Raw genomic sequence first — 110,240 nt, forward strand, 5'->3', positions numbered from 1 at the left:
AGATGGCTGGATGGCATCACCGACTCGATGGACGTGAGTCTGAGTGAACTCCAGGAGTTGGTGATGGACAGGGAGGCCTGGCGTGCTGCAATTCATGGGGTCGCAGAGTCGGACACGACTGAGCGGCTGAACTGAACTGAACTGACGCAGGACCAGACAGTGGCTAACCTGGTTTTAGTTATTCCTCATAACTGAGGCCAGACCCTGCTGAGCGCTCCCCCCAGGGACCCACGAACCATGGTTTCTCCTCTGGTTGGTGGGAAGGACACCTCCTCCCAGCTGTCAGCCTGAGGACTGTTTCCTCTCATCATTTTGGGTGGCTGGTCCTCTCCTAAACTTCAGCAACCCTCCTCACTTGTGACATGAATATGTGGGGGTCCAAATCTCCACCAGCTCTCTCCTCTGAGGCTCTGCCCTGTGACTTTAAATGCCTTGGTCTCCCTGGGCTCTTGGGTTCCTGAACCCAGGGCTTCCCCGGGATCCTCCTGTGGTCCCCTCCTGGCCACAAGCTGGGAGCAGCTGTGGGGCTCGCCCAGCTCGTCTCCACCTCTCAGCGATCCTGTCCTCCTTGGCCTGGTGTGCAGGGTCCTGAACCGTGGTTTCATAGGTTGTGTCTAGATCTGGGGAGCAGCAGAGGGGAATGCTAAGGCTTTGAGCAGACATCCAAAGGGACCTCAAGTGGGCCCTGAGCCCAAAGCAGGGGCGCTGAGCTGGGCCCACGTCTCGGCGGGAGCACCAGCATTGCCATCATCATTCCTATGTTTAAGGGGAGACAAGAAACAGGAGGGCGTCCTACCCACTGGGCCTCACGTTTCAGCCTGTCTCCACTGGTGAGTAGGAAAGGCCTGCCTTTACCCTTGGTGTAAGGCTGTTTGCAGATGGCAGGCCCACCCAGGCTTCTCTGAGACTGGTCAGGGCGGGGCCAGCAGGCCCAGAGCACAGAAGGTACAAGCCCACTGGAAGGACAGAGCCCCACGGAGAGCTGGGCATCCCCCCTGCACCCCTGGGGTCATCAGCTCCCGGGCTGGATCAGGAGCCGGGGAGAGTCTGGGGGCCTAGAGCGAAGGGAGGGGCTCCACCAGGCTCTTGGGAATGTTGTTTCATCATCGTCATCATCTTTACCTGAGTACACAGCCGCTATCACAAAAGGGCCAGCCTGACCTCCCCTCCGACTCCTGGCCTGGTCCCCACCTCTGCCTGGTCTGCAGGGTCAGGTCCCAGAGGCGGCTGTCTCAGGACAAAGGGTCCCCCGGCTCTCCTTGTCTTCTCTGGGTCCCAGGAGAGACAAACCCAGCCAAGCCACTGACCTCTAGCCAATGGGCCTCTCTCATAAACATTTACCACCAGACCATGAAACGTTTAAACACCATATTTCACTACTAAAAAGGGAGGCAGAAGCCAGCACCCTCTGAGCCAGGATTTTACTGGGTACAGACGGACATTTTATAGTCCAAAGTGGTAGAATAAGATAATACGACTGTCTAGCTGTGAGGAGAGGAGCTCTGCCCAGGGGAGAGCCCAGGAGGGCAGCCCCTTGTGGGGGGACAAGCCCCCAGCACGTCCTGGCTCAGAGCAGTCTGCAGACAGGACCCTTCAAGTATCCAGCGTGCAGAGGAAAAGCCTGAGGTCCTAGAGGTCCCCTGACTTGCCTAGGCCCCAGGACCCTGTGGCGGAGACAGGTGTGAGCCTGTGTGAGCCCCACACCCCCTGCACCCAGAAGGGTGCATCCTCTGCACACACAAGGAAGGCGGGGAGTGGGGTAGAGACACGGCAACCCCTGGAGAGACACAGCAGCCTGTGGCCTGGGGATGGGGGTGCTGGGCCGGCAACCCCCTGCTCTGCAGGAAGGAGAGGAAGCCCTGAGCCTCTGTGGCTTCCACACAAGCAGGAGTCTGAAGTGGGTTCTCCCAGCCTCCCCAGCCCAGGGGACCCCAAAATCTTCCCCTGCCCCTGCCCTGGAGGCCCCAGCCTCAGGACTGCCCCGGCCTGCTCAGAGGCCCCCTGCTGAGCTGGGCAGAGTCGGGGAGGATTAACAATCAGACTCGCCCACCCAGGGCGTTGCTAGGCTGGACTCAGCAGGAGGGGCCAGTCTGAGGGGCTGGTCGTCCACCCCTCCCGTCCGTGCACAGCCACGCCCTGCACCTACTGTGCCCCGGGCACACGCTGGGCACAGGGATGTTCGGGGGCATCTGCAGGCAGTGGGCCCAGCCGTGCCCTGATGCACAGACTGGTGAGGGGCCGCATGACCAGTGGCCACTGTGGACAGTCTCAGCCTTCGATGAAGCAGGTGCCTTTATACAGGGAGGACCCCGGGGGTGAGAATGATGACTGGTGAGGCTGCCTACTGGCCTGTGCCTTAGACAGTGAGCCCTCTGAGCCTGGAGGACTTGGGGTTAGGAATCACGGGGCTTGGCCCAGAGCGGTGGGACCCAGACGTGAGGGCTCCTGGCCCCTCCAAGTCCCACATCAAACTGGCTGACACAAGCCGCTGGGGTTGAACCCAGCCTCAGCTCCCGGGGACCCCCGCCCCTCCCGAGGCCCAGGAGACACCCAGTCCCACCAAAGGCTCGCCTGCACACTTCCGTGCCAGCATTTTCTGCTCCAAGAGGCTTCTCAGAGCCGCTCCCCAAGCAGGTGGTCCCTCCCGAGAGTGCTATTTGCCCTCCGCTGTGTCCTCTACGAAACCCAAGAGCACCCCAGGGTCCCCGCGAGCCCGACCCGGCCCTGGTAACGTTCAACCACGAAGGAAGAGTCCATCGGGCAGTTAGTAAAAGAAACCCCGGCCTTTGTTTTTGCTTCTGAGAAAAGACAGAGCTGACCCGAATCAGAACACAGAGACTCCTCATGGGGCCCTTCACTTTCTTCCTTTTCTGCCACAACCCACAGATGCTCCAGAAACTCCAGGAATGCCCATCCCTGAGTGAGACCCGCCGCCCTCCTCTCCTGGGTCCCTCGGCGACCCAACCTGGCCGTTTCCTTCTCTGTGTCCCCTCAAAGACTTTCAGCTCCATGAGGGTGGCGGGGCTTTGCTTTGTCCCCTGCGGACGAAAGGCCCCCAGGGGACACTCAGCGAGGCCGGAGACTCTTGGCTGTGACGCTGCCGGGGGCGCTCCTGGCGGGCCGCCCACCACGGAAGAGAGGGCTTGGCCCCGCGGGGGGCTCTGTGCCCTGGGGTGGAGCACCGCCTCCCTTGAGCCTCCATTTCCAGCAGTGACCTCCACCTGGCCGCCCCCCAGGATGGTCCTGACAAAGGGACGAAGCGCTGGACCTGGGAGCACCGCGCAGATGGTGAAGCGCCATGCCCAGCAGGGCCATGCTTCCCGCCCCGTTGGCTCTCGGGCCCAGCGCCTTCTCCTCCGGGGCACGGCACCCCTGGGCTGGACCTCCAAGGCCCACATGCGCAGCTAGCAACCATGCGGGAGCCAGGCAGCCCACAGGCTCCAGCACGTCGCTCGGAGAAGGCAGGAGCCGGCAGATGGCCCGTGGGCAGGCTGGGCCCACCCGTGTGGGCAGGCAATGCGGACATCTGTGAGCTGAAGCCCCCCCCCATCAGGAGACACGTGGGGAGAACCGGTTGGCCTGGGAGACAGGCCTCCAGGATCTCAGCCGGGCTGCCTGTCCTCCAGGAAGCCTTCCTTGATCGCCCCTGCTCCCAACAGGCAAGCTCTGTGGTGGTCTGAGCAGCTGAGCTGCCTCACCCTGCCCACTCCACTCCACGGATGCAGAGGGTTTACCCATCGTCACCCTTCGGCTCCATGAGAGCAGAAGCCATCTGGTTTTCCCCTTTGGATCTCTCCCTGCCTGCCTGCCTGTTCCCAGCTTTAAACTGACCGCGCGACTTGCTCAAGGAGAGTATTTATAGGACGAGGGGATGGATGGACAGATGGAAAGATGGATGGTTGGCTGGATGAGTGGGTATATGCCTGGACAATGAACACACCCCACACACAAGTGGAGGCCTAACCCAAGATGCAAAAAAGCAGAAGGTGTACAGAGGCTGGGAGCCGAGGCAGGAGGCCCTGGGACAGCGGGCCTGGGGGAGCAGGGCTGTTTGCTGGGCAGAGCCAGGAGCCAGGCGTGGTTAAGTCCCCGGAGCCCAGCAGCCCCACTGTCCTGACGGTGTTGACCGGGGATGCCCGTTGGGGAGTCTGAGGTCTGCACAGCTCCCAGCCCCCACCCCGACCTCGGGGTCCCCCACGGTCCCAGGGCCACAAGCCCACCGAGAGTCTTCAAGACACAAGAGCACCTTGAGCCCACAGATCCCTGCTGAGGTCGATTCCACCAACACGCTGGGGCCCCCACTTGCCCCTCCCTCCACCAAGGAAAATTCAAGGACCCAAATACCGAGGGCTAAGCTTCGCCCAGCTCAGGCTGCCCGCAAGCACTCTAGAGGGCTCGGCCCTCACCCATGGCCAAGCCCCCCGTTTCTCCTTCCCCATGTCTGATCAGCTCACCCTTCACATGCCCCATTCGTCCAAGCCCACACAAGGCTGTTTGTTCAGTCTCTGCCTCTCGGTCCCCAGAAGGGAGACTGAGGCTCCGAGGGGTGGGGTGACCTGCCTTGGCTCAGAGGGCAGAGGCTGGAGCTGACCCCAGCTGTGCCATGGGCCGCTGAGCAACATCCCTGCCTCCAAGCGCACGGCCGTTGTGGAGGATTGCCCATCACCCGCTGATGAACCTGGAGAATCCTTTAGCTGAGGAGGCGGGAAGGAGGCTCAGGGACCCTCCAGAGCCAAGGGCGCAGGCCCAGAAGCCAGTGGACAGCGGGAACTCGTGATCTCCCTAACACCGGCACATCTGAGACAGGTGTGGTCACCCCGGGACACTCCCATCCTGCCCACAGGGAGGGAGCCCAGCCCAGAGAGGTCTCAGCACCTGGCAGGGGAGGCTCAGCTCCAGCACCCTGAGGGGTCCCCACAAACCCCCCCACTCTGCACCCCACCGTCATCTCCCCAAGAGGTAGGAGTGGAGATGACCCCCTCCTGAGGGCAGAGAGCTGCGTTCCTGGGCTGCCCTGCAGCTCCCCAAGGCCCGGCCGTCTCTGGACCGCCCTGAGCCCCGCAGGGACCGTCAGCGTGCTAACAAGACCAGGGCCCTCGTGCAGGAAGGGCGGGGAGCTGGAGTCAGCCCATCACGCCTTTGCTGGCGACCCAGTTTCTTGAGGTGGGGGTGGGGATTCCATGCCAAGTGGGGACGAATTAAAACACATTCGTCATCCGTTCGGAAGGCGTCCAGCCGGCAGGGAGGCCAGGCGCCGACTTACTCCAGGTTGCCTGAAGCCACGTCAGCTGCAGGAGCCGCGCTTCTGGGGCGCAGCTGTGGCGGATGGTGGGGGCTCTGCCAACCCAAACGAAGCCCTGGCCCCCACCACGCAGGAGCCTGGTCCACACTCAGCCTTCGGCCAAGATGACACACTTTGGGAGGACCTTCCCCGCTCCCTGGAGGTGCCTCCTGCTAAGGGGGCAAGAGCTGGCGAGGCCTGCCAGGGCTCAGCCCTGGCAGCCTGGGGGGCGGGCAGCGGGCAGACGGTGTGAGGGCAGCGCTGAGGCCCTGTGTGGGGGCTGCACCCAGCCTTCTTCCCAAAAACTCGTGCATCTTCAGAGCAAGCCCGTTCCCATCAGCACCCACCGAGGGGGCCCTGCTGCTCTGCCCCCTCAGGGTGGTGACCACGTCACCCTCAAGGCCACAGGGATACAGGTGCTGGCAGAGCAGGGGGGCTGGGACCTAAGCCCCGGGAAGCAGCCCTAAGGACGTGACTGTCGAGACCAGCCCCCAAGGCTGCAGAGGCCGGAGGGCCGAGAGGGCCAGGGGCCACTGAGACGGCTGGCCCGGGGCAGGACCGACGGCAGGGGTCCTCAGAGTAAACCGGGGTTCTGGTGCAGGGAGCCAGTGGAGGGACTTGCTTGGCGTCTCTGAGGACAGGCATGCCCCTGGGGACCCTCCCCACGCCCCTCAGCTGGAGAACACCCCAGCCCAGCAGCCCCCAGGCTGCACCCCGGCGGGTACTGCTGCACGTGGGAGGGCCCTGAGCCTCCCGGGGGTTGACCCCAGGTCCATCCCGAGGGTGAGCCCGCACCCGAGGCTGGCCCCCAATTTGGCTACACCCATCCTCCTCCACCCGCTTCCCAGGGGCCCGCCACCCCTCACCCCCAAGTTCACTCCATCTCACACCCACGGGCCCAGTGTCCCCGCCGGCCCCCAGCCCCCACCCCTCTGCTCCCTCAGGGTCTGGCTTCCCTTCCTCCTGGGGAGCTTGGTCTCAGCCCCGGAAAGACGCCCAGGTCTGCCCCTCCCACCCCCATGCCCTCCTAGCCCGTGTCCCCCTAGACCATCCTTGGATGCCCCCGGCCCCACCCCCCACAGGTGGCCACCCTGGCCCACCACCCTCCTGCTGCAGAAGCCCAGCTACCCCCCTTACCCAGGCCCTGCCGTCTGCGTAGACAAGGGCATGCCTGCAGTAGCCCGCTCATGACTGTGTAGACGCTCACAGCTAGGCCTCAGCTCCCTGCCCCCTCCCTGGCGGCCCCCTCCCCAGGCCAACCACCTGGGAGGTCCCCGCGCTCCCTGGGGACAGTCGCGGGCTGGCCAGTCATCCCCTATCCCAGGCGGAAGGCAGTGGCAGGGACCCCTCCCTTCCCCCCACAGGCAACTGGGATAGGCCAAAGATTCTGGCCTCAGGAGGGCAGACGGAGGTCCGCAACGGGACGCCGCCCCCCGAGAGAGCCCACCCTGCAGTGAGCTCCCAACGGAGGCAGAAGCACCTCACGGGGTGAAAGGTCGGGACCCCACTGAGGGATGAACCCAGAGGTCCTCATCCAGGACCAGCCGCTCTTCTGACCCATTAGGGCCCAGGGGCCCCTGGCCGCATCCACATACTCACTGAGCCCCGACGTGTGCGGGGACCCCGCCAGGGCCCGGCCGCGGGGCGCCCACGTGGGGGAGCTCACTAGTGACGGTGAGCAGGGTCACCCACAGAAGGACGTGCACGGGGCCCCCCGGCCTGAGGAGGGGCGTGTCCCACAGGGCCATGGGCGGGGCAGGGGGCAGCAGGCTGGGCAGGCCGCAGGGTCTGGGAGGGGGCGGCAGGGCCACTCTGGGCAGTCCTGGGCGCAGCAGCTGAGGGGCTCTGAACAGAGGGCGAACGTGGTCAGGCTGGTGAGGGGGCAGGACCCTGCCCGGGAGGGGGCTGTCGCAGGGTCCAGGGTGGGATGGAGGGTGACTGCCTGGGGCAGCGGGACGGGCAGGAGCAGACAGCCGAGCGGAGGCCGTATGGGCACGCCCAGTGACAGGGGACATGGGGTGAGGGGCAGCGGGGGCCCCAAGCCAGCAGAGGGGCCCCAGGAGCAGAGATTTCTAGAGGAGGATTTCTAGGGGATCAGGGACTGTTTGGGGCCTCTGCAGTTTCATGGGGACTGGTGTTGGCCACCGGCGGGTGTGGGAGTAGGCACACCAGACGTGGCCAGAGGGGCCCCAGGGTGACCCGGGGAGCATCAGGGCCTAAGCCACCTCCGCCTCGTTACTGCAGGGTCACCCCTCCCTGCTGAGCACCCCAGGGTGAGGGGGCTGCTTCTCCCTGCCGGGCCACACCTGCTCTGGGGCCATTTGCTGAAGGAAAAAGCGAGCTGAGAGAAGGCGTGGGAAAGTCGTGGGATCCTTTCTCCCACAAAAGCAATGCTGTAGCTTCTGGTCACTTTGCTTCAGCAAAGACAGAGTCCCCTGGCCTTCAGGCTCCGGGAGGTATCTGGCTTTTACAAAGGGACCCCTAGGTGGGTGTGACCAGCCCAGTCCCCTCCCCACCCCTCACTCACCTGTCCTCAGACTGTTTTCTCTGTTCAGAGACAGAAAATTGTTCAACTGACGAAGCCGCTTACAGCCGTGTCCACAAGTGGGTCAGAACCAGATGCTCACAAAATGGATTTTCCAGAAAGACAGAAGTTGGCAGTCTTCCCTCCAGCTCGCATCGGGCAGGAAGAGCTGTGAGCGATTTCAGTAATGCCCGGAGAGGAAGCTCGCCAGCACCCCGGCTCCCCTCCCCGAAGCTGAACAGGCCCCAGCAACCCCGGGGAGACGACGCTGCCTCTGCGCCCAGGAACTCACTGTCGTCTTGTAAACCGGAGCACAGAAGCAGCCTGGGAGGGCCAGGCAGGCGTCCCCCGTGTCGTCTCGGGCCAGCCCTCCCTCGGCTCCCAGGCCCCCGCCCACTGACACCAAGCTGGACTCCGGGAAACCGGGAAAAGAAACACACGCAGGGTGACCACCGGCGGCCTGGGTGGCCTTGCTGTGAATTTTAACGCTAAGCAGGCGCTCGCTTTGTGGGGCGGGGGTCACTCAAGTCCATTCACCGTCTGGACTCAGGCTCAGAGCGGATGAGGCGGGCAGTGATGAGACGCATCCACAGGGGCCCCCTCTACCGTATCTACAGATCTGTGGGTGCACCGGCACACTCAGGAGTGTTGAGAATGCGGGGAGCACCAGTACCCCGGGACCTCACAGGCTGCCTCCCTCTGCGCCTGCCTCCCCACCCGCAGGGGTAACCACCAGCCTGAAAGGCTGTGCTTGTTGCCTTTGCTGCTGCTGAACAGCGCTGTCCGCCCAGACGTGTGCGGAGGCCATCCTACACCCAGCCCGCCGTTGAGTGGATGAGGTGCCCGGGCCCCTCCACTGTCCCAGCGCCGCGACTGGCCCGTCTTCGCCCGGGTGCTCAGCAGTGTCTCCTGCCTCGCGCACAAGCCGTGCTCCTGCGCGTGTGGCCTGCTATGGGACACATGAACGCTCAGCTTACAACATGAGCAAAATGCTCCCAAAGTGATTGTCCAAATCTTCTCTGGTGGCTCAGACAATGAAGAATCTGCCTGTAATGCAGGAGACCCAGGCTCGATCCCTCATCAGGAAGATCTCCTGGAGAAGGGAATGGTAACCCACTCCAGGATTCTTGCCTGGGAAATCCCATGGACAGAGGAGCCTGGCGGGCTACAGTCCATGGGGTCGCAGAGTCAGACACGACTGAGTGACTAACACTTTCCCTTTCGTCCTCCCACCAGCGAGAGAAGGTCCTACAGACCAAGTGCATTCGCCAGCCGGCAGGCTCTAGACTGCACGTAAGACGAGTCACAAGCGGGCCTCATCTGTGCCGTCAGCTGTCTCCCGTCTGAGACGCCTGCCCGTGGCTTCTGCGCGTCTTGCTATTGAGGCGTGTGTCCTCTTCTTGGTCGGTCAGGACTGTGTACATATGCTGGATCCCCATCCTTTGTCCGTTATTTGCAGTGAGAATCTCTTCACTCAGTCCATAGCTTGCTCTTTGTTCTTTACTCTGTCTCTTCATAGACAGGATTCTTTTTTCTTCACAATGTATTCATTTATCTGGCTCTGCCGGGTCTTGATAGCAGCACACAGGCTTTCCAGTCTTTGCTGTCGCACGTGGGATGTTTGGTTGTCGCGTGTGAAGTCTTAGTTGCGGCATGTAGGGTCTAATTCCCTGACCGGGGATTGAACCAGGGCTCCCTGCTCTAGGAGCTCAGAGACTCAGCCACTGGGCCACCAGGGAAATCCCCATAGACAGGATTCTTAACTCTGACATCTTCCACTTGGTCCAGCTTTCCTTTAATGGCTAGAGATCGCAGTGTCTTGCCCACAAAATCCATCCCCCTCTTCCCACCCCAGCAGGCTGGGAGAGCTTGGGCTCTGTGAGGGAAGAGAGAGAATCCTACGGATGGAGTACGTCCAGCAGGCAGGAAGCTGGGGGGGACCCTGAGACACCCCAGGGTGACGGGAGGGCTCTGAGCCTGGGGGGGCTTGGGCCCAGCTCTGGGCCAGGACGGGGCAGGGTGACCCCGTGGACCCGCACACCTGGGCACTGGGGCCTCTGTCCTCTTGGGGCAAAGCAGGCTGTGCCCACAGCTGGAGGGGGAGCAGAGGACTCACGCCCCGGCAGAGGCGGGCGGAGAGCAGCTGGGGACTGCCCGCGCCACGGCCGAGGCCGGTGACCCCACACCCGAGAAAGCCCGCCCCCAGGAGAGGCGGAAGGGTGAGGAAGACTCGGCCTCGACATCTCCCGTCTCCCATCTGCCATCTCCCAAGAAAAAGCCACCAGGAAAGGGCATGATTAGGCTCCCCGGCCCGGGCAGGCACAGGGACTTCAGAGCCCGGCGCACTCCCGGGGATACACCGAGGTCCAGGCTTTCCGGCTGAGGTATCTGCCCCACGTCCAGGCCTTGGCCCCTGGAAGGGCCGGGTTTGGAGGCTGACGTGCTGGGCTTGCCCAGGGGCCGGTTTTCTGTGCTGACTCAGGGCGCCCGCGGCAGGAAGGGACTGGCCAACGGGTTGCGGCCCATGCCTCTCGTGTGCAGAGGGCCCAGCGTGGCGTTGGTGCTGCCAGGCTGGTGGCCGGGCAGCAAGAGCAGCCAGGACCCCACGGCCCGGGCAGGCACCTGGCATCAAGCCCTGCAGCCAGGCCAGGAGGCCGAGGTCTCCACCGGGCACGCCGTCCCACAGCCACGCGGCTGCACCCCAGCTGCGGGCACAAGCCTCCCATGCCCCCCAGACTGACAGGGGGCCGCAGGGCAGGGGGCCTGCCCGAGGAGTGGAAGAGAGCTGTGCTTGAAAAGGCAAAGAGAAACAGGTGAGAATTCTGATCAGATATCTCACTTAGCCGAACCTATCAACTGTGAATTTCAATGTGTAACCAACATAAAAATTATGAATGAGCTCTTTGCATGTTTCCCTACTAAGCTGTCAGCATCGGGGTACATCAGTCATTCTTAATCCGGAGGGCTGCATGGGGCTCGGAGGGGCTGCGTGGGACTTAAGGGTAGAAAGGGTGGTGGGCAGCGAGTGAGAAAAAGGAAACCGCAAATGTACGTTTCAGAAACGAGAGGCGGGAGGTGAGCAGCAGAGGCCTCCCGCTCAGCTTCCAGGGGGCCTGGCGCGGCCCAGCTCCCCAGGGTGGGCTGAGGGCTGATTCCCGGCATCTCAGCCGGCAACCTGCGGGCACGGCTGCCCCCTGCTGGGCACGCTGCCCCCTGCACCCGTGTCTCCGGTGGGGGAGTCCTGACACCCAGTGGGCCCAGCCGGCATTTCTGCACCAGGGGCCTTCCTACGGCTGGCTGGGCCTCGGAGGACAGGGAGCCCTGGTGAGGGGAGTCTAAGGTGCACACTTCCAGCTACAAAGTGACATGACGCACAGCATGGTGACCACACTTGATAACACTATATTGTACCTGTGAAAGTTGCTAAGAGAATCGCAAGAAAATTAAAATGTGACGATGTATGCTGATGGTGATGACTGGACTTACTGTCGTCAATCAGTCTGGTTTTTCCAGTGGTCACATATGGACGTGAGAGTTGGACTCTAAAGAAAGCTGAGCGCCGAAGAATTGACGCTTTTGAACTGTGGTGTTGGAAAAGACTCTTGAGAGTCCCTTGGACTGCAGGGAGATCCAATCAGTCCATCCTAAAGGAAATCAGCCCTGAATATTCGTTGAAAGGACTGATGCTGAGGCTGAAGCTCCAGGACTTTGGCCATCTGATGCAAAGAACTGACTTATTGGAAAAGACCCTGAAGATGGGAAAGACTGGGGGCAGGAGGAGAAGGGGACGACAGACTATGAGATGGTTGGATTGCATCACCGACTCAATGGACATGAGCTTGAGCAAACTCCGGGAGTTGTCGATGGACAGGGAGGCCTGGCGTGCTGCAGTCCACGGGGTCACAAAGAGTCGGACACGACTGAGCGACTGAACTGAACTGAACTATCATCACTTTACAATATATAGAAACACTGAATCACGACACTGTACAGCTGAAACTAATATAATGTTCTACGTCAATTATTGTGTAAACATGGACACAATAAAGGACAGAAATGGCAAGGACCTCACAGAAGCAAAAGAGAGTAAGAAGAAGTGGCAAGAACACACAGGAGAACTGTACAAGAAAGGTCGTAAGGACCCAGATAAGCACGATGGTGTGCTCACTCACCTAGAGCCAGACATCCTGGAATGTGAAGTCAAGTGGGCCTTAGGAAGCATTACATAAACAAAGCTAGTGGAGGTGATGGAATTCCAGCTGAGCTACTTCAAATCCTAAAAGGTGATGCTGTGAAAGTGCTGCACTCAATATGCCAGCAAATTTGGAAAACTCAGCAGTGGCCACAGGACTGGAAAAAGTCAGTGTTCATTCCAATCCCAAAGAAAGGCAATGCCAAAGAATGTTCAAATTACCGTACAATTGTGCTCATTTCACATTCTAGCAAGGTAATACTCAAAATCCTTCAAGGTAGGCTTCAGTAGTACATGAACCGAGAACTTCCATATGTTCAAGCTGGATTTAGAAAAGGCAGGGTAACCAGAGATCAAATTGCCAACATCCATTGGATCATAGAAGAGGCAAAGGAATTCCAGAAAAACATCTACTTCTCCTCCACTGACTGCTGCTTTGACTCTATGGGTCACAGAAACTGGAAAATTCTTCAGGAGATGCAATACCAGACCACCTTGCCTATCTCCTGAGAAACCTTTATGCAGGTCAAGAAGCAACTGAACCAGACATGGAACAACTGACTGATTCAAAATTGGGAAGGGAGCAGGTCAAGGGAGATTTTGCTAGAGCTTCTAGACTCCTTTTCCCACAAAAGTGGGCTGGCTGCGGGGAAGGAGGGTCTGGCTCACGGCTTTCCCTCTAAGAGGCACAGCCAGAGGTGGGCTTGGGGAGCTGCCCAGAAACAAAACAGCCCCCTTCGCGACCCTTCCCTGCATCGGCTCCTCTCTCTCTCAGCGCTTTCCAAAAAGAATTGGAAACTCATTCGAACAAAAATTGCTATGCAAAAGTTCACATTAGCCCTTTTCACAGCAGCCACGACGTGGAAACAACACAAATGCCCCTCGAGTGATAAATAAACAAAACGCAGTCCGTGCCCACTGGGCAAAGCATCACTCAGCCTTGAGAAAGAATGGCACTCTTCTGCAAGGATGACCCTCGAAAACAGGATGACACAGAAGACCACATATCACACGATTCCTTCTGGCGAAAAACCCGCCGCAAGCAAATGCAGAGAGGCAGAAAGCAGCGAGGCGGCTGGGTGGAGGGGCGGGGTGCCTGCGCCAGGCACACAGGGTTTCCGTCTCAGCGATGGCAATGTTGTCTACGCTGATGCCGCCTAGTCAAGTGCTTTAAGACAACGCGTTTCGTGTTACATGAATTTCACCTCAATTCTTTTGAAGAGCTTGAATCCCTGCAGGGCGCTCTGAGCCCAGCTATGGAGCCTGGGGTAATTTAGAACGTGGGGAGCTCCAGATTTGGGGGGGATAAAACAGTTATCGGACCGTGCATCCACCGTGCCCCCAGACAGCAAGGCCAGGAGGTGCCTTCATCAGAGCTTGCACATGAGCCTGTACCCCAGCCTCGAAGAGGTCACAGGGACTCCGGATGGCCACTGTAAAACGTGGCCCCAAAGCCGCGGACCCTCTCCCTGCTAAGAGGTGGGGTCTCTGTCGCTTCCTTCAAGCTGGACGAGGGCTCCTCCAACAGAGGAAGAAGGTACGAGGATGTCTGTTCAGAGACCTGTCTGCGGCTGCCCGACCAGCTCCCTGACCTTCCCGGGCAGAGACTCCCGCTCCGAACCCGGCCACCGCCTGGAGGAGCCCAGGCCTTACGGACCAGCCGCAGGCAGGCGCGACCTCGGAGCCTTCAGGACCTGCGGCTCGGGCGCCGGCACCACCCGCAGGGGCCCAGACGACCTGAAACAGAGGCGAAGCCGCCCCCTGCCCCCCACGCCCCCCGTGAGCTCCATGAAAGCGTGGCTGTCTTTTCTCACAGTTAATGTTGAGGCGGTGTGTCTCACAGAAATAGAAAACCAGATTATCAAGAGAGCTTTGAGGGACGGCTGCCCCGGTGCTTCCAATTTGAACGTCCTCAAACTGATATCTTTTCTATCTAAAAACTCATGTTTTGCAGACATTAGAGCTTGCCCATGTAAAGCTTGGTGAACGGCGGTATCTTGGCAAGTCCAAACCCCGCAACAAAGCTCTACTGCTCAGAACCTTCCGTCGTGAGGAGCAGAGACACGGCCCAGGCCAGCTTAGCCCAGGAAGGCAGGTCCCAAAAAAAAAAAAAAAAAAAAGGAAGGCAGGTCCCGGCGCGGCGGGTCAGCCTCAGGCCGGTCCAGGGGCCACGGGGAGGTCATGGGCGTCTCCACACCTCTTAGTCTCTCAGCCTCTGAGGGCCTCTTTCCCTCCTGAACCTTCCCCGAGGCCAGGAAAGGGTAGACGTGGCCACAGAGCCCCAGGTGGACAACGTCCCACGTCAGCAACCGGGATAGAAGCCGTCCTTCAGCGCTTGTCACCCATGCAGACTCACACACACACGTGCACACACACACGCACACGGGAAGGACTCACCTGTAAGACTGTGGCTCATCACTTCCATTTCCTTAGAAGCTGCAAAACGCTCATGCACGCATACCCAGACGCACAGGGTGCGTCCACACACACATACACACACACACACTCACGTGTGCACACACACATGCTCACGTGTGTGCACACACACGCTCACGTGTGCACACGCACACACACACGCTAACGTGTGCACACACACACGCTCACGTGTGCACACACACGCTGACGTGTGCACACGCACTGGTCTTCTGACCTCCCACACTCACACCGGGGCGCCTGCCCCCGCCCAGCTCCACCGTGGCCACCAGAGGTTTTCCAAGACCAGGAGGATGGCGGAACGTGTGCTTCCTATCGTTTCCGTGAGGAAGGCAAAAAGACCTTCTTAAAAGCCATCTAACAGAGGGAAATGCTTGCAATGAAATGTAAATTGCTCTTCCAAAGAGCATTTTTAATTACCTCTTTGAAGCTGGAAAGTGTCTTGGGAGGGTGCAGAACCCCAAGGCTTGTTTCTCACTTTTCCCCGCGTCAGCCTCCTTGGGAGGGGCCCTGGAGGCTGGCCTCCCATCCTGGGCCCGCAAGCTGACCCCCAGGCTTCCTCGAGGCGCCCTGGCTGAGGACCGTGCAAGGCCTCCCACCTCGAAGCCTCGGCCAGCGGGGTGAGCACAGGCTTCCTCGAGGCGCCCTGGCCGAGGACCGTGCAAGGCCTCCCACCTCGAAGCCTCAGCCAGCGGGGTGAGCACAGGCTTCCTCGAGGCGCCCTGGCCGAGGACCGTGCAAGGCCTCCCACCTCGAAGCCTCAGCCAGCGGGGTGAGCACAGGCTTCCTCGAGGCGCCCTGGCCGAGGACCGTGCAAGGCCTCCCACCTCGAAGCCTCAGCCAGCGGGGTGAGCACAGAGGAGCTGCTGCAAGCTCCATCTGCCTCTCAGCCGGGCCAGCCGCCCCTCCTTTATTTATTCTACAAATATTGACCGAGCGTCTTCGTGCCAGACGTGTGCATCCACCAGCTGAGACCCACCTTCGGGTTGGAACATTTAGACCCGTCTGTTCTCCTGCGGCCTCAGATCACCCAGACAGAGGCACGGCCGTGAACGGCCGAGATGCAGGCTGCTCCAGGGGGACGGTTAAGTGGGTAGCAGGCTCTGGCCTTTCTAAGAAAGACAGATTTTTACACAAACTCTAAAACCTCCCGTTATTTGCTCCAAAATGCAGACTCCCACTTCCCTTCTCCGGAGAGCTTCGTCTGAAGCAGGGCAGCGGCTCCGGCGGGGCTGACGCGGGCGCGGGATCGCTCCCTGTAGCGGGATCACTCCCGGTCGTGGGATCACTTCCTGTCTCAGGACCGCCGGGGGCACCCACGGTGTGAGGCAGAGTGCCGTCCTGCCAGCCCCTCACAGCCACGGCCGGGGCGTCCCCAGACCATCATGTGTCCCTCCTATCCAGCACCACTGACTCAGAGGAAATACTCCTAGATTTGAGTCTTTTTGAGGCTCATTAGAGAAAATAACAGCTTCCTTTACCTGCTTGGACGGTCCTTTGGCCAAGAACAGCTTCTCAAGGGAGCAGGTCCAGTGAGCAGGACGCTTTCACGAACAGATCCTCTGACGGCAGGCTGGGCAGCCACTTGCCCTCCAGCTCCGTGCCTTCCACCCCCCGGCCCACAGCGATCAGACGGTCCACCCAGGGCTCTATTTCTGACTCAGATTTGTCACTCCTGATACATCTCGACAGCCTCCCCCCACTGAACACGGTTTGAATGAATTTCCTGTGAGGGAAATGTTAACCCGGAGCCTTTCATCTTGAATATAAACAGCCAAGGAGCCTCCCTACCAGAGAGACAGTCGCTGAAACGCTGAGAGCATAATTGCTTCAAAGGAGGCGCTTGGAGCTGGGCCGGGAGCCAGGGGCTCGCGGCTTCTTTTGTTCTAAGTTTTTGGCCTCACCGCTGGGCCCAAAGGCTCTCAGTTCCCCACCGACCGGGGCCCACGCCCCCCTGCGCTGGAAGAGTGGAGTCTCAGCTGCGGGAGCACCAGGGGAGCCCCAGGGGGTCGCTTCTGAGGACACAGCCCCAGCCCCAGCTCTCACTGCAGTGTGGATGTGCTCCCCGAGTTCTCATCCCTCAGGGGCTGGCGCCCCTCAGTCCCCACCTCCCTTCCTCATTTGGGGTGGGGTGGGAACTTTCCTACGTCTAACTCCGTGAGCTGCTGGGAGCATCCAGAACCTTCCCGTACAAGACTCAGATTCTCCTGCCAGGGCGAGATGACCTCTGCACTTTTTACTCCGTCAAGTATTGTCAAATGTTGTAGCCACGCGTTCCGGGAAACAAGCTCTCAGAAGGACGATGCAGACAGTGGAGTGCCGCTGGGCCCACCGATGGGCCCGTCGCAGTCTCCTCTTGGCCAAGGACCCTGGCCAGTGTTTGTGAAAACCTTATACCTTAAGCGTATGTGCCCAAACCCACTTCCCCAAATTCCCTGAAACTAGTCTGAATAAAGGAAAAGGAAAGATACAATCAGAGTTAACCTGTGATTTATATGCCTTAAACCTAGGTAGTTAACCGTGGACAATTATCAACAGGCTTGTGGTCATTCCCCAATAAGCATAATAGAATGTATGATTCTATTCGGTTACACAGATAATTAGGCCCCGAGGCTCTTCCTTCCGGGGGCCTGGTGCCCCTGTTGGCAAGTCGTTTCCATAGATACTGGGCATGTAGCTCGAAGTCCACAGTCTGGCCCAAGATGGAGTCCTGCTTTCAAGACGGAGCCTGTTCTGTTTCCTCCTTCAGTATCAGAAAGGAAAAGTCATTATTCCCCTCCAAGGCTTTTATACAGATAAGCAAAATTCTAAGCAAGGAAGGGAGAAAGGAAAGTGCCTGGTTATTTTTAATTTTTTAAATAAAATCCAGCGAAAGGTGTCCTCTTTCTACCTTTTGGTTCTACCAGAAGGGTTTGCTTAAATTATTGGAACTTAATCATAAAATGTGTTTTTATCAAGCTAAAGTGCTGCAAAAGATATTCCTAAAGCCAAGATGACTTCAAAATTTTCTTTCAGGAAAAATGCTGCTGCTGTTGCTGCTAAGTCGCTTCAGTCATGTCCGACTCTGTACAAACCCATAAACTGGACTACGCAGCCCACCAGGCTCCGCTGTCCCTGGGATTCTCCAGGCAAGAACACTGGAGTGGGTTGCCATTTCCTTCTCCAATACATGAAAGTGAAAAGTGAAGTTGCTCAGTCGTGTCCAACTCTTAGCAACCCCATGGACTGCAGCGCAGGAAAAATGAGTGCTGCCTAAAAAATAAGCCAGAACATGGGACTTCCCTGGAAGCCCAGTGGCTAAGACTCTGTGCTCCCAATGCAGGGCCCAAGTTCAGCCCATGGTCAGGGAATAAGATTCGACATGCCTCAGGGAAGACTGAAAATACATGCCCACAACTATGACCTGGGGCAACCAAATAAATAAATCCAAATATATATATATATATATATATATATATATATATATTTACTTGAAAATCATGAGTTTGAGCATTTTGCTATGAGAATGGCTGTGTAAACCAGAATTTAAGCCTTTGTCTACCTAGGTATCACGTTAAAACAACAAGATCTTTTTCAAAACTTCATTTTTCAGGAAAACTAGGAGCGAAGTGTAAAGCACCGACTCTGAAAATACACGTGGGGAGGGTAGATAAACAGGCAGGAGGAGGGCAGCTCCGCGGTGGCGGGCAGATCCCAGAGTGCAGGAGCCCAGAAAGCGCCAGCAGAACGCAGCCCTCGGGGGTGGAAGGGGAACAGCTGCGTGTAACCAGTGTGGGAGCCACAGGAAGAAGAGGACGTCCACAGTGGGTAAGGGCCCCCCACGCCCAGGCTGCTTCGAAGGAAGGGGACACGCATGGAGCCGCAGACCAGCTGTGTGAGCAGGAAGAGGTGCACAGCAGAGGAGCAAGCCTTGGGGCTGTGAGGCCGGGAGGTCCACTGAGACTCCTCCAGAGCATCTGCAGAAGGAACAGGGCAAAAATCAACACGAGGATGGGGCCAAAGGTAAGCACCCAGCAAAGGAAACCATCCACAAATGAGAAGGCAACCTCCGGACGGGGAAGGAAGACATGTAAACCATACGTCTGAGAAGGGGTAAATATCCAACACAGATAAGGAACTCATACACAGTAGCAAAAGACTATCCAAATTTTGAAAGGGCAGAGGAGGGGAACTGAGGTTTTTCCAAAGAAGACGTTCAGATGGACAAGAGCTCCGTGGCAAGGTGCTCCGCATCACGAACCACCAGGGAAACGCACGTCAGAACCACAGTGAGCATCACCTCACCCCCCTCAGGACGGCCGCCGTCAGAGCAACTAGAGATCGCACGTGCTGGTGAGGATGTGGAGAAAGGGAAGCCTCGTGCAGTGCTGGTGGAAAGGCAAACCGGAGCGACCGCTGTGGGAAACTGGACGGAGGGTCCTCAAGAAACTAAAGAGGGCTACAGTGACCCAGCAGTCCCACTCCCGGGTGTCTGTTCACAGGCAATGAAACAGGATCGAGAGGAGATACACGCACGGCCACGTTCAGCTCAGCGTCACTCACAGGAGCCAAGACACGGAAACAGCCCAAGTGTCCATCACCAGACGACTAGGTAAGGAAGAGGTGGTGCATGTCTGCAGTGGAATATCATTCATCCAGGAGAAAGCAGCACGTCCCGCCATTTGCGACAAGGACGGACTCTGGGGGCATTGTGCCGAGTGAGATCACACACTTAGACAAAGACAAATGCTCTAAGACATGACGTACGTGGAATCTGGAAAAGCCAAACTAACAGAAAACAAAATGGGAGAGAACTTTGAAAAACACTCATGCATATCATTAAACATAAACAAATTTAACTTACTATTAAACAGATTTTCAGGTTGTACCTCAAAGCAAACCCAGTTTTATGCTGCTCACAGAAATACATCTAAAATTGCCGTCAAGTTTGAAAATAAAAGGTTGCCAATGGCATGTCAGGAAATGGAAAAAAGCAACTGCAATTGTGTATTAGAGGATTATATGTTAAATACTGTCTACAGAAAATGAGGAATAAAGTTTGATATGTAGAGTTATAATAATAAACGGAACACTAACACAAAAGTTCAAACCTTTCTAAGTATCAAGGCTACTCAAATGGAGGAGGAAGAGATGAAGAAAAACGAAAATGGTAAATCTGCAAGCTAATGTAAATGAACATTAAATGCATAAAACAAAAGGATCAGAAAATACAGAGGGGTGTGAGAGACACAGTGGATGGAGACAGAAACGCACATTGCACTAGGACCCCAGCAGAGGAGGAAAGACAGAATGAGAAGAGATAGTCAAAGAAGTAATGGTTGAGAACTTTTGCAAAATTGATGAAAGACATCAGTCTATAGATTCAAGAAAGCTTGTGAATCCCATGGAGAATCCGTCACTTCCGTTCAGTTGCTCAGTCGTGTCCGAGTCTTTGCGACCCTATGGACTGCAGCACACCAGGCCTCCCTGCCCATCACCATCTCCCGAAGTTTACTCAAACTCATGTCCATTGAGTCAGTGATGCCATCCAACCATCTCATCCTCTGTCGTCCCCTTCTCCTCCTGCCTTCAATCTTTCCCAGCATCAGGGTCTTTTCCGATGAGTCAGTGCTTCACATCAGGTGGCATTGGCGTTTCAGCTTCAGCGGCAGTCCTTCCAATGAATATTCAGAACTGATTTCCTTTACGATGGACTGGTTGGATCTCCTTGCAGTCCAAGGGACTCTCAAGAGTCTTCTCCAACACCACAGTTCAAAACCATCAATTCTTCAGTGCTCAGCTTTATAGTACAAATCTCACATCCATACATGACTACTGGAAAAACCAAAGCTTTGACTAGATGGACCTTTGTTGGCAAGTAATGATTCTGCTTTTTAATATGCTGTCTAGGTTGGTCATAGCTTTTCTTCCAAGTAGCAAGCGTCTTTTAATTTCATGGCTGCAGTCACCATCTGCAGTGATTTTGGAGCCCCCAAAATTGAAGTCTGTCACTGTTTCCACTGTTTCCCCATCTATTTGCCATGAAGTAATGGGACCGGATGCCATGATCTTAGTTTTCTAAATGTTGAGTTTTAAACCAACTTTTTCATTCTCCTCTTTCACTTTTATCAAGAGGCTCTTTAGTTCTTTGCTTTCTGCCATTAGGATGGTGTCATCTGCATATCTGAGGTTATTGATATTTCTCCCGGCAATCTTGATTCCAGGTTGTGCTTCATCCAGCCCAGCGTTTCCCATGATGTACTCTGCATATAAGTTAAATAAGCAGGGTGACAATATCCAGCCTTGACATACTCCTTTCCCTATTTGGAACCAAAATCAGATTGACTATATTCTTTGCAGCCAAAGATGGAGAAGCTCTATACAGTCAGCAAAAACAAAAGAGTGGGAGCTGACTGTGGCTCAGATCATCAACTCCTTATTGCCAAATTCAGACTGAAATTGAAGAAAGTAGGGAAAACCAAGAAGAATAAATCAGAATAAATCTACAACTAGACATTCACAGTATAAACCTCTTTAAAAATCTGCAATAAAGAGAAAATCATAAGAAGCCACAGAAATAAAGAAGGCTGTTGGGTTTTCACAAAAAAAAAAAAAATGAAATGGCGCCTTTGAAGCACTAAAAATAATAATGGTAACAGTCTACTAGAATTTTCAGATAGATGAGGTGGGTATTAGGAAACTATATACTCTTTACAAGAAATGCACCTAAAACATAAATATACTTAAAAGTTGAAAGTGAAGAATAGATAAACGTAGCATGAAATACTAATGGAAGCAAAGCTTGGGTAGCTGTGTTAATATCAGAAAATAAACTTTAAAGCAAAAAGCATTACTAGACATAAAAAGAAACACTTCATATTGATAAAGTAACCAATATATCAGGAATAATAATAATTCTAAATTTTTATGTATTTAATAAAGTAGCCTCAAAATACATAAAGCAAACACTTTCAAATAAACGAAGACAAGTAGACAATTACACATCATGGGAGATTCTGATACACTCTCTCTGGGTAATTAAATAGAACAGTCACCTGAAAGTCAGTCTGGATATATAGAATATTTTATCCACATGGCCATCAAAACTGAGACTTGGTTGCTTCTTACAACTCCACACATTCTTCCCAAATGCACTGTGTATTTATAAAAATTAACCATATACTGAGCCAGAAAGGAATTCTCAAAAACGTGAAAGGGCTGACATCATGAAGGGTAGTGGAGCAGATTGTATTAAAAACAAAAAAAGCTACAACAGTATTTCTGTCTAAGATCACCCAGAACCTGTGACGAGGTGGAGTCCGGCTCCCCTTACTTGGAACCTGGCAGGTCTTCGCCTTCGAGGACCAGACCTGGTGGGACTGGTGCTGAGACACCCGGGGCTGGGTCGCAGAGCTGATGCTGCCCAGCTGGCTCCTTCTCAGACCGTCTTGCCCTGAGAACCCAGCCTCAGTGCCGTGAGGGAGCGAGGACACGCAGTGAGGCCCCGTGACGGTGTTCAGACCCAGCTAAGGCCCTGACTGACGCATGAAGTACTAGCTGTGCACGTGGATGAGACTTCAGACAATTCCGGGGCTTCCGTGGTGGCTCAGTTGTAAAGAATCTGCCTGCCCATGCAGGAGACGAGGGTTTGATCCCTCGGTCGGGAAGATCCCCTGGAGAACACGTGTGCTGAGTCACTTCCGTCGTGTCCAACTCTTTACCACCCCATGGACGGTAGCCCTCCAGGCTCCCCTGCCTATGGGACTTCCCAGGCAAGAATACTGGAGTGGCTGACCATTTCCTTCTCAGGGGATCTTCCAAGCCCAAGAATGGAACCCGCGTCTTTTATGTCTCTTGCCTTGGCAGGCGAGTTCTCTATCACTAGCACCCCTGGAGAAGGAAATGGCAACTCACTCCAGTATTCTTGCCTGGGAAATCCCATAGGGATTGGACAGAGGAGCCTGGTGGGCTACAGTCCTTGGGGTCGCAAAGAGCACACACGCACGCACGTCAGCCAATTCCCGCCCCCACCCTGGAAAAATCCCCACAGAGCACGACCTGAACTTCAATTCACAAGCGAAATAAATACCACAACTGTTCTCATTTTAAATCTCTATGTTTTGGGGCGGTTTCTCACAAAGCAATATGTGACTGAGACAACTTAAGCTAGAAATCAATAATCAGAAAAATTAGGAAACTTTCATGCTTGGAAATTACCATTAAATTATTATGAGAATATTTTAAAATAATAATCAAATTACAAATTAATGTATCACAACTTGTGCATCTTATGAAACAGATAGCCTTAAAAGGTATGCAAAATTAATAAGAAATGCTAAAAATTAATAGTTAAGCATCCATCTTAAAAAAAGAAAACATAGAAAGAATAGTAAAGTAAATCCAAAGAAAATGGAAGGAATAATACAGATACAAACTATTTGCCAAGTGAGCAGTGTCCTTCAAAGAGATCACTTTTGTAAGTTTGCTTGAATAATGCTGCTTCAGTCCAGATGCTTTTAACTTCTCTTTCAGAAATAACTGCAGGGACTCTCTCCTGCGTGCGTGCGCACCCTCTCTCTCTCTCTCTCCTGCTATCTTCTAAATAAAATAGAGGTGTAACACTGATTTGCCTAAGAGCTATAACACGATTTGTCCAAGACCTGAGAGCTGTGATGTGCTGAGGGCTTTAATGTCTGTCGCTCCAAATCTTTGTTGTGACGAGACAAAGAACTGAGGGACATACACTCGCGTGACATCTATGCTGCCGTGACTCAGGTTTAACCTGGCTGAAACAACCTTCGCGCGGAAGAGGCCAAGCACAGCAGGAGCCCAACTCAGCGAAGCTCCCACGGTAGAAGCGGAAGGGGAAGAAACCCAGTGCAGGGGAAGGCCCATCGTGCTGGAAACAGGGACAGCGAAAAATGAACTCAGCAGAAAGCTCACATGGCCCAGTATCAAATTCCAGAAGACCTCCAGTTAAGGATCCTGGGCCCAGGATGTGCTGACTCAGCCACCCTCCGTGTCCGGGCCTTTGGGTCAGAGGGTCACCCTCTCCTGCGCTGGAAGCAGCAGCAACACGGGGGTCTTTATGTGAGCTGGTGCCAACAGCTCCCAGGAAAGGCCCCCGGAGTCCTGACCTATGAAAAGAGCAAACGACCCTCAGGACTCCCAGACTGATTCTCTGGCTCCAAGTCTGGCAGCTCGGCCGCTCTGACCACCTCAGTTCATGCTGAGGACGACACTGATTATTACTGTTTCTCATGGGCTGACGGCTTGAAAGTTTGCACAGTGCTTCAGGCCAGAGAGGAGACAAAAACCTGCTTCCCGCACAGCCATGGGGCTCCCAGGGCAAGGTGCCTGCCCCTCCCTTCCCGGAGTCCCTGAGACCACGGAGCCCAGCTGCTGGGTGTGCCCTGACTGCAGCTCAGCTGCCCCCTCAGCCCGACTCCCCTCCCTCGGCCAGCGGCACAGGGGTGCTCACCCGCCCCGGGTGAAGGAGCTGCTCACAGCAGTTGCCCCCGGGTCCCAGGTCGGAGTCAGCAGCACAGAGCAGGGGGCTCAGTGCCGCCCTTGCTGGGTCACTGGGCAGTGAACGCACATCCCTGAGCTTCCGCCACAGAAGCATCTCCTGTTAAAGGAAATGGAACCTAGAGTTTCTACAAGCAATTTCCACACGGTCCAGGATCCAGTAAAAATTGTCACTTCTATCAGGAACCAGGAAACTAAGAACTGAAGGGAAGTGAGACAGCATAGACATCAATGCTGAGATGCCTCAGATGAGGAAATCAGGTGGCAGATATTTTTAGGGACAAATCCTCAAATCTATTTGGTGAGCAAATACAAGCACTTTTGGGTCCAAAGGAGAAGGAGATAAATGGAAGGGGGGAAAAAATGAATCATGAGAACAAGATAGTCAGAATCACTTGAAAATATAATGGGTGAAAATAAAAAAGAATTCTCTGTACACTATCAAACAAACAAACAAAAAAAAGAAATAACTGCAGAAACAGTTTATAAGTTGCACTTTGTTGGTAACCCAACATGGAAGTGACCCGCTCAGTCCCTCCATGCCCTTCACTGGACTTGGCTTTAAAGCACTCCTAGCTATTCCCAAAATTTGAATCCAAAAAATCTGCAAAACATAAGGATATATGACTACCGAACTTGGCAAAATGTATCCAAGGCACAGAGGCCAATTCCAAGAGTTTCAAACATTACTCACAGCTGTGTCATGGTAATAAGTGAATGACACTCCATGAAAAAAAAAAAAAAGAGCACAGCTCAAGGACTTTGCGTGACGTCCCACCTGGGCAAACATCGCGGTCAGTGACTTTCAGTGAAGTCACCGCGTGGGCGGCCACCACCACGGCTGACTTTAGGACTCACTCATCAGCACAGCACCCCAGGCCCCTCAGCCGTCACCCTCCCCCCGTCCCCCAGCTCCCCACCGTGGCCCCCGGCAGCCACCGGTCTACCTGGGTCACTGTGGGTTTCCCCATAGGTGACTGGCTGCTTGGCTATTTTCATCTGCTTTCTGAATGAGTGCAGTCACTCTGCCAGGCCCCCCTGGGTCTCCCGGGTAGAGGCGGAGGACGTGTCCTCTGAGCCTGGACGCTCCTTCCACATGGCTCTGCTCACACCAGGAGGTTTGCCTTCCAGATTCTCGTTGACAGAGGCAGAGCCCACACCTCCGGGTGTGTCCTCCAGAGAGTCCCAACTGCTGGTCATCAACCCACCCTCGGAAGTCACCAGGGGGCAGTGTCAGTAAAGAAGTGGGTGGTTTGAGCTACTCCAGCCTGGCCCCAGAGGTCAGTCACCTGACCAGACAAAGGCCACCTGGCCAGGTCGCATCTGCTGCCTGGGGTAGCCGGGGCGTCTGAGGCTGAGGCCAGACTGGGAGGAATCAGCAGAGAAGGCCTCTCTGCTGGTCACCCAAGCTCCCGGCATCAGAGTGTTCAGACCCAGCACGGAAGAGCATTCCCCATAAGGGACTCTGACTCTTTAGATGTCCAGATCTCCTTGACTTTTTCTCCTCTACTTTGACAGCTTTATAGGAAACCCAATTATTTTCTGACTCTTTGCAACCCCATGGACTGCAGCCTGCCAGGCTCCTCTGTCCATGGAATTCTCCAGGCAAGTATACTGGAGTGGGCTGCCATGCCCTTCTCCAGGGGATCTTCCCGACCCAGGGATCGAATCCAGATCTCCTGGACTGCAGGCACATTCTTTATCATCTGAGCCGCCAGGGCAGGAGGAGAAGGGGGTGACAGAGGATGAGATGGTTGGATGGTGTCATCGACTCAATGGATATGAGTTTGCACAAACTTCAAGAGAGAGTGAAGGACAGGGAAGCCTGGAGTCCCGCAGTCCATGGGGTCACAAATAGTCAGACACGACTGACAGACTGAGCGACAACAAGAAAGGAGCAAACAAGAGGGAAAGAGGAAGCGTGGATCCCGAAGGCATGTGGCAGGAGCCGCAAAGGGGCACGTCTGGCTTCAGCTCAGCCCCCAACGTGTAATGTAGAGTGCTGGGAGGCCGTCACCCCATCCTCAGGACAAGGAAAGCTGCACACACAAAGCAACAACTCTTCTTCCACCCCCTGGAGAACTGAGATTCGGGTCAAACGGCCACCTCAAAACCTGCAGAGACAGGAATTCAGAATGTCAAAGCCCAGACACCTGGATGAGAAGGGGCCCCAGCCACGACTGGGGAAGGTGCCAGGATGGGGATGTGGAATGTCTCAGTGCAAAACCAAGCTCCACCCTTTTCCCCCGAAGTTCAGCCAAAGGCACAAGAGACGACTCAGAGCAGAAACCAGTTGTCAAACGTGCATTCTCTCCTGGGCGTCAGCTTTAAACGCCTGGGCTCCCCCTTCGAGGTTTAGGTCGAGTCCCTTCTCCAGTCGGCCTGGCGTCCAGGGTGGCTGACAGAATAGGGCTGTCACCGTAGAGCCCATGGCAGCCCCTCGGCCCCAAAGACCTCAGGCTGTGCCTGTGTGTTCCATTCCAGGCTCCCAGAGCAGAGCGCTGGCTTCTTAGTCAGAGGGTTTGCCCAGCGCTCTGGACCCTTTCTGTACCTGGGGACGGAGGCTGCAGAGGCAGGCAGTGCTGGGGATCCCCTGGGGCCTGGCCGCCCACCCCCCGCCCCAGACAATCTTCTCTGAGCCTGCCTCCAGTGGTCCGACTCCTTTCCCTGAATGCCTTTAAAAGATGCTGAGCTAAACCACACACGCACACGTCTCCACCATGTCTGTGTGCATTCAGGGTGAAGCCAACCCACCGTGTGTGCGGTCGTGTCCAGCTCTGCGACCCCACGGACCTGCCAGGCTCTTCCGTCCATGGAATTTTCCAGGCAAGAATTAGAGTGGGTTGCCATTTCCTACTCCAGTGGATCTTCCCGACCCAGGGATCAAAGCCGTGTGTCTTGCATCGCCTGCATTGGCAGATGGATTCGTGGTCACTGGGAAGCCCAACGCACTGCATCCTTAGGCTACAAGCAAGCGGACTGCCGAGGGTGATACAAAAGGTCACCTCTGCCCGTGTCATTCATGTAACCAGCCAGCCCGTCCCCCGGCAAGTCTCTGGTATAAAACCTCAGTGGTGCCAGGTGGCCCAGGTTAAAGCTTCCTTCCCCCTGGCTCCCACTCTAAGAATTCTGGTGAGTTTTATGTCTGTCTTACTGGTCAACCTCCTTCTGCCTCCTAGCAGAGGAAACCCTTGTTTATTGTAGCTGGAGACTGTGGTTCATGCATGTAGGGTAAAGTGCATCAGCTGCTTTTCATAAAGGGGCTCGTCCTGCTTTATAAACAGAGAGGAACATGCTGGGGGTCCTCCTCTGCGCACTCGCCATGATGCCCACCAGCCCCCCCCACACACGCCATCTCCATGGGGGCGGGGAGTCTGCTCACCTGGCCTGCCTGCTGCCTGGGCACTGCGTGGCCTACAGATGACCTCACCGCGCCCCCTCAAGGCGGAAGAACGGGCACACTCAGTGGTCACCCCCAGGGCAGTGAAACATCGCCACTCGGAAACTAAGAAAGTAAAATCCAGGCTCCCAGGGGAAAGCTGAGTCCGATGCTCTGATTTCAGGGAGGGAAAACTCTGCACTGCCCCCAGCTCCGTGCTCAGCCCAAGAGCCAGCCACTGGAGCCACCCTCCCATGCAGCTGCTGTTCACCCAGGGGCACTCACCTCGCCCGGGCCCCTCCCAGCGGGTCTCCACCCACCAGCAGAGACCTCGTGTCCTTTCCCCGGTCTGCAGGTTCCTGACATTTTTCCCAACCATGTCTATCGCTCTATATACTCCCAAGACGGGCCACACAGGGTGTCGTGGAGGGGATGTTTCTGAAAGTGGCTTTAGTGTGGAATTAGACGGTACCTTCTGGAAGCGGGTGGGGGTGCAAGGGAATGCCCGACTGTCCTCTGATGGCACCAACTAGCTGGGGCCGAGAAACCAGGACACCAGGATCCTTCCTCAGCCTGAGGACACGCGTCCTCTCCCACGTCCTAGGAAGGGAAGACGTGATTCAGGACAGAAGGAGATTTCTGTACCGAAAAAGGTCAAGTTTTCCATATTGCCTTTCCCAAACTCAGAGAACGTGCAGTAGATTTCTCTTCTTTCTGCCAAAAGAAAGCTGAAATAGAATCATTTTTGCAGACTTGGGGAGATTTTTGAGACTGAAGTGTGAACTCTCCCATTTTTACTCTGAGCCAAATCATTTCCCAGGAGCACAGAGGCGTCCTCGGGACAAGCTCCGCCGGAATCGGTTTCCTCTGCGACATCTGCCATCCTGCTCATCCTGACGTTTAACACTCCAGTTCAGATTTTCACGCCCCAGTCTTACCACCTTGTCACCACTTGACCAATTTGGAGCAGCCTCCTCCACTGAACAGAGCTGGAATTAAACTCCTATAAGATGTAACAAGTTAACTGACCTCTGGCCGGAAACAGGGACAGGCAGCGACGTTTCTGATGTACGGGATTTGAGGAGTTGCTTGTGCAGACACGGAGCCGCCACCCAGATGCCTTCAGGGTGGAGGCACAGGGAGGGGACCTGCACTGGCCACACTCCTGACCGAGGTGCCCCCTCCCAGGGGCCCCCGTGTAAGGAGTGTAGAGGCCCAGCTGCTTCCTCAGCAGGCAGTGAGGGGTCATCTTGCCCTCGGCCTCCCTGTACGCACGTCACCGCCAGCTCCCCTCACCCAGGCCTGTGTCCAAGGACACTGCCTGACGCCTCCTTACCTCTGAGTGGGCCGTCCTCAGGGGTCTCTGGCCCAGAGCACAGCTGGACCAGAATGTCCGGCTCCTGCCAGCCTCCATTGCTCTGCCTTTGCCCAGCATGTTTTCCTGCTTTTAAAGGGGTCTCCCCACTTTAATCCAGCCTAAGCCCCAGTCCGACCACCTCCCAGCACCATCCCGGTGCCCCCAGGCCCCAAGGAGAGGCAAAAGCAAGCTTCCCAGAGTTGTGGGATGAGGGCCTTCATCCAATTTATTTTCTGCAAAGAATCAGAGAAAAAATGTTTTTTCTCTCAAACCTGGGGTTGGAAAATACCCCACTCTTCTGAGATTAAACTGGAGGTAACATGTCTTCATTCCATTTGGGACAAGCGCTGTGCCCTCAAGGGGCTCATTTCTGTCTAGTTTAGCTGCCTTATTAACGGACAATCTTAAAGTCAAGTTGGTCACAAAGATGGTAAATAATAAATTGGGTGAAAATCACACCAGGAAAACTCTTAAGAAATCTGACACTTGAGAAACAAACTGAATAAAAGTCATTTCTGAGGCAAGAGTCTTTTTTATTAATTTTTACTGGAGTTTAGTTGCTTTACAATATCGCTCTAGTTTCTGCCATACAGCAAAGTGAATCAGCTCTGTGTATACGCAGATCCGCTCTTTTCTGGGTTTCCTCCCCATTTAGATGACTACAGAGCAGAGCTATACAGCAGATGCTCACTGGTCACCTGTTTTATACGTGGTAGTGTATATACGTCAGTCCCAAACTCTTGAGGTGAGTGATTTTAAAAAACAGTTTTACAGAAATAGACTCTCCAAGCCTGAATTGAGCGGGCAGAGTTATTACATTGACCTGGTCTGGGTGCTGTGTGTGCGTGGCTACGCTCACACGCATGAACTTTCACACAGCTCCATTCCACACGCTACGAGTTGGTCTTTGTATGTATGAAAGCAATGCTCACGATCAAAGCTGGAACAGTAGGAAGAGGTCAGCAGGGAGCCCGCAGCACCCCGGCCAGCCCCCGTGCGGGCCACTCTGCAGTGGAGGCCCCGCTGCTAACGGTGGCTGGCGCGTCCCGGCGTGAGACGCCACTCCATCGTCTCTTCTGCTGGCAGGCCGCGCCACGGCCACGGGGAGAGCCCACCTAGGCTCCACGCGGCCCCGCATCGTCCTCTCCAGCAGAGGCTCCAGGAGCACTGTGGTCAGTGCCCCCACCCCTCCTAACAGCCGGAAGGGGGAGTTGCTTTGCTAAATGAAGGATCGTCTTTGTGGTGATTAGCCCGCCTGGACTGTGACGGCAGCCTCGGGACACAGTCCTCGAGCGGGATCAGCAGGCCTCACGTTTCCAACGTGGCGAGGACACGCCCTTCATTGTCACACCAGCGGGCTAGAGTGCTGCATCCCAGGGGCTGTCAGGGCTCCTGGTGTGGGGCGGGGGCCGTGCCTCCTTTCATTTGAGTTTCTGTCATCGTGAAGGCGCTCTTCACTCTTTCAGGGAAAACAAACAAATAAGGGGGCGTCTGGCTTCTGCCACTCACACTGACTCTGGCCCCGGGGCCCCAGCTGCCTCCCTGGAGGTCACCTCTGTGCGGAGAGTGGCAGAGATGGGCTCAAGAACTCCCTGCTCCCCTCGACAGGAGGACAAGGGGAGGGCCAGAGGCCAGCAGTGACCACGAGGGGCCCCAGAGCCCGACCAGAAGCCCAGCCACCGCCCCAGCCCCTGCTCCCACCACTCACCCACCTGCGGGACAGGAGAGCTACTGGCTGTCCTTCTAGAAGCGTCAGACTGGGCTGAGCAGAGCTGCGCGGGGGGGGCCCTGCCTTGGGGAAGGGAGCCTTCATGGTGCCAGGTGGGTCCATTGCAGGAACCAGGGGAAGGTGGCCTGGGGGCTGATCCCAGGAGGCCCTGAACCCGCACAGTGAGAAGCCTGACTGGGGAACTAAACGCCAAGGTCGGCACCTCTTACAACAGGAGAGTTTCGATAAAACCAGCGCCCTTCCTCCGATGATGACCTAACAACACGCAGGAGACAGAGCTTCCTAAAAGTTAAAGTATAAACGCGTGCGCACGTGTGCACTGTGCCTCCACACACGTGTGCTTGTGTGTGTGTGTGCGCACAAGCCTGTGTGTATACACAGATATCTGAAGGTTGGTGGCTTCCAACAAGAAGTGAAGAAAGCCTCTCCCTTTCCAGAATTTGTTTATTATCCGTCACATCTTGGGCTTCTGATGGCCACAGGAATCTGTAATTCACACCCTCCAGGTCTTCAGTAGTTCTTATTTGTAAGTTTAGCCATTAAATTGGCAAACGGGTTAGGAAACCTCAGGGTGGCAATAGCCACCCTGGGTCTTATCTCCAAGCTGGAAACCATAAAAGCAACTTGACAGGTTTGGCTACACAAATTGAAAACTCAAGCATCACCAACAAAACAAACCAAAAGCTGAACCCAAAGTTCAAAGGAAAATGACAAACTGGAAAATAAGCGTGTATATGATGCAGACGGGCTCAACCCTAATGAGGAAAGCGCTGAGCAAGAAAAAGACACGCGCCCCAACAGAAAAATACTTAAAAATGCACACAGAACACATACCGGCAATTTTCCAAACGGCCAACAGTAATATGAAAAGATGCTCTATACCATCAGGAGGTAAAGAGATTAAACTCCAAGTGGAAAGGCTTGTTCTACCTGTGAGATTGCCAGAGACAACGGAGGACTCGAGCCAGCCCCAGAGGGTGGACGGTACTCAGCCGGGCCTTTCCGGAGGGTATTTTGGCCAAAATACAACCCAGTCCTTGGCCCAGCAGTGTCTCTTCTAGGAATTTACCTTTGGGAAAACTGAGCCGGCTTCCAGGGACACATCAGCAAAGATGTTCATTATGGCACTAGTTAAACCTGTGAAAACCCAAGCCAAATTATGTGGAGTCCCTAGTTCTGGCTCCTTAGATACTTTTCCCAAACTTTCAGTGATAAAGAAGTATTACTCTCCTAATGGGAAGACAGCGTTTATTAAACAATTTACTGAAGGATTAATTCAATGTTTGCATGGGTTTCTTGACACTTGGCCCCAGGCAGATAAGAAACAGCCCCCTTCTCATCCCTGTAGGAATAAAGCCTCTGATTTGTTTTCTCCTGTCCAGTTTCTGGCACTTTCTAGACAGGAAACAAAACCCAGTTCACCCTGAGAGAGGTCTAGGTCGGGGCCATGGAGGCTGGCACGGGGGGACAGAAGCACAGTGTTAGTCTTCCTTTCAATGTGCCCCTCACACAGGTGAGGGTCCACCCCACCGGCCCCAGGACCCTGAGGGGCAGTGGGACACCCCAGGCCTTGAGTGAAGATCTCTGAGCTGTTAGAAAAATCACTCAAACCCTGAGAGAACTTCAGGGCCACACGGTCAGTGAGGACCAGAGACCACCTGCCTTACTGCTGGGGGGGGGTGGGGCAGGGGTCCTAGAAGACAGTGCTCCCTCCCCCTCCCCAAACTGGCCAATGACAGGTGTGTCTTAACAGGCTTTCTCCTGCAGGGACGCCCATGCAGCCAGGCCCGGGGTACCCCAGCCTCCACCCGGCCTCCCCAAGGCCAGCCGGCACAGACTCAGGTGCTCAGAGACCCTGAGTGACAGGTGGGCCCTGCCCTGCCCCGCCCTCTGCTGCTCTGGCCCTGGGCTTCCACTGCACAGCAGGCCTGAACCCTGCCACCCAGCTTCCCTGCAGCAGGACTCTTGCCCCTGGGGGGCTGCTTATCCATCCGCGGCCCCTGTTCCTTCTCCCGAGGTGGAGGTGAAGCAGGAAGCGCAGACACAGCGGCATTTGGCAAAGGCAGCTGGAGGCCTGGGCAGCTTTCCTAGAGAGAAGGCTGGACGCGCAGCCCAGAGCTCGGGGTACTGGTAGGGGCGCGGGGGGCGGGTGAGTGGACGCAGAGGAGCCGGCGGCTTCCCGGGGGCCAGACTGGAGCTCTGTGCAGATTCAAGGAACCCCCTCCGCCAGCCCGGAGGAGGAGGGGGGCACGGCGCTAGGCACACAGCGGCGCCGGGCCGGGCAGGAGTTTGCAGTTAGGGCACTGACCACAGGAACAGCACCAGCCCCAAAGCAGCCCATCTGCGCGCCTGGCAGGGGCCCACACCCTCCCGGCCTGAACTTCGCACCCGGGACCGCGGAGGCAGGGCAGTGTCTGCCTACCCGGCCACCGACTCAGCGCCCATCAGTTGGGGGCCCCCGGGGAGAGGGGCCCCGCAGCGCCGGAGGGCCCCGCCTCTGGCCGGGAGCGAACGGGGGTCAGACCTCAAACCGACTACTCACTCCGAGCGCCCCGGCGCACTTCGGGGGCCGGCCGGAGACGGGAGGGGTGGGGCGTCTCCGGAGGCTCGGGCCGCCTCCAGGCGGGGCCGGCGAGGGGCGCGGGGCGCGGGCGCCGGGCGGGCGCGGGGGCGGCGCGCGGCTCCTGCGGCTCCTCCGCGGCGCGGCCGGCAGGTGGGCGCGCGCTCGCCGGGCGGGGGTCCGGCCGGGCCGCGCGCCTCCCCCGGAACTCGGCCGTGCCATTCCCATGATGCCCAGCCACCGGGCACGGCTTCCGGAGCGCGGCCGCCGCCGCCCCGCCGCCGCCGGTAGGTCCGGGGATGGGGCTCCGGGGCCGCCCCGCCCTGCGCGCGCCCCGCCCTCCCGCGCGCCCCCGGCGCCCACAGCCCGCCCCTCGGTCTGGGACCCCGCCGCCTCCCCGGGACCGACGCGGGCGAGGGCTGGGGGCCGGCGCAGGGCCGAGTGGGCGGCGGGGGCCGGGCCGGAGGGCGGGCGCGCAGGCCGCAGCGCGGCCCCAGGCCGCCGGGGAAGGGGCCGCCGCGGGCGGCGTGGACTCGGCAAGGGCCGGCTAGTCACCCAACCGCGAGGCCGGGGGTCGCGGCCACAGAGGCAGCTCCTGGTCAGGGCCCCCGTCAGCGCGCGCCCGCGTTCCTCGAAGCCGGCTGGGCGCGGGGCCCAGGTGAGGCCAGGTGAGGGCCGGCGGCGGGGGTGCCCCGCGCTCAGCCCTCCCGCAGAGATTGCGCCCCGCGTCCCGCCCCACGCAGCTTCCGGGAGGGTCCCCCCCGGCTTCCCGTCCAGCCCCTCGCCCCCAAACCACGGAGCCCAGAATATAAAGCCGGGGTGCAGCCCAACCCCTCCCTGCTGGAGGACCGGGTCGCTGCTCCGGGCGCAGGGATGCCTCCTGGCAGAGGCCGCGCTGGGGGTGAGCGCCCCCAGGCCGGGAGCAAAGGGCGGGCAGGGCCAGCCGAGGGTCTCGCCTTTCCTGCGGCCCGCCAGGCACAGACCGCGGCCATGCAGCTTTGCTTGGAGCCGTCCTTGCTGTGTTGTCAAGCCTCGCCTTCTGGCAAGCCCGGCCGAAATTCCAGCCCACGCCCACTTCAGGCCGGCAATCTGGAGAGGCCCTCCTGGGCTTTGTACCCTGACCCTCAGCTCCCTACCCTAGGGGACCAGCCAGGGGTGCACAGCTTGTGGGGAACCCAGAGCTGTGCTGGGCATCCGTGCAGGGATCCAGGCTTGTCTGGGGATAAGCATTAGTGAGGTTGTGCCCTCCTGGAGACAGGAGGTGTACAGAGAGGCCTAGGGCCCCCCTGCAAGGTTCAGACTCTGGCACCACGCGGCTTTGGGGCCCCCACAGTCACCCTCCAGACCTGGTTCTGGGGCTCTTGGGGTGCAGGCTGGCAGTCTGACAAAGTGGGAGCCCCCTGGCTTCAGCCCGCAGTCCCCCAAAGTACAGTTGAGGAGAGTTTTCCAGAATGATTCATCTTATGTAGACCATTGTTTTAAAGCCACACGCCAAGTTGTCGCTGGAGACACCCTCTGAATTTTTAACCTCATTCTTGGGCTAGATAATCTTGACAGTTCAGAAAACCACTCCCTGGGAGTCCGAACTTGAGACAGCATTTAGAAGCAGTGACCACGGTCAAGGTGAGGAGCGTTTTTCCGCCGCGCGCTCTCTGTTGCCTGGAGTAGAAGTCACTGCAGCCCAGCTCCGGGATCCATCCCCAGGCCTCTTCTTCAGACGGCACTGCTGTTCAGCCAGTTAACATTCCTGATCTAGACTCTTGAGAAGGCCCATGGGAATGTCTTGTGTGCTGTGTTATTTCACCAGGGCAGCTTGAATAATGACCACAGTGAGGTGGGCAAGGCCGGGTGGAAGAGCCCTCCCCCTCAGCGTTGTTGGCCCCCACTGTCCTTAGCAGGGGATCTCCTTGGAGGGTGGTGTTGCGGAAAAGACCACCTGCTGTCGTGGGGGCTCCATATGAGGACTTTGAAGTGGCTTCTCACGTCCCCAGCTATGCATGTCCTGGTACATCAGACCAATGGCTCAGGGGAGTTGGAACGATTAATTGTGGTTAACTGTATTTGGCCTCAGGGTAAGTTCTTCCAAAATTGAATTTCGAGCCCTTAAATTAATGCACTTTATTTCCCCCCAAATAGTTACCAGCTATAGTTTCAGCCTCTGAACTAAGTCTCTGATTCTCTTTAATCCTGACAGTCAAAAGTCTGTTTAAAAAGTGGGCCCAAGATGCTACAGAGTACACGTAGGGAGATGAAGACCCAGTCCTTGGACCGTTCTGCCAACGTTACACTGAACCTGGACTTGAAGAGAATCACAGGTAATTGTAGCAAATTCTTTGACGTTGAAGTTTCACTTTTTGAGCGTAAATATCCATAGCAAAGGACTTCCTTCTGAATTGGCCACACCCTCTGGTTAATCGCTGGTCACACCTGTTTGGGCACGTCTGTGCCTAGGTGGCCAGGCCAGGCTTTCTTGGAAAGGGCTGTGGTATGTAAACACGGGATTCTGTGCTCGTCAGGAAGAAAGCTCCTCAGGGAGAAGGATCTGCAGGGAAGCAAAGCAAACACCCGGGCCACTTCCGGCCACCCCCACCCCCAGGCTCCCAGGCAGCAACGGCCTTTCCCAGCACCATTTGGGGTTGGAACTCAATTTCCCTGCTTCCAGGAGCGCTGCCAAGCTCTCCTCTTGACTCTCGGTCGCTTTGCGTCCCAGTTTGTGGGGGGTCAGGAGAGGTCGGAGAGACGTGTTCAGAATTGACAGTTAATGGTGTATTTTGCGTCTTTCTAATCCGCTGTGTACAACCTGCGCTATGTCTCCTCCATGGTGGTGGTCCCAGACCTCCAGTGTAAAGGCCTCTGGGAGCAAGTCCTCACTGTGTTCCCAAGGGCAGCCCAGCGGTTCTGCCGGCCCAGCCACGTTTGGACTGAGATGCAGAAAGCAGAGAAGCCACACAGCGTGAGGAAGGGCACGTGACTGGGGCAGTGTCTGTGCTAATTACATGCAAATAGTCATACGGTCCCCTGAGATCATCCGGCAAATACACACTCAACCTTTTCCAATAAAAAGGCTTTTGTGTAAATAACTCTCCAAAGGTGTTAGGTGCTCACATCACGTAACTTCTCTTTTCAGGAGCTGCTAGTTTGTGTCAAGAGCCAACCAACCCGTGATGTGCCGCTGAGCCTGACTCCCAGTAGTCGACAGTTCCACCCGCCCAGAGGTTTTGCGCCTTCGTCCCGTCGCCCCCTCTTGACGACTTCGGAAGGTAAACCCCGCGTCTGCTCCTTCGCCGGAGAAGATGGACAGAGGGATGACGGAAGAAGGACACGCGTGTCAGCTTCCACGAGCTCGGCCCAGGGGACTTGGAAGCACTTTCTCATGAGTCTCCTCGGCCACCCGCCCTGTACAGCCGAGAAAGCTGAGGCCGGGGGGCCCGCGGCTGGCCGGACCTTCTCCAGGCCTACGGCTCCCACGCGACCTGACCCGGGGCACCCGCCCGGCGTGCCCCCCCACAGGATGTGAAGCGGGCAGAGAAGCAAAGCCCCGCCTCTGCACACCGCCCGCTAGGATGTTTCTCATGAACGCACCTCCTGTGCTGGCCCTGCGGTCCGCGTGGGAGGCCTTCGGCCCGCCGGGGAGCTGTAGGTTTCCCCGATGCTTCTCGGAGCCCAGAGAGGGCGTCTCGAGAGCGGCGGCGAGCGCCCAGGTGCAGATGGCCATCAGCAGGCTTCAGGGCGACGGGGCAGCCCTGGGCATGAGCGGCGACCATGCCCGGCCGGGAAGCCAGAGGGCGGAGAGGGGCCGGGGCTCCCTGCCGACTGCCAGCCCCACCTTTGCGGCCTGTGGTCTTGCCGCGGGTCTTGATCTGGAGGAGGAGGAGGCCTCCAATTGCCGGCCTCTGGTGCCGGATTCAGACAGCGACGACTCGGTGGACCGGGACATCGAGGAAGCCATCCAGGAGTACCTGAGGGCCAAGAGTGGGGCCGCCCCGCCGCCTGCAGCCGGGGACGCGGCCCGTCGCTGCAGACCAGAGCCACCTCTGAGCTGCGCCCCAGCCGCCCCGTGTCCCCCAAACCCTGCAGCTGGCCCCAGCCCTGTCCAGGGCTCCGCCTCCCCGCTCAGCGTGAGCAGTGACGACTCCTTCGAACAGAGCATCCAGGCAGAGATCGAACAGTTCCTGAGCAAGAAGAGGCTGCACGAGACCCAGAAAGGTGACCTCCCTGCCGACAGAAAGGCAGACCCCGGTGACAGCTTGGCCAGAGCGACCTGCAGGCCCGGCAGAGAGCAACTGCTGAAGGCACCGCAGCAGGACCTGCCGGGCACCGGCAAGGAGTTCGTCTTCCAGAAGCTGCCCAGGTCAGCGAAGCCCAGCACACTGCCCAGAGGCCTCAGGTGCAAGGTCGCCGCCGAGCCGGCTGCTGCTGCCACCGCGGGGCCCCCTGCAGAGGCTGCACCCGGTAAAGGCAGGGTCCGCAGGGGCGCAGGCTCCGCACGGAAGGGCAGGCAGCCAAGGAGCGTGGCCCTGGTGCACGAGGAGCCCGACTCGAGCAGCGACGACGGCATCGAGGAAGCCATCCGGCTGTACCAGCGGGAGCGGCGGAGGGAGGCCCGGGGCCACCAGGGGCCCCTGCCAACGGAGGAGAAGGGGCCCGTGGTCCCTGCTCACAGCCTGAGGGGCCCCTGGCCAGAGGCCCTCAGCAAAACCCCTGGCAAGAAGAAGCCAGCGGCCCCCAAGGCCACGGAACGCGGCCCGGACCCTGAGCACCCGCCCAGGCCCCCCAGGGAAACCACAGCTCCCGTGTCTCCGGGGAGCGCGGCTGCTGAGAGCCTGGGCGTGGACGGGTCCCCACGCCGGGCAGACACGTCTGCTGAGCTGATGTGCGCCGAGGCCATCCTGGACATCTCCAAGACCATCCTGCCAGCCGCCGTGGATGGTGGGGAAAGGCCCCCACCCGCCAGCCCGCTGCGCCAGGGCCTGGACGGGCCTGCCCGCCCCGACGGCGCCAGCAGCTCAGTGGACAGCGACGACAGCATTGAGCGGGAGATCCGGACGTTCCTGGCCCTGAGGGCGCAGCCGGGGGGCCCACTGCCCCGCACGGAGACCCGTGCCCGGCCTGCCCGCAGCCCGCCACTGCCGCCCAGCCTCAGCGCCCCAGCCCCCGACACTCCAGACCCGTCCCCGGGCTGCAGGAGGCGGCGCAGCAGGATGCCGTGCATGCCCAGGCGGCCCAGAGACACGGCCGAGACGCAGGACGCCCAGGACGCCGAGCGCGGCCGGGGCCGGGTGCAGCCTGGCCAGGGGCGAGCCCCCGAGGCCCCCAGAAGGGAGAGCGAGAGCCATGGGCCGCCTCTCCCCTTCAAGATGGGCGGACCGGGCGAGGAGCTCGGGGCCCCGGACCCGCTGGGAGCCGCACTGCCAGGCCCCAGGCAGACGGCCGAGGGGAGGCGTGGGGACACGCAGGTGAGCTCCGAGGAGAAGAGCAGCTCGCTGGACAGTGACGAGGACCTGGACACGGCCATCAAGGACCTGCTGCGCTCCAAGCGGCGGCTCCGGAAGCGGTACAGAGACCCCCGGGCTGGCTGCAAGAAGAGGGTCCGCTTCAGCACCACAGAGACGCAGTTCCTGGACAAACTGGGGGGCCTCCAGAAAGACTGGAGAGACCGAAGCCCCCACCTGCTGAAAAGCTGTCTCTCCAAGTCCAGAAGAGACAGCAGGGAGACCGCGGGGAGACCCCCGCACATCCCCAGCCAGGAAACATCAAGGGCAAAGGCGGACGGCTCAGGGCTGGAGGACGCGCCCCCGGGCCCCTCAGCGCCCTGGACCCGGGGCAGGGCCGCGCCCAGGGGCCTGTTCTGCAGGGAGTGGGAAGCCCGCGAGCCGCCCGGTGCCACCGGAAGCCCCAGCTCCCTGTCCGGCGACAGCAGCCCCGTAGACAGCGACGACAGCATTGAGCGGGAGATCAGGAGGTTTTTGGCCGAAAAGGCCAAGCAGCCCGTGAGCGGATCAGAAATTCCAGGAGCGGGCCCAGCCACCCTGGGAACGCCGACTGGGGCCAGGCCGCAGCTCCCGGGCCGGAAAGCACCGCCCCCCGGCCCAGCTACCCAGCCAGGCATGTGCACACGGAGCCAGAGGGTCAGGGGGGGCCCGCAGCCAGGGGCCGAGGGACCCCGGGGGCCAGGAAGAGCCCTCGCTGCAGGCGGGGGGAGCAGTCCGCACCCTGAGCAGCCCTGCCCCCCAGCCACCCTGGCCCGGTGCGAGGTGGTGCCTCCCAGGAGCACCAGCGGGCCTGCCCCTGCCAAAGGGCCGCCAGCTCCCAGGAGAAACGTCTGTGCCCCCAGAGACCCGGGCCCCAGGGGGCCCGAGGGGGTCGCAGGAGAGGGCACGTTCAGCCAGCTCCCGAGCCGCGCAGAGGCTGGTGCCCGGGCAGAGGGCCGCAGCTCACTGGCACGGACCCCGGGCTCCGAGCGGGACGGGGTGTCCCGGGCCGGCCTCGCCCTGCCCTGGCCCGACCTCAGCCCCCAGAGCCGGCTGCAGAGCACCTGGGTACTGGGCCCGGAAGGCAGGGATGGGGCTGCGTGGAGAGGGGGCCTCAGCGGCCAGAGGGAGAAGGGGCCGGGGAGCCAGGCCCGGGGCTCACCCAGCCTCGCCACAGACCCCCGGAGGGGCCTGCCCTTCGCCGGCTTCTCGCCTCTGCGCTCCACGCAGCTGTTCCATTTCGGGAAAAGCGTGCCCTGGGGCACCAAGCAGGCCGGCCTCTTCAGCCCCAGCCTGGGTCTGCCGCTGCAGGGCCCATCCTTCTCGGCCTTCCGGGAGGCCCAGGCCACCCGCAGCCCGGTGTTTGGAAGCCCGCGCCTGCTGGTGAAGGAAGGCGACCGCTGGCCTTGCAGGAAGCCCCGGGCAGGGCTCAGCCTGTCCGACAGGAGGGGGTCGGGGCCGGAAGAGAGTGTCCTGGACCTGCGGTTCGGGCGCAGGGGGCTGGACAGAGACGACGAGGAGCCGGAGGCCTTGGGCAGCGATGCCAGCGAGCTCAGCGACACGTCAGTGGAGGAGGGCGGCGGGCCCACGGCTCAGGGCCCGGTGCTGCAACTGTGAGCTCGGCGTGCACACGTGACCCACATCCACGCTCCTGATGGAACAGGGGCCCTGGAGGCCCCTGTGCAGCCTGTACATTTGTACACTAACGTGAAACCGTGTTTTTATTTAACAGAAGTGTCCTGGTAAATATGATTTTTGTAGCCTTTTTTGTAAATTATTTAAAGTGCTGTAAAAACTATTTCTGGTGAACGCCGTGGTTGGATTCTGCAGGGCGTTCCTCGCAGCGGTTTTCCGTGGTCTCCGCACAAGTCTTGGATCAGCGGACGTTCGGTTCCGCACATCCCCGTGCTTGGCGCTGACCGCTGGTGGGCACGGCCTGCTGCGACCCAATGCCAGCCTCGGGAAGGCAGCAGCCGGAGCCCTGCCCGAGATTCACCAGACACCGCAGCAGTCCCTGTCAGGGTGCTGCCGGGCAGCACTTCTCACATGAAAGAGCCCCCGCCTCCCCCACGGAGGCCCAACGGGGTCCTCAAGCAGAAAAGCGTTTCAAAGCACAAAGGCCGGCGAGCAAACCAGCCACCCGGGGCGCACATGGAGACCCCCAGTGAGACCGCCAGCCGGCCGTTCACACCTGGAGCCTCTGTTGTTCAGCGTCCAGGCCTCCTCAGTTCTGACACGAGTCCACCAGCTCAGTATACCACTTTTTATGCGGAAGCTGCCGTCCTTCACGTTTAATCACAGCTCCGGCCGGCCTCAGCCAGCCCGTGTGTTTCCAGTGTCCTCACCCTCATCGGTGCCCACGGAGCGGCTGGTGCCCGGAGTCCTGAGGACCGAGCCCCATGCCTGCTGGGGGCTGGGCGGGTTGGGGGTGGGCTCTGGCGGTGGGCCGGCGCACCCGTCCTTCCCGCGTTCTCTGTGTGTCTGCCTGGCGGTGCCGCGCACAGCTGGGACGAGCCTGGTGCCCTGTGCCTTCTGCTTCACAGCTGCGGCGGAGCCCACAGCCGAGCATGGACGTTCACACACCGTTGTCCAGCGAACTTTCAGCGGCCACCCGAGTGTCACGGCTCATCGGTGCAGCTGCGGTGGGCCTGGGGCGAGGTTTAAGTTGCAGCTGAAGTTGGCCGTTATTCTAACGTGCAAGTGAATTTTCACAGGTCGTGCCCCCGCCCTGGGTCTCAGCGGGAATACCCACTGGGGACATGTGCAGCACCTACAATGTCCGGGGTCAGACGCTGTGATGAGCAGCCCTGTGGATCCCATGACCCCCTGGTGCCCGCGTGGTGTGCATCTGATGTTTCCATTGGCAAATATTCATTCACTGAAGTGCTTCCCAGGAAATCAACTCATTAATCCATGCTTTAAATTGTATTTAATTTTAAAGGAGTGCTTTTAACACTTGACAACAAAAATCAGCTTGTTTTGTATATATGAACTGGGTTTTTTTAATGCTAATAAATCAAGCGCTGCTCACACCTCAACTGATGTGGTCTGTCCTCTGCAGAGTGGCCTTTGCAGGATGTGGACGTGAGGACCCAGTGTCCAGGACCTGCCGGGCTTCCACCCTTGCCATCGAGGACTGAGCCGTGGGCACCTCTCTGCTCCTGGCCCCATCGCCGCCCCCCAGGCCCTTCCCACCTTCCTCTGCCCCCGCCTCCCCCTCCCTGTTCTGGCTGCTTCCTGGGCAGTGCAGGCCATGCCTGGTTTTGACAAACTGGACATAGCCGTGATAGCGTGGGCCCATCCTTGGATTGCCCACAAGCCAGGCTGCATAAAAGCTCTTGTTTTCCCACCCTTCCCCCCCTCCACTGACATGGTCAACTCTGGCGCACCCTGGGGCCAAGGTGGTTAGTCCCCTGCAGCCTGTCTGCAAAGGGGGCTGGAGTGGCACTTGCCTGGTGGAACCCAGCTGCCAGTGCAGGGGACACGGGTTTGAGCCCGCATGCCTAGAGCCTGTGCCTCCCATTAAGAGAAACCACAGAAACGGGAGGCCCACGCGCCACAACTCGAGAAAGCCCGCACACAACAACGCGGGCCCAGCACAGCCAAAACCAATCGATTTCTTTCAAGAGGGGAGCTGCAGTGGCGGCGGGAGCATGTCTGAGGAGGGACGGCTTCATCCGCAGCCCCAGTCCAGCTCCCCCGCTGGTCCCAGCCCCACCGCGCGTCCGCGGGTCACAGCGCTCCGGGCAGCCAATGCACCCCCACCTGTAGGAAGAGGCTGGGAGGGCGTGTGGCCAGAGCAAGCCGAAAGTACCGAGACCTGCAGAGGAGGGCTTCCCTGGTGGCCCAGTGGTCGCCAATCTGCCTGCCAGTGCGGGGGACACAGGTCCACTCCCTGGTCGGGCGGGATCCCACCTGTCATGGAGCAACTAAGCCCGGATTCCACAGCTACTGAGCCTGAGCTCTGGAGCCCGGGAACCGCAACGACTGAAGCCCGAGCGCCCTAGAGCCGGTGCTCAGCAGCAGAAGCCACACACGGCAAGGAGAGGGCGGCCCCTGCACCCTGCAACTGGAGAAAAGCCTGCACAGCAACCAAGACCGGCCACAGCCAGAAAGAAATGATTTTTTAAAAAGGGGTGGGGACGTACAGTAAGTCCGACCCAAAGGGCCGCTCTCGCTTCCCAGTGAAGGGAGGTCGCTGGATGCTGGGGCCACAGGTTCACTCCCCTTAACACAAAGAAGGGGGAGAGACCCGATTTTGGAGGTGTCTGCTGCTCCGGGTTTCTGCAAGAACCACCCCATGTCAGAAGCCCTAACAGCAGGAATCGGGTGGGAGGAGGGGAGAGCCCTGGGGGTGAGCATCCAATGCTCACCACCCGCGTGTCCACACAGAGGTCGGGGTCTTCCTCGAGAGAAGTTGCTCCTGACTTTGTCACTCAGAATCCGAGTTGTCGACAGGTTTACCCAGGCACTGAGTTTAGTTGTTCTTTTTAATTACTGTTGCTATTTCGGCTCTGCTGGGTCTCCCTTGCTGCGCACGGGCTTCTCTGGTGGGGGCGAGCGGGGTCTCCCCTTGGTCACAGAGCTCAGGACCCTCGCTACGGTGGCCTCTCCTGCCGTGGAGCCGGGCTCCAGGCGTGCCGGCTCAGCCACTGCATCTCTGGGCTTAGATGCTCCGTGGAGTGTGGGATCCTCCTGAACTGGGGATCAGCCCTTGTGCCCTGCACTGGCGGGCAGATTCTTAACCACGAGACCGCCAGGGACGCCGCAGATACTCAGTTTAAATACCAGCACTTTATCTGCTCATGTAAAAAGCACTGCCACCTTGACCCCACCCCTTCCTCAAAATTAACGTTAGGGCCGGTGTAGACGGGGAGAAACAGCAACCAAGCCCACCCTCGCTGTCTGCAGACCACCTCCAGGGCAGCACCAGACAAGGCTGCCGGGGACGGAAACACATTATTTCTATTTCGAATCTTTGAGATCTCTGGTGTTTTGTGTGCTGGACAGAGGGATTTGTCTTCCCAACATCAACATATTTTACTATGTACTTGAAACCATTTATTCTAATTAACTGTAAATAAAAGGTGAAATATCACTGAAGAAAAATAGGGAAACAAATGAAAACACACTTTTAGAGTAAGAAGTTCCTAGTTTTAGGCCGACTCAGCAGCTAAATTAAGCGATGAGCAAAGTGCTGTGAAACTGTCAACGTTGCATGTAAGAGTGGAGCAGGGAGGCCCGATGCAGCATCTCGTGACTGGAGACAGGGTTCCTCTATGGCCATGCAGTTAATGTGATAATCAGTGGAAACTGGTGTTTGCTACCCTAAGTGTTTCGATCGCCTTTCCCGTAATTGCTCTGATTGGATTTAAGATTTTGAAAGATCTCGGCACCACGGTCAGAAGAGTGATGGGTGTGATTTTCTTCCCATTTTTCAACCAGCCACTCCGTGTGCTGTTACCCGGGCAGAAGGCACGGTCTTGTGCCGAAAGATTAGCCTGTCGATCCAAAGTCTTTTCCCTTCCCCCAGCACATAAAGACTGCAGTATGGTCTGTGGTCGCAGAGTCGGACACGACTGAGTGACTAAAAGGACAAATTTCATGATAATCACTGGAGTTCTTGCATGACTCGTGCAAACACTAGGAAGTCAGGGCGGGTCTATGGGGTCTGACGCTGATGACCTCGTCCCTCCCAGGACCCTCCCCCACCACCACCAAGGCGGGGGCCCAGGGCAGCCCCTCGGGGCCCTAATTCCCCATCCACAGAGGGAGGTGGAGTAAGACCTGCTGCAGGCACGAGCGCCGATGAGGCGACCCCGTCGAAGCCCTTTGAAGACCGTGAGCACACGGGTGGGGGACGCGGGGCCGACGGCGTCTGCAGGGGCCCGGCCCCAAGAGGGCGCGGGGACTGGGAGCCTGTGCCAGAGGCGGTGGGTGGCTTCTCAGGAAGACGGGTGTGTGTGTGATACAGAAGGTATTTCTGTCGTCCACCTTTCCAGACATTTATTCAACATACAAGAGTCTAACTTCCCATTAACTCATTAGCAACTGGTACAGAAACACTGGTGAGCGGCTATGAGAATTAATGAAAGCACTTCGCTGCCTGACTCTGATGCCGGAACTAGCTCACTGAAGCTCACGGGCGCACTGGCACCTGCTGTTTGTGGACGTCGGCGCGACCTGCCGGCCCAGCCTGGGCCCTGACCGTTGCGCGTGGTCCCGCCCCGGAGCGCACTGCTCACGGTCAAGGCTGCGGGGCAGACGGTCCCGGGGCCTGACAGCCGCGGCCGCCCTGAGGACTCCGCGTTTCTGGCCAGTGCAGAGGAGGCGGTGCTTCTCTTCTGTTGAGTTTCAAAACGACTGATGATGTATCCTTTTTTATCCCCCCTTTTGTATTTCAATAGAGGTAGAATGCAAAAGCATTCTGAGTGTTTTGGTACTTTTAGTGACAAGCTGTGAAAAATGCATTTTCAGTTTGATGCCTGGAGCCTGTGCTGGTTTTCCAGCAAAGGAAAAGGACAGGACCTATCAGTAGATCCTGGCTCCGGCCTCAGCTTTGTATCACTTCTATTAATGGGACGGATTTTCTCTAGAAACCGTTTCCATCGCAAACGGAACCTTAAGAATGTTGCTGAAATGTTTACTTTTGCTTCACAAACTTTTTAATGAAGAGATAACCGGCCTTGGTATTTCATTTCCTCCCAAATTAATACGTGAGTAAAAACTCTCTTTGGATAAAAACCTCGGTAAACAAGCAGCGTCAACAGCCTCTAACCATTTCGTCTCTCCGGTCCCAGCACCTCCCAGGGTTCCTGCAGTAAGTGGTCCAAGGGAAGCGGGACTGATGTCTAGAACGTACATTCTGTCGGAGAAAATGGTTTTAACGTTTAGTTGTGCGGCTGCTTCGGGCCTTGGTTCTGGCGGGGTGTTCGCAGAGCTTGTAGTTGTGCTGAGTGGGCTCCAGGGTCGGGGCACACCAGATAGAACCCAAGTCCCACCAGGGAAGCCCCCGAAAACGCTAACTGAGGACGGTCTAAACCATGGTAAATGTTGACCGAGAAGTGACTATATAGAGATAGGAATCCACTTACGTAGTTACCGCTCAGAGGCTCAGTCGTGTCCGACTCTTTGCAGCCCCATGGACCCTGGCCCGCCAGGCTCCCGCCCGTGGGGTTTCTCAAGCAAGAATCCTTTTTTCCTCCTGCGGATCTTCCCGACGTAGGGATCAAACCCGTGTCTCTTACACCTTGGCAGGATTTTTTACCACTGAGCCCCACCTGGGAAGCCCCATGTGGTTATCACCCACAACGGCCTTCCCTGGATGAACACAAGCAGGGAGCCCCCTCGCACACATCGCCCCTCAGCAACAAGCGGCACTCGCCAGCCTTCTTTCTGCCTCCACCTGGGCCTTGTTCATGGCCAGAGAGTGCTCAGGGTCCAGGGAGTGCTCAGGGTCACTCCAAGCCTGGCCTGGGCTCTCCCAGTCCCACCTGGAGCCTTCCCCGCTCCAGGGCACCCCTACTCCCTCACCGGCTCTCGTCCATACCCCGGGCAGGGGGTCCAGCCCTCCCCCCGCGGCCCAGCAGCCTACTAGAGAACAGAAAACCCCCACAATGTGTCATGAGCATAAAAACAAAGATGCATCCAGATTAGGACGCAGGTGGAGCGCTGCAGGCCTTCCCAGCATCCAGGCCGAGCTCGGGGTCTCAGGACGCCCAGCGCCCTGCGCCCGGATTACAGATGAGTCAGGAACTGAGGCCATGGCAAGAGTTTTAATGGAAAGTCAAGCCATCAGCTCTTTTTCCTCTCAGGCGTAAAACAGAGAAAGCACAGCATCGCCGCCCCGTCTGCCTGCTTATCTAGAAAGGAAAAGTGTTTTCGGGAAAAGTGGCCAAGTGTGTCCCTTTACGTCTGGGTGAACCATCGAGGACTAGGGCGGACAGCCGTCCGGAGGAGCCGGGAGGCGCCTCAGTCACAGATGGACGGCCTGCAGACCCTGTAGCTGGGGTGGAAGTTGAGCCGGTCGTAGGAGGTGATGTAGTTGTCAGGGCCTGTCACAATGCTCTTCTCCATGTAGACGTTGAGAGTGTTGTTCTGGAACATTCCGCCCACTGCAACTTGTCTAGAAAACTTATACGAATTTGGATAGAACACCTTCTGGAAGTGAGAAGGGGACACAGGTTAGTGACACGTGGTGACACCCGAGCAATCAGTCATCAGGCACTTGTGAAAGAAAAATAAGGATTTGGGAGAAAATGTTGTTTCTAAAACTAGAAAACAGAGAGGCCGAGGGACGGGGCGGGGTCAGGGAGCGGGTTTGCAGGATGGCCTCGTTTGCCCCTGGACTTCCCTGGTGACTCGGTCGGTAAAGAATCTACCTGCGATGAAGGAGACCCAGGTTCGACCCCTGGGTCGGGAGGATCCCCTGGAGGAGGGAATGGAGACTCACTCCAGTGTTCTTGCCTGGAGGATCCCACGGACAGAGGAGCCTGGCGGGCTGCAGTCCATGGGTCACAAGAGTCGGACACGACTGGGCGACTGAACCACCAGCACCGCCCCGGTTTATGCCTAACGCCAGGGAGTCATGACGAGTGGCGCCTCCCTCCGCCCCTACGTGGGCTGTAACAGCCGGGCGAGGCAGTGCCATCCCGGGTCTGGCTACAGGGGGGCAGGCCGAAGCCATGCCCAGCTCTGCTTCTGCTGACTGCAGCCAGGGCAAGTCACTGCGCCTCTCTGAACCTGAGCTTTCTGTGGAAAAGAAGTGGCGCGAGTAGGTTTCGGCCTTGACAGGGAATCAGAATCTTTTGCAAAACCTTAGAACCATTCTGAGGGCCCCAGCCCACTCGCCGAGGGGGCTCGGGAGGGGCTGCCCTTGCGGGGCAGGGTTGCCGTTTGGACACGGGGGTGCTGCCGGTGTGTGCAGGCACCCAGGGGTGGCAGTCATTTCAGCAATCCAGCATCGCCAGGTGACCTGGGCGCCTCTGACGGAAAGGGCCTGGACCACTGCGGGACAGGTGGCCCATTCTAGAGTGCCCCTGTGTCAAGAAGCCCACCTGATATTCTATCTCCTCGACACGAAGCAAATGCAAAGAAAAATGGCCTTCAGTGTATTCTGGAGGGTTTTTTAGATGTTTTGTTTTGTCTGGTGTGTGTGTGTGTTTATTTTTTGGTGTTTTGTGTTTTGTTTTGCTTTGTTGGTTTTTGGAGGTTTATGGGCCATGCTGTGCAGCTTGCTGGATCTTAGTTCCTTGACCAGGGATCGAACTTTCGACCCCTGCGATGGAATCATGGAGTCCTAACCACTCGGCCTCCAGGGCATTCCCCGGGCACTTATCTTTCAGAGCAGCAGCTCCCACTCGCCTCCCTGCAGCACACACAGCTGCCGTGGTGCGTGTGTCTCACAGCGCAGCGCGTGTAGAGTGACTGAGCTAGTGTGGGCGGGTTCTCATTAACCAAGTCCACACCACACGCTCAGGTCCACTTTTCGAGCTATACGTTCTGGGTTGTAGCAAATGAATAAGGAACGACGTGCATCCATCATTACGGTGTCAGGAAGAATAGTTCCCTTCAGTCTATGTTTTAAAGTGCAAAACACGCATTTTTATTTTCTGTTCCCACACAGGAAGGAAACAGTCCTGCTCGATGAGCCCAGCAGCCACACTCAGGCCAGAAACTGGAAACCAGGCTCCTGATAGAGCAGGTCGACAATGAGCAGGAAAAGCGCCTGCTAAACCTGCCTCGTGAGAAGCCCATGCTTCACGCCCCACTGCCTCCGCCTCGTAAGACCGGCACACGGCCTTTGCATGAAAGCAAAACATCCAGGGCTGTGTTAGTGAGCATGGGGGTCCTTTGCATGGAAATACCTGATCCCTTGGCTTTGGGAGCATGACCTTTAGTGCTCTGGAAACTTTCTAGGTAAACAATCTCTTTTTTGTTAAGAGCTGTACTCTTTCAAGCAAAACAAGTAAAGAAGCGATTATCCAGCTCTTTTTAAATGAGGAATATCTGGGGGCTCAGTGGTAGAAAACCCGTCTGCCAGTGCAGGAGATGTGGGTTCGCTCTCTGGTCCAGAAAGACCTCACATGCCTCAGAGCAATTGAGCCCGTGATCCACAACTACTGAGCCTGTGTCTAGAGCCCGGGGCCGCAACTGCTGAAGCCCGTGCGCCTAGAGCCTGTGCTCCGCATCGAGGGGCCACCGCCGTGAGCAGCCCACACTCGCCCCAACCAGAGAAAAGCCCGTGCAGCAACAAGGGTCCAGCAGAGTTTAAGTCAAATACATAAACCACGATTTTTTTTAAAAAATGAGGGATATTTTGGAAGAAAACCAACGTGGCCCCCAAGGCGGGTGGTCCGCTGTCTGGGGTCCCCGTGGGTGGCTCACACCAGCCCACCGGCCCTTCTCCTGGACGCAGCAGGGCCGTCGGAGGACTCGAGGAGGCCCCCTGCCGTGTGAAGTCGATCAAAAAGGACTCAGCTTCCCCAAAGGCGCGCGGACTCCAGTCCCTTTGCAGCCCGAGCTTTCACCACCCGCTGCTGCCTCTTAGGGTCCCAGGTTAGGTGTCACTCCAAAACGAAAGCAGTCCTTCATTTATGTGCCTCAAAACCTACTGCCTATAAGAGTTGGCTCGTACGAGTGAATGGGGCCAGTGCATTGGGATGTTGTAAACCAGTCTACAGGCTTCCCCGTTGGCTTAGCTGGTAAAGAAGCCGCCGACCAATGCAGGGGATGCAAAAGACCTGGGTTGGATCTCTGGGCTGGAAAGATCCCCTGGAGGAGGAGATGACAACCCGCTCCAGGATATTCCTGCAAGCAAAATTCCAAGGACAGAAGAGCCTGGCAGGCTACAGTCAATGGGGTCCCAAAGAGCTGGACACAACTGACCAAAAACATACATACGAGCAGGCCTACCATGTTCCTTTCCCGGCCTTTAAAAAGTGTTTGCTAAATTCATTCACTCATTTATTTCTACCCTGTCATGTTCCAAAAAGATGTGAGGTGACCCCTTTCCATTTGTGATGTTGGAACTCCGGACACCCACCCACGGACCCCCCTCCAGAGCCTTTCCTTGCTTCCTCCTTACCGGCATCTCGTGCACAGTGGGGGCTCGGCTACCATAAGCTTGGTTACTGGTCCTGTACACTGAGGGGGGCTCCTTGGTCCTGGCAGATGAAAAGAACACTTTATTTTCCACTCATTTGTTCTAAGTCTGCCCAAGCCACAACTTTACCGTATCAGGTTGACAGAGCTTTGTAGGCGCGCAATGCAGCCGTGAACCTGGGCTCCTGTGGGGTGCAGGGCTGGTCTTCCTGGCAGGTTCATTCAGCCTCCCGTGACCCCTCTGCAGACCTCTGCCAAAGCCATAAAGAACTCCCAGGTGGAAAGTGCTGCCCCTCAGCCCCAGCAAGACCGGGGCGAAATGACAGCATGGCCCAGGTGGGCGTGTAAGTTGGGATCTGTGACTCAGCCTCCAGACCTGGGAGGCCGGGGCTGTGGCGCCCCTCCACTTCTGAGCCTCCAGGAGAAAATGTTCCTGCTGCCTCCAGCCCTGATATCAGCTAGTGGTACAGCCGTGTAACTGAGGGGCTGTGGGCTCCGACACCCCAGCTCTGCCTCATACTAACTATGGTCAAGAGCGTATCTTTCTACCTCCCAGCTTCATTTCCCAGCTGGGAAATGAAGATGCTAACAGAGCCGATCCCGGGGGCTTGTAGAGGGGCTAAGTGGGGGTCAGGAAAGGCACTCAGCCTGTCTTAGAGCCCGCAGGGCGCGCGCCCCTCAGCAGCCCGGTGATGAGCGCGTCGCCCGCGCATCTCCAGCAGACCACCCTCTCCTCCTCTCGGACAGGACAGCAGGCTGACCTCGCCCTAGGGGTGTGGCCGCGATCTGCCCGCGTGCTGACGCCCCGCCCACCGCCCGTGCGGGAGGCCCGCCGCCTCCACCTGCACCTCCAGGGTCCCGTGATGGTGTCCGCCGACCCCGCTTTCGACTCTGGGGTCAGGCTGGGGCCTGTGGGCTGAGCCGAGCGCAGGCCCAGCTGGGCACCTGGCTGCCCGCCGGACCAGGAGCACTGGTCTTTCCTCCTTGCACGCAAGGCAGACCCTGAGCGGACTCCCGGGTGCTCACCTGTAGCCCCGAAACCAGGCCGGGTTGTTGAACCTGGCCGGCAGGTCCTCGCTCACGCGGTACCAGTCGCTGGTTTTCTCCGGCGGGGGCCCGGCCTTGGGCTCCTCCGGCTCCGCGCACGCTTGGGGGTCCTCCTCCGACATCCCGCCTCGGTCGCCCCGCGCTCTGGGGGCACAGAAGGAGCGGGCGGCGGCGCGGCGTCCTGTTACTGAGCGACGGCCCGGCCACCCGATGCGCGGGCGGGGTCCTTAAAGGCGCCGCGACCCCCGGGCGGGAGCCACCCACCCCCGCCCCCGCCGGCGGGTTGGGCAGAAGTCCGAGTTCTAGAAGCTTCCTTGGCAAGCCCCGAGGCCCTGGCCTGGCTGTGAGAATAAGGGATCACTTGCTGGGGCTGCAGTGCGGAGGCCCCTGTGCTCTGAAGCCACCGGCGCGAACGCACGCCACGTTTCCCCAAACGCGGGGCGGGTCTCGGGGCACCGAAGACCCCGGCCTAGGTTCATCAGTGGGGCTCGGTGCTCCAAGGCCGCTCTGCTGCGGGGACCCGGCGCTCACCGCGCGGGCAGGGCTGCGCCCTGACCCCCGCACTCCGCCTGCAGACTCGCCGGTACCCTGGGTCTGAGGCTGGACAGCACACTGGACTGACCTGATGGAGCCCTTCTAAGCCACATATTGCTGTAAGAACTAGCCGGACGGGATCGCGGCCCCCCTGCCCGGCGGGTACCCCCGGACAGCGTGGGGCTCCTCGGCCGCCCGGCCCCGTGCAGGGAGGGGGCGAGGACGCCGGGACGGGGGACGGGGCGGGGAGACGGGCCCCCAGGCCCCGCGCCCGATCGGACCACGGACCCTGGCCGCCACGCCTTCCCTGCGGTTCCGCCCGGGCGGGCCTGGGGTACGGCTCCCCGGGGACCGCGCGCTCGGACTCGGGGCAGCCGGCGGCGGCGCGCCGGGCTTCCGGACGAGGCGGCGGCGGCGGCGCAGTGGCACCTCCGGGCCTGCGGGCGGCGCTGCGGCGGGGGCGGCGCGGGCCCCGGAGGGAGGAGGAGCCGCTCGTGCGGCCGCGCCGCCGGGCCCCGTCCTGCGTGCGTGCGTGCGTGCGTCCCTCAGTCGTCCAGTCCCCGAGTCCGTCCGCCCGGATCCGCGCCATGGTGTCTGGCGCGATGCTGCCCCGGCTGCTCGGAGCGGGTGAGGGGCCCGGGGTGGCGGGCGCGGCGGGCACCCCTCCGGGGCGGGGCGGGCAGGGTGTGGAGCGCGCCCTGAGTCCGCTGTCCGCGCAGGTGTCCGGGCGGCGCCCCGAGGCCGGGCCGCGCCGAGAGGCAGGACGCTGGGGAGCGCCGCGGTCGCCGCCGCCCGCGAGCCCGAGCGCGACAGCGGTAAGCGGGCCCTCGGCCCGGGGGATCCGGCGCCTGGGTCTTCGTGCGGCCCCGGGGGGCACGGGCCCCGGGGAGGGTGCGGCCCCGGGAGGGGGCGCGGGCGCGGGAGGGAGAGCCCCACGCGCCGCACGCGCTGCCACCGAGCGGGCCAAGGCCGGCGGGCCCCGAACTGCTGCCTTGAGGGAGTTTCTGCGGGCGGCCGGCGGGACCACGGGGCCCGCAGACACAGACGTCGGCCGGCTTCTTCCTCTTCTCCGAGTGGGCACCTGGCCGGGTTTACCTGGGAGCGAAACCATGGTCAGATCTGGTCTCCCCGCCCCGAGCCTCCGCACAAGCCGCGGGGGGCCCTGCATCTGCCGCCGCCCTCCGCAGGCCCCAGGCTCTGGGGGAGCCGGGACCCAGGGCCTGCATGCTCTCCACCTCCCCGCCCAGATCTCAGCGCCCGGATCCTGAGCGAGCCCCTCAAGCATGCCGACTTCTTTAACGTCAAGGAGCTGTTTTCCGTGCGAAGTCTTTTCAACGCCCGGGTGCACCTGGGCCACAAGGCCGGCTGTCGGCACAGGTGGGCATGGGTGGCTGTGGCTCGTCCAGGGCGCTCGGGCCCCTGCCTTGAGGTCCAGGCCTCCCTCTTCAGTTTGTTTTCAGAGAGTGTACTCCCCTTTTCCTCCGTAGTGGATCGTGGAGTCCCTGGGAGGGACAGGTGCTTATTCTCAGAATCAGCTTGCTCCTCCCCCCAAAGCCTCCCGTGGGGCTCATGGTCCTCGGCAGGGGCAGGGCGGCTGGTTATAAGTTCTGTAAGCCGGCGATGGATGGGCGCTGGCAAGGCCACCCTCTGGGAGGGACGTCCCAAGGCCAGGCTGAGGAGCAGTGACTGGCCGTCCTTTTCAGGTGGCCGTTGTGAGGGCCTGGTTGAGAGTGAGCTGGTGGGGCGCTGCAGAAGTTCAGGGAAGGGGGTGGCCCAGCTGCTTGGGCAGAGCCGCAGCAGTGGCTGGGCCTGGGGTGACCAGGGGGGAGCTGAGCAGAGCGGGTGTCGGCGTTCTTCACGTTAGAAGCTTGGGTCCCGAGCGGGGTGACGCTTTGGCCACCCCAGGGCAGTGTCACACAGGTGCTCTCGGAGGAAGCAGCCTGGACCGGGGGAGGCCCTGGGCAGGAGCCCGGGTGACTGGCATCCCAGAGTCTGGGGGAGGAGGAGGGGCCGGGAAGTGAGAGGGCGCGCCGCTGGGGGTTCTTCCCAGAAGTCTCCCGCGCTGAGAGCGGCTGGGCCTATGGGGCCTTGGGCAGCGTCTGCGGGGAGGACAATCCAGACGACAGTGAGCAGGAATGTGAACAGGGTGGGAGAAGACGGAACATGAGTGGACAGTCTGGCACCCGGCCCCTCTGTCCAGGCCTGCAGGTATGGGTCACAGGGTTCCCCTCCGAGGCCTGGCTGGTTCCTGCTCCAGCCAGCACCCCCGCCCTGCTGGTCCCCCGGCCCTGGGTGGTCTCCACGGTAAAGCCGTAATAACAAGGGTGGCTGCCAGATAGGCAGCCCTAGGCAGGACACTGGATGTCACGTGTGAGCGTCCAGACGTCCCTGTGGGGTCCTTTCTGTTAGGGTCACCACGTGGCGAGGTGCAGGTTCAGAGGGTAGAGTTCTCTTGTCCAAGACGTGGACACGGCCTGCAGCCCAGCCTGCCCTGTTGGTCCAGCCCCCTGACTGCCCCTGGTGGTCACTCCTGGGCGGGGTTCTCACTGTGTCGTCATGGTGAAGGCTGCAGACGGTACCAGCCCTGGGGGTGTGGGGGGAGGTGGCCCGGGCGGCTCACGCTGGCCGTGTGTCCGGGAAGGCTGCAGACGGTACCGGTCCCAGGGGGGTGGGGGGAGGTGGCCCGGGCGGCTCACGCTGGCCGTGTGTCCGGGAAGGCTGCAGACGGTACCGGCCCCGGGGGGGTGGGGGGAGGTGGCCCAGGCGGCTCACGGTGGCCGTGTGTCCGGCAGGTTCATGGAGCCGTACATCTTCGGGAGCCGCCTGGGCCAAGACATCATTGACCTGGAGCAGACGGCCACGCACCTGCAGCTCGCCCTGAACTTCACAGCCCACGTGGCCTTCCGCGGGGGCATCATCCTGTTCGTGAGCCGCGCCCGGCAGTTCTCACACCTGATTGAGAGCACGGCCCGGAGCTGCGGTGAGTACGCCCACACGCGCTACTTCAAGGGCGGCCTGCTGACCAACGCGCCCCTCCTGCTGGGCCCCCAGGTCCGCCTGCCGGACCTCATCATCTTCCTGCACACGCTCAACAACGTTTTCGAGCCCCACGTGGCCGTGAGGGACGCGGCCAAGATGAGCATCCCCACCGTGGGCATCGTGGACACCAACTGCAACCCCTGCCTCATCACCTACCCCGTCCCCGGCAACGACGACTCGCCCCCGGCCGTGCAGCTCTTCTGCCGGCTCTTCCAGACGGTGGTCACCCGGGCCAAGGAGAAGCGCCGGCAGCTCGAGGCCCTGTACCGGCTGCAGGGCGCCCCAGGCCCCCACCCGGCCGACCCCGCTGCCCCGGGAGTGCAGGTCAGGCTGGGCGTGGGCCACTCCCCCTGACCCGCCCAGCCTCCTCCCGGAGGAAGGAGCAGCCTTTCCCGAGCTGGGAGCACCTCCAGACCTTCCAGGCTTTGGGCCCCTGCTGCTAGGAACTGCACTCAGCAGTGGCCCGCCCAGGGGGCTCACCCGGCAAGGGGCCTGTCCGAAAAGGACCCCTCGGAAAACACCGTCTCCCCGGAGTGTGAAGCCCTTGCTTCCACCCTGAGATGAGCCCCCATGTTAGGCGTGTCTGCACAGCGGGTCGACCCTTCTCACGACCTGGGTCGGGCTGTGCAGCCACCTGGTTACAGGGGCTGTTCTGTAACATGAGGCTGCAGGGTGAGCACTTCAGAGGATCCCGTCTGGGCTGGGCCAGGCTGGGCAAAGCAGACAGCATGGTTGCTTCAGAAATAAAGCTTGGGTCTGGGCGGGGTGGGCCCTGGCCCCACAGTCTGTTCTTGGTGGTCTCTCTGCATCAGCGCCCACAGGGCACACAAGGTCCCTCCGCCCCCGGGGTCTCTGAGCCTCAGGTGGACCCAGGGCTTGTGGCCGTGGGCTCAGCGGGGCGTGGAGGCCTGGTGACTTCCCCATGCCCTGGACAGGCCTCCTCCGCGTGGGCGGGGTGGGTGGCCCCTGTTCACAGGGACCTCTTAACGCTCCTCATCACGGGACCCCCCGGGCAGCACTTGCGTTCCCGGATGGGGTGTAGGACTCCGGGACCCCTGACGCCCCAGGAGCCTGTCTGCTGCCCATGGTTTGGTGGGGGGTCTGGTGGGGTGGACGGACACACGCCCACCCGGGGACCGCAGCAGCGCATGGGGGCAGCACGACGCCCCAGGGCCCACTCTGCCTTTGAGGCGGGAGTGCACGGTGGAGGTCCCGGTGTTTGCTGGGAGGGTCTCCCGTTCGGAAGGTGAGCCCAGGGCCCACTCTGCCTTTGAGGCGGGGGTGCACGGTGGAGGTCCCGGTGTTTGCTGGGAGGGTCTCCCGTTCAGAAGGTGAGGGAGCTGCGTGGCAGCCTGAGAGCAGCTGCTGGCAGGCGCTGCTTTAGTTCGGGAGCAGGAGACGGAGACGTTCAGAGGCCGCCGACTGAGGGGCCCTGACGGGCTCTCCCACCGCAGAGCGCCTCCCTCAGAGTGCGGTTCGCGTGCCCGAGCTCGGTGGTGGAGCTCTGCATGGACGGTCCCTCTGTGCCTAGGGGTGCCAGCGTGCACAGCCAAGGCCCTTGGGGCCAATGCGGTGTGAGGCGGCTCACTGACTGTAGATGGGCCTCCCCAGGACAGAGGGTCCCCGCACCCTTCAGAAGCAGGGCGTCTAGGGAAGGCGACATGGGGCACGGTGGCAGAGGACACTCAGGGTCACGGGCAGCTGAGATGTGGGCCTGGGCCGAGGGGAGCAGCCCTACCGCCCCCGTTCCCTGGAGGCCCGCACGGCCCCAGGAGCCTCTCCCCCGAGAATCCCCTGGAGCCCGTGTGGGACACAGGCCAGCGAAGACCAGCGGGCACTGCGGTAGTGTCTAGGTCTCCAGCTGTGCCACCTGCCCTGGGCGCTGGGAGCCGCGGGCACGGGTGGTTGCCCTGAGCAGGGGACTCACCAACCAGGCGGACATGGGTGAGCTGGACAGTCTAGCCACACAGGCCCGGCAGGGGGGTGTGGAGCCGGGGTGAGGGCCGGCCCGGGCCCTCCCAGGGGGCGTGGCGCAGGCTCCCATCCCGGTTGGGGGTCGGCGTCCCACCAGGCAGCACGTCTGGTGGTACCCGTGTCTCCTCACAGCCTCTACATACAGAGGCATCCGCAGGACGGACCCCAGAGGGGCCGCCTGGAGACAGACCCCGAGAGGCCGGGAGCTCCGAGGCTGACGGTGAAGGCTTCCCCTCCCGCTGCCCATCAGACCTGCCCTGGCCGGCTGGTGTCCCGGGGCCCAGGAGAGCCAGGTCCAGGGACACCTGGGGCCAGGGTGGGTAAGGCAGGCGCACCACGCCACCACCTGGGCCGCAAAGGCTCGGGTGGATGTGGGTGCAGAGGGCGTTCCAGGCCTGGGGATCTGGGGCCAGACGCCACCTGGCCCCGCTCCCGGGTCCAGCACAGACTGCCTCCAGGCCCAGGCCTGACCCAAGGAGCTGGGCTCCTCCTCCACCCCCCGGCGCCATCCACGCCTGGCCCTGATCGCGTGCCAAGGTGATTCTTTGCATTTCAGGACGTGAGCCCGAGTGTTCTCGCTGTTTGCATTTTGAACCACCCCGCTTTGTCTGAAAATGAGCCCTGTGTGTAAATGGGTCCTCCCCGAAGCTGGATGAGCCCCTCGGGGTGGGGGTGGGCACAGCAGACCCCCTAGAGGAGCCGCTGGAGTGCCAGGTGCCCGCCTTCCAGGGCAGTGACCCCTCGTACGTCACCATCTTCCGTGTGCCTACGAGCCTTCCCCCTGCCCAGCAGGTCCTGGACCCACCTTCCCCCCGCAAGTGCCCCGGCCCAGCGACCGGCTGTGTGGCTTGGGAAAGTCTCTTTATCTCTCTGAGCCACTCCATACACGTGGACCGTGCAGCCTCGTTCCTGGCCCTGCGGAAAGGGCTCCCGAGGGACGGGGTGGTTTTCGTTGAACTTTTCCTCCCCCGTGAAGAAGCTCTCTGCCTCCAGCCCTGGGGCAGAGCCGTCTTCCCACTTGTTAAGGAAGTTCAGGATCCTATCTTGGAGTCCCCTCCTGGGATTAGCCAGAGCAGGGATCACTGGGGGCTGGCAGAAGGCCCCAGGCCACTCAGGTGTCTGTAAGGTGCTGGTTGGGGTTCATTCATTCAGCAAATCCGTATGCAGCACCTACTGTGTGTGGCACAGCCAGGTCGGAGCAATAAACAGAGCAGGCGCGGCCCTGCCTGCCCTCCTGCAGTTCCCTTTGGTAGCCGGGGAGGTCAGAGGGGGGGTGGGGGGCCCAGAGTGGGGCTGGCAGGCAGACAGGAGTGAGTCAGGCTCCCCAGAAAGGGAGAGGTGGTCACTGTGGACTGAGGGCTCCCTCCAGCCGAGACTGCCCGCCCCTGCTGCTGACCAGGCCTTGGCATCCAGATGGGTGGGACGAGCCCAGAAGCCTGGCCCCCAGGGGGTGCCAGGGTAGGGCTGAGAGGAAGGAAAGGCCAGGCCCTGACTCTGCTGCCCACCCACCTGCCCCCAGTGCTGTCTCCTCCATCCTGGGCACCTGGCTGGACCAGGGCTCGGAGGACTTCTGTCAGCCCCCCGACCTCCCCTGCCTCAGGCAACTGGTGGCCGACTTGCCGCTCAACATACCCGGCTCCGACCTGGAGCGCCGTGCCCACCTCCTCCTGGCCCAGCTGGAGCACGCGGACCTCAGCGAGGCAGAGCCAGAGGGGGAGGCAGGCTGGGGGACACGGGGAGCAGAGACTGGCCTCAGACTGCCCGTGTGGGCACCACCGTCGGGGACCACAGTCTGGCACTTCTGGCATAGGCGGCGGGATGTTCCCCATCTGGAAGGCAGGCTCAGGGACCTCCTGCAGCCTCACCACATCTCAGGATGTGGAACCTCCCCCAGCAGCAGCCCCGACAACCCGCAGACCTCAATCCGCGGCAGAAGCAGCAGCAGATGAAGCCGCTCCGAGCCAGAGGCACCCCATCAGCGTCTGGAGGGACCGTCAAGCAGGAGCACCCAGGGCTGCACCCCGGCGGCGCCTGCTCCCAAGGAGACGCTGACCGCCTGGGCCCACCGCCCCACCCAGAGACCAGTCTACCCGTTGCCCCACCCCAGACTTCCTTTCCCTTCCCTGTCATTGTCTTTGTTTTTAATTTTACTATTTCATTTCCTATCATTTATGGTGTCTTTTGTTTTGTTTTTGTTTTATCTATCTTAATCGGAGAATAGGTACAGCATTGTGCTGGTTTCTCTCCTGCATCAGCGTGAATTGGCCACGAGCACACGTGTGTGCCCCCATCCTGACCCTGCCTCCCGCCTCCCCCCTACCCCATCCTGCCGGCCCGTCCCAGAGCACTGGCTTGGGTGCCCCGCTTCGCGCACCCAGCCCTCACTGGCCGTCGATTCTGCGTGTGGCAGCGTGCCTGTTTCAGTGCCATCCCCTCCAGTCATTGCTCCCTCGTCTGCCCCCGAGTCCACAGTCTGCTCTCTACGTCCGTGTCGTCTCTGCTGCCCTGCGTGCAGGGTTGGCATTGCCATCTTTCTCAGTTCATGTGTAAGCATCAATGTAAGCACGATGTAAGCACGTCTTCACACTAGCAAGTCTTTTTTATTTTGAGTTGTGCGCTTCTGGAGCAAGGCAGACGCTCACAGTCTACAGCCCTCCCCACGGCCTCGGCGGACAGGTTTCCTCCCGAGAAGGGAACCCGAAGTGCTCCCCCAGCCCTAACCCGCTTTCTCTCTGCTCTTCCCCTGCTCTGGGTGTTTCCTGTGAACAGAATCATACAAGGTTGCTTTTTGTATCAGCCACATGTTTTAAGAGGGGAGTAGTTAACCTTTGTTTTCTTTTTTAAGTGGAGGTAGCATTTTTGTTATATTAAAGGGAAATTTCGGGTGAGTTAAAGGTAAGATATAAAAATTGAAGTCTTGATTGTAAATATCTGTACAGTCTCAGGCTGGAGACCCCTGCTCTAAGTGTGGCCCCAGAGTCAGAAGACAGAAGGAAGCGCCTGGCTCCTCCTGCGGCCAAACAGACAAACATGCAGAGAGCTGGGAGGATAGACCACGGGCCAGGACAACGTCCCTCGCATCCCAGGGCCAGAGAGCGGTTTGACACCCCTGTGGTCCCCAGATCTTGAAAGTCAGTGTTCTAAAAAGGGACAGAGGACAGACCTGTCCACGGCTAACGAGGCGACACACGTGGTGGGTGTACGTCCAAGACGCTCGGCCTCCGGCGACACGGGAATGTAAACACTGGAGACACCTGTGTTGCCCCTGCTCCGGCGGGTTTCCAGGCTGGTTAGCAGCGCTGGGGACGACGTGAGGAAGAGAGGCCAGCAGACCCCGGCAGGGAGGTGTGGAGGACACACCTCTCTGGGAGAACTGTGCGTGGGACCCCAGGGCTCCATGGGTGCATCCCTTTACCTGCAGAGCGACTCCTAGGAGCTCACCCACAGGGACCCTCGCGTGATGGTGTGCACACGTGTGCCTGTGCACTTGGGGTGTCGGGGAGGGTCCCAGGGGCGTGTACCTGCAGAGCGACTCCGAGGAGCTCACCCTAGGAATCCTCACAGTTTTTCACGGATGCGTTGTCCATCCCAGCACCTGTTGAAATAGCAGGGGACTGGAAACACTCGTGTCTGTGGAGAGGGGATGGGATCCACCAGGCGTGGTCCGCATGGACGAGTGAATGCCCCATAACTGCTAAAGTGGATGCCGGCAGAGAGATTCCAGGGTGGTCTTACCTGAGACACGTGGCCCAACCCTCTGCACCCAGGATCTCAGCTGTGAGACACATGGATGTGATGTCAACAGGGAAACAGAGACGTGCATGGATGTGCATGTGAGAGCCAGACCGGAGAGAGGCAGCGGAGAGGCCTCCGGGGGAATGCTCACGCCACACCTGCTCTGGGTGGCATTTAAATGTGTTATAAATGTGTGTGTGTGTGCATGCGTGTCTTTCTGTGTGTGCACAGGCACACAGAATTTTGTCTTGTGCAGACACGTGCTGCATGGCTGTGTGACGTGAGTGCACACGTGTGCACACGTAAACACGCATGTGAGTGTGTTGTGCTGATGTGTCTCCTGTGCACGCTCACATGTCTGTCCATGTCCATGTGTCTGTGCATGTGTGTGTGTGTGAGTGTGAGTGTGTCTGCCTGTGCACAAGTAGGGGAAGGCTCCAGACTGTTCCCACACTGCACAGCTCTGGCTCCAGTGATGGATGGTCCCATCCCTCCCAGACCCCAGAACCTTCTATGACCCCTCCCCCGACCATGCAGCCCCTCTGCTGGGGGCGCATCACCCTGAGGTCACGACGAGGCTGGGGCTCCCCTCCTGGGAGGTCCCCCCCTCTGCTCCCGAGGGGCTCAGCCCTGTGTGTCCCCCGGCTTGTGGCTCCTCACACACAGTGGCCCCATCCTCTCTGTCGGATGGCAGGAAGGAACGTCTGCTCCATGCAGTCAGCCTGGCATGGGCACTGCCCCCTGAGAGGCCCCAGAACCGTCCCTCTCGCTGGTCCTGGCAGTGCCGCCTGTGTGCCCTTCCTGGCCAGTCGACACCCAGGTGAGGCTCGTGGCAAAGACCTGAAGGTGCGGCTGGACCAGGGGGCTGGTCAGCTCAGCGTGAGACAGAGACGATCCTGGTGATCCGGGGCCCAGTCCTATCACCCCTGATATGGGGAGGGGGCGGGAGGGGCTGGACAGGGAGGATGTGGGGGTGGGCCTTCAGAAGACCCGTCACGGGGGCTCCATGGGATGCCTCCACACTGGTGAGGGGCTTGCACTTGGGGGACCCCCTGTCTGGTGTCTCCTTGTCAGGAGGGAACACAGAGTGCCCAGGGCCCCTCGTCTGCCTGGGGTCCTGCTGTGTCCAGGAGGGCCCTGGCGAGCTGGCCGCCCCCACTGGTGAGTCGCACTGACCCTGTGTAGAGGGACCCCTTGTCCCCAGTCTCCAGGGAGGCTGGGCTGGGGTCCCCTCCCACCACCAGAAAGGAGACCCTGGTCGCCATCGGCTGACTGTCAGGCGGCACGTTGCCCCAGGGGGATCTGGGGAAACGGCGGGGTCAGCGTCAGAAGAGGCCAGAAGGTCCCGGCTGACGCGGTCCCCTCCCCAGGGGCAGCGCCTGTGTGCAGCCAGGCCTGGGTGGGGGGACTAGCAGTCGTCCCAGTCTGGGGCCCAGTGTCGGGCCGTCCTTGTCCTGTGCGCCTGGGCCAGTCTGGCCCCCTTCACTCCCACCTCAGCCTCCAGCTTGTGGGGGCCCGGGGGCTGGGCGATCCCCACCTGCACACGTGTCCCCATCTGGGGCTGGGGCTGACCCTGCCACCCTCACACCTTCCCCCAACTACGGGACCACCCAAAGCCTATGCTCCTGGGCATCAGACCCCTCCCCCCAACCACACAACCACCCAAACCTGGGCTCGTAGGTATCACAGCCCTCCCCCTAACCACGGGACCACCCAAACCTGTGCTTTTGGGCATCAGGTCCCTCCCCCAGCCACATGACCACCCAAACCTGAGCTTGTGGGCATCAGACCTGCAGAGACCCCCCAGGACCTCGGGCAGAACTGCCAGCACCCACCTCTCCCCGGACCCCCAGGCCCATCGGACAGAGACACACACCACGGGGACCCAGGACACGAGCGGGTCCTCTGGTCCTTCCTGCAAGGCTTCCACCTCCCTGTCCTCCCCTCTCACCCCCCGAGGGTCCCCACAGACAGGCAGAGCCCCTGGGGACACTGAAGCCTTTTATTTGAAGCCAGGAGAGGGGAGGGACGGCTGGGCGAGAAAGCGGGGCAGGGGAGCAGGGGGTGGGGAGGCCCAGGTCCCAGGGGTTCCTCCCACATCCCGCAGGGTGGCGGGTCCTGATGGCGCTGCCGGGGGCTGCCATGGAGTCTGGTGCCCCCTGCCCTGGAGAGGAGGGGAAAGGTCATGGAGGAAGGGGGCAGACGGGGCTCTCCCTGCCCCCAGGGCTGCAGTGTCGGGGGCGGAATGCACCTTCCACCTGGTGCACAGCCGGGTGGGCACAGACGTCCCGAGTTACCCAACAGTGAGCCTTGAGCACAGAGAGGGCACCTGGGTGGAGTGCAGCCCAGGAACAGACCCTGCAGGGCGGGGCCGGCCGGAGGGGCCCTCAGAGCAGAGACGCCACCTCCTGGCCACGCAGGGTCCCTCCTGCCTGCCCTGGGGAGCCCGGTGGACCCTGACACCCCATTGAACTGGGACCCTCGATTGCTTCAACGACCACTCACCCTAGTCACTTTCAGGCTCGCAGCTTTCTGTAGAGACCAAGACAAAGCCAGGAGTGAGAAGACGCCCCGCACAGGGGCCCAGACCCCTCACCACCCGCAGCCCGGACGTGGGTCACGGAGACCCAGAGCGGGGCCCCCCGGGGCTCCCTGTGACCCATCACAGCGCTGATGTCTCCCCAAGGAGGGGCTGGGGAGGGGTGGGAGGGGACGGAGGGAGGGACCCGGGGCGTGAAGAGGACGCAGAGGGGACCTGGGGGTGCCAGAGGGCCGGCCCCTCACCTGTCTGCTCAGGTGTGAAGACGTCCTCCGGGGACAAGCCCTTGCGCTGGACGAATTTCTTAAAAGCCTCCAGGGCCTCTGGGTTCACGTCGGGATTCCTACCTGCAGGCCAGGCGCCTGGTGAGTCAGGCCTCGGGGAACACCCAGGAGGGCAGGAGGGGTATGTCTGGAGTGGACGCCGAGCAGGCGAGGAGGAGACGGGCCCCTTCCAGCTGGCAGGTCCCAGGGAAAGTGGGGGGGAAGCCCCGGGGGACACCTGAGTCCCTGGGGGTCCGGGGGGACCCAGGCCAGATCCTAGAGCCACCTGCAGGGTCAGGCCCCTGACCTGGAAGGGCTCCCCTCCCAGAGGAGCTGTGCTGCCCTCTGACCAGAGAACCCTGCCCTCACCCCCCGAGAACTCCTCCGTCAGCACCTCCTGCCTCCGGAAGCGGGACTCAGAATGTGCCCCTGGAGCGGTCTGTCGGGCCAGAGGGCGCTGCTGCTGCACAGGCCCCGGGCACCAGCTGACTGCCTGCACGGGCCCCGGGCACCAGCTGACTGCCTGCACGGGCCCCGGGCACCAGCTGACTGCCTGCACGGGCCCCGGGCAGCAGGGCCAGCGGCGGGCCCGTGCACATCTCGTGCCTCAAGCGCTGCCCCTTCAGAGGCGCTGAAGCCCTGGGCAGAGAAGGGCTGTTGCCGGGCGGGCAGGGCCCCTGGAGCAGAGACGGGGCCAGGCCGGGAGAGGGGACTCACTCAAGAGCTTGGCTGTTCTGAACCTTCCTGCTTCGAACGGCCCTTCACAGTAAAACATGAGGTGGTCCTTTGCGGGCGGCTCCTCCACATCCACGTGCGTCTTGCCCCTCGCTGCGGAGGGCCACGGGCCGGGCGTGTTAGCAGCGAGTCCTGGCACCTGGCTTGGTGGCGGCGGGGGGCCCCCGATTGCCATGCCCCCCGGATCTAGTCACCTGTCCTCTGGTGCCCCCGCCTGCCCTGAGCCCCAGCAGGGGGCTCCCCATCCTGACGGCCCCCTTTCGGCCACAGGACCCAGCCTGGGGCTCCCGCTCTGGGGCCCCACCCCGCCGTCCCGGACTCACAGGCCGTGTAAGTGCCGGGCCTGCTGGTCTTCTCCAGGACGACGTCCACGTCATAGCAGAAGCCCCGGGTTCTGGAAGACACAGCCCCGTGCACAGGGGCCTGAGGTCCCCTCCGCCCTGGGGATGCTCGGAGTCCCCACCCCGACCCTAGAGCAGCGCAGGGGACCCCGACTCCGGGTGGAGCCTTCTGCTCCACCCCCGTCCCAGCAGAGCCCTGGCCCCTTCTGCAGAGTTCAGAGGGCGTTCAGCCTCTCCCCATGCCTACAGGACGGCTGGAGGACCCTGAAGGGGCTGGGCTCGCGGCCGCTGCCCAGCCCGGCCTGATGAAGGGCCTCGGGCCTGAGAAAGTGGGGCCAGTGGGCGGCCAGGAGCAGCCCCAACACTCACCTGTGTGTCATGGAGACCCACACGTGGGTGTCGCTCAGGACGGAGAACGTGACGGGGAACACCCTGTCCCCTGTGAGGCCCTCGGTCTCCATGAAGGCCGTGATGAACCACTTCCCCGAAATCTGAAACACGCCAGGCGTGAGCCTGGCGGCTGCCTCTCCTCCACCTCGCCAGCCACCTCGCCATGGCCAGCTCCCTCGACCCGACGCCCCCCGGAGCCCCTCAGACACCCCCAGGCTGCTCCCCCGGCACATCTGAGGTCCCCTCCTTCCAGCACCTTCCTGGTGCGCCGTGTGGGGCTGAGCGCACGGGACAGAGGCCCCTTGGCCTCCAGTCTCCCAGCCCTGGCGGCCTCTGTCTGTGGGGAGGGCCAGGGCCAAGCCCTAAACCACGTCTCCCTCCCGACCCCGAGACGCTGGCCTACGGGGACAGGGAGGGCTCAGCCCAGGACCCCCGACCCCCACCCTCCCCCGGAGCCTCACATCCGGCCCCTGGAAGGACAGGCTGTCCCGGGCCTGCAGGGCTGAGGTCAGGCCGAGGGTGACGGTCAGAGTCAGGGCCAGGGTCCTCATCTCGGGGGCTCTGGGCTCACACCGCCGGCAGGTCCTTCCACTGAGGCTCCAAGAGGCTCTGTGGGCCCTCCCTCAGCCGCCCTTTGTAGCCCCAACCCAGGGCCCTGGGGCGCTTGGCACAGACCCCCTGTGCTCTGAGGCCAGCTGGCAAGGGAACCTGTCATTTCCACCCACGGCTCATTATGCTGCAGGGCCCCACGCACTCTGTCGGGGGCGGAGGGCCGTCCTGCAGCTGGGGCGACGGGAGGGGGCCTGTGGCCTCGCCCTCAGCCTGCTCCCCTCTCTGAGCGCACCTCCCCCGCCCTGCAGGGTCTTCCGCTAGCGCGAGGTCTGACCCTCAGGCGAACAGGGTGGGTAAGGAATGGGAGGCGGGCGTCCAGCTCAGTTCTGGCCTTGCCGCCCTGGCAGCCAGTTATCCCTGCGGCCCCCCGGCCTGTGACCTTCTGCACCGTTTGAGGATTCTGGGCTCAGCTTCAGCACGGCCTCCTCGGGGAGTCCTCCCAGGTACACCCCAACTGTGTCACATTCCCTGTGGATTGTCTGTGGAGAACAGTTTTAATGTCCTGGGCCCCTAGACTGGGGAGGCTGAGAACGGTAGAAACGTATTCCCTCCCAGTGCTGAGGCCCCAAGTCTGAGATCCAGGTGCCGGTAGGGCCGGCCCCCTGCAGTCTCCAGGGCTGGGTGGGGGGTGGGGGTCCCTCCTGCCTCCTGCAGCTCCCGGCGGCCCCTGGCTTGTGGCCACACACCCCCGACCCTCCACTCCGTCTCCTCACGCCTTCTCCCGTGTGTCTGTCTGGACACCAGCCCTGGGCTGCAGGGCGAATCGCCTCACCATCGGTAACCTAGTCCCAGCTCACAGGCCCACTTCCATCAGCTCCTAGGCCCACTGCCCTGGAGCTCCCACCTGAATGACCCCACCGGTGTCTGTCCACCTGTCTGAGCTCTGGGTGGGGAGCCTGCCCGCTTGTCCACAACTGCACGTTCAGGGCACAGGGGGACCCCCGCCCTGAGGGGCCGTCCAGCCTGCTCCTCGTGGTGGCCCCTCGCCGTGTCTGACCCCCTCTGTGGTGTCCAGCTGTCTACATTTCACAGCAGCCAGCTCAGGGACACAGCACTGGGCCAGGGCAGGGCTGCCTTCTCCCCCCGGGGACAGAGGAGGTTCTGGTCTTGGCACGCTTTCCTGGGACTCGGGGCTGACCGAGAAGGCGGCCAGGGCCACAGGTGGACCCTGGGGCCCCACAAAAGAATGTTTGTGCCGCCCGGGGCAGGGTGCGCCCCCTCCCGCCACCACGCACTCACATGACCCTACCCCCGGGGGCAGAACTGAACGTTCAGCTGGACCCAGTAATTACCGCGATTGCCATCCAAGGTGCCACTGAGCAGAGCCTGCCCTCCCCAGGTGGTCAGGGGGCAGGCCCAGTGCCCTTTCAGGAGACGAGGAAGCAGGTCCAGCCACAGGGAGAGGCTCCTGTGTTCCCGGTCTGTGTGACCCTCTCCCGGGGCCTGGCAGGACGGTGCCCCCTGCCACGTCTTGGAGAGACAGGGTGTTCCCTGGACCCGGGACACCCTGGCTTCTGCAGAGGCCCCTCAGCCCAGCCCACTGTCACAAGACGCCTGGACAGCCAGCCGGGCACCGGGCGCCCAAGAGGCAGGGTTGGTCCACGGCCCAGCTGAGGTTCGCTGGGAAATGGACAGAGGCTGTCAGGCCAAGCAGGCTCTGAGCAGCCACCCCGAGGCAGATTAGAAGCCATTTAGCCCGTGTTTATAGACGCAGGTCCGTGTGAGTGATGGACAGGCGCGTACGTCAGCAGGAGGCCACGGGTTTTTTGGACCAAGGTGTGACGGCAGTTCGAGGAGAAAGGATGAGCTTCTCGACGGGCTGCGCCGGAGCCGCTGCCTCCCGCCTGCACGTGGAGCAGCTCCGCGCCCCGCACCTCAGCGCCCCTTTCCGAATTATCTCTGCCTTGACCACAGCCTAATCTGCACAGGAAGGAAACAGACAAAGTCAGCAAATGAGCCTGTAATCGACGCGGCAGGCACCGAACCCACGCTCAGCTGCTCGAAAGGCCGGTTCTCCAGCGCCAAGAGCTGGTCCAGAAGGAAAAGCTGCTTCACTCAGGAGGCCGGCAGCCTGGGGAGACGGCGGGCCGGGGCCCAGCCCGTCCCGAGCTGCTGGTTAGGAGACAAGCTTCAAAGGCCGCGTAGGGAGGGGGCCGCAAAGGTGTGAACAGCTTGTGCTCGACGCTCTGGGTGGTTTCGGGGGTCTGGGGTCTCCGTGCTTGTGGTCAGCAGTTTGCATCTGGTGGGGGGTCCGCTTTCTGTAAAAGCACCTTTAAAGCGTGTGTCAGGCCTAAACTGTCCCCAGTTTCCTGGCCCAACGGTTGTTCTTGGTTTCTCCTCCTCACTTCCTAATCACCACATCTTTTTTTTTTTTCCTAATCACCACGTCTTGAGCCAACCCTTTGAGAACCAGGGGAGGCCCAGGAGGCAAAAGCTAGGGACACGGGAGCTGGTATGGGGTCTCAATCCCCCCTTTCTTTTATACTCGACCATCTTGAGGGGAACCAGTTCAGAAAAAGACAAGGAAGAAAGTTTTGGATGGAGCTTAATTAGAAACTTGACAAAGGGACTCAGTTTCAAACTGAGTGTTCAAATCAGTGCTTAAACCATCACAGAGCAACCCTAAAACAGAGAGGGGGGATTTAGCACAGAGAAGCCAGAATCCTGCAAAGGAGACGTGAGGAAGCGCCGTTTAAAGCCAAGCTGGGCTTCCCTGGAGCCCAGTGGGTGAGAATCTGCCTGCCAGTGCCCAGGCACCCGCTGCGTCCCTGATCCAGGAAGAGCCCACGTGCCCAGGGGCCACACGGCCCCCTGTGCTCCGCGATGAGAAGCCCACCCACCACAACTAGAGACCTGCCCCTGCTCTCTGCAACCAGGGACCGCCTTCGCACAGCAGCAAAGACCCGGGGCAGCCCAGAAATAAGTCAACAAGTAAATGGGCGTTAAAAATAATAAGTAAATAAAGCCAGCGCTGGTTCTCCAGGAGGACTGATAGACGAGATCAAGGAAGAGGCAAACCCGAGAGGTGCCTGTGAACAGAGGCCGAGCAGAAGGCAAACCTTCAGATCCAGAGAGCAGAGACTCTGCAAGAGCCGAGGCCTGGGGCCCCCGCGGGCAGCCTCCTGCCCCCACCCCGCGGTGCAGCTTTTAGGCAGGTGGCTGCTGGGACCACTGGTGGGTAAGAGCTGGAGCCCAGAGCAATGCAGGACCAGGCAGGAGGTCCGTTGCACCTTCTTGGAGGGAGCACGACCCCCAGAGACCCCCAGGCTCTGTGCAGAAGGGGTGCCTAACCCACAAGCCCTGTGTGCGCCACCTGGAGCAGGCAGAGCTTTCTTTAAGTCTGAATTTGGCAATAAGGAGCTCATGATCTGAGCCACAGTCCACTCCCGGTCTTGTTTTTGCTGAGTGTATAGAGTTTCTCCATCATTGGCTGCAAAGAATATAATCAATCTGATTTCAGTATTGACCATCTGGTGATGTCCGTGTAGAGTCTTCTCTTGTGTTGTTGGAAGAGGGTGTTTGATATGACCAGTGCATTCTCTTGGCAAAATTGTTAGCCTTTGTCCTGCTTCATTCTGTACTCCAAGGCCAAATTTTTCTGTTACTCCAGGTATCTCTTGACTTCCTACTTTTGCATTCCAGTCCCCTATGATGAACCGTCTCCCTGGTGGCTCAGACAGTAAAGCGTCTGCCTGCAATGTGGGAAGCCAGGGTTCGATCCCTGGGTTGGGAAGATCCCCTGGACAAGGAAATTGCAACCCACTCCAGTACTCTTGCCTGGAGAATCCCATGGACAGAGGAGCCTGGTAGGCTACAGTCCATGAGGTTGCAAAGAGTTGGACACAAGTGAGTGACTTCACTTTCCTTTTCCTTTCCCATAGGATGAAAAGGACATCTTTTGGGGTGTTAGTTCTAGAAGGTCTTGTAGGTCTTCATAGACCCATTCAACTTCAGCTTCTGCAGCATTAGTGGCTGGGGCATCGACTTTTGGTTTACCTTGGAAACAAACACAGATCATGCTGTCGTTTTTACCTCCACCTAAGAAAAGACGCTTACTCCTTGGAAGGAAAGTTATGACCAACCTAGACAGCATATTCAAAAGCAGAGACATTCCTTTGCCAACAAAGGTTCGTCTAGTGAAGGCTATGGTTTTTCCAGTGGTCATGTATGGATGTGAGAGTTGGACTGTGAAGAAGGCTGAGCACCGAAGAATTGATGCTTTTGAACTGTGGTGTTGGAGAAGACTCTTGAGAGTCCCTTGGACTGCAAGGAGATCCAACCAGTCCATCCTAAAGGAGATCAGTCCTGGGATTTCTTTGGAAGAAATGATGCTGAAGCTGAAACTCCAGTCCTTTGGCCACCTCATGCGAAGAGTTGACTCATTGGCAAAGACTCTGATGCTGGGAGGGATTGGGGGCAGGAGGAGAAGGGGACGACAGAGGATGAGATGGCTGGATGGCATCACTGACTCGATGGACGTGAGTCTGAGTGAACTCCGGGAGTTGGTGATGGACAGGGAGGCCTGGCGTGCTGGGATTCATGGGGTCGCAAAGAGTCGGACACGACTGAGCGACTGAACTGAAGAAGAGCAGTGTCCACAGCACGGGGGGTGACTAGGTTATCTGAGCAGCGTAAGGGGGGCCGTCATGTCAGGGCCCCCAGGACCTCCAGACCCGTCCTTCCTGGCACAGAGGCAGCCCTGACCACAGGCCCCGGGACTGCTTCCCCCAGGGCTTCCTCTGGGGCAGAGGCTCGCTCGGAGCAGTACAGGGACGGCCAGGCTGGCCCTCAGCCGACCGCGCCCCACACTGGGCTGGGGGACCAGCTGAGTGAGCCCCGTGCAGGGTCTGGCTCTAGGGAAAGCCCACCTAAGACGCTATCCTGCTTCCTCCTTGCAGCGCCTCTGTGTACAAAACCGGGTGAACATCGCGAATCAGCAGCGACACGCAGCGCTCGCCGTCTGTCAGTGCGCCCTCTTCTGTCGGGATTGTGAAGTGCGACTCCTTTAGTGAATGTGAGCCGCTTCCAGAGGATGAGATGGTTGGACGGCATCACCGACTCAATGGACATGAGTCTGAGTAAACTCTGGGAACTGGTGATGGACATGGAGGCCTGGCATGCTGCAGCCCATGAGTCTCAAAGAATCGGACACGACTGAGTGGCTGAATTGAACTAAACTGAGCCACTTCCAGCCTGGCCAAGCAGCTCCCAGGGCTCCACACCTCCCCCAAGGAGCAATTATTAACTCTGGACAAAACGTGAAAACACCCATTTAAGGTGCTGGAGAGCCACCAGAGGCAGACCAGTGGAGCAGTGCTACAGATCAGCCAGCCCCTGGAGGAAGGTAACGAAGGGCCTTGGACCTGATACCTGGGCTCCCTGCTGCTCACCTGAGGCCAACCCTGTGTCCACCGCCGGGAGCAGGCAGAGTTCTGATAGGAACCCTGTGCCCTCACGGCTTGAAGAACCTGCCCCTGAGCTCCTGGGCTCCACCCTGGGGTGATGCCATCGAAGAGCCACGGACAAGAGGTGCCGGCAGACCCCCAGGGAAAGGGGCTGCAGTGTGACCCCTCTGGACCCCTCCCCAGATGAACCGTCTGGGGACCCCATGCCTGCAGGCTGCCCTTTGGAGCTGAGTGGGCCCCTGTGAGCCCCGAGTGCGGCCAAGCCAAGTGACCGCGCCCAAGGCGCACCCACACCCGCCGCAGATGGGGTCAGAGCTGGCGCTGCGTCCCCAGCTGGGTGTCCAGAGGGCCTGCTGCATGGAGACCCTCAGACTATGGGTAGGACCCCGACTCCCTTCTGAGACCAGGGAGCCAGGCCCAGGTGTGGTGGGTTGGCTTGGTGCCATCCTGGCCACTGGGAGCCGCGGCTGGGCGCAGGCAGTTCCCCTTCCCGAGCGGCCGGTCACGGCCGCACTTCACACCTGCCCATCGGGCTCTCCCACTCAGGGCCTCACGACTCCAGCCCCTGTCCCCGGCGCAGCCCCAATGCACCCTGCCTGGCAGCCTCTGTGCTCAGGGCCATCAGAGCCCTGCCTCTCATCTCCAAGGCTCACTGCCTCGTGGGCTCCATCAGAGAGTCTCTAAATCTTATAGAAAACACCAAAAATCCCCTCAAAGGTGTCTGAACAAGTTGACGTGTGGTGATTCACCCCCAGGGCTGTAACTCACCTTCCCAGACCTGCCCAGGCATGGACCTGGGGTCCTTCCCACCACAGGCTGGGGGGTCCCACCCCGGCCCCCACATCCCTCCCTGCCCCAGCCCCCTCCGAGGGACCCCATAGACAAGCAGAACCACCAGGGATGCTGAAACTCTCTATTTGAAGCCAGGAGAGGGGTGGAGAGCTGGGAGGGAGGGGGTGCAGCGGCCCACGTCCCAGGAACAGGGCTCCTTCCTTGCCCTGCAGGGCGGGCCCTCCTGAAGGCGCTGCCGGGGCCTGCTGCGGTGCCTCGGTGTCCCCTGCCGCGCAGAGGAGGGGCAGGTCATGATGCCAGGACAGGGGAGGGGGAGCGTGCTCCGAGTGCTGCAGCGGGGGGAGTGGGGCCCTCAGGGAGCTCTGGGCAGGCAAAGGGGGACCCTCCACTAGGCTGTCTTCAGACCTCCAAGCCCACGTGTGAAGGTGTAACAAAGGGACTTCAAGCCAGTGAGGGCAAAGGAGGAGCGAGACAACGTTCTGGACTCTGACTCTGCTCACACCTGGGCAGGTAATCTTGGGCACACTGCTGAAACTCCACCCTCCCAAGGGACCTGCCTCCAGTGAGGGACCCGGGGGTCAGAGCTTTCTGTGTGGGGCGCCCCAGCTCCGACCCTTCTAAGCAGCTCACTGGGAAAAAGTCACGGTGATGCATGGGGGTGAGGAGGGACTTCACACCTGCCGGGAAGCACGCGGGGGCCGGGGTGCCAGGAAGCCTCCCCTCTGCAAAGGGGCTTCCCCACTGCCCAAGACTGACATCCTGAGCCTGTCTGAAGGCGCTGCCAGGGGCCGGGTGAGCCCAGGAGCAGACGTCCCGCCTGCCTGGCCCAGGGAGGGTCTCCTGCCAGGCGGGAGCAGGCCTGGGGGGTTGACCACATGGTCTCTCAAAGCCCCAGGGGCCCCAAGACCCCAAGTGTGCTCTACAGCTGTTCCCTTACCCTAGTTTCCTCCGGGAGAGCAAGTTTCTGTAGAAAAAGGAAGCACATTTCAGAAGACCCAGGGAATCCCTTAGCCCAGGGCCCCTCCATCAGCCAGCACGTCACGTGACCCCAGCGAGGATGGAGCCGGGGTCGGGCTGGGGCCTGTCCTCGTCAGCCCTGCCGACGGCCCGCCGTGGGCACCAGCCAGCAGCAGGCACCTGTGGGCTTCTCACCGCTCTGCAGGGGCCTGAAGATCTCCAGGTTCAACCCTTTGGCTTTTGCGAACTCCGTGAACTCCTCCCAGGCCTCTGGGCTGTTCTCCTGGTTTCTTCCTGTCGGTGAAACCAGGAGATGGATGGGAGGGTGAAGGGCAGAACCAAGAGTGACCACGACTCGGTCCCGGCCTGGGGGAGTGAGCGGCCGCCTCGGCAGGGTAGGAAGTGTCCTCAGCAAACGTCCCGAGGATGGAAGGTCTGCCCGGGAGGGAGTCCACGCAGACCCCTGGGCTGATGCTCATTCTGCTCCTGGCCACAGAGACCCTCCGTGACCCTTGGGGCCTCCTGTCCATGGGCAGGAAGGTCCTGACGCTTCAAAACCTGCCTGAGCCTTGTCCCCGTAATGAAGCCCCAGGAGCTGGAATTTCCTTCCCACTCGGGCTCCATGCAGACACCGCTGTCCCCCCGAAACCCCCACCCCCGAGGAGCGGAGCCAAGGGTGATGCCACAGGGAGTTGCCTGGTGAGCGGCAAGGCCCGCCCCAACACTGACATTCGTGTCCTGTGCCCACCGCATCCCCCACGGACACTGAGCCGTGATGTGGGACCTGCTGCTTCCTCGGGGGCTTCTCCTGAGCAGAAGGCACGGGGGAAAGGGCGCAGGAGGGGCTTTGCTGGGGCTAGGATGTGGGACCCTCACCCAGAAGCCGCGCCACGCGGATCTGCCGTCCGTCCAGCTCGCCGTCACAGTACAGGATGAAGTGGTCTTGCGCCCGCAGCGGTAAGACGAACACCTCACGCTTGCCCCCGTCTGCAGAGGGCGGCACATGGTCCTGAGCAACCCAGGCCCCTCCAGGACTGCCTGCCCAGGGTCTCCACCCCTGCTGGACCCCCAGGCCCTGCGGAGGCCCTGCCTGGGAGGTGGTCACCCAGTGGGCGGATCCCAGGGATTTCAGGGGGTCCAAAGAGGCTAGAGCAGGGGGGAGCTTCAGCTCTGCTCCAGCCAGAGCTTGGACCGGCCAGCCCCTCTGGACGAGTCTGTCACACCTGTACATGGCGTCAGCTGTTCTCACCTCTCAGGCAGACTGACCGGTGGAGGAGTCCCCGGGTACTTAAGGGGGTCAGAAAGGAGTGGGGCTTCTCTGGCTGAAAGCTGACCCCCAGGAACGTGCTGGGATCCACCTCCCCACCCCCCAACCTGGGGCTCCAGGACTCACAGGCTATGTATCTGCCAGGATCATTGGTTTGCTCCAGGACCAGGCTCGTCTCCTGACACTGACCATCAACCCTGGGACACAGAAGCCATGCTCTGCTGATGCCTGGGGTGCGGCCACCTTGGAAACCCAGCCCAGCCCGGGCACCACGTGCCCCGCTCCACCAGAGCCACCGCAGGCCTGGGCCTGAGGCAGCCCCGGAGCGTGGCACTTCTCTTGCCCAGTCCAGGCACCAGCGGGGACTTCAGCATCTCATGCGGCAGCTGCTCGGGTCTCCCAGCCCTGCTCCGCCACTCACCCATCTGGGTCCCGCCCCTGCACGGGGTCCCCAGTGAGGCAGTGGCCCCTCAAAGCTGTCCAGGGCTGAGTGTGATTCAAGGGGTCGGGACAGACCCCACTGTGGGCTGCCCACCCCCCGACGCCGCTCTCCTGCTGTGGGGAGGGGTCAGCGGGGAGGCAGGAGGCGGCTCTCACCGCGATGTGACTTTGGCCTCCAGGTCGCCCCCCTCCAGGGCGCTGAAGGTCATGGCCATCACCGACTCCTGATTCTTCCCGGGAACGTCCTGGTCTGTGGTCACGGCCTTCAGATACCATTTTCCTGACACCTGGAGAGAGCTGCCTGCCGTCAGGGCTCAGGCTGAACACCCCTGCCCCGCTCAGCAGCCCCGGACTCTGCCCCACCCCCGGGCTGGAGCACCGTGCGTCTCCCACCCCCCACCCTCAGCAGATGCCCAGCACCCTTGCAGGACCCACCCCAGGTGGGCTCCAGCCCCACAGGGCCCCCGGGACCGTGGGCGCCCTGGGCCCATTTGTCTCAGACCCCCGTCGCTCAGTTTGACCACAGCCTTGGGGGCAAGGGTTGGTGCCTCTCCCAGGGGCCCCTCCAGCTGCCCCAGCTCCATCTGAGCCTCACGTCCTCAGTCCAGCTGTCCGAGACCGGAGCGTCCTGGGCCTGCAGGGAGGCAACGAGGCCGAGGGTCAAGAGCAGGGCCCTCATCTCCTGGGGTCTGCACGCACGGCCTCTGACAGGTCACTCGCTGGGTGCAGAGAGGCTGTGCCGGCCACTCGGGCAGCGGCCCTTTATGTCCCACGGCCCAGGGTCCCCGTGGAACTTGGCAGAGACCGTCAACCAATCCCTTCCTGGCCATAAACCGTGGCCAATTCTGCAGTGGAGCAGATAAAGGTCTCTATTGTTGATGTTGCTGAACAACCCTCACTCAGCCCCGAGAGTCATGACCACGCTGCCCAGGCTGGAGGCCAGGCTTTGCAGGTCCGTCCACGGAGGTTGGGGGGCTGGGTGAGGGAGCCTCATGATGCCAGCGCCAGGGTGACACGCTCGCTGCCAGAGAGGACGTGGCTCGCGTCAGAGAGTGTCCCTGAGCGGCTTGTTAACCTCAGATTCAGCACCAACCCCTGCGTGAATACAGCCATGAATCTAAGGGGGTGCGTGCACTCCTGACAAGACGTGCTGGAAGCGGGCACTTTGACGTCCCCTCTCTGCTCCACACACAGAGCAGCAGTGGATCAGACGTGAGGAGGGGGGACCAAGACAGACACACGTACACACATGTATGCACTCACACACTCATTCAGACACACGAAACCAGTTCAGACACACAGTCATTCAGACACACACACCAACACACAAGTCACTCAGATAAAGACCTCACTCAGAAACTCACTGAGACACACACACACAGGCACACACTCATCCACACACATGTAGACACACTCACACACATGCACACATACATACACTCACTGAGACACACAGACCCACATACAGACACGGTCACTCAGACACGCACTTACACAGCACAGGGACACACACTGATTCACACACAGGCACACACGGAGACACGGTCACATTCAGTCAGATGCACACATTCAGACACACATCCTGACACGCACACTCTCTCTTTAGACACACACACTCTCAGACGTACATTCACACTCAGACTCCCTCATGCAGATACACGTACTCAGACAAAGAGAAAAGTTAAAGCATTAATCGCTCAATCGTGTCCAACTCTTTGCAACCCCATGGACTGCAGCCCACCAGGCTGTTCTGTCCATGGGATTCTCCAGGCAAGAGTACTAGAGTGGGTTGCTAAGCCTTCCTCCAGGGGATCTTCCTGACCCAGGGATTAAACCCAGGTCTCCCACATTGCAGGCAGATTCTTTACCATCTGAGCCACCTGGGAAGCCCCAGACATAGATACACACACTCAGTGGACAGTGTGACTGCAGCCACGAAATTAAAAGATGCTTGCTCCTTGGAAGAATAGCTATGTCAAACCTAGATAGTGTTTTTAAAAGCAGAGACCTCACTTTGCTGACAAAAGTACATACAATCAAAGTTATGGTTTCTCCAGTGGTCATGTACAGATGTGAGAGTTGGACCATAAAGAAGGCTGAGTGCTGAAGAATTGATGCTTTTAAACTGTGGTGCTGGAGAAGACTCTTGAGAGTCCCTTGAACTGCAAGGAGATCAAACCAATCAATCTTAAAGGAAATCAACCCTGAATATTCTTTGAAAGGACAGATGCTGAATCTGAAGCTCCAATACTTTGGCCACTTGGTGTGAAGAGTTGACTCATTGGAAAAGACCTTGATGATGGGAAAGATTGAGGGCAGGAGAAGAAGGGGACGACAGAGGATGAGATGGTTGGATGGTATCACTGACTCAATGGACACGAGTTTGAGCAAACTCCAGGTGGTAATGAAGGACAGGGAAGCCTGGTGTGCTGCAATCCTTGAGGTCGCAGAGAGTCAGACACAATTTTGCAACGGAACAGTAGAGTACAGATGGCGACAATATTTGCCAAGAGAATATTGAATAAATGGAGCTTGTTATCTGTATGGAGAAGACACACAAGTGTAGCTCGCTACCTCACACCACATACGACTAAGTCCTGGTAGATTAGCAGGCGTAAAGAGGAAAAGTGAACTCATAGTACCTACGAAAGGGAGGAATGGCGAGGCCTCTGCACCGCAGAGGACAGTCCCACAGGCGCGCAAAACACAGATGGAGGAAAGGCAGCCCCAGAAGCTTACCGCAAAGCAACCCCCATGGAGTCCACAGAGAGCCCTGCAATCAAGCTAGAAAAAGACAACCAGCCAGACACACACGGAGCAAAGAGTGTAGACGGGATGACGGCAAGGGTGTGAAAGATGGAGGCAGCAAGGAGCCCGGGGCCCGGGCGTCACCCCTGGGCATCGGGGGCTGCCAGGGCGGATGACCCAGGCCCTCACCCAAGGCGGCCGGGTGACGGTGCTCCCTCGGGCCCATGGTGCTGCCACAGGGCCCCTCCTCACCCAGCAGGGCTCCAGGGTCACAGGGCTCTGTGAGTTGGCAGAAGCTGTCCGCCCACGTGCTGGGGGCATGGGCAGTGTGGGGTTCGTGGGGCATGTTAAGGTCACAGTCGCTTCGCTGTGGGGCTGAGCTCAGCCGACTCCTCCTACGCTCTGGGCGGGAGCACCAGCTGCCTACTCCAGCGATGCCGGCCGAGGGAGGGCACAGCGTGTGAAGGTGAGCAGGGGGACTGGGGGACGGGTGAGTTTTGTTCTGCCTGAGGCCAGAAGTGAGTCTGGGGTCAAGTGGTCCACATCCCTAACGTGAAGAGTCCTTGTCGAAGTCCAGTCTAAATGCCACCCCTCGCTGTCCAAAATGTCTTCACAGTGGGACGTGTGTAAACTCACCATGCAGTTTTATGCTTTTTTTAAATTAGAGACGTTTATACGGCTGACTTGCCATGCTGTCTTAGTTTCGGGTGTACAGCAAAGGGATCGCTACATACATGTATTCTTTCTAGATTCTTCTCCATTATGGGCTATCGCAACATACTGAACATAGTTCCCTGTGCTGTGCAGGAAGAGCTGCTGTTTATTTTGTATACGGCACTGTGCGCATTGTAACCCCAAGCCGCACGTGTACCCCCCCCGACTCTCCCCTTTGGCAGCCGTGACTTTCTTTTCTGTCTCTGAGTCTGTGTGTGTTTTGTAAATAGGATCACTTGTGTCGTTCACTGTGGATTCCGCACACGTGACACCGCACGCTCTGTGTTTTTCTGTCTGACTGACTCGCTGAGCACGGTCATCTCTCCGTCCGTCCCTGTGGCTGCAGACGGCGTCATTCCGTGCGCTCTGTGGCTGTGCAACGCTTTGTGTGTGCACGGACCTCTTCCTCATCCATATCTGTCGATGGACACAGGTTGCTTCCTTGTCTTGGCTATTGTAAACAGCGCTGCAGTGAACACTGGGGTCCCTGTGTCATTCTGAATTATAGTTTTCTCCAGATACACGCCAGCTCTATGCTGTTTTGATGGTGACCACACCGTCGATCAGAATCCATGTCTTACAGCAGAACCTCAATAAGCAACAAGTCTGTTTCACAGGAAGTGGCCGTCGGAGCAGTGGCTAAAACAGGCAAAAGAAGTTTGACAAAAGTGCGCCACGGGGTAGCTCATCACATTTTATGGCTTTTCTTGAGGTTGGTACTTACCAGCTTTTTTAATGTGTGAGTTTGTGGGTTGCTTCTCCCTCCGACAAATGTTCATTCTCCTGTCTGACCTGGACTCATCATTCCTATTATTTTTGCTCTCCATCCATCGCATCCATCTGTCCCTGCTGGCAGCCTCCCCAAGGGTTCCAGGCTTGACGCCACCCCTGCCTGCCTGAGCTTGGGCCTGTCCTTGTCCCGCTGCTGGCCTGCAGGGGAGGGATCCGGAGGTTCAAGTGTCTGCCTCCCCATCCCGGGGTCCCTGGCTCTCCCAGGGCTGGACTCCCACAGGCCCCGTGCCCACAGCCCGCCCCGCCTGAGCAGGTCCAGCTGGTGGCTGGGCTGGTCTGCACACTTGGCCGCGGGCAGCCTCCAGGAAAGGTCATGCGTGTTTGCGTTCCGGCTGCTTCTCCTCCTCGGGCTCCGGCGAGGCCCCCAGCCTATCTGAACAGCGGGCAGCTTTGTCCACCAATAAGCCGCGTGTCACGGTGAACAGACAGAAATGCCTGGAGGCCACTTGGACCCACATCCTCCCGTCTCCTCTGCCAGGTCCAATCCAGCAGACGTGATTTCTGGGAGGTTTGCAAGCCTCCCCTCCACGGCCCAAGCCCGGGGGGGCCTCCTCGGCTCCTCACACCCACGTCCCGGAGCCGATCCGGGAAGGGGCTTCTGGAGGCGGGTCTCTCTGGGTCGTTGGCACCCAGGGGTCACATTGGACCCTCTGGTGCAGTCAGCTTGGGGGTCTCAGCTCTGCGAGGAGCTGTCCCTTCGTGGGTGCCCCGTCAGCCACCCCCACACCGCCCACAACACAGCCCTCATCCCTGGCTCACCAGGGACTCACCCAGATGCCCAGCAATTCGGTCTCATTTCTTCCCTTCTTCGGTTTGGCAAGCCCTTGGTTGGAACTGCCCTTGGGATGGCCCCACCACATACCAAGTACCAACAGAAAAGATGCCCTCTGGACAAAAAGAGGATTTTTTTAACTCCTACTTTTGAGTTTTCAGCATTTTCTGATTTTTGTGTCATCAGAATAAAAAAAAAAAAAGGCTATTCACATTAAATAGAAGGCAAATTGTTTGCATTGTAGTTGTATATTTTTTAAGAAAAAAGTGGAAATTGCCTAGAATCTCTCCCCCTACATGTTCCCCGGGAGTGTGACGGGGCTGTCCTCCGGCGCACATTTAATCTGGGCTGATCAAATCACTGGGGCGGCTGGGCGTTTCCTGTCAGTCATGAACACGGCTCTTGGGGGTTTCCCTGGGCACCTGAGTGGCCAGTGAGACAGTGTCCTCGGGCCACTGCACGTGGCGCGGAGGAGGGGGACCGTGTTGGTGCCAGGAGTCAGGGCCCCGCTGGGGGGCTGGTGGCAGACTCAGGCCCACCCCCCCACCCCAGGGTGCTGACTGCCCCCTGCCCCCATCTCCAGGATGAGCCTGATGGGTCTACAGTAACCCATCCCTGGGCTGTGTCATTGTTCGGGACCCTGGAGAAAGACAGAGAAAGCGCCCAGGTGCCTAGGGGCATCACGGAAGGCTGCCCAGGGCTTAGGGTCCAGCCACGCAAGCTGGCATGCTCCCGGTGGATTCAGCAGGGTGAGACGAAGCGTGATGATGGCTCAGACACTGAGCGTTCGGGGCATCCGACACGTGGACCGAGGGCAGTGGGGGGGGTGACACAGGGTGGGCACTGAGGGTGACGGGGCCGCCAGGCAGCCAGGGTCGGGGCGGGCAGGGCTCCGCACAGGTCAGCCAGGGTCGGGCGGGCAGGGCTCCGCACAGGTCAGGCAGGGTTGGGGCGGGCAGGGCTCCGCACAGGTCAGCCAGGGTCGGGGCGGACAGGGCTCCGCACAGGTCAGCCAGGGTCGGGGCGGGCAGGGCTCCGCACAGGTCAGGCAGGGTTGGGGCGGGCAGGGCTCCGCACAGGTCAGGCAGGGTCGGGGATGGGGGCGGGGCTCCGCACAGGTCAGCCAGGGCAGCGCTGCTGTTGGGTTCCAGCCACAAGGAAGCGGCCGTGAACAAAGCAACAGGAAGAGCTCTGCAGCAAGTGACCTTTGCAACCGCAGAGGAGCCACAGCTTCTCTCCCAGCGTCGCCGCCTCCCCTCCAGCTGCAGCTCACCGCGCCCATGAGGGGGCAGTGCCTGCATCCGTGTGCAGCGTGAGCCAGCGGCCGTCCTGGGTGGGCTGGAGTGGGGGGCTGACCTGCAGCCCCTCACTGACCCCCAGAGCTGGCCAGGAGGACCGCTGGCTTCCCAGGGCCAGTCCAGCGACCACTGCCTTTCCATACTAAGAAAGTCGGAGCTCTCTCTGCAGCCCAAGTTTCAGGGTTCCGTCTCTTCTGCTTGGGGGAACGGGCGATGTTGTAGGTTGTGGTCGAAACCACCCCAGACAGTGAGACGGGTGCAGTCTGGTGACGTACCTCACCTTGAACCCTGCTCCAGCCGCCAGCAGTGGGAGCCCACTTGTAAAATCTGCTGGTTCGGTTCTGGAGATATGAGTAAGTTCTCTCCTTCCTTTGCCTCTGATGAGGGCTAGAACCACTCTGCGGCCAGGTCTGATTCCTTTGTTACGTGTACATTAACAGCTTTCTACACACGCTTTACACGTCATGATGCTTACTCATGCCATGATATTGTTCATCCACGTGAATAAGTCAGTGGTTTTTAGTACATTTCACGTGCTGTGCAGTTCAGTTCAGTTCACTCGCTCAGTCGTGTCCAACTCTTTGCGACCCCATGCACTGCAGCACGCCAGGCCTCCCGGTCCATCACCAACTCCTGGAGTCCACCCAAACACATATCCATCGAGTCGATGATGCCATCCAACCATCTCATCTTCTGTCATCCCCTTCTCCTCCTGCCTTCAATCTTTCCCAGCATCAGGGTCTTTTCAAATGAGTCAGCTCTTCGAATCAGGTGGCCAAAGTATTGGAGTTTCAGCTTCAACATCAGTCCTTCCAATGAACACCCAGGACTGATCTCCTTTAGGATGGACTGGTTGGATCTCCTTGCAGTCCAAGGGACTCGCAAGAGTCTTCTCCAACACCACAATTCAAAAGCATCAATTCTTCGGCACTCAGCTTTCTTCACAGTCCAACTCTCACATCCATACATGACCACTGGAAAAACCATAGCCTTGACTAGACAGACCTTTGTTGGCAAAGTAATGTCTCTGCTTTTTAATATGCTTTCTAGGTTGGTCATAACTTTCCTTCCAAGGAGTAAGCGTCTTTTAATTTCATGGCTGTAGTCACCATCTGCAGTGATTTTGGAGCCCAGAAAAATAAAGTCAGCCACCGTTTCCCCGTTTATTTGCCATGAGGTGCTGGGACTGGATGCCATGATTAGTTTTCTGAATGTTGAGCTTTAAGCCAACTTTTTCACTCTCCTCTTTCACTTTCATCAAGAGGCTGTTTGGTTCTTCTTCACTTTCTGCCATAAGGGTGGTATCATCTGCATATCTGAGGTTATTGATATTTCTCCCGGCAATCTTGATTCCAGCTTGTGCTTCATCCAGCCCAGCGTTTCTCATGATGTCCTCTGCATATAAGTTAAATAAGCAGGGTGACAATATACAGCCTTGACGTACTCCTTTTCCTGTTTGGAACCAGTCTGTTGTTCCATGTCCAGTTCTAACTGATGCTTCCTGACCTGCATACAGGTTTCTCAAAAGGCAGGTCAGGTGGTCTGGTATGCCCATCTCTTTCAGAATTTTCCACAGTTTATTGTGATCCACACAGTCAAAGGCTTAGGCATAGTCAATAAAGCAGAAATAGATGTTTTTCTGGAACTCTCTTGCTTTTTCCATGATCCAGTGGATGTTGGCAATTTGATCTCTGGTTCCTCTGCCTTTTCTAAATTCAGCTTGAACACCTGGAAGTTCACGGTTCACGTATTGCTGAAGCCTGGCTTGGAGAACTTTGAGCATTACTTTACTAGTGTGTGAGATGAGTGCAATTATGTGGTAGTTTGAGCATTCTTTGGCATTGCCTTTCTTTGGGATTGGAATGAAAACTGACCTTTTCCAGTCCTGTGGCCACTGCTGAGTTTTCCAAATTTGCTGGCATATTGAGTGCAGCACTTTCACAGCATCATCTTGCAGGATTTGAAATAGCTCAACTGGAATTCCATCACCTCCCCTAGCTTTGTTCATAGTGATGCTCCTAAGGCCCACTTGACTTCACATTCCAGGATGTCTGGCTCTAGGTCAGTGATCACATCATCGTGATTATCTGGGTCATGAAGTTCTTTTTTGTACAGTACGTCTGTGTATTCTTGCCACCTCTTCTTAATATCTTCTGTTTCTGCTAGGTCCCTACCATTTCTGCGCTTTGAGCCCATCTTTGCATGAAATGTCCCCTTGGTATCTCTAATTTTCTTGAAGAGATCTCTAGTCTTTCCCATTCTGTTGTTTTCCTCTATTTCTTTGCATTGATCGCTGAGGAAGGCTTTCTTATCTCTCCTTGCTATTCTTTGGAACTCTGCATTCAGATGCTTATATCTTTCCTTTTCTCCTTTGCTTTTTGCTTCCCGTCTTTTCACAGCTATTTGTAAGGCCTCCCCAGACAGCCATTTTGCCTTTTTGGATTTCTTTTTCTTGGGGATGGTCTTGCTCCCTGTCTCCTGTACAATGTCATGAATGTCCATCCATAGTTCATGAGGCACTCTATCTATCAGATCTCGTCCCTTAGATCTATTTCTCACTTCCACTGTACAGTCATAAGGGATTTGATTTAGGTTATGTCTGAATGGTCTATTGGTCTTCTCCAGTTTCTTCAATTTCAGTCTGAATTTGGCAATAAGGAGCTCATGATCTGAGCCACAGTCAGCTCCCGGTCTTGTTTTTGCTGACTGTATAGAGCTTCTCCATCTTTGGCTGCGAAGAATATAATCAATCTGATTTCGGTGTCAACCATCTGGCGCTGTGCAACCTTCAGCAAAATCTACTTTTAGGACATTCCCATCATGCCAAACAGATTCCCCTTGCCCACCGAGCACCAAACGTCCATCTGGGTCCCACGCCGGCCCCAGGAACCAGCCATCGCCTCTCCAGCACTGAGGATTCTTATTGTGGACGTTTCAGAGAGAGGGCCTGGCGCAGCACGCGGCCTCTCACCTGCATGACCGCGGGGTCGCCTCTCGGAGCTGTGTGCTCTTTGTTTCTTTTCAAATCAGTGTCTTCACAGAGTCTGAGGCCCACAGAGATGTGTGCGCTCATCTGTCCGCAGGACTCTCCAGGCGAGAACACTGGGGCGGGCTGCCACGCCCTCCTCCAGGGGATCCTCCCGACCCAGGGGTCGAGCCCACGTCTACGTCAGGGATGTCAGATCTTTCTCTGGCCCCGGGACGTGAGGGATGGGGCTTCAGTTCACGGTCTGTCTTTCCCACTTGCTACATTTTGCCCATTTTCATTTTGGCCCAGGCAAAACCAGAACTTCTGTCCCTGGTTGACACCGAGGACAGGAGGGTCAGCCCGGAGCCCACACATATGTTCACTAGAAGGACTTCATTTTGTACATGTCATCTCTAATCCATCTGGGATTTCCTTTTCAAATAACAGAAATGCTATTTCAAATTAAAAAAAGAAAACAAAAAGCAACTACTCCCCTCTTAAAAATGTGGCCGACACAAAAAGCGACCTTGTATGAGTCCATTCATAGGAAACAGCAGAACAGTAAAGACGAGCAGAAAGGAGACCAGAGGTGGTCAGGGGCTGGGGGACGGGCCGGGAACCGGGCGCTCTGGGTCGGGGTCTGCCTCTGCGGACTGAAGGCTGCACATAATCGGGAACGGACTTAACGCTCATGTGCGGCTCAGTTTAAATGATGCAAGGTGATATTATATTAGTTTTAATTTAGAGCCTAAAATATAAAACACTATACAAAATGCGAGAGAATAAATTTTTTTCTAAAGTGGGGGAAGGGAAGGAAAGTTCTGGGCCAGGGAGCAGGTAGACGGCGTGGGTGGGGCCGGCACTGAGGGTGGTTCCGGAGCCGGCTCTCCCTGCAGGGGTGGCGCATCCCAGCCACGCAGACGCCAAGACTCCAGACCTGGGTCTGCCCTCCCCTCCTCCCACCTGCTCTCCTCCCCAGCTCTCTCCCGCCACCCCGGCTCCCGCCTCACCTGCCCTCTGGCCAAAGTCTCTTCCTCCTCCAATGCTCTGACATCCCTCCCATCCCTGCTCACTGCTCGGAGCGTGCAGGGCTGGCTGCACCTCTGAGCCCAGCTCACTGCTCCGAGCGTGCAGGGCTGACCACCCCTGTCTTTCTGGTCACGGCATCGGTGTCCCGTGGAGCCTTGTAGACCCCCAGGGCTCCCGGCCCTCCCCCAGGACCCTGACTCAGTTCCCTGGAGCACGTGCTCCTCTCTCACATGGACTTGCCCTCCTGCTCTCGTCCACCTGCCCCTCCAGGCCGTGAGCTCCTGCAGGCAGGAACCGTCTGTGGTGTCAGCACCACCCCCAGGCAGTAGCTGAACCATCAACAGAGGGTCTCAGAGCCCCCTCCCGCCTCTGAGCAGCTGACACTGTGGGCCCGGAGACTAACAATAAAAGGTGCCTGTTGAGTCAGAGGCAGGGGGACGCCCAGAATGACCCTGGGATATCCTCCACAGAGCAGAGTGGGCACTGCCTGCCCCCTCGTGGTCATCTCCAGCACTGCAGCCCAGGCAGGAAAAGCAGAGACCAAACCCCTTGTTTGGGGTCCAGGTTCCCCGACCACTCAGCGGGTAAAGAATCCGCTTGCGATGCAGGACACACACTGGGAAGATCCCCTGGAGAAGGGAAAAGGCAGCCCCCTCAATACTCTTATCTGAAAAACCCCATGGACAGAGGAGCCTGGCGGGGCATGACAGAAACTCAGCAAGGCAGTGGTTCCACCAGGGCCCACCCCCAAAGGAGCAGAGCCTGCCCAGTCCTGGGCGAGAGGGACCCCAGCGCCTCCCTTGCCGCCTCCCCCCTCCCTGTCCCCGTGCTCAGGTCACTCCGGAGGCCTCCTCACCCCATCCAGGGGTCCAAATGAGGACCCCTAGGGGCCAACAAGGAGGGTCTTGTCCCTGGTTCCCAGTGGGTGGTCCAGTCCCTGCCCCCTTCTGCACCCCCAGGTCCGCAGTCCCCCACGTCCCCAGGCTGCCCCCTGCTCAGAAGGACCTCAGGGAGCAGAAAGCTTTTTCCAAGGACTCGGAGCACAGTGGGTCACGGATGGGGGAGCAAGGCCAACAGACTCTCCTGCAATCTTATGGGGCCTCCAGGACCACCCTGTCTAAGCACCCCCTCTACGGGGGAGTAAGCTGAGGCCTCCTCTCCTGTAGCCCCTCCACACTGGGCAGGAGCCTCATCCTAGCTCCCGGTGCCCAGAATGGTGGACACAGGACTCCAGACCCTGTCTTCCCCAGGCCTCTCTAGGGATGGCTCAGTGGGCACCCTGACGACCCCCTTCCCATGCTATGGGCCGGGCATGTTGCTGGGGGGTCATTGTCTCTGTCCCCAGCCTCCTCTTCCTCACCCCTGTCCCCTCCCCCCGTGCACACCCCTCTGACTCCCAGCAGGACAGTCAGTGAGTGTGAGCATGTGTGTGAGCGCGTGCACCTGCGCCCTCGTGGGGACGCCCAGAGGAATTGGCCCCCATGGGAGGGGTGGCAGGGGTCCTCCAGGACCTGAGGAGCTCTCATCCCAGAGGAAACCCCCGAGAAGGGGTGAGGCCAGCTGGGCATCAAATCCAGGAGGAGGCTGTTAAAATACAGGGAACAGAACCCAATCCCGGCGCCACGGTGAGACCCAGCCTCAGGGTGCAGAGCAGACCAAGATCCTGCGATGCTGCTGTTGGTCCGGGAAGTACTAAGGCTCCAGGGAGGCCTTCGAGGTTCACATAAGGGCCCCTCGGATGTTTGAGACTGAGCGCTCCCAAATTCTAACCATCAAACCTAGAGAAACAGGTTTCCTGAGGAACCGTGGGTGTGGCCCTGGGCACCTGGAGTATGCTGGAGGCAAACGCAGGGAAAACCCTCCAAGCCTCGCAAGCGCCTCGCGGCTGAGCCTGGCGCAGGGCGGCCTTGGGCCAACCCTCCAGGCTGGAGACAGGCTGAGGGCTGTGCCCACCCGGTGCATGTCCCCACGCCTCCTTCAGAGGTGGCCGAGCACATGAAAAAGAAGCATCTTCGATGACAAGGTGTGGAGCCTCAGAACCAACGCTCCGGGGAACCCCACCCCCAGAAGGGCCACCCTTCCTCCTTCCAGGACGGGCGCACCCAGGCGGCCCCCCTCTCTGTCTGCCAGGGAGGCTGAGTGCTGGGCTGGGAGGCACGTGGAGTAGAGGAGGCCTGCAGGGCTCAAGCCACGCGGGCACGACGGAAGCCCCGGAGCAGAGAGGCAGGCAGAGGGAAGCCCCCCGACATGAGCTGCTGCGGTGGAGAGTGGGGCCAGGTGGTGACTCGGAGGGCGGAGGCGAGCAACTCCGGGCGGGCCTGAGCCTTCAGAGGACTCCTGTTTGCTCCCCAACCCCGTGTGCCCTCGTCACGGCCACGAGACAGGCACCCTGTGGTTAGCCCAGCGGCTGGAGGGCAAGGGCCCCGAGCCCCCGGGGCTGAGCCGGCCCGAATCAGCCCGTCTCCCGCCCGCAGAGCCGCGGAGCACGCCTAGCTGCGTTCCGCCTCTCGGCCCGCCTGCACCCCCTAGTCTCGAGCTGAGTCCCAGGCACAGTCGCTGAACACACTGGTGGGGGGAGTTCCCTAGTGGTCCAGCAGGTAGGACTCAGGTGCTTTCCTTGCCCTGGCCTTGGGTCCAATCCCTGGTCAGGGAACTAAGATCCTGCAAGTTGAGGAGCCACCTAATAATGATAAAGAGAAATGCACGTGTGTGGTTGTTACACAGCAGTAGCTGACAGATTCAGTCCTGCTTCTCTCTGTAGGCGGCCTGACTCGTCCACGCCAGCAACCCCCACCCCTAAATAGTCCTGTTACTCTTACGTCCGTCCCCCACCCTGCCCTCTGCTCTGGATCCCATCTCTCCCAGGACACCGGCAGCCCCGTCCACCTCCTCCCTTCCAAGTGGCCCTGCACCCGCCCTCCCCATGGTCTCCGCTGCTCTGGGGGTTTTCAGGCTGTTTCCTCTTCTGGGACGGCCCTCCCTGCTCCAGTGCCACCGTAACTTTCTCAGCTCAAACGTCGCATCCTCCAAGAAACTCTCCGTGACCCCTCTTCCCCGACCTGCCACGGTTTGCACTTGGCACCTCTGGACACAGACCTCAGGGTCCATGACTGAACCCGGGTGACCGTGTTGGCGTCTGCCTCCCCAACGAGAGGTCGCATCTGCCTCTTTGCCCCGGGCTCTCTCCCCGGCTTCCTGGGAAGTGTCGGATGTCACGGAACATGGAGGAGGGTGGCAGAGAAAGCACACGGCACACTGGACTGGCCCCGTCTATTTCCCAGCAGGTGAGGGCGGGTAGCAGCTGCCTGCCGCGCCATCCAGAGGACCCAGCCCCAGGTGCCCCCCCCAGTCAGCATGCACCCCCACCCCCACCCGGGGGACCCTAAAGGACCCTGCTGGGCCCAAGCCCCGCCCGAGCTCCACACCATCAGTGGCCTGGGGTCTCCAGACCCGTCTCAACAAGCAGTGGGGTATGAAGCTTGCAATCTGGAACTCGCTCCCAGGGTCTGGGAGGACCACAAGCCGAGCCTCACGGGGAGGAGCAGGTGGGCGGCTGGCTCACGGCAGGATGGTGTGCGCACAGGAGGCTGCAGGGGAAGGAAAGGGCTGGGCGTCTCCGAGGGATCCCACGTCTGCCGGGCACGCGCGGCAGCTCCCCTGGGGCCTCGGGCCCTGCAGAGGGCAAAGCTGAGCGGCCCTGGCCCCCGGCGCCCTGCGGGGACCCGGCCCCAGCCACCGGCATTCTCAGGGGGCCCTGGGGAGACAGGATGGGCACATGCACGCGGCCGTGACTTTCTTTAAAGGTGCCCCTGTTGGCCTCTGTCCCTCCATCCCACAGGGGGGCCAGCTCCCTGGCGTCTCGGGGTGGCCCCGGGGCAGTGCCGCCCACACCTCACCGTCTTTTGGGAGCACGGCCGCCCGGCTGGCGAGCCCCAGGGCCTCACACGCGTTGACGAACTTTTTCATGCTCAGGAAGCTGCACGTGGGCTGTCTGCCTGCGGGGGTGGGGCGGGTGCGGACCAGAGCCGCAGCGTCAGAGCCCCCCGGTCGAGGGGTGCCCTGGCCCCCGGCACCACCCCTCACCAGAACGCCCCCGGGCTCCGGGTCAGGGACCTGCAGCCACTGGTGGGTGACGGGAAGCATCAGCCGGGAGCCGGCGTCCCCAGACAGGCTCGGGAGGGGGGCCGCCCTGCAGGGCCCGGGGGCTGTGGCCCCTGGACTCACTGAAGAGCAGCAGGGTCCTGGTGGTCCGGCCGGCCCGGCCCAGGCGCAGGTAGACCACGCTGGCACTGTAGTTGGGGACCATCACGCGGAAGCCCTCCACGCCCCTCACTGGAAGGAAGGAAGCGCAGAATCCCCTGCTCACTCCTGAACACTGCGGTCCTTCCAGGGTCCCCGGGCCCCTACCACCCGCACCGAGGGGCCATCTGGAAGGCCAGCAAAGCCCCCCACCCCCAGGCCTGGGCTCCTGGGCACACACCAGCCGAGCCAACTCTGGGCCACCGTGGGCTGACCGCGCATCCCGGCGTCTGTCCCCACCGGCACATGCTCTCAGGGAGGACTGCTGGGGGCCGTGCGGTCAGGGGTCTTGTCCAGGGTCCTGGGGGCTCAGGAAGCCCTGGACGGCCCTCCCCCAGCCCCCCGTGGCCCAGTGGGTACGCACAGGTGTTCCTGAACACCGGCTTCTTCCTGTCTCTCCGCAGGATTAGCGAGTGTGTCTGGCACCCCCGGGACCTGGGTGGGGGGAGCAGGCTGTGAGCTGCGGGCCTGGGAGACCTCTCGGGGCTCTGCCGTCCTGGGACATTCCAGCTGGGACCCGGGCCGGTCCCACCACTCAGGGGAAATGCTCCAACACCCCTGCCCCCCAGCCCCCCGTGGGCTGTGGGGACTTCTCAAAAAAGCGGCCACTTGAGTTTGACAGCAGGAAGTGATGGTGTTTGGGGACAGTCCTTGTGGGATTTCCAGACTGACCCTGGGTCTGGTCCCCCCCACTGGCCCCCTCCCCTTCCCTGGGCTCAGGGCCCCCCACCCTGGTCCCCCCATCGGCCCCTCCCCTTCCCTGGGCTCAGGGCCCCCCACCCTGGTCCCCCCACCGGCCGCCTCCCCTTCCCTTGGCTCAGGGCCCCCCACCCTGGTCCCCCCACCGGCCGCCTCCCCTTCCCTGGGCTCAGGGCCCCCCACCCTGGTCCCCCCATCGGCCCCTCCCCTTCCCTGGGCTCAGGGCCCCCCACCCTGGTCCCCCCATCGGCCCCTCCCCTTCCCTGGGCTCAGGGCCCCCCACCCTGGTCCCCCCACCGGCCGCCTCCCCTTCCCTGGGCTCAGGGCCCCCCACCCTGGTCCCCCCATCGGCCCCTCCCCTTCCCTGGGCTCAGGGCCCCCCACCCTGGTCCCCCCACCGGCCGCCTCCCCTTCCCTGGGCTCAGGGCCCCCCACCCTGGCCCACTCACCGGTTCAAGGCGAGCACCACCTTCAGCTGGCCCACCTCCTGAACCTGCACCACGGATGCGCCCAGCTTCCTCTGGCCTCCGTGCGGCAGCATCCCCTGGGCATCGGAGGCGACAGCAAGGACGTACCAGAAGCCTGAGAACTGCGGAGAGGGCGCAGGGCCTGCCACACTGGTCCCGCCCAGCCCCAGTCTCCGAGGACCCCCAGGACCGGTGACCCCCGCCCACGGCCCAGCCCATGTCCAGGACCAGCCTGGGTGCCCGCTGCCTCCCAGGCCGTGGAGGCGGACGCCCAGCTGGTCTGGGACCTGAGGCGGCACAGCGCAGGGCCCGGGACGCAGGGACCTCGGGGCCTTCTCCTCCAGCTGGCCCCCATCCCACCGGCTCCCCCGCGTCTGCTCGGCCTGTGCCCAGGGCCGCCCCCACCAGGACCTTCCGCCGGCTGCGGTCTCCTTATTCCAGGGCTGCGGTCTCCTTATTCCAGGGCTCGCCCGCTCACCCCACCTCCCCTCCCCGCCAGGCAGCTGCAGGTGACTCGGCAGTACCCGTCTCGGAGCTCCGGGCTGTGGCCCACAGTCAGCAGTTGAGTTTTGAAGCCCCAGCCTGTCCCCAGAAGAGGCCCTGGGGACCAGCAGACCAGTGCCCAAGCCCCCCGCCAGCCCATCCGGCTTCAGGGGCCCTCTGCCCGCTGCCCTCACCCCCCTGGCCCCAGCGCCCGGCGAGGGCACCGCGAGGCTCACCTTGTGCCAGTTGAGGTTGTGGGACTCTCGGGGGAGCTGCTCCTGTGCCCGGGAGCCCCCACCCAGCCCCAGCAGCAGGGCCAGCAGGGCCGGCCACCAGCCCAGCCCCATCCTCGCCACCTCAGCTGCCCGCCTGGACACTGCGCTTAAATGCCCAGCCTGCCAGCCCTGCCGTGGGCGTCAGCTGACCACAGCCGTGAGCCAGCCTGGGGGGCCAACGGGGAGGGGTCTTGGGCCCTCCCCCCGCCCTGCAGGCAGGGCCAGCCCCGCCCTTGGCCCTCAGATCCAGCCTGGGACACCCCAGAAGACAGAGGCGTCGAAGATCCCGAGGTCACCTCCTGGGCCTCGGGTCACCGAGTGTCCCCTGGAGCCATGCACCTGGCAAGGAGGTTGCTGGTGCTCTTGTCCTAGCCCCCGGGGGGGACAAAGGCTGGACGGGGCATTGAGTTACTCCACGGGGCGTGCACACAGGAAGCGGGGTCTCTGAGGACGGGGCTCGGACCGTGCTGGTGCTAACGCTGGGGCCGCCTGCGTGATGCCCTTGGCAGGTCCTGACATGTGTGCGTGTGTGTGTGTGTGTTTGTGTGTGTTCACATATGTCTGTGTGTGTGTACACCCAATACCAGCAGAGTGCGAGATGACCCCGCCCCCCGGCAGCTCCTGCTTCTGCCAGGACTTCAGGACACAGGAAGACAGACAGACTCCAGCTCTCTGGGGTACCTGGCCCCCCGCCCTGCCCCAGGGCCCCAGGAAAAGCCAAGCTCTGACGCCCTGGGCGCCCCAGCCCAGCGCCCTGCCCACACGTCACCCAGACCACAGGGTCTAGCTCCAGCTCAGGCGGACGGGCCTCCTGTCGGCCCAGGGCCCGGGGTGACCCCCCGGGGGGAGCAGCACTCTCCGGCCCAGGGCCCTGCTTGGACACACGCAAGAGACCCCGGGAGGGTTTGTGGAACTGCTTTATTTGAATCCGCAGCAAGAGCCCCTGGGAGCAGGTGGCCCCCTGCCCAGCCCCTAGGCGGCTGGGCGAGGAGGGCAGTGTCTGGCCAGCCTCCTCCGGGCCCCTGGTGGGTGCAGCATTCACTGGAAACCAAGAGCAACACGGGTGCCCTGGACTCGCCCGCAGAGGCATCGGCTCCCTGGGGCCCCAGCCCTGCCCACAGTGGAGCCTCCGGACGAGAGGGGCCCAGGGCACCCAGGCGCCTCCTGCCACACAGAGGGGAGGGGTGCTCGGGGAGGCCGCTTACCGGGAAGACCTTGTGTGCGCAGGTGACTGGGGAGGAAAGGGGCCGAGGTGAGGATGGCCGGCCCCTCGCCAACCAGCACCCTGGCCCCACACACCGCCTGCCCCATCCACCCCGCAGGCCTGATGCTGGGCAGGGAGCAGGTGACCCCTTGAAGCCCCCCTGAGCTCGGCCTGACTCCCCGAGGCCAGGAAGGTCCTCAAGCCGGCAAACGGCCCCCCAGCATCCGGCGACACTCACAGTCCCTCTGGAGCTCGGCTTGCTGCTGCGACAGGAAGCCCAGGCTCCGGCTCCACTTGGCGAAGCGGCCCAGGGCCTCCCGACTGGCCAGGGCCGTCCGGCCTGCGGGGGACGCGGGAGAGCCGGGCGGGGGTGGGGGCGAGGAGGGGCCCACCCCGAGAACCCGACAGGCGGCGCGGGACTCCCTGCCCTCTGGCCCAAGGCTCCTCGCCACGTGCAGCCCCCCGCCCGCCCCCTCCAGGCAGGACCACTCCCGCCGCGGGACCGGGAGCGGGGAGGGGCTGTGCGCGGGGAGGGGCCGCCGGGACGCAGGCGCAGGGCCGCTGGGCGGTTTCTGGCCGGGATGAGGCTGGTGGGAGGGGGCGGAGCCCCGCGCACTCACTGTACAGCTCCACGGTGCTGAAGGCCTCCTCCTGGGCCTCCAGCTGCGTGAACACTATGGCGTAGTCCCTGAAGTTGGTGCCCAGCACCCGGTACTCCAGCACGCCCAGGGCTGGAGACAGGTGCCCCCGGGGGCGGGGGAGTGCGTCAGGCCTCAGCGGACCAAGAGCCCCCAGGCTCGGTCCGCTCGGCCCCCCGCCCCCACCCAGCCCTGGCACACGGGGTCTCCAGGTGGTCTGGGGATGGCAGGTGAGCCCCAGCTCTTCCCGGGTCACCCTCCTCAGATCGGGTCCCCACGGGGGCAGAGGACACCCCCACCCGCGCCCACCTGGAGGGCCGGGACTGACTGGCCCCGAGCACCTCCCAGTCCCCGGAGGAGCGCCCCTGGAGCTGGGGTGGAGCTGGGGTGGAGCTGCCCCTCCCCGTCGTGAGGGGCTGACCCCGCACACAGGGGCCTGGGGACGCAGCTGGGGTGGAAGGCCCAAGGCCGCTGGGGGCAGAAGGCAGCCGGATGGCGGTCAGGGGACTGGAGGAGTCCCCACGCTGCCCAGAAGGACCGCGGTGGCCGTCATCCTTACAGGGATTCCCGAAGACCCATCTGGAATTTTGTCTCCGCAGCTCCACAGCCTGCAGGTGGCATCTCTCCAGCCTGGAGCACAGAAGGATCCGTCATCACCCAGGTCCAGGAGCAGGACTGCCCGGACCTGGCCAGCGTGGCTGCAGGGGGGCTCTGCCTCCCCCTCGGGGGCCGCAGTTACTCAGAAACCCTGGTCTCAACCGCAGGTGAGCCATCGGGGCCGCAGGCTGGCTGGGGACCTGCAGAATATACCTCCCAAGGGACCTGCTTTGCCAGATCCACACGGAGAAAACTTGGGAGCACTGCTGAGGGCATGAAAGGAGCCTGAGAGAAACGGAGGTCTGCGGTTTGGGGTAAAGCAAGTCCACGTCTAAAGAGGCCAGTGTCCCTGAGCCGTCAACCCGAAAAATGAGCAGACGGCCTTCTGTGAGCAGAGCAAGACGAGCTCACAGCCAAGTTCCCTGCAAGACCCAGGAGTCACGAGGAAAAGCCTGAAAGGAGCATCACCAGCCCTAACAGTGTGTACTGTGGAGCCACGAGAGGGCTGTGTTTGGATGGCTTTTTGCCAGCCTTGTTAGGACTCTCTGAGCCTCATGGCTTTGGGGCTACAGCCCACGACGCATGTGAGCCTGTGTTCACCCAGCACAGCAGGGCCCCCGCCCCAAGCCCCATGTCCTCTGTCCTGCTTGTCCACCGCCAGGCCACCCCAGCTGGGCGGCAGCTGCAGCAGGCTCAGCTGTGGGAAGGAGCAGGGCAGACAGCCTCCTCTCCAGACGGGGCTGCCGGCCGCTCAGGCTGCGTGATGACTCCAGGGCCGCGGTGGCGCCCCACCAGCCATCCCGAGCGACAGGCGGGGACTTGGACACTTAGGTGACGTGGGTCCTTGGGCCTTCGTGGTCTCCAGGCTCCCCCAGGGCCCCCCGGACCGTGTGGGCTCAAATGCACAGACCCACCTTGAGCAGCTGCTCAGGAGGGCCTTGAACAAAGAAGCGTCCTCTCCTGCTGACCGGAGACGCTGCCAAGCTGCCCAAGGGCCAGGGCGGAGGGGGCGGTCAGAGGCTGTGCCGGCCTCGCTGGAGAAGGCATGAGTCCCACCCAGGGCGCCCCCTGGCCGGAGCCCAGGACGCAGACCCCGGAGACCCAGCGGAGGGTGGCGCTCACAGCAGAGCCCGGTGCAGAGGGAGGGGAGGGCGGGCCGGCCACCCAGCCGCGCCCCCGGTCGCACCCACCTGTGCCGGGAAGCCCGCATCTTCAGGGTGCTCTGGGACGCCAGCATCACCGCGACCCCCTCGACGCTCTTCGTGGCCTTTTCCAGCGCGAAGTCCTTCTCCCCTGAGGCCACAGCGAGGACGTACCAGGACCCCATGAGCTGAGGGAGGGGGCGCAGGTGAGGGGCCGTCCCTCCACCCCCAGCCCGGCCTCCTGCAGCCCCCATGGTCCGGGGCGCCCCGGGGGAGCCCGGAGACCACAAAGGCCCGAGGACCCGTGTGGCCCCAGGCCCGCACCGGTGCGGGGGAGCCGCCACCTGCTGAGGGTCCAGCCTCCCCAGCCACACGGCCTGGGCGCTGGGCACCAAGACCACAGCCAGCAGGGCGGCCAGCAGCACTGCGCGCATCTCCCGAGGTCCACACGCCAGCAACCTGCCCGGGCCCGGGCTGAGCGGCCCTCCCGCCTCTGGACTCCCGTTTATATGGCTCTGAACGCAGTGGTGTGGGCGGCACTCATCACCAGGCTCCCTCCTGCCTCTCTCCTGGTCCTCCAGCCGTGCCGGGGAGCAAGGAGGGGCTGGGACCGTGTGCGGGGCCCCTTCCACCCTGGCTTCTCCAGCGGCCCTCCACTTGGAAGTTTCCAGAATGAGCATCCTGCCCACAGCTGCACCATCCCCTCCCTTCCAGGGCGCCAACCCTCTGTCACTCAGTCTAGGAGGGAAAGAGATCCTGCTCTTGAACCCAGGCCAAGGTCACGTCTGAGAAGAAAGGCAAGAACAAACAGTTCCTCCAGAAGCTGTGGTTTTGGGTATCTTTTGTTTTAGGCATTAAATTTTTAAAAAGGCCCCCCCCATTTTTTTGAAAGCTCCCACACGCTCCTGGTCCACCCCCCTTCCTGCCTGACTGGCCCTTGTCTCCCGCCCCACCACGGCCAGCACCCAACTGGAACGCCCTGTACCACCCGCCGCCCACCCGCCATCCGGACCTGCCCACTCTCTGGGCAGCCTCATTGTGATGCTTCCCACCTCTGCTCACCATGAGCCTGGCCGGGCCCCCAAGGCCACATGAGAGCTTGCCCTGGACCTGGGCTGCCCACTCTGGGTCACTGGAGACCCTGCCTGGGAGCGGAGGTCAGAGGGTTCGGCAGGATCTGTCTGAGGCCCCCAAACCCAAGCGGAAGTACCTGGGAGGATGCCCTCCCATGGAGGGGGCGCCCTGCAAACCACAGCTCCCAGCCACCTCTGCTGGCTGGCTTCCAGGGTGCCGTGGACACAGGACAGGCAGCGTGGAAGGTAACGAAAGATGAAGCTGTCTGTCCTGCTGGGCCTTCCCAGGAAGGACCTCAGATGAGCCGGTGCCCCACCCCCTGCCTGGAGACAGGACGAGTCCTGCAGGAAAGGGGGCCAAAGAGAGCCCATCACACAGAGATCTGCAGAGAAGCGTCGCCCTGCCCCCAGGCCTGGAGGACCCCAGGGCCGGGGCCTCTGGCACAGACAGCCCACCACGGGCAGGGGTGGCTCCCTGTGGCTCCACAGAGGAGGCCCGGGGGCACTGGATGGGGAAGCGGGCAGGGGCTGAAGGACCCCTACCCAGGAGGCCGAGCCAGAGCTCCTCCCAGTGCTCTTTACTGGGAGGCTGGATGGATGGGGTGGAAGCCAGCCCAGGAGGGGCCCTCAGGGCAGGAGCGGGACGTAGGGCACTGGCCACGGGCAGCCGTTGGCCACGGGGCCCAGCTGGGATTGCCCCTGCGGCCCTGAGCCTCCCCCCAACCCCTCCTTCCCGCCCCCGCTCCCCCCGCCCCACCCCCGCTCCCCAGCAGCAGGCAACCTGCTGTGCAGACTGGTGGACACTAGGGGGGCGAGCTTGGGCGCTGAGGACGTGGGTGGGGGTGGTGGCCACTCAGAGCTTAGTGCCTCCCACATGGCCTCCGACCCAGCACTGCCCTGGACCTTCCTGCTGGCTCCTGCTCAGCACCCAGAGCAGCCTCTGGGAGCCCTGAAACCCTCCCTGTAACCCCCACCCCCCAGCTCTCCAGACCTGAAACCCTCCCTGTGACCCCCACCCCCCAGCTCTCTAGCCCTGAAACCCTCCCTGTGACCCCCCCACCCCCCAGCTCTCTTTGTCCTGGGCAGCTGTTGCCCCCCCCGGCTGGGCTGTGTCCACCTGTGTGTGCCAGCCCACGGCCAGATGTCGGCTTCCTGGCATGACTTGCTGCCCCCCTGGGGCATTTCTCCCCAAAGGGAGACCCCATACGCATCAAACAGTCTCCCCCAGCCCAGCACCTGGTAACCACTAAGCTCCTTTCTGTCTCTGCGGACTTGCTATTATGCACGTCCCGTAGGGGGCTCATACACCACGTCGTGGCCTTAGGGGTCTGGCCTCTCACCCGGCACCCTGTCTTCGAGGTTCATCATGTTCTTATATGGACAGTCATCCGATGTGTGGATGGACCACATTTGCTTATCCAGGCAACCCTTCAGCGGAATGCACGAGTGCTAACTCACTTCAGCTGTGCCTGAGTCTGTGCAGCCCCATGGACTGTAGCCCACCAGGCTCCTCTGTCCGTGGGGATTCTCCAGGCAGGAATACTGGAGTGGGTTGCTGTGCCCACCTCCAGGGGATCTTCCAGACACAGGGATCAAACCTGCGTCTTTTACATCTCCTCACTGGCAGGCATGTTCTTTACCGCTGGTGCCACCTGGTAAGCCCGGCCCTTTAGCAGACCTCACCTCAGTGTAAGGCAGCTTTCCTTCTAGGGGACCCCTCCCCAGCTCAGTGAACCGCAGGCCCCATCTAAGCTCTTCCACCAGCCCTGCGAGCGGCGTCTCTTTGCTACCGCCCTGTGGCCACTTCTGGGACTGCACCTCCTTGGGTCCAGGGCCTCGCCAGCTCCGGTCTGCCTACTGCCCACCAAGGCACCTCTCCTGCCGGTGCCCCTGTCCTCGTCCTGAGCCACCACAAACCCCCTCTGCACACAGCAGAGCATGTGCTAGCCTCCTCCAGGGCGCTGAGGCCTGCAGGACGCGATGGAGGCCCTGGCCGCAGTGCCCGGCCCACTGTGTGTGCGGGGCCCCCACTGAGCTGCTGCTGTCTGGGCCTGCGGTGCCAGGCACTCAGGGCCACCTCAGGCCGGATGTGGCCACACAGACCTGCCCGCAGGCAAATGCATGCTGTGAGGTTTCCAGTTGGCAGACCTGGGGGTCACAGCGACTTGGGCCTGACCCTCGTTCACTCACAAGAGTCAGTGGGCAGCGTCCACCGCCAGGCCCCGCACTCCAGGCTTGGGAAACAGAGGCCGATGGCTGGCCTGCAGGCTGCTGCAGTTCCTGTCGTCTCGGGGTTCACAGGAGAGCAGAGAACAAATAAACTCAGGAGAGAGCTGGGACGGTGCTAAGCCCCCAGGACACAGACCGGCGGTGGGCTGGGTTTGAGGAAGGCTGCTGACTAGGCAGAGGGTGAGAAGTAACCCGAGTAGCGGGGACTCTGGTGAGGGGCTGGACGGGACCAGAGGGCCCCTGGGCCGGAGGGTATGAGCAAGAGGCCCCGAGCAGGCGGGGAGCGGGCTGGGCTGACTGCTGGGGAGCTGGGCAGCACTGGGCTGGGCTGGGCGCCAGTTTGCGCTTGGGGAGTTTGCACTCGGGGCGGGTTTGTGCTCTGCACCACAGTGACTCAGGAGCGTCTCAAGCAGGGACACATCAGACTGATGCTTTACAAGGCTTGCCCAGGCCACTGTGTGGAGAGTGGACTTCGGAGATGAGGGGGCTGGGGAGGCAGGAGGTGAGCGGGCATCTAGAACTCGTGATGGAGAGTCTCCAGACCCCGGCAGGGAACAGGCTGGTGGCAGGAGTGTTCTCTGTGGCCCCACACCTGAGGCTCAAGGGGGTCCGTGGGGGGCCTGCAGGCCGCAGTGACCTGTCCCTCGATCCCTGCTTGCTCTCACCCCACAGTTCTGTGGTGAGAGGTCTGACCTCTCCCTGCCACACTCGGATCTTACTTGGGGGCTTCGGACACGTTGTCTCCCTGCCCCTCAGCCCAAGACCTGGCATTTGGGAGAAGAGTTCATGCAGTCTGCCTGCCTGCCTATCCACACTCAGTTCAGCTCAGTCGCTCAGTCGTGTCCGACTCTTTGCCACCCCATGAACCACAGCATGCCAGGCCTCCCTGTCCATCACCAACTCCTGGAGTCCACCCAAACACATATCCATCGAGTCGATGATGCCATCCAACCATCTCATCCTCTATTGTCCCCTTCTCCTCCTGCCTTCAATCTTTCCCAGCATCAGGGTCTTTTCAAATGAGTCAGCTCTTCCCATCAGGTGGCCAAAATACTAGAGTTTCAGCTTCAACATCAGTCCTTCCAATGAACACCCAGGACTGATCTCCTTTAGGATGGACTGGTTGGATCTCCTTGCAGTCCAAGGGACTCGCAAGAGTCTTCTCCAACACCACAGTTCAAAAGCATCAATTCTTCAGCTCTCAGCTTTCCTTATAGTCCAACTCTCACATCCACACATGACCACTGGAAAAACCGTAGCCTTGACTAGACGGACCTTTGTTGACAAAGTAATGTCTCTGCTTTTTAATATGCTATCTAGGTTGGTCATAACTTTCCTTCCAAGGAGTAAGCGTCTTTTAATTTCATGGATACAGTCACCATCTGCAGTGATTTTAGAGCCCAGAAAAATAAACTCAGCCCCTGTTTCCGATGTTTCCCCACCTATTTGCCATGAAGTGATGGAACCAGATGCCATGATCTTCGTTTTCTGAATGTTGAGCTTTATGCCAACTTTTTCACTCTCCACTTTCACTTTCATCAAGAGGCTTTTGAGTTCCTCTTCACTTTCTGCCATAAGGGTGGTGTCATCTGCATATCTGAGGTTATTGATATTTCTCCCGGCAATCTTGATTCCAGGTTGTGCTTCCTCCAGCCCAGTGTTTCTCATGATGTACTCTGCATAGAAGTTAAATAAGCAAGGTGACAATATACAGCCTTGACGTACTCCTGTTCCTGTTTGGAACCAGCCTGTTGTTCCGTGTGCAGCCTGTCCACACTGTATAAGCATGAACACGTGCTGCGGTCCACGGTTGGAAGCTTGTTTACTTGGCTGCACTGGGTCTCACTTGTAGCATACAGGACCTTTATTGGCGGCATGTGGGAGCTAGTTCCCCAACCAGGAATCGAACCTGGACCCCTGCATTAGGAACACAGAGTCTTAGCCACTCAACCCCCAGGGAAGTCTCTAGTTTACACTTTTTAAAAGTTGAGGTGTAGTTTACACGCTCTGGAATTCACCCTCTTTGGTTGTAAGTTTAGACAAACGCACCACAGTCCATCACCCAGCGTCTCCCCAGCCCCTTTGTCGTCAGCCAGGCCCGTCTCTCCCTGAGGATTCCCGTGTCCTGCCGCCACAGTCTGCACCCCTCCAGGCCGGCTTCTGTCACTCAGCGTGGGGCATCTGGGGTTTGCCCTGGGTCAGTGTGTCTGGAGAGGTCTCATGCCCAGAGTGTTGTGCATCCTGCCCCCTGAACGGCATTTGGTCATTTCCGTTTTTTAGGGATTGTCAATAAGATCTCATGACCAGCCACCAGCAGGTTTCGGCTAAAGTGTGTCTCATTTTTCTTGGGTAAATATCTAGGCTTGTGATTGTCGAATCACATGGTATTTGAATGTTTTCCTTCATAGGATCTGCCAAGCCGTCCCCAGGGTGTCGCACACTCTTGGTTTCCCGCCCTGGCGGTGACCACCCAGTGTCTCCGGTTTGGAATCAGAGTGGCCAGCCTGCCGGTCTGCCATGGCATCTCCTTACAGTGAACGAATGCCCATGAGCCTCTCTACTTTCTGACTTGGAATCTTTTCAAATATTTTGTCTGTTTTTTTAACTGTTTTTTTTTTTTTTTTTTTTTGAGTCTTGAGAGTTCTCTATAGATTCAGGATTTAAGTCCTTTATCAGATGGATGTTTTGTAAATATTTGCACAGGAAGGCTTTCACTGCCTTCTGTCCCAGGACTCTGGGATCTGGGTGAGAGCTGGCGCCTCCTGAACCCAGTGGAGGCGGTGAGCTGGAGCCCTCGGCCCTGACCCCCCGCTCCTCCCCACCCCACTGGCCAATGAGGGTCCTTCTCCGACCCTGGACGCACTTCCACTGGGAGCACAGTGCTGGCCTTCCCTGGGGATGCCTGCCTCTGACCAGAGGACTCCGGGTGCCCCAGGCCACGTGCTGCTCCTCACATGGCGCCCCTGGGGTCCCCTGAGAGGACAGAAGAGGCCACCTGGAGAGAGGCCTGGCCAGCCTGCGGCGCCTCCCCGGCAACATTGCGGTCCACACACTTATGCAACCAGTGATAAGGTGGCCGTGACCCCATAATCCACCCCAGGTGGTGGCCCAGCCCCGCCCTCCACACGGGCTTGCTGGAGGCCCAGCCAGGAGTCTGGAGGCAGGGCTGCTCGGGCCTCTGACATCACCTCTGTCCCCCTGAGACGAGGTCCCCAGGCCCGGCTGATGTGACTACGCTCCTGTGCGGGGAGGTGAGGGGGTGAGGACTCTGGGGGACCTGGGCCCCAAGGGGGAGCCTCCTGGCTGGAGCGGCCTGACCATGGGTGCTTCCCAGCGGTGCCCCCAAGGGCCCCGGGCTCCAGCCGCGTTGCCCACAGGTGGGCAAGGCCCAAGTCAAATGAGAGCCCTCTGGAGCCCTCCCGGAAATGACCCCTGGAGCCAGTGGGGACACTCGGGCGATTGTGCCAAACAATGAACAAAGAGGGGCTGGCGTTTCCAGAGCCGAGACGCCGTCCGCTGCCCAGGTGGCTCGCTGGCCCTGCCCCACTGCGGGCCGGGCTATAAAGCTGCCCACAGCGGTAGGGATGGACCAGTGCCGGGGCCAGGGTCACAGACGGGGATGGGGGCCACGCTGCTGAGCTGCGTCCTGCTGGTGCTCTTGCCACCCTCGGCTCAGGCTGACGTGCTGGCGCAGCCAGATTTTGATGCCAACAAGGTACGACAGGCCCCCATGCTGTGCCATGCGGGTGGGGGTCCGGGCTGAGCAGCCACTGGAAACAGGAGTGACCGTGCGCTAGCGGAGCCTGCCGCCTCCGTGGGACGCTTGCTTGGTGTCCTGGGCCTGCACACCCTTTAGAGTCCCTTCCGTTTAACCCTGAAACAACCCTGTTGTTGGGTAGTTACTGACCCACTTCACAACTCGGAGAACTGAGGCTCCCAGTGGCCAGGAGCCCCGCCCCAGGTGAGTCGCAGCACTGGGGCTCGGACACTCCGGAGACCCCCGGCCGAGTGGCTTCAGACAAATCCGTGGGCCTTGTGGCCCACTGTCCGGGTGCCGGGAGGTTCCGCCCCGGGTCACTGAGCTGTCTTGCAGTTCTCAGGCCTCTGGTACGTGGTCTCCATGGTCTCTGACTGCAAGGTCTTCTTGGGCAAGAAGGACCACCTGCTGATGTCCACCAGGGACATCAAGGCCTCGGCGGGGGGCAACCTCAGCGTCCACATGGAGTTCCCCCGGTGAGCGGGCGCGGGGTGAGCGCGCGCGGGGCCGGGTGGGCGGGGCCGAGAGTGAGCGGGCCGTGCACCCCCCAGGGCCGACGGCTGTAACCAGGCGGATGCGGAGTACCTGAGAGTGGGTGCCCAGGGGCACTTCCGAGTCCCAGGTAAGTGACCCCCACCCCCTTCTCCATGGGTGACCCTCCCCCATGCCCCTCCCCTCCCCTCCCGGGGCCCTCCCCTGCCTCTGCCTGGGCCCCGCCCCCTTTCCCGTGTGGGCGGATGCTCAGCCGTGCCCTTGTCCGGAGCCGGCTGTCTTCTCTGCAGCCTTGGGCTACCTGGACGTGCGCGTGGTGGACACGGACTACAGCTCCTTCGCCGTGGTCTACATCTACAAGGAGCTGGAGGGCGCGCTCAGCACCATGGTGCAGCTCTACAGTGAGGGCTCCCCCGCACCCCCCGACCCCATCCCCACCCACTGGGGCACCTCTTCAGGCCCTGCCCACCCCATCACAAATGGGTACGGCTGAACTGAGGGGCCTCTGAAGGCTGGGCACTCAGGCCAAAGCTCAGGCCTGTCTCTGGCTGGAGACCCTGCCTCCCCTGCTTGGCCTGCTGCCTGACACCCTGAGCAGGAGCTGTGATACTGTTCTGCTTTAATTTCTCGTGGGCTTGGAAGAGTGAACCAGGAGAGTTCCCCAAGGGGAGAGGCAGGGGTGAGGGCGGGAAGCTGGCTTTGGGAGCTGCGGATAAAGGTGTCTGAAGGGGTGGGGCTCCGGGGCGCAGGGTCTGGGAGAGCAGCCAGGCACCCCAAGCTCGCAGGTGCCCTGTGTGAATTGGGAAAGGCTGCCCCTCTGTGCAGTTTCCAGCCCCCACTGGCCCCTCAGCCAGGCAGGCACTTTCATCAGTGCACAGCCTGCCCAACCTCAGGGGGCAGACCTACCGCCAGCCTTCAGGAAAGGGCAGTGAGGCCAGGGGCCCCCATCTGCCCATCTCTCTCTCATCTCTGTGACCCACGGGGGTTCACAGGGGCCCCTGCTCTGCCCCAGGCCGGACCCAAGAAGCGAGTCCCCAGGCCCTGGAGGCCTTCCAGGACTTCTACCCGACGGTGGGGCTGCCAGCGGACATGGTGGCCATGCTGCCCAAGTCAGGTACCCCTGAGAGCCCCGCCCCTGCCCAAGCCCCTCCCCTGCCAAAGCCCCGCCCTGCAAAAAGCCCCACCCCGGTAAAAAGCCCCGCCCGGTCAAAGCCCCGCCCCTGCCAGAGCCCCGCTCCGCCCCCATTCCGGAGTCCTGGGAGGTGCCGGCAGGAGGTAGCCCTGTCTCCCAAGGGTGTGTTGGCCGGGCCGGGGGAGAGTGGGGGTGCCGCCCCCAGCGGGTCCCTTGGCATGGGGAGGGGCTGCAGGAGGCAGGGTGCAGTCCCAGCCAGCCCAGCCTCTCGGGACCCTCTGTCTTTCTACAGATGTGTGCTCCCCAGGGGACAGGAACGCACCCTGAGGGCTCCGGAGAACCAGTTTGGCTCTTCCCAGGTAGGGGCCAGGGTAGCACCTCCCTCCCGCTCTCCAGGGCCTGTGTGCCGGGACCTCCTCCCTCTCACCTGCTGAGGTCTGCACATGCAGATCCCCCAGCATCCCTTGTTCTCCCTGGGTACTCACTCCTGTGCCTGCAGCCTGCACTCACACATCACCTCTTCCAGGGGAGCCTCTCCTGATTACCTAGGGCTGCCCTAGCTTAAAACAACAGGAATTTACTGTCTCATAGCCTAGAGGCTAGAGGTGTGGAGTCAAGGACGGGGCAGGACTGCCCAGAGGCTCTGGGGAGAATCCCTGCCTCTTCCAGAGGCTGTTGGTGCCGGCGATCCTTGGCCTGTCGACCCACCACTCCCATCCCTGCCTCGCTTGTTAAGAGGCCAGATTGCCTTCATATAAGGATACCCTAAATCAAGGGTGATCCCCTCTCAAGATCTTTAACAATTACATCTGCAGAGACCTTATTTCTACATAAGGGCATTTTCGGAGTTCCAAGTGGATGTGGATTTGGAGGGACATAATCCAGCCCAGTGCACCCTGTGTCCCCATAGCCCCTGGCTTGCCCGGAGCATGGGGCGCTGCCTTGGGATTCCCGAGTCCTCATCCTCTCCCAAGGGCCCCACAAGGTGGGAACCGCAGCCTCCTGGCACAAGGCTGAGTCCCCAGGACCCCTTGGGACATGGATGCAGGTGGGCTCTTGGGGACGCCTTCTCCCAAAGCGGAGAGGAGACCATTGGGCCCCTCACCCCCCTTCCCCCTGAAGAACTTGGGAACCTACAAGAGCAGTAAGCCTCGGACACGATGTGACAGTCGCCGGCGTCGGGAGGCACCCCTGTGGCCTCTCCTGGCCTGGTTGGTTAGGTTAGGTGGGGGCTTCCAGAGCGGCCTGCGGGCAGCGGCCCTCTGGCCGTCACTTCATCCTGCTCCCTCGGCCAGGCCGAGTTCGCCCAGGGCTGCGCTGGGGGCACCGGGCTGCTGCAGCTTTCAGTGGGTCTCAATCACGCAGCCCGGGTCCTGGCTCCGTCCCTGTTTCAGCCACGTTAGGGATCGGGTCACGTGCCATCGGGAAGGTTCTAGCTGCAGAGAGCGTGAGCCTGTCTGCCTGCTCTGGGCCCCACCCCCAGGATTATGTTTAAAAAGCACCTTTTAGGGTAAAGTGCACACCTACGTGGACCCCCTCTCCAGGGCTGTGTCTGCAGGCTCCTCGGGGTTAAGCGGCTGTTCCACCAGCCAGGGAGGTGGTGAGGACCTGGGGACAGTGGCTGGGTCCCTGGGGAGCCCGGTAAGGGGCGACAATGGGGGAGGGGGCCGCCTTGGGAGAGCGTTTCCATGGTTGCAGAAGCTTCGGTGGCAGAATCCGCTCACCCTGCCCTTTCGGGGGATGAGTAGATGGGGCACCCTGCTGTGTGAAGCGCCACTCGGGGGTCCCAGGAGTGACCAGACCTTTGCTGTCTGTGCAGGGAGAGCCGGAGCAGCGGGTCCTGTCACCCCGAGTCGTCCTGACCCACGGCCCTCCAGCCCTGCACCTCCCCGTCCCCTACCCTCCTCGGGCATCTCCTGGGGCCTCCCCCTTCTGCTCAATAAACAGATTCTGCAGTTTCGAGGGCCCTGGATTCTTTGGAGAGGCCGTTAGGGAGGGCCCTGGGGCCCCGCTGTGATCTGGGCTCCTGGAGCCACTGAGGCCGGGAGGCTCAGGGCTGAGGACGGGCACTCTGGCTCAGAGGGAGGAGGCACCAGCCAAGGGTGACCCCCCGTAAGGTCTGCACCCACAAGCAGCATCTGGGTCCCCCAGCCTGGCCCCTGTGGGCTCATGGCCCCTGTGGGGATGCCGAGGTGCCCTGGGCAGCCCGGCCCCGCGTCTGGGCCTCCATTAGGGGCAGAACCCACAGAGGCAGAGCAGCCGCAGGGGAGCTTCGGGGTGCAGCTTTTCGGCGTTTCCTTCCTGCTGTTGCTGTGACCTTGACCTTGGGCTCGTTGGTGAGCCTCCTTGAGGCTTGGGAACGGGTCATGGTCATGGCCAGAGCACCCTGAGCCCCTCCCTGTGGCCCAGCCTGAGTGCCCCTGGATGGACCCTCGGTCCCGAGCGGAGAGCCTGCTGGGTGCTTTGTCTGCTCACAAGGAAACCGAGGCACAGAGAGGTCGGCAACTTGCACAGCCAGTGGCCCGGCTGGGGTCCTGCCGCCCGGCTCCGGGGCCTGAGCTCCCTGCTGAGCCTCGATGAGTTGGGGGGAATGGAGCGCCCCACGCCCGGGGCCCCCTGTGGCTCCTGCCCCGACACTGTGCCCCGTGGAGCTCACAGCATCCGGCTCTGCCCGATGCGCACACTTCAAAGGGCTGGCTGGGCCTGCGGCAGGGCAGGAAGGCACTGGACACCCTGCTTCACTGCTCGCGGGCATCCTGCAGCCCTGGCAGGGTGAAGCAGGAAGCTGTTAGCTCTGAGCGTGCCCATCCTTGCCTCGGGCTGGTCACCCCAAGACAGGGGGTGGCCTTGGGCTTCCTGTCCTCTCTCCTCTGCCCGCTCAAGCCCCTGGGGGACTGGCTCGTGAGCCCAGCTCTGGGCTCAGCCCGGACCCGGGTCAGCCTCCTCGGGCATCCCGCCCCGCTCCTTCCCTTTGGACGGGCCCCCTAGGTCTTGGGGCTGACTAGTCCTTGTGTGACCCACAGCTTTGCTGCAGAGTCAAGGTGGCAGTCCCCCTGCCTCGGGTGAGCGGCCTCCCCTTTAGCTGGCCAGGCCTGTGTGAGCCTTTGTGGCTTTGGAGGTGGGGAGGCCACCCTGCGTTGGCCAGAGGCCAGGGCTGCGACCTGGGTCGCGGCTGCCTTGGTGCCTGGGACCCTCCTGGGCACCTGGCCCCTGCTGTGCTCGCCATCCTGACGGGTGGGGAGACTGAGGAAGGCGGCTCCCTCGGGCGATGCGGCTGGAGGCCCTGGTGCCCAGGTAGCCTGGCTCTGCTTTCACCCTGACCTGCTCGCCATCTGGTCCCGGGCTTGGGGCCCTGGGCACGGTGGGAAGGGGTGGACACCGGCAGCCCACAGATCGTGGAGCGTAAGCAGGGCAGGGGTCCTCGAGGCCGGCCCTGCCTGGCCGTGCAGGGTGGGTGTCAGGGCAGGTGTCAGGGCCGGAAGGGTCCCATCTGGTGGAGAAGCTGCACGCACCGGAAGCGGGTGGGTTGCCGGCCGCTGCCTGGTGTCTGTGGAGGGGCAGGGGCCCAGGCAACCCCAGCGCCACCTCCCGCGCCACCTCCCGCAGAGCGTCTGTCTCTCTTCCGCGGCCCCCTCTGCAGGCAGCGACCTCTCCCACCCACGCCTCGCAGCCCCTCTAACACTTCTCCCACCCAGAAGCGGCCCTCACCTGCCTCTGTGGTCCAGGCCTGTAGGCCGTTCACCCACTTGTCCCGAGACCCATCAAAAAGAGCTTCAAGACCGCTGGGAGCCCTGGGAAGGGAGTCTGGCCGTGTGTGCAGGCCTGGGCTTGGCGAATCCATCCTGGCAGCCCCTCCCCGGGGGGAGACGTGGTTCTGGCGGCCCTGCTTGAGAGTGGGGGTGTCTGTCCTGCTCTCAGGCCCCCAGGCAGGCCCTAGACCGGGAGGGGGGTGGCACGGGCTGCTCTGGTCCAGGTCACCCTGCCCCAGGGCTGTGGGCGTCCTGGGGCCCGGATGCACACCCCTGAGTGGCTGGAGGCCAAGTTCACTGCAGTCCTCTTGGGGGGTTGCACCCCCGCCCACCCTCCATCCTGCTATAACCCTGCCCAGGGCTCAGGGCACGGAGCAGATGCTCAATGGGGGCCGGGCTGCTGAGCGCCCTCCTGGGCCTCATGCTGGCCCAGGTGCAGATGACCCCGCAGGGCCTGGACCTGCAGAAGGTGCTGGTCTTCCTCGGGGCGGCGGGCCTGGGCCGGGAGGGCCCTGAGGGGCCAGCTCCTCCAGCTCTCCTCTCCCACGGCTGAGCTGGGGCAGGCGCGCGGGGGCCCCAGGACCCCCCAGGTGTGAGCTCAGCCCGGCCTGGGGTCCCTGCTCCTGGCCGGTGGGGATACGGCGAGTACCCAGGGCCGATGGGGGCGGCCCCCTCCCCCGGGGCCTCCTCTGGGTGACCGTGTCCTCAGCCTGGCTGGCCGCTCCCCTGAGGGGGTCTCCAGCGTGTGGGGCTCGGGGTGGCCGTCTCCTGCTCCCGGGTTGGCGGGCTTCCTGCTCTGACCTCTGACCCTGCAGGCAGTGGGAGCAGAGGAGGAGGCCTTCCCAGGGCAGGGACCTTGGCGGGGGCGTTTGGTCTCCATCTGGAGGCTTCTTTGTCTGAGCTCCTCCTTTGCCCGGCCTGGGCCGGCAGGCTCAGAAACAGCCGGTGTCAGACACAGGTTTGCTTCTCTTGCAAAAAATGATCCGTTTTTAAAAGCTTCAGAGGGTGGAGAAGGAAATGGCAACCCACTCCAGTATTCTTGCCTGGAAAAGTCCATGGACAGAGGAGCCTGGCAGGCTGCAGTCCATGGGGTTACATGACTGAGCAAGTGTGCATGAGGGTGGAGGGTGATGGGTTAGTAGCAATAAACTGGTAGAACTAAAAAAAATTAAAAATAAAAGCTTCAGAGGGAAGGTCCGGGCCCCAGGGGTGGTTTCTGAGGCGGCCGCTCGGTCCTCCAGCGTGGCCATGCAGAGCCGGGCCTCCCCCACGGGGCAGGGCTGCTGGCCAGTGCCCCCGGGGGGCCTTCACGTCCAGCTGGCCCGCTCCCTGCGCTGTCTCTCGGGCTCTGACCACCGCTGCCTCTGCTCAGGGGAAAGCACCGCAAGGCCGGGTCTCCTCGGAGACAGGGCGCCAGCCCTGCGGCAGCCGCAGACAGGCTCGTGTGGGGACCCCGCGGAGGGCCCGTCACCTGCTGCTTCCCTGACCCTTCAGAGCCCGCTGACTCCCTGCCTGGGAGGTCTAGGGAGAGGGGTCTGCCTCCCGGGGTCTGGTTCTGCTGCCCGAATGGGCTTGGCTCCGGTCCTTTCTCTAGATGGTAGGATTCTGGTGGGAAGCTGGTGTGGCCTCCAGAGAAAACTTGGCACTGAAGACCCCAAGGAGGCTGGAGGCCTTGTTCCTGACCTTGAGTGGGGAGACTCTGACCGTGACGGTCGCCTATAACAAGTAAGCGGCCAGCGCCCGGGAGCGTGGGGGTCAGGCGTGTGTGTCTGGGGGGCTGCAGCTGTGGGCGTGGGGCGTGGACGCCACTGTCCCTTGGGTGCACCAGTCCTCCCAGGGTCCTCCTCTATCGTCCCCTGAGACTGGACCCCAGGCCCCAAAGCTGCGTCCTCTCCCAGATGAAGCAGGGCATCTTGATGAGGCCCCACGGGTTTGGGAGGATGGGAGGAGAACTTGCCAGTGGGTGGCTCTTGCAAGAGCACGGCCCCCCTGCCCCAGGCACTCCTGGGGACAGCACGCCTGCCCCCTTGCCAGGAGCGGGCCCCAGGAAGGCACTCAGGCGGGCATTTCCTTAGTGACCACTCTGTTGCCTTTCAGCTCAGGAAGTTGTCAGACAGAAGAAATAGTGAGCTCAGAAATGAATGTTTTGGGGAAATTTGTGTTTCCTGGTAAGAGCTGCTTCCTCGGGCCCCACCCACCAGCTCCTCTTGGCCTGGCTGCTCTTCATGCTGTTCCCTGTGCTCCTCCTCACACCCCAGGCTCCTGTGCTCCCCCCAGTGGACCGGTCATCTTGCCAGGGCTGCTCTAGTCCCCCCAAGAGGGTCCCGGCATCCCGAGAGAGTCCTGGCTAGGTGGGGGAGAATGGAGTCAGGCCCTGGCGACCCTGACCGCCCAGGCCGACCCACCCCGTAGGGTGCCCGTCCACCCAGGCCTGGCCCTCCCGCTTATCCACGCAGGCCGCCGGGAGATCCACGTAGTGGACACGGACTATGAGCAGTACACCATCCTCCGCGTGTCCCTCCAGTGGCAGAACCATGAGTTTTACGTGTTCAAGTATTTCAGTAAGCCGCCCCGGGGTGGGGGCTGGACCGCCGTGGCCCCCGGGGACCCCCTGGCTCAGGCCCCCATGCCCCCACAGCTCGGAGCCTGGGCGGCAAGTGTGAGCCCGGGTTCCTGAAGTTCCGGGAGCTGACCACAGACATGGGGCTGTATCTGGTGGGCCGGCACGGTGAGCTCCAGGCCTCGGGGTGGGCTCTGGGAAAGGGGGCCCACGGTGGCGGGGGGCGGGGGCTGGGCATGCATCCCACGTGCAGCCCCTCACGCTCTCCTGTCCCACAGGGAGGTGCGCCATGCTCCTGAAGGAGGTGAGTCTTCGCCTCCGGCTGAGTCCCGGCCTGACGGCAGTCCCAGCTCACTCTAGATCCCAGGGCCCCCAGGGTGCTGACACCAGGCTGCCCGGAGGGGCCCTGGAGGCTGGGGTGGGCGGGGCGGGGGCAGGGCAGGGGAGGCTGGCCTTGTTCGGATTTCCATCTGCTGGGGGGCACAGGCCCTGTGGACCCTTTCTCGGGCTCCCGGTTCCCCCACTGTGCTAACCCTTCAGCTGCACGGCCTCCTCTGTCTCAACAGCTCCGAGAGACCGGACTGTGACCCCACTTTGCAGGTAAAGAAGCTGAGGCCCAGGCCACTCAGCTAGGACATCCACTCCTGGCTGGGGCCCTCGGATGAGGGCGGCATCCTGAGGCCCTGCCCTTCCATGTCACAGGATCTGACCTAGGGGAGCCCGTACCCCACACTGGGGTGCTTGCAGCCCCGCCCACCCGGCCTCCCTGGGCCACCAGCCCTGGGGGGCCACCTGCAGCTGCTCCGCCCGAATAAACTCTACAGCCGAACCCATGGTCCCGTCTTTTCTGGGGGCCAGGGGTGGTGGGCGGGGCTGGTGGGGTCAACAAATGATCAGCAGCTGTCCTGGAGCCTCTGCCGTGAGCGGCAGGCTGAGCTGAGACCGTGAGGCCCTGCTCTGTCTGCGGGCCCAGGCACTCTGCTCCCCGGGGAGCTGGGACCCCCATGTCCCTTTGGCACTCTGCGGGCATCGCTCCCCCCGCCCTCGTCTTCTGCCTCCTTTGCCCTGTCTTTGTCCCTGCCGCTCCCCCAGCCCTCCGGCCTGGCTGCTGCTGGCCACCATTGGGCAGACAGCTGACACTTGGAGGTGGGGTGCAGTCAAGGGCCGTGAGGGCAGCTGGGGTCACGGGGTGGCTGCCCACCTGCCAGGTGGACCTGGACAGGTGCCCTCCACCCCTGCTCATGAAGCTCTTCACCCGTGAGGTGGAGAGATGCTGTCCCTCCTCGGGGAACAGTTCCATGGGACAGAGAGACGCTGTCCCCGCCACGGAGAACGGTTCCGTGGGTGAAGGGCCAGGGGAGCCACCTCGGGGGCTGCTGATCGGCCTGCAGGGCTGGCGGGATCGGGACGTCCCGGCTCATGCCTCGCTGCCCACAGCCGGTGGGCTACAGAGTCAGCGTCGCCTGGGTGCCTGTGTCCTTGGTCCCGCCCCATTGACCTGGGCCCCTGCCTACGC

At 60.6% G+C, this 110,240-nt stretch overlaps 7 protein-coding genes across 10 annotated transcripts; 2 read left to right on the top strand and 5 right to left on the bottom strand.

Annotated features, from left to right (window-relative positions):
• Positions 1-29,194: 29,194 nt before the first annotated feature.
• Positions 29,195-34,973, bottom strand: LOC129623881 (translation initiation factor IF-2-like). Its single transcript, XM_055541784.1, has 5 exons — positions 34,946-34,973; positions 33,367-33,603; positions 32,945-33,301; positions 31,472-31,539; positions 29,195-30,132 (listed from the first exon to the last, which is right to left on the bottom strand). The coding sequence occupies exons 1-5, from the start codon at positions 34,971-34,973 to the stop codon at positions 30,019-30,021; spliced, it is 804 nt and encodes a 267-aa protein (XP_055397759.1). The 3' UTR covers positions 29,195-30,018.
• PPP1R26 (protein phosphatase 1 regulatory subunit 26) lies at positions 32,966-41,471 on the top strand. Of its 3 annotated transcripts, none has more exons than XM_055541609.1 (3): positions 32,966-33,249; positions 35,157-35,277; positions 36,090-41,471. In XM_055541609.1, the coding sequence occupies exon 3, from the start codon at positions 36,526-36,528 to the stop codon at positions 40,048-40,050; it is 3,525 nt and encodes a 1,174-aa protein (XP_055397584.1). In that variant the 5' UTR covers positions 32,966-33,249; positions 35,157-35,277; positions 36,090-36,525; the 3' UTR covers positions 40,051-41,471. The 3 variants fall into 3 exon arrangements, with proteins under 3 accessions (XP_055397584.1, XP_055397586.1, XP_055397585.1); XM_055541611.1 differs by lacking the exon at positions 32,966-33,249 and adding an exon at positions 33,267-33,620; XM_055541610.1 differs by lacking the exon at positions 32,966-33,249 and adding an exon at positions 33,678-35,034.
• Positions 41,472-46,189: 4,718 nt separating this feature from the next.
• On the bottom strand, positions 46,190-51,524 carry PIERCE1 (piercer of microtubule wall 1). Of its 2 annotated transcripts, none has more exons than XM_055541614.1 (3): positions 50,563-51,524; positions 49,520-49,598; positions 46,190-46,590 (listed from the first exon to the last, which is right to left on the bottom strand). In XM_055541614.1, the coding sequence occupies exons 1-3, from the start codon at positions 50,703-50,705 to the stop codon at positions 46,405-46,407; spliced, it is 408 nt and encodes a 135-aa protein (XP_055397589.1). In that variant the 5' UTR covers positions 50,706-51,524; the 3' UTR covers positions 46,190-46,404. The 2 variants fall into 2 exon arrangements, with proteins under 2 accessions (XP_055397589.1, XP_055397588.1); XM_055541613.1 differs by having other exon boundaries at positions 46,190-46,593.
• A 10-nt stretch (positions 51,525-51,534) lies between these two features.
• On the top strand, positions 51,535-54,942 carry MRPS2 (mitochondrial ribosomal protein S2). Its single transcript, XM_055541612.1, has 4 exons — positions 51,535-51,744; positions 51,837-51,932; positions 52,365-52,494; positions 53,910-54,942. Exons 1-4 carry the CDS (start codon positions 51,705-51,707, stop codon positions 54,508-54,510), a joined length of 867 nt encoding a protein of 288 aa, XP_055397587.1. The 5' UTR covers positions 51,535-51,704; the 3' UTR covers positions 54,511-54,942.
• Positions 54,943-71,880: 16,938 nt separating this feature from the next.
• Positions 71,881-74,286, bottom strand: LOC129622654 (lipocalin-1-like). The gene is made up of 6 exons (XM_055539241.1): positions 74,203-74,286; positions 73,764-73,894; positions 73,293-73,363; positions 72,776-72,886; positions 72,095-72,193; positions 71,881-71,906 (listed from the first exon to the last, which is right to left on the bottom strand). The coding sequence occupies exons 1-6, from the start codon at positions 74,284-74,286 to the stop codon at positions 71,881-71,883; spliced, it is 522 nt and encodes a 173-aa protein (XP_055395216.1).
• A 13,096-nt stretch (positions 74,287-87,382) lies between these two features.
• Positions 87,383-90,223, bottom strand: LCN10 (lipocalin 10). The gene is made up of 7 exons (XM_055541785.1): positions 90,113-90,223; positions 89,376-89,515; positions 88,588-88,662; positions 88,381-88,457; positions 88,153-88,260; positions 87,825-87,923; positions 87,383-87,515 (listed from the first exon to the last, which is right to left on the bottom strand). Exons 1-7 carry the CDS (start codon positions 90,221-90,223, stop codon positions 87,487-87,489), a joined length of 639 nt encoding a protein of 212 aa, XP_055397760.1. The 3' UTR covers positions 87,383-87,486.
• Positions 90,224-91,054: 831 nt separating this feature from the next.
• LCN6 (lipocalin 6) lies at positions 91,055-94,166 on the bottom strand. Its single transcript, XM_055539242.1, has 7 exons — positions 94,077-94,166; positions 93,781-93,920; positions 92,553-92,623; positions 91,976-92,086; positions 91,594-91,695; positions 91,357-91,382; positions 91,055-91,192 (listed from the first exon to the last, which is right to left on the bottom strand). Exons 1-7 carry the CDS (start codon positions 94,164-94,166, stop codon positions 91,190-91,192), a joined length of 543 nt encoding a protein of 180 aa, XP_055395217.1. The 3' UTR covers positions 91,055-91,189.
• Between the last annotated feature and the right edge of the window lie 16,074 nt (positions 94,167-110,240).

The sequence above is a fragment of the Bubalus kerabau genome, chromosome 11 (assembly GCF_029407905.1).
Source record: "Bubalus kerabau isolate K-KA32 ecotype Philippines breed swamp buffalo chromosome 11, PCC_UOA_SB_1v2, whole genome shotgun sequence".
NCBI lineage: Eukaryota > Metazoa > Chordata > Mammalia > Artiodactyla > Bovidae > Bubalus > Bubalus kerabau.

Bases quoted from the DNA above. Each gene is read 5' to 3' on its own strand.
- LOC129623881 (XM_055541784.1), bottom strand. From the start codon at position 34,973: ATGTACCAGGACATGCATAGCTGGGGAC. The intron at 33,604-34,945 runs GTGAGAAGCCAC...CCCCGCGCCCAG, and splicing joins GGACATGCATAGCTGGGGAC to CCGGCTTCGAGGAACGCGGG. The intron at 33,302-33,366 runs GTCCCGGGGAGG...GGCGCGCGGGAG, and splicing joins CCCAGCCCTCGCCCGCGTCG to GGCGGGGCGCGCGCAGGGCG.
- PPP1R26 (XM_055541609.1), top strand. From the start codon at position 36,526: ATGTTTCTCATGAACGCACCTCCTGTGCTGGCCCTGCGGTCCGCGTGG.
- PIERCE1 (XM_055541613.1), bottom strand. From the start codon at position 50,705: ATGTCGGAGGAGGACCCCCAAGCGTGCGCGGAGCCGGAGGAGCCCAAG. The intron at 49,599-50,562 runs GTGAGCACCCGG...TTCATCTGCCAG, and splicing joins GCCTGGTTTCGGGGCTACAG to GACCAAGGAGCCCCCCTCAG. The intron at 46,594-49,519 runs GTAAGGAGGAAG...TCTCACTTCCAG, and splicing joins CCACTGTGCACGAGATGCCG to AAGGTGTTCTATCCAAATTC.
- MRPS2 (XM_055541612.1), top strand. From the start codon at position 51,705: ATGGTGTCTGGCGCGATGCTGCCCCGGCTGCTCGGAGCGG. The intron at 51,933-52,364 runs GTAAGCGGGCCC...CTCCCCGCCCAG, and splicing joins CGAGCCCGAGCGCGACAGCG to ATCTCAGCGCCCGGATCCTG. The intron at 52,495-53,909 runs GTGGGCATGGGT...TGTGTCCGGCAG, and splicing joins AAGGCCGGCTGTCGGCACAG to GTTCATGGAGCCGTACATCT.
- LOC129622654 (XM_055539241.1), bottom strand. From the start codon at position 74,286: ATGAGGGCCCTGCTCTTGACCCTCGGCCTCGTTGCCTCCCTGCAGGCC. The intron at 73,364-73,763 runs GTGAGAGCCGCC...TCTGTGTCCCAG, and splicing joins GAGGCCAAAGTCACATCGCG to GGTTGATGGTCAGTGTCAGG. The intron at 71,907-72,094 runs GTGAGAAGCCCA...CTTTTTCTACAG, and splicing joins CTTCAGGCCCCTGCAGAGCG to AAACTTGCTCTCCCGGAGGA.
- LCN10 (XM_055541785.1), bottom strand. From the start codon at position 90,223: ATGGGGCTGGGCTGGTGGCCGGCCCTGCTGGCCCTGCTGCTGGGGCTG. The intron at 87,924-88,152 runs GTGAGTCCAGGG...CCACCCCCGCAG, and splicing joins CAGGACCCTGCTGCTCTTCA to GCAGACAGCCCACGTGCAGC. The intron at 87,516-87,824 runs GTGAGGTGTGGG...CTTCCCCTGCAG, and splicing joins GGCCGTGCTCCCAAAAGACG to CCTCCTGTGCGCACACCATC.
- LCN6 (XM_055539242.1), bottom strand. From the start codon at position 94,166: ATGCGCGCAGTGCTGCTGGCCGCCCTGCTGGCTGTGGTCTTGGTGCCC. The intron at 93,921-94,076 runs GTGGCGGCTCCC...CCCCTCCCTCAG, and splicing joins GGAGGCTGGACCCTCAGCAG to CTCATGGGGTCCTGGTACGT. The intron at 91,383-91,593 runs GTGAGTGTCGCC...TTTCCTCCCCAG, and splicing joins AGCCGAGCTCCAGAGGGACT to TCACCTGCGCACACAAGGTC.